At 43.2% G+C, this 117339-nt stretch overlaps 2 protein-coding genes across 4 annotated transcripts; one reads left to right on the top strand and one right to left on the bottom strand.

The window, feature by feature from the left end:
* Positions 1–22525: 22525 nt before the first annotated feature.
* Positions 22526–75878, bottom strand: TRA2A (transformer 2 alpha homolog). Its single transcript, XM_077811379.1, is given in 9 exon segments — positions 22526–23477; positions 23681–23748; positions 24546–24662; positions 25182–25297; positions 37888–38076; positions 51988–52159; positions 63419–63552; positions 75533–75814; positions 75816–75878. Coding segments are annotated over 9 exon segments (1152 nt in total). The 3' UTR covers positions 22526–23466.
* Positions 75879–97159: 21281 nt separating this feature from the next.
* Positions 97160–108593, top strand: CCDC126 (coiled-coil domain containing 126). 3 transcript variants are annotated; one of them, XM_077811377.1, is made up of 4 exons: positions 97160–97191; positions 103636–103776; positions 104355–104750; positions 106961–108593. In XM_077811377.1, exons 3-4 carry the CDS (start codon positions 104513–104515, stop codon positions 107143–107145), a joined length of 423 nt encoding a protein of 140 aa, XP_077667503.1. In that variant the 5' UTR covers positions 97160–97191; positions 103636–103776; positions 104355–104512; the 3' UTR covers positions 107146–108593. The 3 variants fall into 3 exon arrangements, with proteins under 3 accessions (XP_077667503.1, XP_077667502.1, XP_077667504.1); XM_077811376.1 differs by having other exon boundaries at positions 97191–97241; XM_077811378.1 differs by lacking the exon at positions 97160–97191 and adding an exon at positions 97892–97967.
* Positions 108594–117339: the final 8746 nt, after the last annotated feature.

Below are 117339 nucleotides of genomic sequence, written 5' to 3'. Positions count from 1 at the left end.
GCATGCAAATCCTCCCTCAATGAGCAGTATTTTACAGGTATAAAACATATTAGGTTAGTCTGTAACCACAGGACTGAGTAAAAGGAAAAGCTAGGTGAAAATGTAACAGCAACCAAAACACATACTAGCTAGAAGGGTAGGGAAGCAGTCAGCTGCAAAATGGCCATTTTAGGGTTGCATCTGGTTGTCTCTCCCAGATTTAAAAAGACAGTTACCTTTCCCATAACTGGTGTTCTTCGAGATGTGTTGCTCACATCTATTCCATAATAGGTGTGCGTGCTCGCCACGTGCGCCAGTGCCGGAAGTTTTCCCCCTAGCAGTATCTGTAAGGGGAGTGCCCCAGCGACCCCCAGAGTGGCGCCTCCATGGCGTGATATATGGGGAGCTGTGCACTCCCCCCATCCTCAGTTCCTTCTTGCCCAACAGTTCCGACAGAGGGGAAGGAGGGCGGGATGTGGAATAGACATGAGCAACACATCTTGAAGAACACCAGTTACGGAAAAGGTAACTGTCTTTTCTTCTTCAAGTGATTACTCATGTGTATGCCACAATAGGTGATTCGAAGCTATATCTGTTAGAGGTGGGTAGGAGTTCACAAATTCTTGGGACGGAGGACAGCCCTGCTGAACCCAGTGTCATTCCTGGTTTGGGAGACAATCGCATAGTGCGAGGTGAACCAAAGACCACGTGGAAGCCTTACAAATGTCCTTGATGGGGCCGTGGGCCAAGAAGGCAGCCGACGAGGCTTGCACTCGAGTTGAGTGAGTTTTCACAATCGGTGGCAGGGGTTACCTGCCAGACCATAACAGGTACGGATGCACGAAGTGATCCAGTTGGAGAGCTGCTGAGTGGAGATCGACCAACCTCTCATGCACTCAGCTGAGGTGATGAACAGTTGCAAGGACTTTCTTAACTGCTTGGTTCACTCAAGGTAGAAAGCCAGAGCCCGTCGCACATCGAGCGTGTGGAGACAGTGCTCCTCACTGGACACGTGGGGCTTGGGGCAGAGGACTGGCAGAAAAATGTCCTGACCTGTGTGATAGGTGGAGACCACCTTCAGGAGAAATGCAGGGTGTGGGCGGAGCTGGACCTTGTCCTTGTGAAAAAACGTGTATGGAGGCTCTGAGGTCAGGGCCCTGAGCTCCGAGACCCACCCGGCCAACATGATCGCAACCAGGAAGGCCACTTTCCATGAGAGGTGGGACCAGGAGCACGTGGCTAGCGGCTCAAATGGGGGCCCCGTGAGATGGGCCAACACCAGGTTCAGGTCCCACTGCGGGAGCGGGGGCCTAGCATACAGAAAAAGACGGTCCAACCCCTTGAGGCACCAGCCAGTCATAGCATGGGAGAATACCGTGAGACCCTGCACTGGCAGATGGAAGGCCGATATGGCTGCCAGGTGCACCTTGACTGACAAGGGCGCCAGGCCCTGGGCTCTAAGGTGGAGAAGATAGTCCAGGATAAGATGGATCGGGGTGGTCACCGGAGAAACACCCCGCTCGTCCGTTGATTTGGAGAACCGGGACCACTTTGACAAGTAGGCGTGGCGCGTGGAGGGCCGCCTGCTTTCTAGGAGGATGCGTTGAACCCTTCTGAGCACGTCCTTTCCTCCCTACCTAACCATTGAGCAGCCATGCCCTGAGATGGAGAGCCGCTAGCTTGGGGAAGAGGTACGGCCCCAGTCCTGGGAGAGCTGGTCCGGGCGGAACAGCAACAGCCACGGCGGAGCAACTGCCAGGCCCGTGAGGGTCCCGTACCAATGTTGCCTGGACCATGTCTGGATAATCAGGAGGACACGGGCCTTGACCATGTTAGTCTGGTGGGAGTTGACATTGATCCATGTGGATTTTGCCCTGACTTTGCTGGGCGGCGAATGGCATCAGAAACTTTCCCTAGACTGAGACCCATACTGAGCTGGGGGCGACTGCAGAGATCCCAGCGGCAGCTTGCCTATAGAGCTTGGAGCCGACATCAGCGGTGCTCCTGGTACTGGCATGGACATAACATCCCGGGCTGCCTGCAGGGCTTCTGGTGTGGAGACATCCGGGGAGGCCTGCTCTGAATGGGCCGGGCTACTCCACTCGACTTGAGTCAGAGCCCTCGAGGCTGGTGGGGGTCAAGGACTGCCCAACATGGGTCTAGCCTCTGTCCTGGGTTTACTTTGGTGCCACTGCGAAGAAGGAGACTTTCTAGCCTTCTTGGCGTGTCCCGTGGACGAGGAGCGGTGCTGACTGGTTGATGGCACCAGAGGGTCGCTGCGCAGCGACACGACAGTGCCCCGTGCCAACTCAGAGCGGCGCACTGGAGTCAGGGTCAGCGTGGACTCCATCAGAATGGCCCAAAGCCTAATGTCCCTTTCTCTCTTGGTCCGAGGCTTAAACGACTTGCAGATCTTGCAACGATTGCTGATATGGGCTTCTCCCAAACAGCGCAGACAGTCCACATGCAGGTCACTCCTTGGCATGGATCGCCTACAGGTGTTGAACGACTTAAAGCCTGGGGCATGCCCTGGCCCAGGCACTCTAACTAACTAAACAGCTAACTAACTACAGGTACCAACACTGAACGACCAAGCAGTTCTGGGGACGAGCTACAGCAAAGCTGGAGCAGAGCAGTTCCGACTCACCTTCACTGGCAGCAAGAAGGAACTGAGGGGGGAGAGGGAAGCACAGAGCTCCCCTTATACCGCACCATGGAGGCGCCGCTCCAGGGGTCGCTGGGGTGCTCCCCACTACGGGTACTGCTAGGGGAAAAACTTCCCGCACTGGTGCATGTGGCGAACATGCACACCCATTGTGAAATACACATGAGCAGTCGCTCGAAGAAGAAACATCAGCTACTGGAAAGGAGTATGCTAGGAAGAAAGCACACATTAAAACCTAAACAATAACAATAATTCTCCACTTAGAATATAAAGAAATATCTTTCCAGAAACACTTCCAAATGGCTGCTGTTCCCTTTCTGCCTTTTTTATAAGATAAGACCAAAGAAAAAAGGAGACTGCACAAGGAGAAGCAGAAAAGCTCACCAAAACAAAAAGCCCACAATGGGGAACAGCTGCTCTTTCACAACTTGAAGCTTCTTGGTATAATTTCTCCTCATGTCCTGCAAACAAACAAGTAATTTTATGCACAGAAGTCCCAGTGAAGTCAAAAGGAGTACACATGAGTCATATGTATTTACAGGACAGAGCCACTGGATTACTAGAAGGGATTCCTGGCTTTTATTTACCTGCAAAGCATGATGCGCACCTGTGTAAATAACAAATGAGCACTCTGTGATCACCTGTGAAGCGATCCTCCCTTTTCAATTTTTTCAATGGGATGTTTGAGGTGGACTGAGAGACAAAGGGCACCTACCCATAGATCACCACTCCATTCCTCAGCCAGCTATCAAAAAGACTTAATATACAGGAGTATCATAGCACACATCCATACATCTCAGTTCTTTAACAAAGGTATTATCCCTGTTTACAGATGGAGTAATTGAACTGCTCTGGGCTTCAATGATTTACCCAACATTACCTAGGGCAGGGTTACAGACACCATTTTAAATTAAGTAGATAACCCAGCTTCACCTATTTCATGCTGCTTGTCCTCTTTCTTAAGCCCTCTTCCCACCCCATCCTCAACATAATACAGATAATTTGTCTGTGGGAATGGACAGTGAAATAGTCTCATCAAAGAGAGTGTAATGGAGGCCTTGATTTTTTTGTATGAGAGGGTAACATATAAAGTGTATCTTACCCAAATTTGGATAGATCATACATACAATTTAAAATGTAGTATTAATTTCTCTTTCTTTTTGCCCCCCCCCCCTTTTTTTTTAAGGAACCTGAGGTGTGTAGAAATGGTGAATCCAAGTACTTTGGATTAAAGTGGATTTGGGGGGACGGTCACATGGTTACATAAATAAAATTCCTACTATAAAATGGCCGAATTTCAGACTTCTTTTTTGTTTGTATCTGCTACAGTCTATTTTGTGGGGTCTCCCAACACTCACAGCCAGTATCTCTTGTGGGGGCAGCAGAAACGGCAACTGTTTCCCAGCATCCTCTGCTTCCAGAGAACAGTGGTAAAGGACATATGAAATGGATGGAGGGGCATTATTGTTTGTTTTCATAGCACACCTCTGAACAGTGTGCAGTGTTTGATAAGGACTTTTTATTCTTTTTGGTGGGGTGGGAGGCCGGGTGAACAAATTAGAGAGAAGAAGGCTGGCTGTAAATATTACCAGATGCTTAGATAAAAAGAATACCGGGCAAAACTGGCTTTTCTTTGAATTTGTAAGAAAGTTTACATTTAATTTAGGGCTGGAACGTACTTTGCTCCTATTTCCTAATGATAGGTTGAAGCTGGGACTGAAGTCATTCCGGTGATGACATGAGCACTAGACAGTAGCTCAAGTAGTTAGGAGCTCAGTGCTGAGACACTATCACAACTAAAGTAAAAATCCCCCTCCCCCACATTCTCTATCTCTATAATGGAGAGGCTGGGAGAATTAGACTTCCAGCACTACATTTGTGGGTGTTGCCCACTAAGCTAGCTCCTGATCATTGAGAGAGAGGAGCCAACATAATAAAGTAATAAAGTCACAATGGAGCAGTGAGAAATAAAACAAGAAAAATGTTTAAATTTGTGTGAGGATAGGATGAGACAGTTCTTGCCCTTCCCATGTACGTATCTGGCACTATTTGCAGCTCATCTCACCAGTGTAGATGCAACAGCCTTCTCCATTGCAATGCCTGAAACAACTTCTCTAAAGCTGTCTGCCTGCCCACCTCATTTAAGACCTCTATTTTCCCCCTTTCTTGTGGAAATATTAAGTATTAGTAATTGTATTTGTTACGGCATTTCCTCTCCTGCTAAACAACTGAATCCCAACCCAGTATAAATGATGCACATAGTCTCTAGAGAGCTAGTCTTAGAGGTTCAATAAAGCCAACATCACAAAGCAGGTTATTAATTCAGATAAGCTGTGCAGTAATATTACACAGCTGGAAATGACCACATCACATATTTCGCTGTATCTTTGAAAACACAGGGCTTCTGGGGATTAGCTCCTACCACTAATGTACATGTAATTTATACTTTTACACTGAGTTCACAAATCGTGACACTACTGCTATGTTTGACAAAAGAGCTAAATATCTGGCAGTGGCCACTGTCAGAAGACAGGATGGTGGGTTAGGTGGACCATTGGTCTGACCCAGTATGGCCATTCTTGTGTTTAAGGCTTCTCCAGACTTCCTATTGGGGAATTTATTGCCCCACAGATCTGGAGAGGATCAGACTTTTTTTTCCCCCTCGGCCAGTAACTGCTCTGCGCCATAAACGTCAGAGTCTAGATGTTAAGAGGACTTTTAAATGTTGTTTAGTCCTGACAAAGACTCTTTACAAGTCTCCAAATCTGTTTGTTTCCTTAGACAAAACAAGGCTGTAAGAGCTTCTAGAGCAATAATTTCTTGATGAAATAAAAACTGTCAATATGAGCAGAAGACCCCTGTACCTCAACATCAGTTTGTACATGCTGTACAACAAACAAATCACTGCTCCCTCTAAGGCAGAGAGGGCAATGGATTTAGGGGCACTATATCAGCCCCTCCCCCCACCCCAGGTCTGAAACAGTTCCAAAATATATTGCCGTTCAGGACATGCTGCATAGTCCATTTATTTGAACAAGCGTTTGGGGATGTGGGTGGAAAGTAAGTATTTTTCTCCAAAGCTTCGGGGTGGGGCTGTTTTAAGGGTTCTTGCTGTTTAGGGAGGGAGTTGCTGCTTCTTTGTTTTGACTTGTGTTTTTAATGGTTGTCAGGGCACCTTCTGGGATAGTCATCCTTTAAAATGTTAAATTTCAATAAATGATATGGATCTAGTTTCACTCGTTGTAGCTCCCTGCTGTCTAGATCTATCCCCATTCCACAAGGCTGATTTTGATTAGAGTTTTCCAAACTGCCACTCAAGAAAAGTTCACCTCCTTGTTCTTGCTGCTCCTCATTCCAGCTATTATTCACAGACTTGTTTTGAAAGCTAGAAAAAGAGGGGTCAGACAACAAAGGGAGAATTATCTACCAGTAACTGTGTGTATTACCATCCTCCCTTATTTAATCCTTGTTTGTTTGTTTGTCTATCTATCTATCTATCTATCATCTTTGTCTGTTACATTTTTCATTGAGAGAAAGAGGGTGGAGAGTGGATAATTACATATTGCACCTGGGATGGGTAGTGTCATTTTAGCTCCCACTTTTTAGTGGTGCTGATGGCTTTAATGCTTGGTGTGTGGATTATTGGTTTGTTTTCCATTAATACTGATGATAACCAGTGCCCCATGTTTTCTGTGGTACATCAGCCCTAAATTCTGCAGCAAGGGCCCTGATTTCTGCACATGGTGCTGAATCTTGTGGTAGCATAAAAGGCACATTAAAAATGGAGATTATATTGAATATTAAAATAGCATTAAACTGCCACTGCGATACTGAGTTTAATACAAACCTCGGAGTTTGAATGGCTTTCCATACATTTCAATCTGCTGTGCAATTTACAGCTCACTGTGGAATGCAAGACAGGTATATGTACAGAGGCAGAAATTAGGAGCCCTTACTCCAGTTCAACAGTGTTAAACTTGGGATGGGAAATGAAGCCTCAGTCCCTTCTCTCTAATTGCAACAAGGAAGTGGGATTCCGTGTTCCTTAATTTCCTATCACCTGGGAAAAGGAGAAGATTCTAACCCATCCCTTTATCCCAGCTCCAGAGTGAAGGGCTCTGAAAAATCCCCTACAGCTTTCCTGCAAAGGCCTTAACTCTTCCTTAACACAGGAACACTCGTGTTGTGTCAGACCAGCAGTCCATCTAGTCTAGTATTCTGTTTCATAGTGAAATTGCTTGTTGATTCAGAAGGTGCGAGAACCCCATCGTGAATAAATACAAAATAACTTGCCCACTAAGGAAGTTTCTTCCTAATCCTGGTTAGTTAAAGGCTGTTTTATGTCCTGGAGCATGAGGGTTTATAATTCTGTAAATTTTATCTTGTCTAATATAACTATTATTTGTATTACAGGAGAATGTAGAGCCCTTGTGCTTGCTAGGCATTGTCCCTGCCCTGAAGAACTCATCATTAATACAGGTAAAAGGTGGGAGAAAATAAATATTATCCCCATTTTTATATCTGTGAACTTGAGGCAAGGAGAGATTAAGTGACTTGTCCAAGGTTATGCAAGTAGGCTGTGGCACTTCTAAGAACTGAATCGAGACCTCCTGAGCTCCTGTTCTCATTAGCCAGACCAATGTCTAATCCCTTTTTGTACTCTGTTAAGATCTTGGCTTTAATATATCGTTGCAATGAATTTCAGCTATTTATTGTAAAAAGTACTTCCTAATATTTAGTTTAAATCCGCTGTATTTCAATTTCACTGCACTATTGTAATATTAAAAAGGATGAATAGAACACAGTTTACTTCCTGCACATTCTTTATTTTGTATATGTCTTTGTCATGTCCCTGTTGTTTTCTCCTTTCTAAAACACTTCTACTCTTGGGTTCCGGGTGTTTCCTCTTCTAGCTTCCTACAGACGTAAGTTACACATGGTTTGTCCAAAGACCGTGTAAATCTCCAATTTAGAATGTTGTGTTAAAAACAGGAAAATATGGTTGTCTCCATTTGTGTGTGTAACCAGAATGGAGTATTTTAAAATAAAATTTGTTCTAGCTACCTTCCCTCAAGACCAAAGCAGCTGATCTGACCTGCATTTAAAACCCTGGGTGCGTCAACTGACTGAATCTAGTACTGGCTTCCCATCTCAGTTACACCTCCATACAGTAGTCTGGGGAGAGCACACCCCGTCTTCCATGTTTATTCTTCTTGCATGTCCGAGAAGGAATGGAGTCAATAGAAGGGTAGGCAAATCACCCATTCCTCGAAGCTGTGTGGAGCTTTTAACAAACTGAGGCAAGATGCCAGTTTTCATTCTTTGCTGCTGTCTGGATGTATAGATCAGTCAACTTTTAATGAGTGCACCCAAATGTATTTATTTTTTGTATTACCATAGCAGCACCTAGGAGCCCCAGTCAGGGACCAGGACACCGTTGTGCTAAATGCTGTACAAACAGCGATATCTTTCCTTTGTATTGCTATTCAGACAACAAGCAATATGTTTCAAGTGGGGCCCCGTTGTGAGTAGAAGGGACAGAATGTTGGCACTGATGTTCTGGAAGGTTCTGTGACATTTGGGATGGAAAGAGATACCTTAAGGAAGCAGAATGAAGGCAGCAGTCTCCACTCCCCCCTCCCCCAACCCATGGAGGAGACAGATCGGAAACAGGCAGTGAAAGAAAGTTCATAGGAAGCAGGGTGAAGTGTGTAGAGCAGCTGCATAAGGGAAGTTAAAAGTGCTCTGTAGCAGGGGAAAAGGAGAGGGACAGCAAAAGAAACAACCCATGGAACTAGGGAGGAAAGAGAACAGAGTAAGAAGAACAAAACTGCCCTACGTCCTCCCTGACCCCCAGATAAGTGATCTGCTCTTTGTTACTGCTGGTTCATTGAGTGTATGAAGGGATTGAACTGCTGCATAACCACTCTTATTTAAATATGAAGAGTCAGCCTTAACTGCAGCATTAAGCAATTGCATATACTATTATAAAAACTCAGTGTTTTTTCGCAGTTGAATGGTCTTGAAGGCAATCATTCATTCTGTGAGGGATAAACAGGTTTAGTGGTTATTACTACAAATTCTGAGGTATTTATGGATTGTGCTGTGGTTATTTGGGGCTGCAGCCATGACTCCTAGAATCAGGGACTCCAAATAATCTATTCTTTAATTATCATCCATCCTTAATTAAGTGCATGTGGAATTCTTAAATGCAGGCAGGCACCTTGTCCAGTGGGCAGTAAATAATATTTGTCATCTGGACTAGGTTTTTGGGCTGTCGGGCTATTGTATATGCCTATGCCTAGCCTACCCAGACATAATCAAGCAGGGAGGAGGGTGAGTGTAGACTTATCTCCCTATCATGCTGTCCACCTGGTATTTAAAGGAAAGAGAGGATGCCTGCAGCAGAGGACTGAAACATTTTTGTAATTTGCACTCCACTCCTTGACTTGAGCCTACGCCCAGGCAAAATGAAGCACTGATTAGAGCATAGACTTCTGCAGCAAGCCCTGTATCAGCAGCAATTTCTGGAAGGCACAGGGCTCTGGTGACAGAATAATGGTGTTGTGACCTGTAAACTACTCTTCCCATGATAAGAACTCATTGGTCTGGAGGAAGAGGAACTGCTGGAAATAGTCCCAAGGAGTCACACAAATACTTGGAAATTACTGAACAATAAACCATTGCACACTGTATAACCCACAACCTGAAACTGCTACAATACATGGCAACTCTTACTGAAAGGGCAGGGTCTGTAGGACTGCTGGATTCTTGTTAGAAGACAAATTTAGAAATAATTGCCGGACAATTGTTGTGCCCTGGATTTTTAAATGCATACCAAACCAGCAGCTGGTTCTTGAGGTAACTTCCCCCTACCCCATTCTCGTACACAAAATGAGTTAGTCTGGAGGAAGAGAAACTGTTAGCAATCAGAAAGCAGAAAAAAATGGAGGACAAATAAGAGGAAGAAATAGGAATATGAAGAAAGCATAGCACACTGCAAAATTCAACAAGTGAAAGACATCCACCTTATAGACAGCCATGTTGCTACTGTCTGCATCATGTAATAAAACACTTTCTCATTGCCCATGTGGTAGCCACTGAACTAGCTGAATATGTCCTAATCCTTGATGAAGGAGTTTTATATGATCTTTTGTAAGATTAGCTGATAAACAGTTACCTTTCCATAACTGGTGTGCTTTGAGATGTGTTGCTCATGTCCATTCCACATTAGGTGTATGTGCTCGCCACGTGCACTGGGGCCAGAAGTTTTTTCCTCAGCAGTATCTGTAGGGGAGCAGCTCTGGCACCCTCTGGAGTGGTGCCAACATGGCGTGGTTAAGGGGAGCCACTGGCTCCCTCCACCCTCAGTTCCTTCTTGCCAGAAACTCCGACAGTGGGGAAGAAGGGTGGGTCATGGAACGGACATGAGCAACACATCTCGAAGAACACCAGTTATGGAAAGGTAACTGTCGTTTCTTCTTAGAGTGCTTCCTCATGTCCATTCCACATTAGGTGACTCCCAGCAGTTCCTGTGGAGGCGGGTAGGAGTTCACGGCTGCGCAGATTGTAATACAGCTCTGTGAACCCAGCATTGTCTCTGGCCTGCTGAGTGATGGCATAATGTGACATGAACGTGTGGACTGAGGACCACATTGTGGCTCTACAGATGTCTTGGATTGGGATGTATGCCAGGAAGGCCACCGAAAACGTCTGTGCTCTAGTCGAGTGGGCCCTGACGATTGGTGGCGGCGGGACCTTTGCTAACTCATAAGAGGTCTTTATGCAAGAGGTGATCCAGGTGGAAATCCTCTGTGAAGAAACTGGAAGGCCCTTCATCCTATCCGCCAGAGCGATGAAGAGCTGGGTCAATTTACGGAAAGGCTTGGTACTCTCCAGGTAAAAAGGAAAGGCCCTCCAGATATCCAGCAAGTGTGGACGCCTCTCCTCAGCAGTCTTGTGCGGCTTGGGACAGAACACAGGCAGGAATACATCCTGGCTCATGTGGAAGGAAGAAGCCACCTTCATCAAGGGGCCACAGCTGGACCTTGTCCTGAAACATTGTGTAAGGCGGTTCCGAGGTCAAGGCCTTAATCTCTGAGACTCATCTCACTGACGTCACTGCCACCAAGAAAGTGACCTTCCAGGACAAGTAGAAAAAGGGAGCAGGAGCCTAGCGGGTCGAAAGGAGGGCCAGTGAGTCTGGAGAGGACCAGGTTAAGGTCCCACTGCGGGACAGGGGCCTGTACCTGCGGGTAAAGCCTCTCAAGGCCCCTTAGGAAGCTGACAGTCATGTCATGAGAAAAGACCATCTGACCTTGGATCGGCTGGTGGAACACAGAGATGGCCACAAGGTGCACTCTGATGGAAGAGTGCACCAGATCCTGGGTTCTGAGATGCAGTAAGTAGTCCAAGATGGACTGCACTGAAGAACGCTCGGGAGAAATGCCGCGTTCCGACGCCCAGCGAGAAAACCTCATCCACTTGGCCAGGTGAATTAGTCTCATGGATGGCTTCCTACTTCCGAGATGGACCTGCTGGACCTCCTCCAAGCAGGTTCAACCATGGAGCATCCACGCCGAGAGGTACAGAAACTCGAGGTTGGGGTGTAGGAGCCGACTGTGATCCTGTGACAACAGGTCTGGGCAGTAGGGAAGGGGTCAGGGAGGAGCCACCGACATGTTAATGAGCGTGCCGAACCAGTGCCGGCGAGGCCATGCAGGGGCGATTATGATAACCCGTACCTTGTTCCTCTTGATCTTTACTAGGACCCAGTTGACCAGAGGGATTGGAGGGAACGCGTACATCAGACCCTCGGCCCACGACTGGAGGAAGGCATCAGAGAGGGAGCCCTTGCTCAGGCCCTGTCAGGAGTAAAACTGATGGCACTTTCTGTTTCACCTGGTGGCAAACAGATCTACTTGGGGAGTTCCCCACCTCTGGAAGATCATGCAGGCCACCTCCATGTGGAGCGACCACTCGTGGTGAGAGGAGAAATCCCTGCTGAGGATCTGCCAGGGCAATCCTGATATGGGGGAGGTGACCAGCTTCCAGATGGATGCCGTGGCCAATGCTGAAGTCCCAGAGACGGAGAGCCTCTTGGCAGAGAACCGATGAGCATACTCCTCCTTGCCTGTTGATGTAGAACATCGAGGCCATATTGTCCGTCAGGATTCTCACCACTTTGCCCGACACGTGCGGCAGGAAGACCCCACAGGCCAGCTGGACCGCTCTGAGCTCCTTGACATTTATGTGTAACGTTGTCTCCTCCGGGGTCCACATCCCCTGGGTCCGGAGATGTCCAAGGTGCACCCCCCAACTGAGGTCCGAAGCATCCGACACTAGCTCAACAGATGGAGTGGGACTGTCGAACAGGACTCCTTTCAGGACCTTCTCATGATCAGTCCACCACCACAGCGAGGTGAGAACCACCGGAGGAATGGTTATGATCTTTTCCAGGTGATCGCTGGATTGGGAATAGGTCGATGCCAGCCATTGCTGCAAGGGCCGCATGCAGAGCCTGGCATGGTGGACCACATATGTGCAAGTGGCCTAGTAGGCACAGGCACACTCTGGCCGTTGTCAGGGGAAACGCGGACACTTCTGCAATGAGGTCAGGACCTGAAACCTGTCTAACGGCAGGAACGCTCTTGCCCAGGTCAAGTCAAGCATGGCCCCGATTAATTCTATCCTTTGAACTAGAGCTAACATGGACTTTTTGTGGTTGACCAGTAGGCCCAAGGAGCGGCACGTGGCTTGTAGTATAGTGACATAGCATTGGACCTGAGCCTTGGAGCTGCCTTTGACCAACCAGTCGTTGAGGTACGGGTAAATCTGGATACCCTGATGCCTGAGGTAGGCTGTGACTACCACCATACACTTGGTGAACACCCATGGTGCTGTAGCCAGACCAAACGGAAAGACCGCAAACTGGTAGTGGACCGAGCCAACCGTAAAACGGAGAAAGCATCTGTGTCCTGGGAAGATCACTATGTGAAAGTATGCATCTTTCAGGTTGAGGGCAGCATACCAGTCTCCAGGATCCAGGGAGGGCATAATGGAGGCCAGGGAAACCATGAGAAACTTTAGCTTCCTTAGGTATCTGTTGAGGTCTCGCAGGTCCAGGATGGGATGGAGAGCACCCTTGACCTTTGGGATCAGAAAATACTGGGAATAGAAACCCTTGTTCTGGTAAGGAGGCGGGACCTCCTCCTCCGCCCCTAGCTGTAAGAGCCCCTGAACCTCCTGCTCGAGAAGATTCTCATGAAAAGGGTCCCTGAAGAGGAACGGGGAGTGGGGGTGGAAGTAAATTGGAGAGCACAGCCGTGCACCACCGTACTAAGGACCCAGCGGTCCGAAGTTATCGCCAACCATACCTGGAGGAAAAAGGAAAGGCGCTTGCAAAAAATTGGGAAAACTGGATCCAGGAAACAGACTGGTAGGTTGTCCCCGGGCGCACCTTCAAAACTACTTTTTAGCTCCTTGCATGGAGCGGGTCGAGCCTGACTAGGCAGAGGGTGGGGAAAGGTGGCTCATGCACCATCTGTAATCCTGGGGCTTTTTGTGCGGCTCGTCCTGCCGTGGCTAACTCCCTTGCCCCTGGGGAAGTTGCAGTTTGAACCGCTTACGTGCCACGCCCAGAATGTAGAACCCCAGGGTTTTTAGGGTGGTTCGGGAGTCCTTCAGCCCATGTAACTTGTTGTCCGTCTGTGCCACAAACAGAGCCTGGCCATCGAAGGGGAAGTCCTGAATTGACTGCTGAGCCTCGGAGAACAACCCAGAGAGGAGCAGCCGGGATGCTTGCTGCATGGAGATGGCGGACGTCATGGTGCAGGCGATGGAGTCTGACACGTCAGATGCCGCTTGAAGGGCTGCCCTGGCAGCGTGCCCTCATTGAGGATCGCTCAGAATTGTTTATGGGAACCTTCCGGGAGGGTATTCTCAAACTTGGCCGTGGACTGCCACATATTAAAGTCATAGCAGCCAAGGAGGGCCTGGTGGTTGGCCACTCTCAACTGTAAGCTAGATGAGGAATACATTTCTCGTCTAAACAAGTCCAGTTTCCTGGAGTCTTTATTTTTGGTGGTAGCTTCGGGTTGCCCCTGGAGTTCCCTGTGGTTAACTGCCTCAAGTACTAGGGAATTTGGGGCAGGATGGAAATAAAAGTATTTGTTTCCCTTAGTTGGGACAAAGTACTTGATGCTCTGCCCGTTTTTAGAAATGGGGGGCAGAGAGGAGGGGGTTTGCCACAAGGCGCTGGATATCTTCAATACCCCTTTGTGAAGGGGAAGGGCCACCCTAGCAGGGGCAGTGGAGGAGAGGATGTCAAACAGGGAGTCCACTTGCTCCTCCAACTCTTCCGCCTGCAGGCCAAGGTGGGACCCTCTTCAACAGCTCCTGGTGCGCCTTAGCATCACCCTGAGGAACCAGGTGAGGGGGCTCTGTGATGGCCTCGTCCGGTGCCAATGAGGAGGAAGCTGGTACCGCAGGTTCCATGGCACCCATTGGTGGTCCAGCAGGCTGTTCCCCTTGGTCCCCATGGACATGTGGGGTCTTATCCCCCGGGGCCTCAGGCACCGGAGGGGGTTGGGTCATCAATGCCACAGGCCAGTCTGAGGCTCCCGAGGCCAAGCGGGTAGGCTAGGAGGGCTGGGTGAACCCCCACAGGTGCCAGGGGTACCACGGGCCCGGTCACTAGGCCTGGGGCCATGGGGCAGGTTTCGGTACCGACGATACAGGCTGCACCAAGGGTCTGGGAGGCTGCCCCACCAATATGGAGCCTTGCTCCGTACTGGAGCCATGTGCAGAGCGATTGCTGCCCAGTGACCTGGATCCACTGGAGCGGCGACCCCATGCCTGGCGATAATCTCGGTCGCATCTAGAGGAGGACCAGTCCGAGCAGGACGTGCGCCTTCATGGGGACCTCGGTGACTGACAGCTCTCACCAGATCTGTGACAGAAATCCAGCGATCCACAATTGCGCTTCAAGAACTGGTACCAGGATGAGGAGCGGGATTTGGAGATATCACAGGCCAGGCACTGGGGGGAATCTCCCCCCGTATGGTGACACCTGACTTAGGGAACGTTGGCAGGGCTCCCAGCTGCGGTCCTCCAATCATTCCCGGGATCTGTAACGGCGTTCCGGTGACGCGAAGGGCTGGTCCCAACATTCCTGCTGGGGAGCGCATGCCTCTGTGGGTCTGCGTCAGGTAACTGGTGAAGTCCGCTTCAAATCCCACTGCCAGTACCCAAGGTCTGGTGACCGTAGACAGCTCCAACGCGTCTGCCTCCCTAACTCCGAGGCACAACAGCTTTGAGAAGGTAAATGGTGGCAGGGCATCCCTTGCAATGGGGAGCGGTACTTTTGAGGCGAGAACGCACGGAAAGGTCCCAAGGCGGGCTTATCCTGAGGTCTGGGCACCGCTGGGGCTGGTGTGGGCAGGACTGGGAGAGTCAGGATCTCCCGCACAGCCTGGAGCAGGCATCAATGGCACCTGAAGCTGATGAAGGCCCGCTTCTGTGTCCAAGCTTCCAGGCAAGTAATGGGGTGGGCTGCATTGCTTGACATGAGCTGAGGCCCGACTTCCCAACAGGGGAGATGAGCCACCTGGCGCAGGTCTTAGCTCACCCCCAGCCCTCTCCTTCCCCTCCCCTTGCGGGAGTAGGTGACCGTCCCCTACCAGCCTTCTTCGACTTCTTGGCCAGGGCCATGGATGAGGATCAGTGCCGGCTCGTCGATGGCACCGGCAGGGCACTACGCACTGATGCCGCGGTGCTGGGTTGGACCTTTGCTCCGGGGCTGGAATGAGCGCCGACTCCATCAAGAGCACTTTGAGTCTGATCTCATGCTCTTTCTTGGTCCTAGATTTAAAGGATTTGCAGATTCCGCAGTTATCACTTATGTGTCCTTCACCGAGGCACCTGAGACAGCTACTATGTGGATTGCTCACGGGCATGGGCCGTTTGCAGCAATTGTAGGGCTTAAAGCGACAGGACAAACTCTAACTACTGCTAAGGGCCAACTAACTCAATTACTATGTACGCTAACTTTACAACAACTCTAGTTTATACGAAGCCTAAGCAATGCTAGTAAGAGCAGCAAACATTCCATGCACCATCACTGGCGGCAAGAAGGAACTGAGAGTGGGGGGAGCTGGCAGCACCCCTTATATTGTTCCATGAGGGTGCCACTCCAGAGGGCGCCAAGGCTGCTCCCCTACGGATACTGCTGAGGGAAAAACTTCTGGCACATAGACCGAATGCGGAATGGACATGAGTAAGCACTCAAAGAACTAGAGTTCTCTCATAGGCAGATACTGTTTTTCATAAAAAGAGGTTACTTATAGATCCAAAGGCCAGAAGAGACCACTGAGATCATCTAGTCTGACCACCTGCATACACAAGCCACAGAACTTCCCCAAATTAATTCCTAGAGCATCTCTTTAGGAAAATACATCCAACCTTGATTTAAAAATTGCCAGTGATGAGAATCCACCATGACCTTGGATAAGTTGTTCCAATGGTTAATTACTTTCACTGTTAAAAATGTATGCTTTATTTCCAGTCTGATTTTGTCTAGCTTCAACTTCCAGACATAGGATCGTGTTATACTTTTCTCTGCTAGATTAAAGAGCCCACTATTAAAAGTTTGCTCCCCATGGAGGTACTTAGAATGTAGTCAAGTTATCCCTTAACCTTCTCTTTGTTAAACTAAATAGACTGAGCACTTTGAGTCTATCACTGTAAGATATGTTTTTTAATCCTTAAGTCGTTCTTGTGGCTCTCTGCTGAACCCTCTCCAATTTACCAACATTATTCTTGAATTGTGGACATCAGAACTGGACAGTGTTTCAGTAGTGGTCACACCAATGCCAAACAGAGAAGTGAAATAACCTGTCTACTCCTCCTTGAGATTCCTCCATTCAGGCAGCCAAGGACTGCATTAGACCTTTTGGCCACAGCATCACACTGGGAGCTCATGTTCATCTGAATATCCTCCTCACCCCCCCGCCCAAATCTTTTTCAGTCACTGCTTCCTAGGATAGAGTCCCTCAGCCTGTAAGTATAAACTACGTTCTTTGTTGGCAGATATACGTTTACATTTAACCATATTAAAATGCATATTTTTTGCTTATGGCCAGGTTAACCAAGTGATCCAGATCTCTCTGTATCAGTGGCATGTCCGCTTTATTATTTATTACTCCCCCAATTTTGGGGTCATCTACAAACCTTTATCAGTGATGACTTTCTTTTCTTCTAGGTCATTAATAAAAATGTTAAATAGGATAGGGACAAAAACAGATTCCCCACAGCACCTCAACCCAAACATCTGTTTGATGATTTCCCATTTACAATTACATTTTGAGATCTATCAGGTAGCCATATTTTAATCCATTTACTTACCACAGTAGCTCTTGTTCTCTGTATGTATTGCCACCATAGAACCATGCTGTAGGGTTGCAGGCCTGGACCCACAAACCTTTTATAATTGGATGGGCAGTTGGGCACTCACAAATTCCTAAAGCTTAACAGTGCATTGACCACAGATATAAATATCCTACACACCCTCCAAACCGCCTTCGGTCCCTCTCTCCCTCCAGGAGCTTCAGGGCTTTAAGAGTGAAGCAAAGAGGATGGTCAGTGTGGATCTGTGGAGGTGATGCTGTTGAAGAACATGTTGGTGCAGTAGACGACCCTTTTTTGCTTTCATAACCTTGCCTTAACAGCACTATGCTATCGAGAACTAGCTGGCAGTGACAGTCGTCAGGAGGTGTGGGCTGAGACCACCACTTATTTGTTGAACGTTAGCTAAAGCACTGACATTTTTGAAACCAGCATCTTGTTCTTTGTGAGAATAGTGATTTGTGAAGATGTGAACCAAACTCCATGGACTAGTGGGCTCTTGACATAAGATAGGGCCCCACCTCAGAAGCATTCGTCAAACAACAATTGATGACAGCATAACTGTACAAAACTCATTTGTCCTGATGAAACAAAATCACTATGTAAACAGGGTGCCTTGCAATGAAACTTTGAGTTTGTCCTGCCAAGACTTCCCCGAAGCATCGTGTCATGACCAAGAGAACCCGGCTCCTCCTTACCCATGATCAACCTAGCTGGCCACTAGATTGATCCAGACCCTGGACTGGTAACTATAATATCGACTGGTGGGACAGTGTGTGTGTTGTGTGATTGAATACATATGCTAATTGTTGTATCTTCAGTAAATGCAGTGTATTGCCTTTTCCCCTGAAAAAAATCCTGTGTGCTGCTTATAAGCATAACAATGTGGGGACTGGGATTAGCCAAGATGAGCATACAGATATCTCCAGGAAGCAACAGAATCACAACATACGGGGCTGTAAGAATAATACAAGGCAATAAGAATTCTGCGGGCTGAGTCTGCTCTTCTTAGCTACTCATGCCAACAAAAGACCTACACCAAATAATCTATTTGAGTGAGAATACAACTCTCTGTAGTCTCTATATCAATGGTGGCCAACCTGACCCTGAGAAGGATCCAGAATTTACCAATGTACATTGCCAAAGAGCTGCAGTGATATGTCAGCAGCCCCCCAACAGCTCCTCCCATCATCTCCCACCCACTAGCAGCCCTGTTATCAGTGCCTTCCCGCACCTACTGATCAGCTGTTTTGTGGCATGCAGGAGGCTTGGGGCGGGGCGGGGTGGAGTGGAGTGGGGGCAGGGCCTGTGGCAGAGCAGTGAGCACCCCCCAGCACACTGGAAAGTTGGCACCTGTAGCTCCAGCCCTGGAGTCGGTGCCTATACAAGGAACCTCATCTTAACTTCTGAAGAGACCCATGTGGCTCCAGAGCCACAGGTTGGCCACCCCTCCTCTATATCCTAGAGCCTTGATCAAGAAAAATGCAGTCTGATTATTGCTTGAGACAAATAAGTTGATTTGAGGCCCCTGCCCCCCCAATTTCTCATAGATCTTGATCAGTACTGTATATTTCAACTCCAGTTCCCTTGTGGAAGAGTTTGGTAAGTTAACTAGTCAACTTGAAGGCTGACCTTGTACTTGACATCTGTATCCGAGACAGGTTTCCCATACACTGGGGATTTGCAGAGTAATATTTGATGGAATAGCTGGCTCATCTGTTGCTCTGAAGCAGGATGGAGCTAAATTTCATTTGCAGGCTAAGGGTCTCCAACAGCATTGATCATTGCCCTGACTCCAATTTTTAATCTTGCTATGTTTCTTCCTGGTCCACCTACCATAATGTGTGAAGATCCAAGAAAGTGCCTCACCCCAACACTGATGTATCCACAGTTATCTTTGTGGGCAGCATCTCTCGTCAGTACTTTCCCCTGGGATAAATCTATCTTGCTCCACCATCTCAAGGATTATAGTTACTTGTGGAGAGCGTTACCTTGTGCCATGGATTCTTCTTGGCAATCCACTGTGTTAGGAAGGATTACAGGTCTGATGCAGGACAGCTAACTGAATTTTGTCTGCATGCATTAGGTCCAGAAGTTTCAGCAGCTGACAATTTAGGGCAGTTGGGATTTTGTACAGAGGATCTGCACCCTCGTCCTTAATCTCCTGCTAAAAGGAATACAAGATCTGGATCACGAAATGGGCTGATGTGGTGATCATGTTACCACTCCTCTTCTGTGCCCAACATTCACAACTATTCTCGCTCTCTGTTGTGGCAGTGTCTGAAATGCCAAAGTTTGGAAAACATCCCCTTAAAGCAAGAAAGGGAGGATTTATGTATGAGATGGCTGCTCTTGTGACTGCCTGAGAAGCACTGTAATCCTCCTTTGAAAGCTTAAGTGCCTACCCTTCCACAGGGATTACTTTGGCATGGGAAGATTTATAACTTTGTAGGCTTTAGTAATATGGCTTTCTAGTTTCTTTATATTTTTAGCTGTCACCTTTTTTAATGTTTTCCCCAAACAGGAATGTCTGTTCATTTGGATGTGCAGAGTATCTATTGGGAATGACTGTCAACCATCCATGATACAGCCACAATAGCCTCCCACATGGCTAGGATGCAATCATTCTGCAGGGGGTAGCTTCTAACATTTTCTCTATGGAATCCTTTGGTAAAAAGACTCCCTGACCAAGCTGATCATGTCTTTTGTCAGCAAGGCCACAGCTGTATTAACCTTAATCACCTGAAACTAACACAAGTTCTAAAATGGGCTTTTGTTCGGCCTTTGTTTTTCTAAGTGTTTATTTAGATCTCATAATATTCATAAAGTTGTGAAGGAAAAATCTGCAACCATCCTAGCCTGAATAGTAGACTTACCCTTGGTTTTGAGGCCTTCTTCCTCTATCACTAATGTGGCATCAAAATAGTTGGATGGAAAGAATCTGACCTGAGTATTTGATTCTGATTTGGACGTCTAATATAGGCAACTGTGCAAGGGCAGGGTGTATGTGTGTATAAGAACTACTGCCACTTTGGGCTTTTTCAGTATCCAAGGCCTTTTAGTGTGTTTCAGCAACTCCTGCTGTCTGAAGAAGCTTGCGTAGCAGTGGGAGGGCGGTATCTTGTGCTGTTCAGACAAGGTTCCCTTAATTGCTCTTAGGTGGGGCAATGTATGTGGTACATTTTCAACTGGGGGCAGACCAATCCAATAGAGGCACTGGACAGTGTTCCTTTGGTGGTAGGACGAACCACTAGGGAGTCCTGGGATCTGAAAGACACTTGTCTGCTTCCCTAAGCCAGTTAGCTCCCATTTAAGTACTTTGAGGGACCTAAGTATCCTAGGTCCTTTTCAAGTAATCTGTGTTTGGTACATGAGAAGGGTTTTTGCACTTAGTGTTCCTTGGGTGCCCCTGAATGAGAGCCAGAGTCCTTTATGTATCTTCTTCTGGGAAGAGGCCACCCAGAACAGGCCCTGTGCTGTGTGGAAATTGGGGGAGGGAAGGAAAAAGGCTCCTTTTGAGCCCTTTTGCCAGCTTGAGAAAACAGATATAGCCCCGCCCCACTTTCTGATGCAGCCTGTGGAGGACTTTGCAGATATTACATAGAGGACAGCGTGCCTGACAGAAGGCACTCCAGGAGAGTCTGTGCTTAGGTCATTTGCCTAACAAATAAAAAATGCTACCCCTTGTAGGGAGCAAGGGAGAAGAATGGGTTTCACTTGTTTTTGTGCCCATCAGTTGTCCAGAAAATGTTAGTTCCAGAGAATTTTACTCCTACCATGTCACTGGAGAACTTCAAGGTAACATAAGATAGTGCTGTGACCAAGTGGAGTAGATAGTTAAGCAACAGTTTGAGTTTCCTCTGCAGCAAAGCAACAAGCCAGTATTGCAGACTAGTGGTGCCCTCAAGCAGAAATACTTGACATTTTACTAAGAACCTAAGAAACAGAAGAGGGGAGATGGACAGAAGGTTCAAGCCAAGTATTTCTGAAAGTGTTAAACAGCTGAATGCATCAAGACTGCTTCATAACTCACATTGCTTCTGTTTTTAAAGCAACTTACTTGCTTCACATGTAGTGAGACAGGACATTGAAAACGCACATTTTCAAGCACAAAGAATGGGTATACAGTATAAATGACATTTTTAAAATGGTAGCTTCAGTAAAGCTATTTCCTCTCATAGCAAACACTTCTAAGGTCCAACTACCACCAATTTTCTGATAATTTCTGTATAACTTATTACAAATAAACTGCCACTTGCTTTTCACAGTAAGTACTGAAAGAATCTACATTGGTTTAACACATATTTATGCTATCCTGGGTAATTAGAGGTTGTTTTGGACTCAGAGCCATTTGCAAAACATTTTTCACGACCAGTACAAAATACACGAATGAAACCTTTTCAGACTATCGTTAGGTGTTTACATAAAAATGGCACCTTCTACGTCTATTGTGGTCCTGCCCCAAAGCCACTGATCAAGGCCTCCTTATGCTAGGACTGGTAATGCATAACCATTATGCTCAGAAAAACTTACAACCAAAGCTCACTGAAAACCACCAATCCCTGATTAATGTCATGTCTGCTTACTTTAGTAACAATACTTTTTACAGCTTTACTCTTGTTACTCTGTAGAATTAACACAGCTACTGGATATGGATTTGATTCCTTGTGCATAAGAATTATTCCATTGTTACACCAATGCAAGTGCAATGAGAGTTTCACAGGTGTCACTGAACACGAATCTCTACTTTCTTTTCCTGGGGCACCCTCCCCCCTACCTCAGTAAAGGGGGTTTATTACTTAATTTCTTCACAGCAGAGTTAGGCTTAATTCCATTTTTTTAAAATTGCTTTGAGAGTCTCAGTTAAAGCACTATACACATACAAATAACTATTACTGTGGGAAGTTTTGATGGCTTGGGAATTAAAAGGAGAGCTAATTTCAGCCCAAAGTTTAGAAGAGTCAAAACCCTAAAATATGTAGTTAAAAATGCAATACAAATATTTTGAACATTCCTTCTCCATGCTGTTGTGTTCAAAAATTTTGCTAGTGAACAAGATCATGTAAATGAGGGAAACTATTTTAATTTTCTAAATTTTGTCGATCATTTGGGATGGTTTCTTTGGAGACATTTACTTCAAATTGGTAAAGCTTTCTGCATGTGACCAGAGCTCCAGCTGTGCACATGTTTTACAAATCTAAAACTGAATGAAATGCAAAAAGAAATGAAGTAAATTAACTTCCACAGTTAAGTAGTAATAGTTAAGTTTAATTAGTTGAGAGTATTCCTTGCTAACTTTTTCACTAAGTCAATACAAATAAAGTGTAATCTAAATCTAGTCATGGGTGATTCAGAAGATTCTTGGAATGTGGATCTTCTCCATCTCTAACTCACTGGTTAGAACTTAGCCTATAGTAGTAGTAGTACTTTTTGTTACCAGATGACATGTAAATGCAGAATAAAAGACATGAAAATCCATTACAGTGTAATTAACTTTATTTTGAGGAAGAAGTTTATATGTAACTGTAATTTTTCTATCCATACCAGCAACTCCAGAAGGACTGAAAACTAGAACTTCCTTAACCATCATTGTAATACCAACATGAGTTTGTATGAACAGCAAATTATATAACTAATTGCTATGTTCAATAAATATTTTTTCTCCTGCACTGATTAAGGGGAAACACTACTTTAAGTTCAATTAAAAAAAATCAGTTAGATTTGTATGGGTTTAACTTCAAATGTTATCCACTGTGTAGCAGTCTAGAAACTTTTCATCTATAAAACACAACTTTTATCTTCAGTGTACAAGAATCTGTTTTTCCAAAGAAGTTAAACCAAATATGAAAATTTGCTATCACTTTAATATTTTACACAAAGCAATTTAACCAAAAAAAAACCTGTCGGGTTCATGACTATCAAGTAAAATTTGTCATTACAGAAAAAGTTCCGAGACATTACTTATTTTTCAAAATTAACAACCAAGCATTAACAGAAAGATTAACAAGTTATTTTTTGGAAACACAGGTTTATATTAAAGTAGCTGAGTGCGTATATTACACACAACATGCAAGCTTTAAAAAACATCAATGCTCTCTTCTCCTCATTAGATTAGCCAGGAGTACAACTGTTTTAAAAACAAAAACAAAATGACTTACAAAATGTAGTAACACTTTGGGATTTCTATTTAGTTTTGCTTAAGATGTTTAACTACACAAAACTACAACAATTACAATTTTAAGAGTATTACAATAAAAGGGGGTGGAAAACAGCAATACTTCAACTGAAAATATGTATCTTCTAAATGAACCAAAGATCTTATAAGAGAGATTTGAGGGGAAAGGAGGGGGAGACCAAAGGGAAGCTAAGGGAAGAACTTTATTTAAAAATCATGTCCACAACTGTAATTCTTCCGTTCTTCAGTAGCGTCCTGGAAAAAGATAACAATATTACTATAAAAATCATGTACATTTAAACATTCAAACTCGCAATAGCAGAACTTACACCAAGGTGAATTTTCTGTTGCCACATTCAAAATTTCTCATTCATCACAAGTCTATTTTCCATTAAAACTAACAAATCAAGTCCAGATGCACTAGCATGGTTCAATACGAACTATTTACATATACTTACTTGGGCTATAGGAGCGGGATCTTGACCGTGATCGGTATCGGCTATAATAAGGTGAAGGTGATCGTCTCCTTTAAAGAGAATATAGAAGTTGTAGCTTTGTTATGAAAGTGTCTTTATACAATCACTTCTATATGATGACAGTTGTTCCCTTGACAGTGGAAGATCGGACTGTATGGTTGATTTAAATCTGATCTGGCAGAGACTCACAATGAAATATTTAAGGAGCTTCCTAGCTTCTCTATTCCAAGTATGGTATTTAAACTTATGAGTTTATTTAGCATATGTTTATTATCCTATATGGTGCTTCAAAGTGTGCACAGCACTTCTGCAGACATGTAGAAACAAGTCCTTACCCCAAAGAACTTAGTTAAACTATACAACTTTGACAAAGGAGCAAGATTTTTAAATGGATTTGACCTCATGCTTAACCATCCCTTTAGTGGCTTTTACTTTCAATGACATATTTTCCATTTTGTTTTAATAGTTCCCTTTAATTACACTTGCACCCCTGCCTATTTACATCCATTCTTATTAACTTGGGCTCAGATCTTTTTTCTCCTCCTCCCGATTATGAAACCTCACCTTTTTATTACATTAGCTTTTCCTCCAGCTCCCTACTAACATTATTTCCGTTTCCCCCCCCTTATTCCTCTAGAAATTAGTATGTGGACTGCTGAATATGTTATTTAGTTGACATAACTGTATTAGTAAGGCTACAAGGCTTGCTTCTGCTGGTCTCTCTCCTAGGGGTCACTTGAAATTTAAGGACACCAGATATGTATGAGAGTCGCAAGTCTCCCCACAGCAACTACCTTTATTAAAAAAATTAAAATGAAAGAATCAAATAATTAATCCAACTTGTTACCTGTACCGGTAGTCATATTCTTCATATCTGTCATATCCTCTATCATATCCCCTATCGTAATAGGAATCACGACGACGACCTGCTCCTCCACCACCACCACCGCCGCCACCTCCACTGCTATTTACAAAAAGGAACAAAATGGAAGCACAGAAATCTGCATTCTTTCTTGTGAATTTTAAGTTCTCTAAAATGATCTTCAGCATCCTCAAGTGACAACTACTCCCTGTACACTTTCTGTCTCAGACTCAGTAGATCCCACATTTTAAAAAAAATCACTAAGTGCATTAATTGACCGGAGTGGGGACATTAAAGAGCCCTGGAACAATTCCTCCCCCCGCCCCCCATCTTCTTTATTTTTAATATATTCCTCACCCAGTAAGCTCTTGAGCTATAAAAGATGTTCACCTTAAGTAAAAATACCATACTAAAAGAGGGTTTAATAGTGTACCTCAGGATCAACTGCAACAAAGCCACCCACCCTACATTAGAGATAAGGAGCAGCTTAAAAAAGGCAGACGACTGAAATCCTCACAAGAAATACATTGCTCGTAGTGTCTGCAGTTCAATCAGAGTTCAAACATTTAGTTTAACTCGATCTGAGGGCCGTTCACACAGAATGAAGAGTCAATTCCTTACTGGGTTGGCCTGCCCATGTAGATGCCCGGGGTGGGGGTGTGCGCCCTCTTGGTGATGGAGTAATCCACGCGAATCCTCCTGCCGTCCAGCTCCATGCCATTTGCATGTTCCATCGCCTGCAGGGGAGACAGGGGCCCGGCCATTAGCTCGCGAGCTGCTACACCGCTTAATGAATAGGAGATAAAATGAGCGCTTCGCTTCTCAGTACGCGGCGCAAGCCCTGAACAACGGGCTCTAGTCAGGCTGCTTGCTAGCGCCCCGCTGTGGCGAGCAGCGCGTCTCGCCCGCCGACATGCCCGTCGCAGGCGGAGTGTTGCAGCGCTGCCTGCACTGGGGCGCTGGAGTTACGTGACACGCGATCCCTGTGCTAGCCATTAACATACTGACGCTTTCCCCAGACTTCGACATTTAGCCAACAAAAAAGTTAACAGGCAGCAAAGCAGCTTCCCCTGCAAACTGCATCCTTCCGAGCGCCTGCTCCGACGCGGAGGGGACGGGCTCATTGAGAAGCCGCGCACACAGTGGCTTCCTACGGGGTGCATATGGCCGCATTACTGCTAGTCGGCTGCCATTTCATGCTCTCTCTGCCTCCTGCCATCTCCCTTACAAGGACCTACTCCAGCAGAGCTTAATAAAATGGCGGGTTTAGCCTACATGGATACATAATTACAACCTTCCTCCCCACTCGCACTGTGAGCGGCTCGCTAAACCGATACACAACGGAGACTGTGCTGGAAGGCTGCGCCCCCAGACAGGGCTGAAACCCGCGCACGCCACTCATTCACTGGCCCCCTGCGACTCTGAGTTTTGAATCAATACAATGGCCCCCTAGCCCTATTCCAAATCATGCAAACTGGAATTCAAAGGGGCATAACACACTTTAAAGAGTTACATGAATATAATTAAGACTTCAGTCAAAGCGATCAGAGTTAACCGCTATTATTTAAATATATTTATTAGGTTACAATTAAGTGCTACTTGCAATAAGCAGCAATTTCTGGACCCTTCCATCTAAGGGTGTTCTCAGCTGCTAACAGGTCTTTGGGCAATCGGTTCATACTAACAATTAGTTTACCTTATTTAGATTGTATTTTCCTTCTCCTGTGTGAGCTAAATAGAGTTTTATTAAAATTAGCATACCAAATTGTGTTCCCATTTTATGGATTTTAAGTTAAATATCACACACCACACAAAAGCTTTCTTGTAAATGATACACAAAGCACACTCTTTTACAGACACTAAAATTGTAACCTTTAAAACAAAATTAGATTAAGAAATGGTTCCTTTTCAAGCCCCCTTTTTAGCCAACAATTTTATAATTTAATGTTAAAATCAATGCAATAGGAATCTACAAGACACCACCACATGGTCACTGTTCATATCCCTACCAAACTGGAAATAACACAATTCTCCACTAACCAATTTAATCCCACTTAGTTTGCTCTTTTATAATGCTGTTTATATCTAGACTATATTGCCACCTAGTGATATCTATTCAAACTCAAAAATAGCTAAATTTAGTACACTGAATAGCAGAGCAAAACCATAAGGGGATAATAAGCAAGATCTCAATCTTTCAACACTACACTTAAACATATAAATACAAGGTTTTGAAGTGGTTGCATACCCATAATCTTTTAAACTACTCCTATAATGCCATAAAATACATATGCTGTTCACCAAAGATGCGCTAAGATATAAAAAAGCAACTGGCTACAGAATACCCTAGAACTCAACAGGATTCTCAAGTGGTGTCATTTTGACCATAGGCATCTCAGAAACTTGATAAAGTGAAATTAGGTATAAAAGGTGGGGTTATTTTATATTGCAGTGGAAGATGTTTTAAAATCTCAGGAAACATGAGCCAGCAATTTTGGTCAAGTCTTACAAAGCAAATATGGCGGAAGTGACAGCTAGCTCACAAACACAGACTTCTGATTGAGGTTTTTGTTTAACTGAAGAACTAACTCTACAGGAAAAGGAACTTCTAATTCAAACGGTCCCTTCCGTTTCAGGGAGAAGTCAGCCTTGAAGATAATCCATTTTGAGAGCTTTTATATACCAGTAACACACCTAAGACACTCAAACCTTATTTGCCAGTTAACTGGAAGAACGTCTTAGAACCACCATTAAGATAGGTACCTATGTATCTAAAGAGTGTAATTCTAGTGTCATATTTTGACCCAAAATATTCATAAACCGTTTCCCCAAAGAACATTACACTTTAATATAAAGATTATACAGTTTAATTTTTAATTCCAGAGCTCTTCAGAAAATCCGACTGGCCTGCTTAGCGTCCCAAATAAATGTTTATCAAAAACACAAAGATCCCCAAAACCCACACATAAAACACAAAACTAAAAAAGTTGAACTGTCAGCATCATGGTCAGGATTTTTAAAATAACTTTAAAGCAATTTCCTTTTTTACCTATGTGTATTACAGTTTGTATAGACATCTATTTACCCAACAGGCAAGAACAATGGGGACTAGTTTTTTAAAATGTAATTTAAGTCAAATAATTTTTATAACCGGATCCCACCTTCAGCCACTAGCAATTCTTCTTAATGATGCTCTGTACTATTCTTAATAGCACAAAGCAACAAACAGAGAAATCCATGCAATAATAGTTCATGGACTGCTTTTGGCATCTAAGGATCACTGCAAAATGAGCCAACCAAGGCCACTTTGAAAATTTGCTTCCATTTCCTGCTTCTAAACGGTCCACAGGTGAAAGTGTCTTAAATTTGCACAGACATTATTGTCAGAGACACACATTAAGAATGCTAATAACTTTTGATATTGTTTGCATTTCTGTATCTCAAACACATTAGTTTTTATGGTTATTTTGTATTTATATGCAAAGCGTATATTTACTACTTACTGTAAAGTATATAATAAAAAATGTTTAAGATGTTAACTTGCCTAGGGAAAGTTTCCCATAGTTAATTAAATTCTTTGAACATATTTGTAGCAAATATATTTTCAAATAGGATTGCACGTCCATACGGCAGAGTCTCAGAAATTCAGTTTTTAATCAAAAGGGAGGAAAACAGTATTGATTTGAATGTCTATACAGATGCCCAAAATCGAGAATAGATGCCCAAATTTAAGAAGAAAATTATTAAACTTTAATTTTGGTTTTAAGCATCACTGTTTACTACCTTTCAGAGGCATAATATGTTTTCCCCTGTTGATTTTGTCCTTTTCTATTTGAACACTGATTTTCTCCCCAATGCCTGAATGTTTCTACTGGACCTGAAATCACCATGGCTTTTATAAGATGATGTAACAGACAACTCTTCTACAGAAAGAAGTTTTAGTAGTTTACTTGTGTAGATTACATGGGCAAAACTTGGTAAGTCATCTTCACAGAGGGAGAAAGAGTGGAAGCATATGAACATTAATAACCACATGTGAATCCTTCAATTCTAAATGATCTTAAACATGGAACAGGTTAGTAGCTGTTTAAAGCCTTACAGCTGTTCAGTGGGCTATTAACTTCTAAGTTGGTAGTCTGTGTAGATCTTAGTGGACTGGTATACCACCTTTACGCTAGGTGACAATGGCCAAGGATTCAACAGGCAGAGAATCAACTACACTTTCATCCCCCTAGAACAGAGGTTTCCAAACAGTGGTATGCATAACCCTGGGGATACATGGGAGAAATTGTGCAAGGGTGGATTTTATTTATTATTTTATTTATTGCATTTTCATAATAAACTAATCAAAGCTTTAAAACTGTGGGAATTTGTTATATAAAATACAGTAGTTAATTTACTCCAAGATGTACCAAAGAGAACACAGATACATTGATGTACAGAGCCCTCACCTCCAATCATCCTACAGCATGGGTTCAGTTGCCCAGTAACTGTCCAGTCTAACCGAGCTCAGAATTTAGTGAGGGTTTGGTTTTTTTGTGGTTATGTATGTCACACTATAAATATATCTGTACGAAACAGTGAAATATGGACAGACGGCTAAAGACAGGCAGTGTTTAGAACACAAAAATTATCAGTGATGAGAAGGTTAGAGGTATGCAGGCAGCTGGTAGATCTGGAAGGGGGTACGTAATAACAAAAGTTTGGGAACTTCTGCCTTAGAAAAAAACAACCCAGGGGAGGACTGAGGCATATAGGAGGGCTTACGCCATCTGTGTGTGTTGGACTTATTCGGCAGATACAGGATTTCACTTCGTAGAGCTGTCAATATCTTTCATGAGGCCTAAAGTTGCCTAAAATAATTGTGGCAATTACATGATGGGTTTTAAATAAGAGATACAACCCAAACTGCAAACAGATCCAACATTAAAGGCTTTTATTTGATAGTCCCTTATTAACTGCTATGTACAGCTTCAAGAATTTGTGAAACCAAGGAAGCAGACCAAGCATACTTAGTAATTTACTAATTCAAATGTAAAAGTAATACCCTTTGTGATACAGGAGGGCCAGGGAGCAGAAGGAGAGTGCTAGAGGGGAAATATATAAGCTCAAGGGTAATTAAGGCATGGTTCCCTGTAGACTAGGGAAGGTGGCTGCAGGTTAATTGGAGCACCTGCAGTCAATTAAGGCCCTGTTAGGAACCTAATAACCCCTACCAACACCACCCCCATCATGCAGTCAGGGAGAAGGAGGAAGGAGAAAGGACTGGAGCTTGGAGGTGTGTTGAGAGGTTTGGAAGACCTGAGAACTGAAGCAAGGGAGACGCTGCCCAGCAGGACAGGGAGACTCCCTTCCCCCCAGCATCTAAGGACCAAGGGTAACCCCACCTAAGGGGGATGAGGGTAAGAAACCCACAGGGGTTGAGAGGGGCTGGGACTCAGAGTGAGGAGCAAACCCAGACCCCTCCGCTGCTTCCCTCCTCTACCACCTTCCCGGGCTAGTAGAGGGGCCCTCGGCACCCAAGAGCAGGGCAAAGGGTGGCATTTTAGCTCCCCACCAAGAAAAGCCCAGGACCCACCAGACTAAAATCAGACATCTTACCACACCTTACACACTGTAAAAATGTTTTAAATAAAAAAGCTTCCAGCTACAGCTTCTAAGTAGTAGTCAATGCCTTTTGGGACACATTCAAATATTTCTACATATATTTATTTTCAGTATTTCTTCACTAAGAACTGAGATTACTTGCATGGAAAGACTTTCTACTAAGTCATTGGCTTCTGTTACCTATTTCTTACCTGAAGTCCTTCCTATGTCATAATCACTTCCACAAAAAACAATTGTGATGCAATGGACAGAATTAAAAAATGTGATAGGACTACACAGTCACAATGAATGAATTAAACTAAAGCTTTTATGAAACCAATATATTGTTTAATACCTAATTCAGATCAGAAAAATGCAAACAAATTAAGCATGTAAAAATAGCTTTTTATACTGTAATCTGTGAAGCCTTACATTCAAGACTATTTCCTTATAAGACTCTGAGTCAGTTTCCTACTCTGGTGTAGGTATTTGTAATGTTAAATATGTTAGAAATTACAAGCAAGCCTGCATTTTACATATTTAAACATCCTGCTAAGAATTTGGGATCCTGTTTTTTAAAAAGCTTTAAAGAATTTACGAGTAGATAAATACGGGATAGAAAACAAAATTATTTTTAACTGGAATGCTTTTCTAATGTTTCTATGTTGTGTGTCAGCAATGTCAGGACATTTTACAATCAGCAAACATGTTTTTAAATAGTCATCCCATAGGTCCAAAACTCTTAATTTCTGCTGGTGCATTTTGTTCTCAAGAGTTCCTTCTGTATGATTTTTTTAAGCATTCACTGAATAATCTGTATGAGAATTTTCGAAGTCTGTAATAAACTATGTAAATTTATTTCTGAACACACCAACAAGCCAGCACTGTAGAGAGTAATAGCACTGATAATTCATAACAGTGGTCTTAAGTAATGTAAATATTTGGTCAGAATATTTTTGTGTTTTTTTGGAATTAAGTTCATGTTTCAGTGCTTGGGAAAGGTGATTAACTGACTGCCCTTAAGTTCTCTATCTGCAGAACAAAAACACAAAGTACATCTAGCAACAATGTGAAGTTCATACTTTATTAATGTGTTATGCTGACCCAAGGAAATTAATCTATAAAGGTCTAAAAAGCAGCGCAGTCTCTATGCCTACACAATCCTTGGTGCCTTTACTTAGACTGCCAAGAGTGTAAATTACCACCATTTCTAAAAGTAGTTTTGTAAGATTAACAAAACTGTAAATTCCATACAACTGGCATTGATAAAATTGAAAATTTTCCATATAATTACCAATACCCTGAATTATCCAGTCTCTCACAGTTAGAAGTTTCCTGACCCATTACTGAACAAATACACAATGTTACAGATATTCCACTTAGGATTTTAGTGAGAAGGCATTCCACTTCCCCATATGTGCAGCACTGTTACTGAAAGGTATTTTAGCTATGAGTGCGGTAGTAGTTTTTCCCACTGCTATATATATTCTTAGTCAACACAAAACATTCCTGAGGATGCATGTTTTTTACAACGGAAAAGTGAACCCCAAAACGCAAATAGGAAGTAGGTGGATAGGTGAGAATGGGCTAGAATTCCATCAAGGTTTTTAAGTAACAATGCTGTAAATAAGTGGAGGTAGACTGATTTTTCATTAGAATTTTATGATGGAATGCCAATCCTGTGAATTATCTCCAAAGGGAGAAGATTACAGATGTGATAATCCCTTGTAATCAAATGCCATTCCTTAAACATCTCATTCTTTGAGACTGAGAAACTCCAGGAAGATCAACGCAAGTGACCACATACTGCAACAGACAAGACAAAAACAAATATCTTAAGAAAATATGTGAGTGATAAAACATCTCCTTTCCTCTAAAAAGCACAATCAGACAGAACCTCAAAGACTGTGCCCTCAGAAACCATACTTGTTTTACAATTGATCTTACTCAAATAAGAAACATCCTGGATAGGACAAAAAATACTCTAGCAGGTAGAATACTTCAGGTACCTCTGCTTTGAAAATAGCAACTGAAGACCAAACTGGACCCTTAAAGAGTCTTAGTAACATTGTTTTGAAAAAGCATACAGGAAGGACCACGTGCAAACTTTGCATATATTTTGAAGCAAAACAGGTCTTAGGTTGGCAAGTGAAACAACCCAGCCTTATATAACAGCATGATAGTACAGGACTGCTAAAAGCTTATAGCAGCAAGAAATGCACTCAACACAGCCTTTGTAGTAATAGCAACACCTATTCAATTGATGTTAGACAGAAGAATCTGGGTGGATTAAGGCTGTTCAACAGCTGATCTTTTGGAAACACTGGAATAAAACTGTAAAGTCATTTATTGCATCTATTGAAAACAAAGATGGGTTTTGTCAGTTGACCCCATGGAGTCTTGTAAGCTCAGCAAGTAGATCTTTACAGTACTCCACATGAGAGCTCTTTGGAAAGAAATTACTCGCTTTGTGAAGTAACTGGTTCTTTGAAATGTCTCCTCCTTCAGGTGCACATTCACCCCTCAAAGCCCTTGATCAGAGAGAGTTAGCAATGTCTATTCAGCCCATGCACATGCCCATGCCTCCTTGTGCCCAGTACCAAGGCTACTGAGGGGCACGCAGGTGAATCGCCCTTTCCTCTCCACTCAAACAGGAATAGTCTGAAGCAGAGGGGAAGAGAGGTGGGTAGTGGAGCACCCACAGAGAGAGACATCTCTAAGAGCCCAGTGATGCTGGAACAGGAGAGGCAAGGGGGCCATAGCCCCACTACTTTTAAAAGTGGGAGGGCATACTAGCCATAAGGGTAAGCGACCCGGGGGATGGGGGGGAGGCAGAGCCATGGCAGAGGGGACATAGGGGAAGGGGCCACAGTTCAGGCACTGGTGGTCCCCCCACTTTTAGGGAGCTTCTGCTGCTCCTGAAATAACCAGTTACTGCACAAAGTAACCAACATCATCTTCTTTGAGAAGTGTCCCTATGAGTGCTCCACTTCAGGTAACTTCTGAGCAGTCTTCAGTGGAGGAGGGAGCTTCAGAATAGAGTCCGGAACTGAAGACAATCCTGCAGAACCAAGCCTGAACAGCATGGAGCAAGGCGTAATATTTTGATAACGTATGTATTGAAGCCCATGTAGTAGCCCTACAATATTTCAGATACTAGTACACTCAATCAGTATTGCCACAGATGTTGCCTGAGATCTGGTTGAATGTGCTATATTACCCTAAGGAGCGGGGGTGGATGAACACCCGCAGCATCGTAACAAGTGATAAATACATCTAGATATCCATCTTGATAGCCTATGAGTATCGAGAACTGATTGAGAGATCGAGAACTGTGTGGCTCTATCTGCAAAGGAAATAAAGAGCCTAGGTGTCTTCTTAAATTGCTTGGTCCCATCTAAGTAGAAGGCCAATGCCCTTCTGACATCTAGGGTATAGAAACAAAAATCCTGTAGAGAACTATGTAGCTTTGGAAAAAACACTGATAGATGAATGACTTGAATACGGTGGAACTCTGATAGAACCTTACATAAGAAATTTAAGATGTGGATGTAAAGAGAACTTACCCTTAAAGACCACTGTAAATGGGGGGGTAGGGAAGGGAATCTGCCATTTAGGATCCAGTCTCCTTAACCTTATGGCTGACGTGATGGCTACTAAAAAGGCTGTCTTCATAGACCAAAGCAACAGAGCAGGTTGCCACTGGTTCGAATGGAGGTCTCATAAGGTAAGTGAGTACCAGACTGAGATCTCAGATTGGGGCAGGGTTTCTAATCTGGAGATAGACATTCTTCAAACCTTTAATAAACTCAGACCACACTGCATGAGCAAATATGGAAAATCGTTCTAGTGGAGGATGAAAGGCTGATATTGCCTTAGTATATATCTGAACTCCTGTGGTACCGAATAGGGGATCAGTACTGATACAGTAGCAGAGGCCATGGTCGCTAAAGTAGATAGTACCACCAACTGTGGGCATACCGAAACAGAAGCTGATGGTGTGTGGTGCTGTTGCTTGCTGGTGCCGAATGCATGGGTACTGACAGCTGGGCTGAACTTGATGGTGCCAGTCCTGAGTGTCTGTGTTTGCTGTCCTTGCTGGTAGAAGGTACCAAGTCCTGATTGGACTTCTCTCCTTCCTTGGTGCTCCAGGACTTTACAGCCTCTCCAGTACTGGATGAGGAGTCCTTCAATTCAGTGGTATCGATTCAAGAGGTAGAGCCTTCAAGACCATAGATCTCACCAGGGTCCTGGCATAGGGATGGATGAGCAGACTGAACGGACATTGTTAAGTAAAAATCTCCAGTCATGGGCTCGACTGGAGCACCCATAGGGACACCACTTGAAGAAGAAGAGGAGCAGCTTTCTAACACCTCTATCTAGGTCCTGTTCAGTTGGAATGAGTGTAGTGTTATGCCATCTACTTTAGTTATGCCATGCAACAATAGAATCAAAAGCCAAAGTAAGGCTGAGGTTTGGCTTTTATCCATACTGGAGAGTGGCCATTAATTACTGCTACAAGGACTGCCTCTTTAAGTCCTATCTAAAGGATGACAGAAAAATTCAACATCTCCACACATTAATTATATTTAATTTCGTACGGCCTACGAGACACACTCATGTACCAGGACCCCACTGACAGGCGCTCCATAAACAGAACAAAAAAGAAGGTTCCTGCCCCAAGGAGCTTACAATCTAATTATACAGCAAGAGACAGAGGGTCACATGAGACAACATTCGCCAGCCTCACTGGCTACTGGTGTGCTGAGACCATAGCCCAACTGTTAAGCTTTTTGGGTGCACCATGGCATAGGAGAGTTTTAAGGACTGATCTGAAGGAGAACACTTAAGTGGTTTTGTGGATGTTTACAGGAAGCTCCTCCCAAGGGTGAGGGACAGCATGGGAGAAAGCATGAAAGTCCTTGTTTGAAAATCTAACAAATGGGTAATGGAGGCTAGCATCATGAGCCAATCAGAAGTAGGAGTAGACATCTTGATACTTAATGAGAAATGATAGGGTGGGGCTATTAAGTGATGTTGAGTTTGGTTGTTACCACCTATGATGTTTTTACTTAAGTAGAGGGAGACTGGATAGGATATGGAGACAGTTACGTGTACTCTGAGACATGTTGGATGGACCTAAATTCTACCGTGACAGAAATTTAGCACTCTGGTAAAAGACTGGAAATTCTGTAGCAGTTTCACACTGAAGGAGTATTTTACAGAATTAAATACAAGCACATTAAATTCAATTAAATGTTGCACCATAATTATCAGTTTTTTAATCTGCTGCAGAATTTTGTACTGAAAATACAGAACTGCATTGTGGAAGCTGGAGACTATCAACGGTTAAGAGATAGCTGGGGCTTTTGGAAAAACTGGGAAAACAGTTTATGATTGTGAAATAAGCATAATAGCTAGCTGTTTCTGCTAACGTGGTCAGCATCATTATAGTTAATAAGGCTGACACAAACTGTCATAATTAGGTTCCAGAATTAACACTCCATTGAGCAGGAAGATAATTCATACTTAGACCTACTGTTTCAAACTGTCTACACACTTAGGAAGACAACACAGAGACAGTTTACACTCATTTCATATTCTCTTCATAACCACGAGGGCTAGAAACTTTAAAATAAAATCTTAAATTTTGCTTAAGGTAGGGTCTGTGTAGCCAGTTACTCAGTAGCAGAAAACACAGGTACTAAATAACTCAAAAGCTGATCAGCTTTGGCAGGGTCACATTAAAAACTGAAAAGAATCTTAGTGAAGTTTCAGACATGTCAGAATGCACATGAACCTGCTAATGGTCCAAAGAGACACTTGTCTACTTTGGACTAGTTCACGAAAGACTAAAGCATAACTCCATATTGAACAGGAAAGAAAGTTCAGCTGTTTACATGGATTCACTTTAAGGGACACATGCTGGCATGCATGACTTCTACATATGGCAAGTAATTCCCAAAGGTTTGTAAAAAAGTGCTCTGCTTCCAGTTACTTCAGCCGAACTGGCGAACAAGAGGGAGCATGGTCTAGTACTGTGGATATGAACTGTTCCCATTGAGGATCCAACCGTCAATCACACTTCTTACTGCAATCCAAAATCCCACAAAACTTTGTGGCCAGAAAGAAGTGCAAATATGGGCACCAAAAGAAGAAACTGGGCCTCACTTTGGAGACTGGGGGCAATGTGTTGAGTAAGGTGCTGATAATAACGATGATTTCCCCCATTCCCCAACCTCCTTCCATCCAACTGTTTCAAGTTATTGTGGAATAACAGAGTGAAGTAACTGCAAGAAAAAGAAAGGAAGCTTCTCTTTTCCTCACTCCTAAAAGCTACAGCCTCTGGTAGCTTTCTTCCTATCTCCCATTGCTCTCCCATGAGTGCTTAACAAAAAACATTAATAAACTGATGTTCTACACCCATGAGCTATTCTCCATTTTACAATCAAGAAACTTAACCTGCAAATTACTCATCTGTAGTTACACAAGAAATCGGTGGCAGAACCAGGAACTGAACCCACATCTCTCAAGTCTCAGTCCAACGTTAACTGCTAACCCACCCTTCCTCTTCATCAAAATGCCTTCTACCTTAGCAAAGGAAGTTTTCTGTTTCTCAGCCCCTGGAGTGCAATCAATTGGGTAGCTACCCCCTCATGAACCCCTGGTGGGGAGAGTAGGGGAGGTGTCACATCCCAGCATTTGAGAAACTAGTTTAAAGGAAGCGGCATTAACTGCACACTTGAAACTGCTGATGTGGTGTCTATTTTTCTTCATTTTGACAGAGCATTGTTTAGAAAAATTGGAGATACAGTATCTTTAACTGAGGTGGCCTCACAGCCACTAGAAATTTCAATATAATTTCATATCTCGGAAGAAGTAACAATACACCTCTTTTTAAAAGAGACACTACTTTTCTATGGTGTTCTGTACCCCTTGTGCAAAAATCAATTTAGATTCTTGGTTTCCATTCTTTCCTCCTCAACTGACCATATCATGGATGGAGAATGATCACTCCCAGGAGCAAGGTATGTCTTAAGTGTTTTGCATTGATTAGTAACCCACTGACCAATAAAGGCACATACTGACAAGTCAAAGTAAGCTTTCCAAATCTTGTTCCTTAAAACAATGGTGACAGACAAAAGCTTAAGACTATGAGGGAAAACAGTGGTGTCTCACAATTCTGACAGATAAGAGACTGCTCAGGGGAAGAGAGAAGTGACTTTTTAAAGGTAGATGTTTAAAAAGTTTAATAGTTTAAAAAAATCCATGCCCTCTAAAGATTTTATTTCCATTTTGTAACAGATGTAGTGAGGCAAAACAGGCTTGCATTAGTGAGTAGTTATGGTTGTGTTAATGGATGTATAATGATTTTACTTTACAACTGTCAAGCCCAATAATGTTTTCAAATTAAATCCCATTGCTTAAACAGTATACTGGTATATAAAATTACAGTATTTTATAAACACTAAACCATTACTTCTCATGAATTTGACCAATGTACTATTTAAAATGGCGATTTTCAGCATTTATGAGATTCACAAAATACAATGCATCCGATGAAGTGAGCTGTAGCTCACGAAACCTTATGCTCAAATAGATTTGTTAGTCTCAGGTGCCACAAGTACTCCTTTTCTTATAAAATACATTTAAATTCTTTAATTTATAAAAATATCTGTAAAGATTTTTACAAATCTGTAATAAGAATCAACTACAGTCAAGAGCAACAACATTAATTTACCTCTTTAGAATCGTCTATTCTCTCAAAATAAACAAAAGCGAATCCTCTTGATCGTCCAGTCCGCTGATCATAAACCACATTGACGCCACTCAAAGGTCCGTAACGGGAAAAGACTTCACGCAAGTCTCGCTCAGTGGTATACAAACTGAGGCCAAACACTCCAAGGCATGTGTTAGGATCTGGATTAGCCTGTTAAAACAAAAGTTCAAAATATATTCCATTAAAATGCTATTACTATCATATCCGCCAACTAATATTTGTTTTCCTGGTTATTCAAAGCTTAGCATTTCAACCTTAATAAACTAAAAGATATTTTCAAAAATCAAACTTAATTTTTTGATAAAATCTATTACAGCAAATTAAATATTGGCAAACGATGCTGAATTCACAGTACTGGAAACCGAAGCCCTTTGTTCACCTACAGAACAAGTACAATGTAGACGCCTGCTCCAGAAGCTTTCCGATAGCTGCCCCTAGCTGATATGCTACTGGCCTGATTTGGAAGGACAGACACTAGTGGTAAGAGTAGCACTACTCTCCATTGAGATTCCATCCTTGACCTCTCTGCAGAGACTGGAATGTCATTTAACACTCTATTCATGGATATTTAGCATAGGGATGTCTGAATTCCTAATTTATCTTTTGCTAGATATGGACATCTCAACTATTACTATACCTGTAATCTCCCCCAAAGACTGAATATTTCTGTCACTTTCCCCCATAATAGTTCTATGTCTGTAAATAAAAGGCTCAATTTAGGTTTGTAAGGTGCATCTCTCTAAATTGTCCTATCCCTCTAAACTGACCAAGATCATAAACTCATCTTATCTAGATAGTATAGATGTGCACTATTTTAAGGGACCTTGGCACTCCAGAGCCAGCAGGACTAGAGTTCTGCGGCAAGATGCCAGGATTCTTACATGGCAGACTGGAAATTCTTTGGCACCTTCATTTCAGTTGCACTTTACTACTTTTACTTAACCTACTTTTTTAAAATATAAAATTGAACCATACAATCAGTACAGTACTTCCTTTTATTACATTTATTTTATGTTGTCTCCACATTTTCATTTTTTGATATGCTGGATATTTTAGTTTTAATACAATCCATTGTAGAAACTGTTTAGAAACTTTTGGAGCTGTCGAAGCACTTTATAACTGTAGGATTAATTGCTGTAGCTGAATGTTTCAACTACAATGATCAGCAGTGAAAGTTAATAAGACTGAAATTTAATCAATCATTTTTAGATAGGACAATGATATGAATGGAGCAGTTCACACTTTTCAGAACTATGGTTTCAGATTTTCTATCCACAAGAAGTACACTGGTTTACAGGTAATTTTCTTCACAGCTCCAGGGATCAGGAACACCCCTCCTCCCATACACACACTTTGGAGCATAATTCCACAGCCATGAAATAATTCACTGACATTTTCAGTGACTACTAACTTGATGCAAGTCACTGATTTACATAAAAAAAAGTGTACTTTCATTCCTTAATTCCCTAAGGGATCCCACATCTCTACAATTGGCATGAACCTCTTATTCATGTGAGTTATTCTAAAAGTAATACTGTTTGTGACAATGTGTGGGACCTGTGCAATTTGAAATGAGGTTTCCATTCTGTGTAAGGCATAAATACACATTAAATTTAAAAATCAAGCATCTGTATGATAATTTTGTTCTTGTCATTGTTAGAATTTAAAATTACTAACTGAAATTTTAGTGAGAAAATTTGTTTGTACCTTCAATTGGTTTACTTTATTCAACGTCAAATGCACAATCAGTTTGAATTATTTCTTTGTGTAAATCTTATACAGTAAAAGAGAATGTTTAAAAAGAAAATGCAATTGTACATGCCATAAAAACTGACAGGGATTCCTGGACAGACATGGGTTCCAAAACTACTACTATAATGACCAGATCCCAAATTTATGGTGTTTCTTTAAGCACTGCTCCTGACTAAACCATTTTCTAGCTGGTTTTCACACTTGTTTATAATTTACACAGTTTAAAGTTTTCCGTGTCTGAGTGTAAGATCATTTACAATATTATATCGCAATGTTTATAATTCATGGTGAGAACTGATACAGACATGGACTTAAAAGCCAGAACGGACCATTGTAATCATCTAATCTGACCTGAACATTTCAGACCACAGAATCTTTCACACTCACTCCTGTAATAAGCTCATACACCTCTGAGTTACTGACGTCCTCAGATCTTCATTTAAAGACTTCAGTTTCAGGGAATCCAACATTTACTCTAGTTCAAATTAATTAGTGAGTGACCCATGCCCCATGCTGCAGATGAAGGTTAAAAAACCTGTCACTCTCATCTGGGGAAAAATTCCTTCCCTACCTCAAATATGGCAACTGCTTAGGCTCTGAGGATGTCAGCAAGACCCAACAGCCAGACACCTGGGAAAGAATTCTCTGTACTAACTCAGAACCCTTCCCAGCTAGTGTCCCATCTCAGACTGTTGGGGATAATTGGTACTAGCAATAGTGGATGGGCCACTGCAGGCTATCATTATACCATCCCCTCCGTCAACTTATTAAACTCAGTCTTGAAACAAGTTAGGAAATTAGACAAAAGTTTCTAGCCATCAGAGGAGTGAAGTTCTGGAACAGCCTTCCAAGGGGAGTAGTGGAGGTGACCAGGATGGTGATAGTGACTGTGAAATGCTCAGGGAGATTAAAGAGGCTATTAAAATATAAAACTCAATAATAATGGGGGATTTCAACTATCCCCATATTGACCAGGTACATGTCACCTCAGGACAGGATGCAGAGATAAAGTTTCAGAGTAGCAGCCGTGTTCATCTATATTCGCAAAAAGAAAAGGAGTACTTGTGGCACCTTAGAGACTAACCAATTTATTTGAGCATAACTTTTTGTGAGCTACAGTATCCAATGAAGTACTCCTTTTCTTTTTGAGAGATAAAAGTTTGATACCTTGAATCAGGGTGGGCAAACTCTTCAGCCCAAGGGCCACAACTGGGTATGGAAATTGTATGACGGGCCATGAATGCTCACAAAATTGGGGGTTGGGATGCAGGAAGGGGTGAGGGCTCTGGGGTGGGGCGAGAAATGAGGAGTTCAGGGGGCGAGAGGAGATTCTGGGCTGGGGCAAGCCGTTGGCGTGCAGGCTCTGGCTGGGGGTGCGGGCTCTGGGGTGCAGGAGGGTGCTCTGGGCTGGGACCAAGGGGTTTGGAGGGTGGGTCGAGGATCAGGGCTGAGGAGGGAATTGGGGCTCAAGAGGGGGTCAGGGGTGCAGGCTCCAGGTGGCGCTTACCTGAAGCAGCTCCTGGAATCAGTGATATGTCCCCTCTCCGGCTCTTAAGCAGAAGCGTGACTGGGCGGCTCTGTGTGCTGCCCCGTCTGCAGGCGCTGCCTCTGCGGCTCCCATTGGCTGCGGTTGCTGACCAATTGGAGCTGTAAGGGCAGCACTTGGGGCGGGGGCAGCATGCGGAGCCCGCAGCTGCCCCTCTGCATAGGAGCTGGAGTGGGGGACATGCTGCAGCTTCCAGGAGCCGTGCAGAGCCACACATAGAGCGGGGCAAGCCCTGAACCCTACTCTGCGGCAGAAAAACACAAGAGCCCAACACTGTAGCATTTAATTTCAGAAAGGGGTACTACACAAAAATGAGGAGGTTAGTTAAACAGAAATTAAAAAGGTACAGCACCAAAATTAAAATCCCTGCAAGCTGCATGGAAACTTTATAAAGACACCATAGAGGCTCAACTTAAATTTATACCCCAAATTAAAAAACGTAGTAAGAGAACCAGAAAAGAGCCACCATAGCTAAACAACAAAGTAAAAGAAGCAGTGAGAGGCAAAAAGGTATCCTTTAAAAAGCAGAAGTTAAATCCTAGTGAGGAAAATAGAAAGGAGCATAAACTCTGGCAAATTTTTAAATTATATTTAAAAATATAATTACGAAGGCCAAAAAAGAATTTGAAGAACAACTACCCAAAGACTCAAAAAGTAATAGCAAAAATTTAGTATATCAGAAGCAGGAAACCTGCTAAACAACCAGTGGGGCCATTGAACTATTGAGATGCTAAAGGAGCACTCAAGGACAATAAGGCCATTGCAGAGAAACTAAATTCTTTGCATCGGTCTTCACTGTTGAGGATGTGAGGGAGATGCCCAAACCTGAGCCATTCTTTTTAGGTGACAAATCTGAGGAACTGTCCCAGAATGAGTGTCATTAGAGGTGGTTTTGGAACAAACTGATAAACAGCAGTAAGTCACCAGGACCAGATGGTATTCACCCAAGAGTGCTGAAGGAACTCAAATGTGAAACTGCAGAACTATTAACTGTAGTCTGTAAACCTATCATTTAAATCAGCTTCTGTACCAAATGACTGGATGATAGGTAATGTGACACCAATTTTCAAAAAGGGCTCCAGAGGTTATCCTGGCAACTACAGGCTGATAAGCTTGACTTCACTACATGGCAAACTGGTTGAAACTATAGTAAAGAACAAAATTGTCAGACACATAGATGAACATAACTTGTTGGGGAAGAGTCAACATATTTTTTGTAAAAGGAAATCATGCCTCACCAATCTACTAGAATTCTTTGAGGGGCTCAACAAGCATGTGGTCAAGGGAAATCTAATGGATGTAGTATACTGAGATTTTCAGAAAGCCTTTGACAAGGTCCCTCACCAAAGGCTCCTAAGCAAAGTAAACTGTCATGGGATTAACAGGGAAGATCGCTTATGTATTGGTAACTGGTTAAAAGATAGGAAACAAAGACTAGGAATAAATTATCAGTTTTCAGAACGGAGAGAGGGAAACAGTGGTGTCCCCCAGGGGTCTGTACTGGGACCAGTCCTAGTCAACATATTTATAAATGATCTGGAAAGAAGGGTAAACAGTGAGGTGGCAAAATTTGCAGAGGATACAAAACTACTCAAGATAGTTAAATCCCAGGCAGACTGCAAAGAGCTACAAAAGGATCTCTCAAAACTGGGTGACTGGGCAACAAAATGGCACATGAAATTCAATGCTGGTAAATGAAAAGTAATGCACATTAGAAAACATAACATAAACATAACAAACAAAAAGAAAAAATTCTTCATACAATGCACAGTCAACCTGTGGATCTCTTTGCCAGAGGATGTTGTGAAGGCCAAGACTATAACAGGGTTCAAAAAAAAAAAAAACACACTAGATAAGTTCATGGAGGATAGGCCCATCAATGGCTATTAGCCAGGATGGGCAGGGATGGTATCCCTAGCTTCTGTTTGCCAGAAGCTGGGAATGGGTGACAGGGAATGGATCAGTTGATGATGACCTGTTCTGTTCATTCCCTCTGGGGCACCTGGCATTGGCCACAGTCGGAAGACAGGATACTGGGCTATACGGGCCTTTGGTCTGACCCAGTATATCTGTTCTTATGTTCTTTTTGTTTAGAAAAACTGGTTATCTTCTCAAAGAAAGATCAGGTTAGTCTGGCATCACTTATTTGTAAAACCATGTTGTAATTTTATCCCAATTTCCATTTACCTCTGTCTTTAATTACTTTTTCAAAATTTGTTTGAACACCTTGCATTCATCTGAGGTCAAACCAACAGGCCTGTAGTTTCCCAAGCCCCACCCCCACCCCCCTTCTTAAATATAGGCACTCTATCTGTAATTCTCCAGTCACATGGTATGACACCCAAGCCTATGGATTCATTAAAAATCCTTGCTATTGGCTAGCAATTTCATGAGCCAGTTCCTGTAATATTCTTGGATGGAGATTACCCAGGCCCCTCGATTTGATCTCCTTAAGCTGTTTTGAGTTTAGCCTCCCCATACAACGTGGTAGTTTCTACTTCCATATCCTTGCTCCTATCAGCAACCCTACCACTGCCCCCAAGCACCTCATTATCCTTATTAAAAACTGAGGCAAAGTATTTGTTTAGGTGTTGGGCCATACTTCTTATTTTAATCTCCACCATGTCCTCAGTGTTTAGCAGTCCCACTTCCTTCCTTGTTTTCTTTTTGTTTATATGGCTAAAGAACCTTTTACTATTGGTTTTAATTTCCTTTGTAAGGCCCAGGTCTGCTTGACTTTTGGCACTTCTCACTTCATCACTATGCTTTCTGACCTACATTGGTGGGTCAAGGAAAATTGTTTATTCTCTCAAATATACAAATAAATAGGAAATCAAGTCTATTCAAAGTATTTAAAAGGGGAGATAATGAAATATTTAGATCTATCCATAAAGTTAAACAGAAGAAAAAAAATGTGTAAAAAATGCACAATGCCACGTACTATTACAGGAGGTACTGGTGGTAATCTCTATATTTAGGCTTCCTTACGCTTTCCATTATATCAGATTCTTATAACTCTTTTTCCAGAAGCTTTAACAACTACACTGTTCGCAGCAGGCTTTTGCAATTTGACAACTGAAAAGCCCTTCGGCAGAAACACGTCTTTAATCCCATGAAATTCCTTTTAGATTTAAGCAGAGTTATAAACAGTTAAATAATTTCCCTTCTTTCACTAGCATTCCTCAGGAAAATTCTGTCTGCATGCCAAAATATTAACAGAACACAGACATTCTAATGAATCAGGCTGCCACAGCACACGACGTACACTTCTATCCTGATATAACGCAGTCCTCAGGAGCCAAAAAATCTTACCACGTTATAGGTGAAACCGCGTTATATCGGACATGCTTTGGCCTCGAGCATTTCCTTTATTAATAGTCACTTCCCATCCCCTGACTGACCCCTCTGAACCACCAACCCATCCAACACCCCCCCGCTCCCTGACTGCCCCGACCCCTATCCACACTCCCGCCCCTGACAGACCCCCGCCCCCCCGGGACTCCCATGCCCTATCCAATGCCCCCTTTCCCAGTCCCCTGACCCCCCCCCCCCCCGGGACGCCCACGCCCTAACCAACCCCCTCCCCCCCAAGACCCTCTGCCCCAGCCCAGCACCCTAACACGACACTCAGAGCAGCATGTCAGAGCCAGACACACTGACGCGCTGATCTGCCAGAACGCACAGCCCCACTCCGCAGAGCGCTGCTTTACCACACTATATCGGGGTAGAGGTGTATTAGAAACACCTGGGCCCTACCAGAGCAACCTAGTAGTGCTGTTTAGGGAAGCAGCTTGTCCAAGCCCCCTAATTCTCCAACCACACCACATGGGTAGAGCCCTACAAATCTGTGGATATCCACAGACGATGTTTGCAGATTGGACACGGATAAAATTTTATATCCATGCACGGCTCTACACATAGGACTCTGAGGCCATGATCTGGGTCTCTCCCCATCTCCCTGCCTTTGGGGGCATCATATGAGACAAGAGCTCCCTCAGCTCCAAGGGCAGTTGGGAAGGGAGTAGAGACAATCAGACCAGGATCCCCCATCTACCCCACTGACTCTGCACATGGCACCTGTAGCCCACTCCTGCTTTGAGATAACAGTCTTCTGCTGCTGCCGGTTAATATGGTCAGTTCTTAAGTGGTAGAAATTTTGCTGCACTGCTGAGGGGTTGAGGTCTCAAACTTTCTTGATTATCCATGATGGTGATTGTTACAGCCGTACAACCTGCTTTATATTTTTCCCTTTAACATACCTAGCGAAGTGCAATACAAATAACTGCTTCAAAAGAAAATGGTTTAGGTTACAAACCAAGAATGCAAAAGTTAAGAAGGTCCAGATTTATAGTTGCCTGTGCAATCTTAATTCTGCAACTTTGTGCACATGCATTTTGAAAATCTTTAATCACATTTTCCGCCCCCCAAAGACACCTACCTCATTTAGTCCACAGATTGTATGCACAAGGGGGAAGAATTTAGGTTGCATGGACAACTGTGAATCTGACATTCCCCAACTTTCAAGTTATTTGCTTTGTAACCTAAATAACTAAGGGTAGGATTTTTAAAATTTAATTTCCTTGGGTGTTTGTTAACATACTTTTAAACCTTAAACAACCTTTTTTAATGCATTTTTGTATATATGCGTAGAATGCACACACTACTCGTAAGTGTGAGTGCCTAAAAAATTGCCACTCAAGTAAAACACATACTCATGTTGTACACATGTTCTAGGCTGAATTTTATACCTAAAATGTTGTATTGTGCAGAATAAATGAAATGGGCATATCACCATATCCGAAATGCTTTCCTCATTTGAACCTTCTAAAATATTTTAAGGTAGCAAGGGGGTAAATAGCCACTTTTGATATGGAGAAATGTATTGTCTTATTTTGGACTGAAGTTAGCTACCATGGTTACATAAACTAGTGTATTTCCCAAGTTGAGCAATTTAGACTGCTTATTGATAACTCCAACAATAATGTAAAGAACATGTAATCAGGCAAACTGAAGGCAAATGAAATTTTGTTCCACCTTACACCCTGACTTTCAGTGTAGCACTAGTTTGGAATTTGAAGCTGCTATGTTTTTTTACACCACAGATTGCTAGATGCTAGCTAAAAGCTTAAAAACCATTTGACACCACCCCAAAGCCCTAGCTGAAGTTTCAAAAGTGTGAAACATCTAATTTAAAAAACAAACAGAACTCTGAAAAATACCACTAAATAATGGCTAATCAACAGGGGCGTCATGATAAATAGGTCTTTCTGATTCAGTAGGATTTATTTCTGCTGTAATACGTGGTCACTGTATGGAATCGGTTGAGAACCAATGCAGATGACTGGATAAACCAACAGAGGTTTATACCAGGATGGGACTACCAGACAGATTGTCTCCTTTGCAAAAGGTAATTTACATGACATGACAAAAAAAATGGAGGTTATGTAGGAGCAGGATTTTATAATTGTACTATAAGAATAGAGGTACTAATGTATGTCTTGATTTCATTTTACCAGCTACACCATTTGAATAGCAGAAAGGACTGACCCTCTGGGACATTGGTAGAAATGCATCTGACAGACTGCCAGTGTCTGTATTGATGTTAAGGCAGGGACAGACCAGAACAATCCTTATGACTGATTATGGTCACCCTTTTGTTTTAGGATAAGTTATGATGTCTACTAGGATTTCCTATATTTTACAAATTATGCACTCTAGTTAAATGTACTGTACATTTCTTTGTTTTAAGGTTTAGTAAGTAAGAGACAGGATCTTGTATTGTGTCTATGTTAAGGAGATCCAAAATAAACTGACACTATTGGTATTCTCAAAGGTCTCTGTAAAAGACTGTTTGTGTGAATGAGGAATGTATGCATCAGGAAAAGATAAGGTGTGAAGGCCATTGTTATAGCCAGATGGTCATGGAAGAAGGAGTGAAGAGACTTAACGGACACCAGAGAATCATCCACATGCATCCATAATGAAGGAAGGGCAGATTGACGACCCTGAGATGAAGGCTGGATCTGAACCAGGACAGGAGGACCCTCTTGGAGGTGTATTGGAATGTTTACATCAAAAGATACACCAATTAAGGAGTAACCCAGTCACAAACTGACACAGCAAAATCCACAGACTTCAACAGAGAAAAAAAAGACGGTAAGAACAGGGTGCTTGGCCATGGAACTTTGGGTTCATCTTGCCACACTCCAGGAGCATCGGCTCACGACCGACAGAGCCCTGCTCCCCTCTGCGACCAATCTGGCTGGCCACTAGATTGATCCAGACTCTGGACTGGTAACTATAAACATCAACTGGCAGGAGTGTGTGTGTGAGAGAGAGATTGAAAAGCATATGCTAACTCTTGTATTCTCAATAAATGCGGTGTTCTGCCTTCTCCCCTATAAAGATCCCGTGTGCTTCTTATAACAGAGCTGCTCATCAGATTGGAATCTGGACTATGTCTAGTAATGTACCAAGTGAACTAGGGTAGGCAGAGATAGGAGAACTACGTATTGTGCCTGAGACCATGGGTAAGCAAAGGCCAGACTTCAAACAGGCTCAACGGGGAACAGTTTGGTAGGAATATTCTTCGCTGTTTTCAACAACCTTGTGACTTGGGAGAAGCCCATTATGAGTACCCAAATGCCCATCAGGACAGACAGATAATCCCTTTAAGCCTCCTTGGGAGACAGAGCCAGAAACTAGGGACAGATAGGGAAGTATTATTACCATGATACAAGCCACTGGTGAAATCTCATCTGGAATAGCATGTGCAATTCTGGTCTCCCATGTTTAAGAAAGATGAATTCAAACTGGAACAGGTGCAAAGAAGGGCTACTGGGATGATCAGAAGAATGGAAAACCTACCTTATGAGAGGAGAATCACAGAGCTTGGCTTGTTTAACCTAGCAAAACAAAGGCTGAGGGGAGAGATGACTGCTCTCTATAAATGCATCAGAGGGAAAATACCAGGGAGGGAGAGGTCTTTAAGTGCCAGTGTTGACAAGAACAAATGGATGTAAACTGGCCATCAACAAGTTTAGGCTTGAAACTAGACAAAGGTTTCCAACCATCAAAGAGAAGAGAAGTTCTGGAACAGCCTTCCAAGGGGAATAGTGAGGCAAAACAACTAAATTGTTTCAAGACTGAGCTTGATAAACCGACGGAGGGGATGGTATGATGAGACAGCCAACAATGGCATGCAGCCCATCTGTGACAGCAACTATCTCCAACGGCTGGTGATGGGACACTAGATGGGGAGGGCTCTGAGTTACTACAGAGAATTCTTTCCCAGGTGTCTGGCTGGTGGGTCATGCTCAGGGTCTAACTGATCATCATATTTGGGATCAGGAAGGAATCTACCCCCAGGTGACATTGGGTTTTTCACTCTCCTCTGTGGCATGGGACTTGGGACACTTCCTGGTTTAAACTAGAGCAAATGGTGGATTCTTTGTAACTTGGAAGTCTTCAACTCACGATTTGAGGACTTCAGTAATTCATCCAGAAGTTATGGGCCTATTACAGGAGTGGGTGGTTGCAGTTCTGCGGCCTGTGATGTGCAGGTCTGACTAGATGATCATGATGGTCCCTTCTGGCTTTGAAATCTGTGAACTTCTCTCTCAATCTGATACTAATAATAGGAGTGGGGGGGAAGGGGGAGAAAGGGGGAAGGGTGTTTTGTGGTAGGATGGTTGTAGAGGCCTTTGAATTTATCAAGGTGGAAACTACCTTGCCTGACAAAGCCTAGCAAGCCAGAGATTCTCTTTTGCAATCCAGATCTTTAAACAGCTTTTCTAGTACCTTTTCTGGTAGTCAACACATGGAGGCTTTGACTCAAGACTAGGAAGGACATCTATTCTCCAACAGGATCATCCTGATCATTTCTACCAAATTGGGGGTGATCAGAATCAGAGCCACTGAATTCAGTTTCCTCAGGACCCAACGGATCAGAGAAAAAAGGTATACATTAGATGAACTTCCTAAAGGATCAGAAGTACGTGAGTTGTCCTTTATAGTAAGTGGATAGCTGGACAGCGCTGGTATTCTTAGTAGTCACAAATACATTTGCAGGAAGAGCTCCTTTCAGCTTTCATTCCCCCTGGCAGTAAAGACTTAAGTCATCCATTTTAATCGGATTAAGCTTGCTGACTCAGTAAATCATCTCGCGGAATACCAAACAGCATATTGCCCAGCCCATCAGGATCACAGGTTCTTGTTGTCATCAGACTTGTGGGACTCTCTTGGTCTTGAAGGAGGGTCAAGATCCTGTGGGCAAGCTTGCCGCAGAATCAATCAGGCATACTCCAGTCACTATAGTGCCCCATGTTTCATTTGGATCTTGCTTCTGCTGCCATAGCTATAGAAGTGCTGAAGTAAGAGTGCCTGACTCACTAAACTAACTGTCAACTGGAGCTGAGAGACAGAGGACTACTGATAGGAAGGGCTCTGATGTGGGCTAAAAGCCTATATGGGAGGTAGAGCTACTTGCAACAATGTAAAGAGCAGCACCTCAGATTTCACACTGGCAGATTTCTTCCAGAAACTAAAGTAATTCAGACAGGTACTGATTACTCTTGATCATGGATCAAAGTGACACACCAAAATGTATGATAAAAAATAAATCTTATCCAATTCACATTTACACCAATGCCTGATATTCCCCAGAAATTTTTGTATACTTTGCCTTTTTGTTATTTCCTTTGATCCAGAATGGCTTCACTACTTTATTTAATGTTTCAATATAGTTTTGTCTTGCTCAAGTCTGAGTAATTTGAACAAGGATGCCAACTCCTCCTTTGGAAGATTATTGCATCAACTGCATGTTTAAGCATTTTTTCCCCTGAAGTTCAGCCTAACTGGCTCCATTTCACTCCATAATTTCCAGTTATTCCTCCCTGTACCATTAAGCAATTTCTTCTTTATCCTTGACACCCTTAATTATTTGTGTTTGTTACAGCATGGCTTTAGTAGTTTTTTTAGCTTAATAAATATTTCTTCTAGCTTTTCTTCATGGGCAAGTCCCTCTATACATACTGCTATCTGTACTGCCCTTCTGTAAATCTCCTATTTGCACATAGTATCCCAAAGATGGCTCAACCATTGCTATTACCTTTCTAACGTGCGAAAGACAGCTAGATATAACAATAACTATGCCACTGTATCACATTGCAAACTTATGCAATAGGTTACAATCCCTGTTATAGGAGGGATTAATTTAATATTGCCTCCCATCACCATAGTATGTGAGAAACCTTTCACATAAAACCAACGGGAATAGTGAAATTCCTAGTGTTTTTGATAGCATCTCTGGCACTTGTCTATATAAAGAAAAAAATTCTACTTGGGCCTTTTGTTTTCAATTTTTTAGACTTTATAAATTTACCTTTTTGGAGACTCCAAGAGTTTTACCTGGGTTGAGGGGGGGGAGGGGAGGGAATCAGTGCTGTAAGTGCCTTTCTTATGGTAGAAAGACCTTTTTGAAGAGGAATGATTTGCACTGTCTTTTCTAAAGTAGTAGCAGAATTTACTCTTGCCTCTCCTTTCAGCCCTCACTTAAGAAGATAACTGGCATATTTCCTAAATTTTATTATTAATTCCAGCCAATTTTTTTAAGAGTTATTTAAACATGTATTCTCAATATTTTAAGTGTATACAACTCCATTTGGCATGTCATCTGCAAATCTAATTAATTCATCCCCAGATCATTGATAAAATAGGCTAAAATCAATTCCTACACTGACATTTCAAGAAGTCCTGCCAAACAGTTAATTCAGACAAGATGGTCAAGTCAAGCAAGATGCAGAATTACTCCTTAGTTACATCCTGTCATCTTTCATTCCTTTTAATTTTGTATTTGTCCAATACAGTGAAATTTCATTAGATAAAAATTAATTTGAGGCATATTCAAGTGTGTCAGAGAAGTCTAGATATCTTTCATAAGAAATAATGTCTAAGGGTTTAAGTAGAGAACCAGGAATCATGATCCTATCCTACCAATGTAATGTCTAATCTTAGGTAAATAATTTTAATCCCTCTATTATCCCCCCTTGCTTGTCTTTAAAATAGGGGTTTGGTTTGTTTGTAAAGTGCTTTGATATACTTAGATATTGCCTTTCATAAGTATACATAATAAACTAATGTTTACACTGTAGCTAAATAAAAGTGTAGTTTATTTGAAAAAACTTATAACAATGTTTATTCTTCAAAAATCCATGCCACTTTTATTCATTCAATGCCAACAGATTTGTTCCCCCTTACATGCTATCATGTTGCAGATGAGACTTTGTGGCAAGGCTAGATTCTTTACTCCTCCGGCTGGAATCATTATATAGGCAGATTCCTACATTATGTTCCCAAATCCCATCCAGCCAAAGCACTTAGCAGAACTGATTAACTCCAGATGCACCAAGACGAGAGCCCATAGAGCACCTCCCTCAAGAAGGCGGCACAAGAAATGCATCCTAATCATAGCCCTTCTTTAGCTGTTATTGGACATGAATAGTCACAAGTGCCCTGAACACAGTACACTGCAAGCTATGCATGGATAACCAATCCAGAAATCTCTTACTCCTTCAGTCAGGCTTAGAGGCAGACATCTCCTGGAGTTTCTCTTGCCTTATTCATCCACATACACAAAGAAAATACAGTAAACTCATAAGCACTTTAAAAAAAGAAACTAGCCTCCCTTATGATAGAAATGTCCACAGCGAGCGATACCTTACATCATTTATTTAAAATACTCAGCCTTGATTAATACCACATACTCTGCTGCCAGTGTGCCTTCTTCGGTTAGACATTGGAGAATGACTGCGGCTCCTTCGGCGACGATATTCGGGTGTGTACGATCTGCTTCGAGATCGTCTCCTATGCGAATGAGAATGAGAATGGGACCTGGAGCGAGTGTAACGTCTGTGAGAATGTCTTCTTGATCTGGACCTTCAATGAAGAAAAAAGTTTTCAGAGGTATATATAGAAATTATATATATGATATGTATGTGAAATACACGCAATAAATTAAATTTTAAAAAGTACATGTCCCTAAAAGAGATTTCACAAATTCACTATCACCACACACAATAAATAACATTTAAAATATTGTTTAAATTCTACTTCTTAATGTGCCTATAGATTTGACAACTGCAGATTTGTAGTAGTTTAAAACTGGACTGAGTCTGATCAGTAATGTGATTCAAACTCACATGGCAAGTACACTTTGGCCATGTGAACTGGAATATATTTTAAATTAGAGAAAAGATTTCTAATCTTACACTCACAGCATGTTAATATAAAATGACATCTATAACATGCAGTGATATGGAAGCCCAATATACTATGTTTTAAGCAAGTCTTACATCAGCAGGGATATGGACAGATCTAGCAGGACTTTTCTGTCTAACTTTTATGATTGAGATAAACCTAAGCTCAACAGTAATCCAAAATTAAGGCCAGAAGGACCATGCTAGTTTCAGGTAGGTAGGTTGTTCTTCACATCATTCACACATGTCCAGCTGTTCTCAATAGGATGGTACAAAACTGTTCAAAGTTATGTGATTTCCACACACAAGTATCATAGTCACAGGTAGGGTACAGTCCTCCTGGCCTAACAGTCCAAGAGAAACATACTGCAACAGCCAAAGAATGCCTGACAGTTTGCAGAGTTCAATTCATGGTCTTTTGGCATTCATATCGTTTATGCTCATTAAGAAACCTATGCTCTAACACCTCACAACTAACTGCAAGTCAGCGGACCTGAAAAGTTTTGGTAAACCACAGAAATTGTCTGACAGTAATTATAAAGAAACCAGTTTGGTTGATTTGAAGTCATTGATCTCAATTACATAAGTTTAGAGATCATCCTCAGAAATGCCCTTTACAAAAACTTCACTGTGTCATTTAAAGTTTGGTTGTATTCAGGCTTCTACAGATTTGACCGTTTAGTGATTGCAATTGACAGCAACCTTTTCACATTCAATCATTCTCGTAACAGCCACAAAGCTCTTAAGAGCTTCCAACTCAAGCTTCTTACCTTTGTCATCACTCTGAATGGCCTTCGTGGCTGTTTTTCCTAGATTCTAGCTGTGGACACTTCCCTGATGGCTAAATATCATTTTGCATTCCAACTGTGAGTACCACCAGCCAGCCCTAGGGTATGTCTATACTACATGTGTAAGTGCAATTGCAGTGCAGGCAACTATACCCACACTAGCTTTAATCTAACTAGTGTGGGTAACAGTGGTAGGTAGTGAGGATGGGGCGGATGGGGGGGAGGGAAAGCTACCGCAGTACAAGCCCTCCTGGGACTATGGCTACTGCAAGCTATGCATGGGTAAAACAGTCAACAAATATATGCACCACTCTTCCAGTCATTCCAACCCTTCTAGACTGAAGTTAGCACAAGTATGCCTACCCACATTACTATGTCACATTTATTTGTGGTTCAGACATATTCCTATACTCTTTACACTCCAGATTTCCTTCCAAATAGCTTTCTCCAAAGACCACAAGTCCAAGTTTGCCTTCATGCAGAGCGATAAAAACTGCCTGCCAGACTAGCAACAATTGCTAGGTAAAGCATGAATTACAGCTCCACCAAAAAAGGATGAGAACCTTTAATAAATGGTGTAACATCCTATGTAATTTAATTTACCCCTTCTGTTTGAAACAGTCAGCAACTATACTCATGAACCATTATCCCTTGCTCATTTAGCCCTAAGATACTTTTGGTATGTTTCTCTCTCTGGTTCATCAGGGTATTTTTATTCTACTGAATGCAGTATCATGAGTGGAGGAACCAGGAAAACAAAACCTCGCGGTCCCAATTATATGACCTCATCCATCTCGCACGAAAGTGGTTACGAACCGAGTCCTGGAGTCTGGAGGAGATACTAGAGGTTCTGGTCATTGACTGGTACACGAAGGGACTACCGCCAGACCTTCGTGCCTGGGTAAGCCAGAACGAACCTTCCACCTATGACGAGGTTGTCACACTGGTAGAAAGGCGAAGGACAGCGAGGGAGCTGACCCGACCAGTTAAGGAAAAAGCACCCCGGTTAAACTAGCAGCACCATGCCCTAGCGCTCGGATGACTGGGCCACCAGGAGAACCCAGGTGGAAAAAGAGAGGGGCTGAAGGCCCACCAGAAGCCACAAAGAGTCGGAGCACTGAGGGGGAAGAGGATCGTGATGTTAGACTACCCAAACTAAGAGACCAGGGAATGCCTAGGGCTCCATACAGATGTTTTGCCTGCGGGGAGTAGGGACACACAGCTGCACAGTGTCCCAATGCCGAGGAGCCTATGTAGTGTAACCTGGGGAACTAGGCAAACCCATGCTCCCAAATCCACCTTGTGGGGGTCTCACTAACCCCACATATGCATACTAGACCAGTGAAGCTAAATGGGGTAGAGACCACAGCACTGGTTGATTCAGGGAGTGCTATCACGCTTGTCTCGGGGAAGCTCGTGAAGCGCAGTCAGCTGCTGTGGGCTATGCGTACGGGGATAACATGCGTCCATGGGACAGTTGGTTATTACCCCACCATCCCAATAAAAAAGTCGAGATTCAGGGGAACACTACTGAGGTAGCAGCAGGTGTAGTCCCTAAACTCCCATACCCAGTGCTCATCGGGAGGGACTTCCCAGGGTTTGGAGACTTACTCCCGGTAGGAGAATTGGAGAAAGGGGGAAGCCCTGAAAGTAATGAGGCATCCACAGTAGACTGGCAACCCCCAACCTTCTCTGAAATATCCCCCGATTTGTTATCCACTCCCAGTCAGCGTAGAAAAAAACAGAAAGGGAAAGAAGGGCAGCTAAGGCCTTGGGAACCCGAATACTGACCCAAAGCCAAAGGATTGCTCTCATAGGTAGGCAGACCCGAGCAGCTGCAAAGGAGGCCACCCAGGAGGGAGAAGCACCCAAGTCTGACCCACACCCTTTCGCCTCTGAACCAGTAGAGGCAACAGAGACTGGCCCCTTAGATCTCGGGCATATTAGCCCCAGGAGAGAAAATTTTGGACAGTACCAGGCTGAAGACCCAAGGTACGACAACATCAGGAAGGAGGTGACTGAAATAGGTGGGGTCCCCGTGGAAGGGAAAACCCAGGGACCAGGACCCTACTTCATAATGAAGAAGAATCTCTTACACCAGGTTGCACCAGTACAGGGGCAGAAGGTACAGCAGATCCTAGTACCTCAAAAACACCAGAATGCTGTATTAAGTCTGGCCCATTGTCATCTTTTGGGGGGGCATTTGGGGGTAGAGAAGAGCCTGGCACAGGTCCTGTGATGATTCTTCTGGCCCAGAGTATAGGAACAAGTGCGGAGGTACTGTGCGTCCTGCTCAGAGTGTCAGCTGCACAGTCCCCGTCCCCGCTTGAGGCACCTTTAGTACCCCTTCCCATGATAGAGGTCCCCTTCGAGAGAATAGCCATGGATCTAATGGGACCCCTGGAGAAGACAGCCACCAATATATACTTGTTCTGGATTATGCTACTCGCTACCCAGAAGCTGTCCCCCTGCAGAACACGGCCTCTAAAACGATAGCTAAAGAGTTGGTGGGGATCTTTGCCTGAGTGTGGCTACCAAAGGAGATATTAACAGACCAAGGTACCCCATTTATGTCGAAGCTAATGAAGGACCTCTGTACACTGCTCCATATACATACCCTGAGAACTTCAGTCTATCATCTGCAGACCGATGGGCTAGTAGAAAGGTTTAACCAAACCCTCAAGGCAATAAGGAAAGTGGTAAATCAAGGATTGGGACACCCTACACCCTAAATCAAGAAAGTGGTAAATCAAGGGAAGGATTGGGACACCCTACCTTATGTTTGCAATCTGTGATGTACCTCAGGTCTCAACTGGGTTTTCCCCCATTTGAATTTTTGTACGGACGCCACACCCCATGGCATACTAGATATTGCAAAAGAAATTTGGGAAGAGGAACCCAATGAGGGGAGAAATATAATTGACCATGTGTTGCAGATGCGAGAACGGATAGCCCGGGTCACCCCTATTGTATGAGAACATTTGGGAAAGGCGCAGGAGGCCCAGCGAACCCATTACAATTGCCAGGCAAAAGTCCGACAGTTCCAACCAAGGGATTGGGTGATGGTGTTGGTACCCACGGCAGAAAGCAAGCTTTTGACCCAATGGCAGGGGCCCTATGAGGTGGTTGAACCTGTGGGGGAAGTAGCCTACAAGGTGTGGCAGCCAGGACGCCGGTAACAAGAACAAATTTATCACATTAACCTCTTAAAGCCTTGGCACCAACGAGAGGCGTGTGTAGTGGCCCAAGAGACCCCGATCCAGGAAAATAATATGCAGGAGCAGATCAGGATATCCACTGATCTGACACCAAACCAGAAGAAGGAGGTAACTGAGATGATCAACAGATACCAAGACGTGTTTTCAACCAAACCAGGCCGGACCACAGAGGCATATCACCACTTTATCACAGACTCTGGGGCAAAGGTAACTTTAAGGCCCTATTGGGTCCCAGCAGCAAAAAGGGAGGAGATCAAGGCAGAGGTAAAAAGGATGTTGGAGCTGGGAGCCACCGCAGAGTCCCACAGTCAGTGGTCAAGCCCGATTGTGCTGGTGCCCAAACCCGATGGAACCACTAGGTTTTGTAATTACTTTCGCTGGCTAAATGAGATACCCATATTCGATGCATACCCCATATCAATGAGTTAGTTGACTGCCTGGGCAATGCCCGATTTTTGACCACCCTTGATTTAACAAAAAGATACTGGCAGATTCCCCTTGCCAAAGATGCGAAAGAAAAGACGGTATTCTCTACACCAGAGGGTCTGTTTCATTATACTGTTCTTCCTTTTGGACTGCATGGGGCACCTGCCACCTTCCAGCGTCTTATGGACAAGCTCCTACAGCCCCATACCAATTATGCAGCGGCTACCTGGATGATATGGTTATTCACACCCCTGACTGGGAAACCCACCTAGGAAAGGTGGAAGCGGTTCTGGACACGCTAAGACGGGCTGGCCTCACAGCCAACCCAGCCAAGTGTGCTTTAGGGCTAGCTGAGGCTAAATACCTTGGCTACATTGTAGGAAGAGGCATGGTCAAGCCCTAACTAAACGAACTAGAGGCTATCCAAAATTGGCCCCGGCCGAATCAGAAAAAGCAAGTCCGGACATTCCTGGATGTTGCGGGGGTACTACCGACTATTTATTCCCCATTTTGCTACCAGAGCGAGTCCCCTGACAGACCTGATAAAAGCCCGGGGTCCAGACATGGTGAAGTGGACAGATGCCGCAGAGAAAGCATTCATGGATCTACAGACAGCCCTCTGCAGTAACCCCGTGCTTATAGCCCCAGACTTCAACAAAGAATTCATTTTACAAACAGATGCATCTGAAGTAGGATTAGGAGCTGTCCTACTGCAGATGGTCAGAGATGAAGAACACCCAATCCTCTACCTCAGCAGGAAACTCCTCCCAAGAGAGCAAAAGTATGCCGTGGTTGAAAGAGTGCCTAGCTGTGAAATGGGCCATGGAAACACTATGTTATTACCTTCTGGGATGACGGTTTACGCTTGTGACCAACCATGCACTCCTCCAGTGGATGCAGCGAAATAAAGAGAAGAATGGAAAGGTGACCAGATGGTTCCTGTCCCTACAACCTTTCCAATTCACCATACAACACCGGGCTGGAAGCCACCATGGCACTGCAGATTGCTTGTCACGAGTACACTGCCTGATGTCCCAAGTTGCCCAACCACGTAGTGTTGGGCGGGGGGGGGGGAAGGGGGGAGAGAGAAATATGAGACAGGGTCGGACCAGATGGCTATAGGAGGGTAACAGAAGGCAGATATATTAGCCCCAGGCTAAGTAGGTCCCTTTTCCCTGGGTAAGGTAACAGGGAAGGTTCCAGAACAATCAGGAACCTCTGGAGACAGGCTGATTAAAAACATCTGCAGCCACTCAAGAATCTGCTAGAATCAATTAAGGCAGGATAATCAGGGCACCTGAGTTTTAAGAAGGAGCTCACTTCAGTTTGTGGTGTGCATGTGAGGAGTTGGGAACAAGAGGCACTAGGAGCTGAGAGTGAGAATGTGCACTGTTGGAGGACTGAGGTGTACAAGCATTATCAGACACCAGGAGGAAGGTCCTATGGTGAGGACAAAGAAGGTGTTGGGAGGAGGCCATGGGGAAGTAGCCCAGGGAGTTGTAGCTGTCGCACAGCTGTACCAGGAGGCACTCTAGACAGCTGCATTCCACAGGGCCCTGAGCTGGAACCTGGAGTAGAGGGCGGGCCCGGGTTCCCCCCAAATCCTCCCAACTCCTGGTCAGACAGGGGAGTCGACCTGGACTGTGAATTCAGAAAAACGGCCAAGCTGACGGCTGCCGTGAAGCTCCAAGTCACCAATAAGTGCAAGACCCACCAAGGTAGAGCAGGAACCTTGTCACTATATATATATATATGTATATATATACACACACACACCCCCCCCCCGCAAGCTGGGTTCTCAGACGAACTAGTGCAGCTCAGATCGCTCCACAACTTTTCAGTCAAGAGTATGGGACGTTCCCAAAACTATAATTTATAAAACCTTTTTCCAAAGTTGGAAGTGAAAACAGTACCAAGCACATTAATTATATTATGTATACCACACTGTCAAAACAGTAGCTACAGAGATAGTGTTTGCAAGACTGTTTTCTGCCCTGTATAGGAGTACTTCTTAAGAGGATATGTTAGGGCCAGGTAGCTCTTTTGTTACTGTCTGTATAAACAGCGCATTAGGGACAAAAAGCGGAAACTATGTCCCAACAACAAACAAGAACAATGACAATCACAATAAGGTATTTTTGGGGCTTCTGTTTTTCAGATTTGTTAATTTCATTTGGGAAGGAGGGGGTGTTGTTTTTTTTTATCAATTTGAGTGTTATGTAGTTGTTCAAACACTGGAGTTTCACCAGGACACACTCTTTGTATCTATTGTAATGAGTAATATTTGTAATTTTCCCTAGTGTGCTTTAAGAGACAGTTACTCACCCTGTACAATAACTGAGGTTCTTTGAGATGGTTGTCTCTGTGGATGCTCCACTTCGGGTGAATCTGTGCCCCTGCGCTTTTAACAGGAGTTTTTAGTAGCGGTACCTGGTTGGGTCGTACATGCGCTGTCCCCGTCTCACGCCGCCTCCGGTGGTTACATAGTGCTGTGTGACCAATTGCCCCCCCTTCGGTTCCTTCTCTACTCCAGTCTCTGGTGTGAAAACGCTGATGTAGAGGGGAGGAGGAAAGGTAGTGGAGCACCCACAGGGACAACCATCTTGAGGCACTGCAGTTACTGCACAGGGTTAGTAACACTTTCTTCTTCAAGGAGTGTCCCTGTGCAAGCTCCACTTTAGGTGACTGTAAAGCAGTGCCCCTCCTTGGTGGAATAGAGGGGCTTTGGAGTTGCAGTCATGGCAGATAATAAAACCACAAGTTCCAGTAGAGCGTCTGATGATGAATGCAGCTCTGTGACATAGTGTTATGTAAATGTATGGGCTGATGCCCAGGTTGCTAGCTTTGCAGATGTCCATAACAAGCACATTGTTGAGGAAGGCTACTGATGTGAAGAATGGTCTGGTGGAGTATGTACGGGTCCCAGGTGGGGGTTGTAGCTGTTGATGGCAATAAAAGTCGATCCAGCTGGTGATCCATTTCCACAGCCTTTGTTTGGATATGGTGTCTCCTGTAGATCGTTCCGTGATGGAAAGAAATAACTTTGGTAACTTCCGGAAAGACTTGATCCTTTCATTGTAAGGAACTAATGCCCGGGATGCCCAGGATATGAAACGTTTGATCCCATGAGGTTCTGGGAAGAACGATAGGAAATGGATAGGTTCATTCAAATGTAATGATGAAACTGTTTTAGGTAGGAATTTGGGATGTGGTCACAGGGTAACTGTTTTTCAAAAATTTTGTGCATGGGGAATGTACCATGAGGGCCCCCAGTTCTTCTCCTTGTCAGGCAGATCTGACAGCAACAAGGCAGGCCATCTTCACTGAAAGGCGGAGAAGTAAACATGTCACTAATTGTTCAAAAGGGGCCCCCATAAGGCATTGCAGCTCCAACCTAAGGTCTCATGATGGAGTAGTGGCTCGTATTACGAGTTAAAGATTACAAACACCCTTGAGGAAGCATTTTAGCGGTAGACTGGGCAAAGATCAAGAACTTGTCCACTTTGTGGAGGAACGCCATGATTCCTGCGAGATGTACTCTGATCGAGCTCATTGAGAGACCAAAGTTCCTTGAGCTCTAGTATGTAATCCAATACCATTGGTAAAGGAGCGGTAGTTGCCATTGTTTGCCTATTCTGGCATCATATATAGAATCTTTTCCATTTGTGAAGGTAGGAATATCGTGTAGTCAGGGCTGACCTCTAGGAAAATGGTACCCTGTGTCCACTTGTATTTTGGGCCCCCCAGGCATGACGCTTCCCCCATTGCCCCAGGTATGAGATGTTTACCTCCTGTCATAGTAGGTGTTCATGAGAAGGATCCCTAATGAGAGGCAGAGAGAATAGGTAAGGGGAATGGAAACAAATTGGACAGAAGAGCCAGTCTTGATGATTTCCCGTACCCATTTGTCTGACATGATGTTTTGCCATGCTGGGTGGAATGGAGTCAGACAGTCTCTGAATGGATGGATGGTGCTGGATGGTTCCAGCAATAGAAGACTCTTGTGGGAGGTATGTTTGGTCCTCAACTGAATCCTTGAAACCATTGTTTAGAGGCAGGTTGTTGGGATGTAAGGGGCTGAGAAGAGAGTGGTCTCTGTCTAGTGGGTCTTTGTCTTTCCGGGTCATAATGCCTCTGAGGTTGGGTGTAGAGCTTGTTCTTTACACCAAATAATACTTATTTTTTTCTTTTGAGAAGGTATGTAAATGCCCAATGATTTGAGAGTCACCCTGGAGTCTTAACGTGTGAAGAGACTCATCAATCTTGGCTCCAAACAGCTTTGCACCCTCGAACTGGAGATCCTTGACAGTAGATTGTACCTCTTTGGGAAAACCAGAGAGGTGGAGCCAGGGAACTTGTCACACGACTATGGCTATGGAATGTGCTGCTATGTCCAGAGAGGCTTGTAAGACTGTTCAAGCGAGAAGGTGGGCCTCTGATGTGGTTGGTCTTAAACTGCCTTTTTTTTTTGTCCTCTGGGAGATGATCAATAAATTCAGACATTTTTTCAATAATTTGTGTAATTGTATTTGGCCATCGGTGCCTCATAATTGGCAATCCTGAATTGTAGGGTTACTGACAAGTAGGCCTTACGCCCAAAGAGGTCTAACCACTTCCAGTCTCCATCATACGGAGTGGTTCTAGAGTGATGTTGCCTACCCCGCTCATTCACAGCCTCTACCACCGGAGAGTTTGGTGTGGGATGGGAAAACAAAAATTCCATTCCCTTGGAGGGGACGTAGTATTTTTTTGTCCGCTCTTTTACAAGCGGGTAGAATTGTTGCCAGCGTCTGCTGGATGGTCTTGGCCATGTCCATGAGTGCCTCGTTTATTGGTAGGGCAATCTCAGAAGAGGCTGAAGTCTGGAGGATGTCCAACAACTTATGTTGGGAATCTGCAACTTGTTCCAACAGAATCTCTAATAAATCTGTGACTCTCTTAAATAGTTCTTAGAACTGTTTAAAGTCACCCCCCCCTTGTGGATGGTGGAAGAATGATAGCTTCATCCAGAAAGAAGGATGAAAAACTGGTATCTAGGGTGACTTCCCTCAACTGCCTCTTCCAGAGATGCAGAGGGTACAGGTGCAAAGGGTGATAAGGAACGCCTCATCCTCTCTCTGTGAACTGGGAGGCTTAGGACTGGGTTTGCAGTACACTGCCCATGAGTCCCAATAAGACCACTGTGATGGAAATGGCATTGGTGGCAGCATCCATGGGTGTCTATACCATCCTTGAGTTGGTACTCCTGTTGTAGTGGACCTGGTCTGGTGTGGATAGGTGAGGAGTAGTGGGAAGAGTAGATTTCCCCTTCATTATCATTATCATCATATCTGGATAAAGGAGGAGCTGATCTTGCTAGTGTGGTAATTTGGTACGGTACCAAACATGCTGGAGTAAGATCAGTACCGAGGAATGGAGATTCCAGTGCTGTTGAGACTAAAGGGTCCTTATGCCAGAGGAATTGCTGCAGTACAGAGAGCATCAATACCAAGGAGGGTATTGTCAGCGGTACCAGCGCCTTTACCTCAGTTGCTGGTGCTGAGGGCCTTGCACTATGCACTGTGGAGGCAGGAGGTAGTGCCATAGATTGTAGTAGTGCCAAACTGCTTAGTGCCACATTTGATTAGCTTTGGCAGTACCGAGGCAGGGATTTCCCTGTTTTTGCCTTTTTCTGAGCTAGCCCTCTTAGGGTCTTCTGTTCGCACAGTACCGAATGGGCCCATGTTAGAGGTGGATGGTCTCGGTGCAGTCAATACTGATATGTCCGAGAGGCTGGAAAAAGTCTCTTTTTGGCAGCTTCCTGAGACAGGAAAGTTGGAGCCCATTTCTCCGTCGCTTTTTTGGGGAAGTGCTCTTTCCTCTGAGAGGGTGGTAGGGACAGCTGGTCATGCCCCTTAGAATACGGTTCTCCCATGAGGGAGGGTAACTATACTACACTAAGGAGTATACTAATAACTGAAACGTAAACTCCTAAAATAAGATTTTATTATTATTATTATTATTTTTTTTTTTAAGAAAAACAAACAGGGAAAAGATAGGGCAGTTAACTATGAACTAACTGGGTTATAAACTGGTACTCTGAGATGGGGACAGCACACGTGTGACCCAACCAGGCATGGATACTAAAAATCACTGATTCCAAGCACAGGCGCGCAGATTCACCTGAAGTGGAGCATCCACATGGACACTCCTCAAAGAAGAACATGGTGCTGTTTGAAACAGCCCTATATTAAAGTGCACTAGGGATTTTAGTGCAGAGCAACAGGGCCCAGTTAATGCCCAACATGTTATGCAACAGTCTACATTTCTGCTTCATGTAGGCAAGACTTCAGATACAAGTAAACATTTCTGATGTTTTTCCACTGTTTATTGGGTGTAACAGATTTCTATATTAGAGAGTTTTAATGTGTTTCTTGGTTGAAACTAAATATCAGAAGCTCTAGGTATCTTACATCATACCCATGGATATATGATGCAGAATTCATTTTTATCAAATTCAGTACATACCTGGATTTTGACCTCGACCGGGAGTGCGATTCAGAATGTTTGGAAGCCCTCGATGGACTACGAGATCCTGACCTGCTCTCCGATTTTACACGAGCAGGACTCCCAGCTGGAGATTTTGACTGGGAGCGAGACTCCTAACAAAAAAGATAGTATTACAAATGGTACTGGTCACATAAATGCCTAACTCCTAACATTTAAAGTACCGTAATTATAATATTTTGATTGCTCCTGAAAGACAAATGGTTAGGCAATACCCTCCTGAACAAATTTCAGTCTGTTAACCCACTGTTAATATTGTATGCTTTCCTCAAATAATTCCCTACTTGAACCAGATCACCAATTCTCTATTAACTAAGTAATCATGCAAATTCATCTACAACTTGATCATACAGACACTGGAACATAAACCATACATTTACTTAACCTAGGACCCATTCATTCTTCCAGATTCTTTTAATTCTACTTCACTCTTGCTTTCTACTTTTCTTCATTCTTCATTGAGTTTTTCATTTTTCATACTTCGTGTATCTTCCCCAATTCAAACAATTCATTATAGCCTTAAAAAAACATTCAAGTGCTTCTATCTGACCAATCTTCTGTTCAATTTTTTCCCCCATTCAATTTTAATTTTCTGATCTTTAATATTTTTCATTAGCCTTCTTTTATCTTGATTTATCTTCCACAATCTTGGAAAAAACTCTTCAATTTCTTCACGAACATTAACCTTAATGGAAAAAGAACATTTAGTATATTTAAGCACTAGGGATTATAAAACTCTGCTGGAGTTCAGAATGTTATCTACCAAAATTGAAAAGCCAGCAGGTAAAGTGCAAGTAACTATTTTTATAAAAACATTTTTTTTAAAAAAATCTTTAAAATTGTATTATTTCTAGGTTCTGACAATGAGTTTACTGATTTTCTCTAAATGTTTCAAAGCTGCCCTCCTCCCCTTTCAAATTATAGAATTATCCTTATTTTTTAGAATTTCTACAAGATACAAACACGTACTAAAAACTTAATTTGCACAAATATATTAAGATGTTCTGATATAATCGATTTTTCCTAATATTAAATTTGCGCTTTGATATTAAATACCTACAAGGCTAGTCTTGTAATAAGCTTTTATTAAGCCATGTTTAGTTCAACAGAATGTTAAAGCAGAGCTTTCCCAGTCAAAAAAAAAAAAATTTGTCTATGCACAGAGATATATACAGGGCCCAAACTAAACCTAAAGTTAAGGATTCTCTAATAATATTCTTTTCTTCCTTATTGTTATCCTATTTTCCTTGAGTATTAAAGCCATATTTAAAATAAAATGTGTACTATAGTACAAAGCAACCCAAGAAGGGCCATTTTTACTGTATAAACGCACACAGGAGAAATAACCAGGAAAACAAGCAAACAGAGCAGAATAGGATTTTTTTTCTAAAATACTTTTTTCCAGGGAGCTTAGCCATATGTGGCTTAAATTTGCTTTAAGTAATTGTAAATGTTTAGATATGGAGAAGTATTAAGTATGACAAATTTTGATTATGAAAGCATAGCAAGCTTTCCCCACCTTTCAAGTTTTTTTATTTTTCTGGTTTTCACTGTATCTCATTCTGTTTTACTAATTGTATATCATCTGCTAATCTTATGGGATGTTGCCAAATACATCTCTCATTCTGTAGTTAACATGGTCAGTTTCTTTAGTGCCTTTCCTACTTAAAAGAGGAGAGTTTCCCTTCTCTTACCTTTTCACAAGTACTAAAATGACCAGATAGTAGAGGATTTTAACTTCTATTTCTATTTAAGCCTCATAACATAACCTGAGCAAGCTTCCCCAAAATACCTCAACAAGAATTCAAGAGAAAGAAGGGAAAGCTACATTCAGACTGCTAACTATTCAGAATGCCCTCTGATGTCTATGGGAGGCTTCCATAGAGATCATGGGAAGAAGGTGGCTTTACATATCTTTATTCTATTCCATGCCTTATTCTCACATCCAGAGCTCACTCAGAAAACATGCTCCCTTTCAGGCCCACAACTATTCCTGCCTTTTCTTTGTTTCCTATCCTCCTTACTCTATTTCTCTGCCCCTTCATTGTCTGAGAGCCTCCTCTAGTCTTTCCTCTACACTTTATTCCCTGCAGCAATTCCCAATACCTACAGCAATAATTCCCACTGCCTTCCTCATTAAAAGTGATCAGCAATTAAATTTAATGTTGCAGAAGTGTCATTGACAAATCAATCAAATTAAAAAGGGAAAGGTGTGGCCCACAGGCTATATATTTGACACCTCTGTTATAAGAGTTTATAGTTTAGTATCCCTGTCCATTCAAACTTAAAACTCTGCTGACATTGCCAACATGGTTTCCAATTAATGCCATATTGACATGAATGTATCTACCAGATATTTGAAAGGAAACAATACCTCATTTCAAACTATAATCCACTTGTTTTATTTTTAAAATATTTGTGTGGATCCAGAACAGTTCAAATTCACAGGACAGTTCAACTGTTCCAATTTTCAAGTGGCAGTGAGAGCACAGGTCCCTACAAGTTTCAAACCTCTAAAAATTAATAACAATTGGAGATATGGACTGCAACTGAGGAGACAACTATTATCTATCAGCAGCTGCATACTATAGGTCAATGCCAGGCATTCACAATTTTCTGATGTAATATAGACCACTACTCCCACAGAACTTCAAAGAAAGTATTGAAGGAATCTGTACAATGGTTTTATGAGATAGTTTAAGAAGCTAAGGAAGGCAAAGCAGCTAAGAAAATATTTCCTCTTACTTGTGGTCTTTTGCTGAACTAGAACAGGTTTCCAACCCCTGGTGAGTTACGTAATATGGAATGAAGTCTTCTGTTGGGAAGGATTTTTTCCCAGAGACCTCACCATTCCTACCTTCTTTCCCCAAACTCTCCTCTCCCCGCCTCCCCCAGCCCCAAACCAATATGGCATCTTTAAAGTTTTATCTACAACACAGACAGAGCAGACCTGATGGATTTGTACACAAGCATTTTATGGCATGGATATAATCCACAAGCCTCATATATTATGTATTGTTCTACAATACATGTTGTTCCTGTCCCAGGAAGTAAGATTTTTCCTTAGCACATAATCTTTAATGGATTGGGGGGGGGGGTTGGAAATCTGGGTGATTTGAATTTTCTATGTAGCCACCAGGTCATAAAAACGATAAAAAGCACACCAAAAATAAGGGCTTGTCTACACTAGAGCAATCAGTTATTGCTCTTCAACTGGTCATACAGGACTGATGGAAATACCAACACTTGAGTCCACACTTGCCTCCCTTAATTGGTTTAAGTTTTGCCCTTGCGTCCACATTCATCATGGCAAATCGTAAATGAATGTGGCCTTGCAGATCAAAAACCACCTGCATTGATCTGAATTTACATGAAGGCTGCCCTAAAATAAAGATGTGGACAGTTATCTTTCACTGCTGCCTAAGACAGCACATATCCTTACTTGCCAATTAAGAATCCCCTCTCCGTCTTCCTCATCCTTTCAGTATACCCTGCTCCATAGAAATGCCATTGAGACATGCCCTCCCTCCTGTTCTGAAGGTCCTCAGTTTGTGACCGACCACCAGTTAAGGCTGTATTTCTTAAACCCCATTAACCTCCCATCCCACTGCCACCACTGGACAGAACACCTACACTAATGTCTCCACCTCTATCTGCTACTCAGTGAGTCACTAATGATTCACCAGTCAATCCTCTTGCTCTAACAAACTACAGGTAGTTTGTCAGAATGAATGCTTCAGATTGCAATCCACGGATGATTCTCCAGCTCTAGAGGCAGCAAGAGCACAATTGGTAGCTGTGCTCCTTACAATACCTCAGGTACCAGATTCTCCCTAACACTCCAAAGCTAACAGAACACCTTAACCAACTCCACTCTCCCTGTGGCAGGCCCACATTATGGCTGACATTCTCACTCTGATGAACCACAAGCAAGCAGAGGCATAGTCAGAGAAGGGGACATTACTGTAGGTGAGTAGAAAAGCTACAGAGTACAGTTTCAGCTACTGAGCTACAGGTGCTTCATCAGATGAGGACATACAGAGCCAGAGGTATTTCTAAAGCATACAGAGGGGCTCTTCTAGGAAGTGAGGAAACCAGAGGCGGGAAGGGGGCCAAGCAAGGGCAGAGAGGGAAAACTCACAATCAACAAACTGAGGACCATTCACTAGCTGAGGGTATTGTGAACTCTGATAAGTATCAGTTGACAGGGCATCAACTGTGGCTGGGTCTACACTGATACACAACTGGTTGAGCCATGGGGTTTATCCGTACAAATTTCAGATATAAGTTACACTGACTGTTGCCTTCCCAATAATCCATGTTATTTTCTCCAGCACAGATAAGGCTTTAAAACAAGCTTTCCAAGTACTTAAACTATCCCACTGAATCTTTTGCAGGGTTTTTTAAAAATGCTATTTCAAATTTCCAGGGGTGGGGAAGAGAATGAGGTAAGGGGAAAAAAGGGCAAAAAATGAGTCTTGCGGGAAGGGGTATTTATGCCCTCTCAATGACCACTTATCATAGAATATCACAGAATATCAGGGTTGGAAGGGACCTCAGGAGGCCATCTAGTCCAACCCCCTGCTCAAAGCAGGACCAAGCCCCAATTTTTGCTCCAAATACCTAAATGGCCCCCTCAAGGATTGAACTCACAGCCCTGGGTTTAGCAGGCCAATGCTCAAACCACTGAGCTATCCCTCCCCCCTTGAACATCTCTAAAGTGTGTGAGAACGAGCTTGTCAAATGAATACCAATAGACCCCATTTCTGAGATGAGATATTAAAAAAGATAAAATAGGGCACAGCAGTGTGTGCATAAAGAGTAGAATAGGGAAAGAAAAAATTATATGGAATTTCACTATGGCTATGTCTCATAATACTTCCCCCCTGTGCCAAACTGCAGTATGCTTGCCTTGGTTAAAAAGAAAACATACATATTACATGTAGAACAAATAAAATCAGTCTTAGACTTCTATGTAGCTAACATTTCACTTGTAAGAGATGGTCTGGAGCCAGTGGAAGGACCATCCTATGTACTTCCTTGGTAATTTCACCAGACCCTTCCCCAGAGAGACAGACAGACAAAAAGGAAACACTAGCAAAATAAAGAGGGAGTGAAAAGAAACACAACCCTTTAAAAGGAAAGGAAAAATAAAAAGGGAGATGATCAGAAAAGGAGATTTTAAGGAATGTACTGACAGCAGCCTGAGTCTGTAGGATAAAACATCAACAGGGTAACATCTATCAGAGGAGTCCCTTCAGTCACAGTTATTTACTCGGTGATCAACTGGAATTTCTTGCCACAGAATATGGCCAACTTTGCTTTAAATGGAGAAACAGATCTCTTAATGGCTATTTTTTCTTAGACCCTATCAAGGGCTTGACAAATCAAAACATAAGACTGCAAATCCTATAGTGCAATATTGGTATATTAAGGTGTCTATGTATGAGTATTTCAACATATATGGGAGGCAGATGAATTGCTGCTAAAAAAGGTAATTTGCCAACTATACTGTCCAACAGAAAATATACTGATAAACATATTCAAATCACAATGTTAATGAGTTACATGATTATCAATAGAAAACTCTTACCCTGTAGTGTTCAAAAAATTAACTGGCGCTAAAAGGTCTTTGAAATACTCATATTTACTGTTCTATCCAAAAAGAGAAATTCTGCGCTCTACTTAGGGTTTATTTAGGTGAGTATTTAGGTGAGTATTTTTGCAGAAGGATTGTTTTCAAGTCCTCCTCTATAAGGTTGGGAAGACAGGAACAAATCTCATTTTTGAAAATATAACAGTCCTGCTGGCTACCATGGCATGAATAGTAGTCTAGCAGTAACTACCACAATTACTCAGTAACAAGACGAAAAGCCAAAGGGAACAAACAGGAATATTCAGACACTTAAAAAAAAAAAGCTATCCTCCTTTTTCATACTCTTATAGGCACAAACCATGGGATTATCAGAGCATTTCCCAAAGAACTGTGGGACTATCCATGTGTGAAAACTGCCACTGCTATCTCCAAAAGCTGCAACAGAATATGTCCACACCGTTGTCCTCTGAATTCTTGTTGGGAGTGTCTGGTCTCTACTGAGGCAGTAGACTGTCCTTGGAGAATATGTTCTGACCCCAACCAAAGGTTACAGATATAGCCTTCCCTAAAATTATCTTTGAGCCAATGAGAGGACCACAAAGAGAACAGATGACCAGATTTCCTTAACTTGTATATTTTTAAGATACACCTGCAAAGTCCTCTTTTCAAGCCAATACTCCTTTCACAATTTCTCTGATCCAGAAAAGCACTTAAGCACATAAGTAAACACATAGACTTAAATGAGACTGCTCATGTGCTTAAAGCTAAATACACACTTAAGCACTTTTCTGGACTGTGGCCATTTTTAGGATTTGTACAGAGTAGGAAGAGATCTCAATTAAAATCAAAAAGTACTGACAAACTTAGGAAGATGAGAAAAGATTTGACTACTACTTTGACTTGGTGAAAAACTGAATAGCAATTCCTACAAGATGTGCCTATCACTCCATGACTAGCAAGGTACACAGCAGCTGAAGACACCATTTTTAAGTGACAGAATCCCAGTTGTCTATATCTAAAAGAATGGTTTTATATATTACTTATGAAATGACAGGGATTGAGTAAATTGCAGTACTGCATTTTTAATGTACTCTCCCTGCTGTGCATAGAATGATCTCGGGATGAAATAAAGAATATGGTCTTATTCACCTCTTTGAAAAACAAACAAACCATCTGGGATTAGGAATTAAACTGAGATCCTGAAATGGAAAGGAAGAGTGTAGTTTAGAGCACTGATTCTCAGCCAGGAATACTCAGAGGTCTTCCATGGGCTACTCAATTCATCTAGATCAATGTTTCTCAACTTCAGGGGGTCAGCCCCCTGGGGTGGAGGGTCATCAAGAGATGTGTTGGGGGGGGTCACAAATGCAGGGGTTGGCAAGCAGGGCAACTGCCCAGGGCCCCATGCCACAGGGGGCCCTGCAAAGCTAAGTTATATGCTTCAGCCCCAGGCAGCAGGACTCAGTTTTCAGATAAGGCTCAAGCGAAAAATAGGTTTCAGAGTAGCAGCCATGTTAGTTTGTATTCACATAAAGAAAAAGGAGTCTCTAAGGTGCCACAAGTACTAACAAATTTATTTGAGCATCAGCTTTTGTGAGCTACAGCTCACTTCATCGGATGCATTCCACTGAATAAATTTGTTAGTCTCTAAAGTGAAAAATAGTCTCAAGTGTCACACTGTAACAACCAGCTGAACATGAAGGGAACAAAGACTCAAATCTTAAGTTCTCTGTAATTTAGTAAGAATTTGTGCAAATTGTGCATAAGAGGTGAATACGCCCATGTTTTTTATTTCACTCTGAAAACATCCTATACACAGCAGGGGAGTATATTAAAAATCCAGTAATACAATTTACTCAACCCCTGTCATCTCATACATAATATATAAAACCATCCTTTTAGACATAGATAACTGGGATTCTAGTGAAGTATTGTTCCCTGAAACAAGGAACACTCCCCTGACCTGAGGAAGGACAAACAATATTACTTACAGTTTTGGGAACCAAAAGGTAACAAAGGCCAAACTGGAGCTACCAGAATGAAAATAGTTCTTCGTGAGTACATGAGCATAGGGCAGTGGTTCTCAAACTGTGCATCAGGACCCCGTTTTAATGGGGTTGCCAGGACTGGCATTAGACTTGCTGGGGCCTGGGGCTGAAGCCAAAGCCTGAGCCCCACTGCCTGGGACCCAAGCCCAAGGCTTCAGCCCTGGATGGCGGGGCTCAGGCTACAGGCCCCCCGCCTGGGCCTGAAGTCCTAGGGCCTCGGATTTGGACCCCTCACCCAGGACTGTGGGGCATGGGCGGGCTCAGGCTTCGGTCCGCCCACCTGGGGTCATGTAGTAATTTTTGTTGTCAGAATGGGGGTCATAGTGCAATGAAGTTTGAGAATCCCTGGCCTAGGGACTGAGCAGAAAATGGAACTATGAACCAGACTTAAATCCAGGGATATGACAAAAAAATCCACTCTTGACGATTTCCTAGAAGCTGGAAAAGGAAGACTTCATCTTAGTATTGCAATTAGCAACCACCATATTCATTTGGAAGGTATTAGTGTTTGCCACATCAATTAGCACCTTAATTGAAAAGGTGAGGATATTTAATCTTTAATAAAGGCTTCCTTTATATATTTATCCAAAATATCAGGTGTTAAATAGTTTTAGTCTCTCTGAATAAAAATCCTTTTCCTTTTCAAATTGCTCAACTTCCACCATTTTGGCTCTAATGGGACCACCATTTCACTAGTTTCCCAGTCAGGGTCTTTCAGCATAGAGGTCTTTTGTTATTTTTAATGTTAAAAAAACAAGGATTTTTTTTTCTTTTAAAACATTTTCCTAGTCCTCCATATAAATCATATATAAAATATGCACATGCCCTTTTTCTCGCTTAGCAGATGACCTTTAAGAGAGGCATCAACTTAGAATCTACTCAACTTCAACAAAATAATTTTAAATAGCTTCAATTGCTATAATTGCCAAGTTATGGAAATTTCCATAATAATTGTATTAAGGTTTGCCATGACTCAGTTTCCATACAAGCATTCCTTTATTAGTTCAAAGGCCACTTGGGTGCAAGTTACATCCAAAATAGCAATATAAGAATATATCCTTATATTCTGTGCCCTAACAATAATAGAGTTATAAGCTTTGGCCAAAATGCTTACAATAAGTTCAGGCTCGGGAGACACCTTCCCCACATCATGGCATGCCTCCAGAAGGCTAAAGAAAACACTGACAAAAACTCTAGGAAGCCTTACTTTTTATGCACTATAACAAGTGATATCACTGCCGATTATTGGGCCTTAGCTAAAATCAGCTGAAGCAGTTCAGGGCTGCACCATACTTTATCATCTCACTTTGCCATATTTTTCCCTAGCTGCAAGACTTGACTAAGCATTTGTAAATTATTATTTACTGCAGCTGGTGCTCAATTAACCATGTTTTCTTTATTTCTATTGCTTAGCTCAAACCCTCAATAAGGTAACAGGGTATTTCCAGGGCCATTACAAATTTTAAGATAAACAATCCCTCTCATTTTTTCTGGTTGCATGCTTCAGACTTATCACTTTGGTTAAAATCAAAATAATATAAAATCATAGTTTACTTAGGTCTAATGTAGGCCTACACCAAGAACTTCCCAATTTTGTGGCTTTGCAAATCATATTTATGTTTACTGTGTTTTCTAGCCTACCATGTGGATGGGTAAGACACCCCTATAAACCAAGTCTTACTGATTATACAGGGAAAGAAGTGAAACTGACTATATATAGAGTGATGTCAAATGTAAAGTAAAACTGACAAATAATTCTCTAGCTATTTCTAATATTTCAAGTACAGTAAACTTAAGTGTTGTTTGCAGCAATAGTACATAAAATAATTTGAGAAGTGTGATTTTTTTTAATTGAAGTCTTATTTTAAATTGAATGGTTTATCACACATTGTTGGGCAATTCTTAAGGTAGTCTGCAACACTTTTTTAAAGTTACTTTATCGTAGCTAGGCTTTTATGACATCCACAACAGTGGCAATTCACTTCAATTCGTATTATTTTAGAACACGATAAAACACTCAGAAATGCATGTATCAAGGACACATGATGATTAAGGTATGGCTGGTTGGGCTGACTAGTGAAGAACACATACTTAACTAAAAAGAAAAGGAGTACTTGCGGCACCTTAGAGACTAACACATTTATTAGAGCATAAGCTCACTTCATCGGATCACAAAAGCTTATGCTCAAATAAATGTGTTAGTCTCTAAGGTGCCACAAGTACTCCTTTTCTTTTTGTGAATACAGACTAACACGACTGCTACTCTAAAACCTGTCATCATACTTATCTAAGCAGCACCATACAATACTTCAATTTTATTTTAATTAACTTTAGTGTAATTGTTTAGTGTAATTGTTTTGTTGGATTTGGGAGAAGTGTTCAACAGATGGATCTTCAAAATCGTTCACAAGCGAAAACGCAAGTCACAGATTTATTGCATCTTTAAAAAAAAATGTTTTACACAAAGCAAAAGAAAACCAGATGAAAAATAATTTTAGAATACTCCTAGAGTAACGGGAATTAGTGTTTGTTTTCTGTTCTGATACATATGAACAAAAGTAAACACATCAATAGTTTTCCCTACTATTGCATTCAGCTGCATGGAAGACCATAAAATGGAAAATATATTGCCATTTGCTATGCTGGTTAAGAAATTCCCTCATCATTGGAAATAAAGTATACTCCCAAAAGAATTGAAGTAAGGCTAATGGCACACACTGAAAAGTAAACTTTCCCCTCTAATCAGAGAGGGGACCAACTGCAACAGCAGTCACAGAAACCTAGCTTCAGAAATGCTTAGAGTAGACCCTCCTATTTCAACATCAGGCAGTGGAAAACATACAGTAACTCTGAAACCCGTCAGTTTCATCACCTCCCTAACAACAACTGTTCTCTTAAACCAGAGAAAGTGATGAGAAAATATCTTTGACAAGAAAAGCAAGATACCGAAATACACAGTAAAAATGAATGGTAAACTAGTACTCAAAGAACATAATAAACTGTAAAGAATTACTGACAAGGACCTTAGTTCGAAAAACTTGGGTAACAATCTAAAAATATAAGTTCATTTTCCATTTACTCATTACATTAATTAAAACAGAAATACCACACCTAACAAAGCCACTTTTGCCTGAATAATCCACACTAGAACTGTTTTTGTTTACCTCACCTGAGGAAGCAGCAGCCAACACTACAATAGTGTATGGTGCTTCTAGCCCAGAGACTATTTTTATTTAGTGTTACAAAAGTAGCACTATTTCAGTAGAGATACTTGTTGGAATACAACACTGCACTGTCAGAATTTCATGGGTCATTTCCCTAGGCAGCATCAGGTTGCTACAAAGCTGCTGCCACTGGTTCATCAGAGGAGACCACAAAAAAGATCCTCTAAAGTTCTCTTCAAGAGCAACTCTTGTGAGGACACCAAAGATTTCCTACAATAAAACAGAGGTAAACAGGGATGGGATGAGGGCAGTGACCACATGGACGTGAACATCTGTCCCATGTTTCAAATAGTACCAGGCAGTTACTAATTCCTGCCTTTGTCCATCACTAAAAAGTGTACAGAGACTATTCACACGTGTACAGAAAGACTGCAGCAACCATTAGAGGGTGAGTGAGGGAGTAAGGCGCTCAGCCTAACGAGGCCAGGGGCCACCACACTCCAGTAGGTGGCACCGGGGGAGAGGAGGGGTACAATCGGATCACCAGTGAATACACGGGGCAGTAGCGGAGACCGCCGGTGGCATCGGGAGTCTGGCTCAGAGGAAATCCCGATCACGGGCCACCGGAATGGTAGAGGCGGCTGGTCCCTGCGCTCCTCCGGCAGTGACACGGCCCGCCTCTCACACAGGCGGAGCCATTAACTGCCCGCCAAAGAAAGCGCAACCAAACCAGCGCTGACACGTCGGGATCCCCCCCCCCCCAAGGGCAGACACAGCGCCGCCTCCAGCGCCCAGGCTCCGGGTAGAGAAGCTCCAGGAGCGGGATCCCGTAGTCCGCCGGAGGGGCTCGGGGCGGGCGAGCTGGACTCGGAGCCCGGGAAGGGGAGAAGGGCTCCGGCAAAACGCAGGACGCGCTCCCCAGGGCTGCCGGTGAGAGGAAAGGACCCCAGGCAGGCTCAAAGGGAGGTGGGCAGGTAGCACGGCTCATCGCCCGCATCAAGAAATGAAGGGCGGGACCAGCAGGGCAGGGCGCCCCATAGCTAACGGTGGGGGGCAAGACAGGGCGGAAGGGCAGCGGGGCGCGGCCCAACGCAACGCCCGCCGCGGGCGGGAGGCTCCGATGGCTCAGCGCCGCCGAGGGGAGCCATCTTAGGGAGAAGCTGCTGCGCCTCCCAGCCCGCCGGAAAAGAGCGCCTCTCCCCTCCCCCACTCCCTGGAGGACCGGGCCGGCCTCCCCCAGCACGGCCCGGGCGGGCTCGCCACTCACCCTCCCCTCGAAGTTATTCTCCTCTACGTCGCTCATGGCGGTGGGGTGCTGGTTGCTGCGCTCAGCGATCGGGGACGCGAGTCCCAGGCAGCGGCCTCCTTCCTGCCTCCCTCCCCGCAGAGCCTCCGGACCCGTCCTGTAGACAGCGGCGGCAGCGCAAAATGGCGCCTCTGCCTCCTCTGCGCCCGACACCGCGCAGGGGGGCGGGGCCGCCCCGCCAATCACAAAGGAGGCGCCCGCTGCGGGCGGGAATGGGGAGGTGATTGAGGTGAGGCCCCGCCCCCGGCCTGCCGCCGGCCCGCACTGAGGCGTCGGAAACTGGAGCGAGGAGAGACGCTGTCCTCATTTATCCTCTCGTGCACGCACCCGCGGTGTGCACCGGCCCCCTGCAACACACAGGGGACTTGTACGATTCCCTCACACAGTCAACACGCACCGCTGCGTACATGCCGCTCCCCGCACCGCAGTTTGTACAACCTACCCCCTAAACACACAACATATACCACCATGCATGAGGCGCCCTACACACAACACACAGCAGCGTGTATGAGCTCCCCGCTCCCCCGCTCTCCCCGCAGCCACAACACAGCGTGTGGGACTCCTGCATCTCACAGTGTGTGTATAAGAGAGTGAGATGAGAGCCTGAGCAGGCCACTACGTGTGCGGGGGCCTCGGGGCATGTGTATGCGCTGTGCTTTTTTTTGGAGGGGGGGGGGTTGTGCATGCTAGCGTGTGTATGCGGTTGTGGGGGCTTTGCATATGGCAGCATGTGGGCGCATTGAGGAGAGCATTGTGTGCAGGTAGATGTGTGTGTGTGTGAAGAGGAGACGCGGCGCACACTCGTGTAGGGGGTTGGGTATGCCAGTGTGTGTGTGCCTTCTGTATGCCAGTGTATGTTGGAGGAGAGTGTTGTACAGACCAGTGTACGTGTAAGGAAGCAGAGCCTCATAAACATTAGTGTGTGGTGAGGAGAGAGAGGTGGGACCTCATGAATGCCAGCATCTGTGTGTGTGTGGAGGGGATGGGCCCCCACACACACTGTTGTGGGGGGCTTCATGCACACTGATTAGGAAGACCACCCATCTTTTATTTCAAAGGACCATCCATATTTCATTGATTTGTTCCTTAGGGTTACCATCCATCCTTTATTTTAAGATTAATTGAAATGTATTAAAACTGATAAGTACCATTTTAAACATTAAATTGAAGCTTAAGATAATTGCATTGTATACTTGAGGGCAGTAGAAATATACACTTGAGAGGAAAATACATGATATGCTAAGGAAAAAAGTGTTTCCTTAAAACATCTCTTAAAATAAAGCGTTGACCCTTATTTTTCATGTGGTTTTCCCTTATTTCTATCCAATAAAGGTGGTCACCCTAACACTGATGAATATGTTGAGGGAAACTCTGGACATTTCTGTGAGGGAGAGGAGGACTGTGCACATCAGCATGTGTCTCTGTGACAGTAGTGAACTCCTACACATTGATGTGTGTGTAATGGGGGGTTTTACACACCGCAGTATGTGATGTGGGCGCTCGCCAGTGTGTGTTGTATGTGTACGTGGTAGGAGGCGTGTACACACTGATTGTGTGTCGGGGCAAAGGGGCTTGTATGCACACCAATGTGTGTGGTGAAGGTATAGGTGGTAGAGAACTCATACACATTGATGTGTGTGATGGGTGACGGGGTTTGTACACACTCGTGTGTGTGTAGGGGGCTTGTACACAGTGATGTGTGTGGCAAACGGGTATGTACTGGAATGTATAACACTCTCCCCCAACGTACACTGGCATACATAAGGCACACACACACACTGGCATTCACAACACTCTACACCAGTGTGTCCCTGTCCTCTTCACACACACACACACACACAGACATCTGCCTGCACACAGTGCTCTCCTCAATGCGCCCACATGCTGCCATATGCAAAGCCCTCAACTGCACACACACGCTAGCGTGCACAACACCCCCCCAAACTACACAGACATACACATGCACAGAGCCCCCCACAACTGCACAGACATAATATCCTGCTCAAGCTCTCATCTCACTCTCTTTTCATACACATATAGGGTTGACAACCCTCCAGGATTGGCTTGGAGTCTCCTGGAATCAGCATCGATCTCCTGATGACTATTGAAAGCAATCCAGGAGATTTTAATGCGCTATTTTAAGAAAATGACATCATGTCATGTTAGGGAAAAAAAATCTCCCGGAATAGCTTCAGTCAGAGTTGGCAACCCTATACACACACTGTGAGATGCAGGAGGCCCAACATGGCATGCAGGAGGCCCCCTTATGCCGTCTTACTGCAACCCCCAACATACCAACACCTTCCTGCACAGGTGCGTACATATCCATCTTACCTCGTACACATGCTCCAGTACACACATCACCTATACTTTCTCCTCATCTCCTTATCAATTTACTTAAATCTCACCTCTGTGATGGGTTCAGTCACAGAGACCCCATTGGGACTGTCACCTGATATGCTGAAATTACTGTTGAGCCTGATTTCCCTGCCAACTTGGGACTTCCAGAATCCTGTCTTGTTGAGCCAGACACGCTAGCCTGCTGCAACACAGACCCAGGGTTTGGTCCACGCCCCCAAAGCTGCAGACTTAACTGAAAACAGCTCAGCTCTCTCCAGCATCCAGACACACAGTTCCCAATTGGATCCAAACCCCAAATAAATCCGTTTAACTCTGTGTGAAGCGTATGCAGGGTAAATTCATAAATTGTCTGCCCTTTATAACACTGATAGAGAGATATGCACAGCTGTTTGCTCCCCCAGGTATTAAGCACTTACTCTGGGTTTATTAATAAACAAAAGTGATTTTATTAAGTATAAAAAATAGGATTTAAGTGGTTTCAAGTAATAACAGCCAGAACAAAGTAAGTCACAATGCAAAATAAAACAAAACACGCAAGTCTAAACCTAATACAGTAAGAAACTGATTACAGGTAATATCTCACCCTCAAAGATATTCCAATAAGCTTCTTTCACAGACTAGACTCCTTGCTAGTCTGGGCCCAATCCTTTTCCCTGGTATAGTCTTTATTAGATCCAGCAGACATCTCAGGTGGTAAGTAGGGGTTTTCCCATGACTGGCAGCCTATTTTGTCCTGCTCCACCCCCTTTTATAGCTTTGGCACAAGGCGGTAATCTTTTATCTCTCTGGGTCCCCACCCCTTCTTCTAAATGGAAAAGTACTAGATTTAAGATGGATTTCATTATCAGGTGACATGGCCACATGTCACTGTAAGACCCCTAGTCTCCATTCCCTATGGGCTGGCCCACACGTACACAGGAAGGCTTTCAAGTAACTAAAGCCATTTACAACTGATTGTTTCCGGAGCACCCTTAATGGCCTCCACTTAATATGTTTACATCAGTGATACAAGTTTATATCTTATTATTCTAACTCCAGATATAGAAATAATACATGCAAACAAATAGGATGAACACACTTAGTAGATTACGAGCTTTCTAACAACACCATACAAGGGGTATTTAGTGTAAAGCATATTCCAGTTATGTCATATTCATAAGCATATTTCCATAAAGCATATGGAGTGCAACGTCACAACCTCCCTCCCATATGTTTATATAAGTCTATTTAAAACTTCCTCATCTCAGGTCCCTATTGATTTCTCTTCCTTTCTATGTTCTTATATAAATCCCCACATCTCCCTCTAACACCTCCTCCATGAACTTTCAAACTGCCTTCATTCCCATTGAGAAACACAAAATCATTCAGCCTACACTGTCGTCCCCTTCCACTATACATATACAAAGACAGTCCCTTTTTCCTCTTGCCTTTTTCACTCTCTCACATGCAAATCTCACTTTTGCCTTTCATTCTCCTCTAGTTCCACATCTTCTACAGTTGTTTAATCACCTGCGCTTCCCTTCCACATGTACACATATCTTCTCAATCTCGTCTTTCCCTCTCCACATAGTGCTCAAATGCACTTAAAGATAGGGTGATTGTATTTCCTTATGCTGAATACGGGACCTCTGGTAAAATTACTCGTATTCAAGCGAGTTCAACGGCAATCAATCAGAACTATGCAGCATAGGTGCCGACTCCGTGGGTGCTCCAGGGCTATAGCACCCATGGGGAAAAATTAGTGGGTGCTCTGCATCCACTGGCAGCCAAGCTCCCTGCCCCGCCCTGCCTCACCTCTTCCTCTGCTTCCGCCTCCTCCCCTGAGAGCGCTGCATCCCCACTCCTCCGCCTACCTCCCAGCGCTTGCCACAGCCAAACAGCTGTAGCAAGCTCCAGGAGGGAGCGGGGAGGAGCAGGAATGTGGCGTGCTCAGGGGAGGAGGTGGGGAAGAGGTGGGGCCAGGGCAGGGATTTGGGGAAGGGGTTGGAATGGGGGTGGGAGGGGGCAGGGAAGGGGTGGAATCAGGGCTAATAGTAAAAGTGGAAAAGCATAAGGTGACAATGGCTGAAGTACCAGGCTGGAAATAGATGGATCTACCCCAGGCATAAAAATAGACGTCCACAACACACAGAAAAATGTCCAGTCCTTTAGAGGGATTGGCCACTTGTAGTACATGGTTTGTGGCCAGTTTTAGCAATAGTGTTACATCTATTACCGGTGTGTATAAGAAGGTAGTTTAAAGAAACTACTGTCAAGAGGCCTTCCATTTTTTGGAACAGGAACTGATTAAAGACCTAGTGCTAATTAACCTAGATTTTGACAAATCCTTCCTGGTGCTCACAGATGCTTGACACTGGTTTAAGGGCTCTCCTGACATAAGTACAGAGGGATAAGGAAAGAAATCCTATACAGTGCATGGATCATCATTTTGTTCTGTGTTTTTGCAGTGCCTAGCACAATGGGGTCCTAGTCCATGACAGGGATTTCTAGGTGCGATCACAACATTAATAATAATAATAACAATAAATAATCTAGCTATGCAAAAAATACTATTAAGGGAGAAAAACTATGCTACTATTGAAAAAAAAAGGAGTACTTGTGGCACCTTAGAGACTAACAAATTTATTTGAGCATAAGCTTTCATGAGCTACTGCTCACTTCATCGGATGCATGCAGTGGAAAATACAGTGGGGAGATTTTATGTACACAGAGAACATGAAACAATGGGTGTTACCATACACACTGTAACGAGAGTAATCAGGTAAGGTGAGCTATTACCAGCAGGAGAGAAAAAAAAACACACCTTTTTGTAACGATAATCAAGGTGGGTCATTTCCAGCAGTTGACAAGAACGTGTGAGGAACAGTAGGGGGGGAAAAGTAAACATGGGGAAATAGTTTTACTTTGTGTAATGACCCATCCACTCCCAGTCTTTATTCAAGCCTAATTTAATGGTGTCCAGTTTGCAAATTAATTCCAATTCAGCAGTCTCTCATTGGAGTCTGTTTTTGAAGTTGTCTTGTCATAATGCAGGGTCTCAACATATTACAGCTATCTCATTATGGGAGGAGGTTTACTGAATATATAGACCAGCAATCATATGATCACATGATATGAAAGAAGCTAATGCTAAACTGTTGTGAAGCGTCAACTCCACAGATCAGCAGCCATGCCCCGATTAGTGGTTGGGAGTGTGTACGTAAGCAAACAGGAAGAAGCTAGACTCTCCACCCTCAAAGCGTTTTGGTTGGCTAGAGAGCTGGCAGGTAATTTTGTTCCTGCTTCTTACTGCCAGCTCTCCTAGGACTGGAGAAGGAATTCAGTGGGCTGTTGGAAAGGGCATGTGCAGTTGGCTGCTGGTGAGAAATATTTGACCAAGAGTCTGAGCTCTAGATTTGTGGGGAACAGGGCAAGGGAGCAGCCTAAATATGTGGCTTCATTTAGTGAATATGCAAGATTCAGCTAGAGCCCACAAGCAGGAAGAAGGTATCCTGAGTGTCTTAGGCTCACAGTCACTCAGACATTTTGCTGATAAAGCTGACTGTTGCTGATAATGTGATTGTTACTTATAAAGGAGTTTTAGTGACTTCTGGGTGAATATCTGCCTCTCCAAAGGCTATAGGAGGGCCTTAATCCCAAGGCAACAGCTCAGAGTTTGGAACTGGCTACCACAGAGGGGAGCCCCCACTACACTGGTGTGCTGGTGTCTAGGCTACAACATGGACAGAGTCCTGTCTCAAAGAACCAAAAAATAAAAATATGTTGTTTTCAATTGTTAGCTTAATGCAACTGAAAGTCCCTCTAACGCTGGTTAAGATGCAGTCTACCATGTTTTAAGGCATATTATCTGGCTGTGTTGCTGCCTAGGCTACAATGTAGCCAGCCAACATGCCTTCATATGTATTATCCTGTTTTAATGAGTGCTGAAATGGTTTTTCAATTGTGTTAAGCTAACTTGATGGAGAACCATACCTTTTCAGTCCATCAAGTCAGGACCTTGTAAAGGGGGAGGAGTATGACAAATCCATTATCATTCTGTTAATTAATGTTAAGGACAAATTATACATTTATATAAGCCCTGCATCTTTAAAAGCAGACTGACCTGGCTTCAGGATGACACCTTCAGACAAGACAATTCACTTGCCAAGCCCAGTACAAAAGGTCATTCTTGGAGAGGAGAAGCTAAATTGGGTTGATAAGATGCAAAAATGGAGCAGAAAAACAGGAACTGAAATTGTTTGTTCTCAGCACTGAATACTATTCTGAATTAATTTGGGAATGGTCCCCTCAGAAACACTTCTTCTGCATACCATTTCTTTTGTTTTAATCTGATCTCATTAAATGATTTTTAATTAAACCACTGGAAACTCACATCATTCTGGACAGGTGACAAATTTCAGCCTCTAAAGACAGGTTAACGAAGAGCATCTGTATGATGCTCCACTCAGGATTCTCATCACAAAGCCATAAATGAAGAAGTCCTCTCTCATTAGGTGTGTCACTTAATATTAAATAAAAATAAATTACACAGGATTTATATAGTTTGTTGTAGTACTTTTTTTCCTGGTCCCAAAAAATATTGTAATTAAATCACTACAAACAGAAGAACTGACTTTGGGCTGTTGGATTAAAGTTCACTTACTCAGCAGATGAGTCTAACCAATATTTATTAAGGCAAAACACTCAGAGTAGTGATCAGTTACTCACAAGTACGAAGCTCACCAGGATGATCTCATCACAGTTGCCTGCCGTACAGGACAATACAACTTCAATCTCCCTTTGTTACACAAATTTATTTATAACTTTTTCTTATCTGTTCTTATACATACAGATTAGTCTTTCATTTCCATGTTAACTCTCCTCCCCTGTCAGTAGAAGTTTAGCATTAGTTCAAACTATCATTTTCTAGCTTTTTATTTACTTTATATTTTCTTGTTTTCCCAAATATGATTACTCTGCAATTTCTTACATATGTGCAATGCTAAACATAATTATTCTGCAATTTCTTATATGTACACAATTCTACTTATGCTTATGCTGTTAAACATTATCAGAACAGACTCTTAAAATCCACAGCAGGCTTCTGTCAGACCTAAATATGCCTTCACTCCCAATATAGGCATCAGTGTGAAGATTTTAAGTACACATATTCCTAAAATGTCTAATCACATTTAAAATCACATGCCTGGGATAACAGGGCAGCATATCATTTAATACTGTGATAGCTGTACATTCCTAATTGAAAAAAAGTAACAAGAGCATGACTATCAGCCCAAAGGAACAAATATGAACACAGTTAATAATTTATAAGACCCTATCTGCAGTACAAGGATCCTGGATACAACACAGTGGTATCCTGATACAGTTTACTCTTGTAGGGTGAACAGACTATTGTAACACAGATTTCCTGACCCGTATTAGCACAGTTTCCCATATTTAGGCCTTGTCTACACTACATAGTTTTGTCAACACAACTCAGGTTTCATCGACAAAACAGTGCAGGTGTACACAAAACAATGCTCCTCCCGCCGATGTAACTCTCCTGCTATACCGACATAATAAAACCGCCTTGATGAGTGGCATAGAGCTTTTTACGACAAAGTTAAAGCGATGCAGTGTCAGTGAAGACACTGTGCTTGCTTATGTCACCCTAAGTGGCCTCCAGGAGGTGTCCCACAATGCCTATCATAACCGCTCTGGTAAGCGGTTTCTACTCTGCTGTCCTGCAGCCAGGTACACAGGCATGTACCCCTGTCCCTTTAAAGCCCCAAGAATTTTTGAAATTCCACATCCTGTTTGCTCAGCGTGGACAGCGCACATTGCACCTTCCCAGCTGACCATGCTGGCTTTCCGCTGCAAACACAGTTCCTCCTGGAGTACATCAGAGTTGCTGGATCTGTTGGGTCTGTGGGGAGAAGAGGCTGTGCAGTCGTAGCTCTGATCCAGCTGTAGGAACTTTGACACCTACAAGCAGAGTGCTTGTGACATGGAGGAGAAGGGGCATGGAAGTGGCACACAGCAGTGCCATGCTAAGATGAAGGAGCTGAGGCAAGCGTACCAGAGGGCAAGGGAGGCTAACCATCGCTCTGGTGCAGCACTGAAAACATGCTGCTTCTACAAGGAGCTGCACACCATCCTCAGCAGCAACCCCACCTCCACCATCAAGAGCCCCATGAATACTTCAGGGGGACTGGATGCCAGCGGAGTCAACTCTGAGGATGAAGTGATGGACAAGGAGGTCGAGTTGGAGAAAGAAGTGGGACAGGCGACAGGCTTGTCTGGTGCCGTGGTGAGCCAGGACCTTTTCTGATTCCGGAGGGGTCTACCCAGTCCCAGCAGTCCGGCTCTGGTGTGCCTGAAGCAGGAGAGGGGCGCTCCGGTGAGTACTCATTTTGCTTTGATAGTGCCCAGTTACATGAGGTAGAGGTGTCCTTTATTTTGTTACACAGTGCATGTGGGAGAAACAGAGGCGGATTAAGGTTTAGTGGAGGCCTGGGCCAGAGCAAATGGGAGGCCCATCCCCAACCGTTCCACCTGCAGTCCCGCCCCTGTTCCACCACTTTCCCCCGCGGCCCTGCCCGTTCCACCTACAGGTCCGCCCCATTCCACCCTCCCTGCAGCTCCACAACCTGTTTGCTCCTTTCAGTCCCCTTCTGCTGCAGCCCCAAGACTGGAGAAGCTCTGTGTCCCCGCTCCTACACACACAGGCTGCAGCGGGGACTGAGAGCTCCCCAGCTCTGAGGCCACAGCAGGGAGCAGCCAGGGTCTGGGCGCGTGGGCTTCAGGAGGGTCCTGCCGAAGTGCGGGGTCAGGGCGTGGGTGTGCCCATGTTTCCAGGGACCCCCCAGTTGGCTTGTCATTGTCTTTTACCCTCCATTTTAGTGCACTGCTTCATGCTTGGTCTAGCGCCATTTTTGTGGTGTCTAATTTTTGATCTGTTAATGTTTATGTAATCCTGCCCAGAAACTGAGTGAAGGCAGGAAATTCAAACAGTAAAGGCGGAAAGGGGTCATCTGACTCCCAGTTATTCTGCCTAGTGACAGAGAGTCTATATAAGGGGGTTGCACACTCTGTCAGGTGCTGTCTGCCCAGGAAGTGCTTGGTCGTGCAACAGAGGAAGAGGAACATCATCAAAACACTTTTGCTTACCTGGTTGTCCATCGTCCAGGAAGATCTCCTGTTCCATCTCAAGCTCCTGATTCCGGTAGCTGTCCTCAAAGTCTTGACCTGAGTTACCTGAGAAACAAGTCAGATGAGAGCGTCATGAGCCATCTACACCTGAATTCCTGTCACTGTAGAGACTGAGTAATTTGACATTTTATTTGTGTTATGCCCATATTGGTTATGGGTTGGGTCAGGGCTTCAAACTGTACTTGTAAACCACCGAGCTGTTTTATGCTGTTTTACTCTGTTTAATGCGTTATTGCCCTTTCTCTGTCTAATCTCTTAATAAACCCTCCTTCCTGTTTTCACCTTTTAAAACAACTAAGTTTAATTTTACCTGCAACTAAGAGGTGATAGACCCTACAGGGGAATCAATCCTTTTAGGGAGGTGGGGTCCTTAAATCAATTCCACCAGTCTCTTCTAGTAACACCCCGCCCAGTGCTCCTGCCGGGGAGCGGGGTTGGGGCATGGGTGTGCACATTTTTCCAGGGCCCCCCAGTTGACCGGGGTTCGTGGGCATGGGCTCCGTCAGCTCAGTGACTAATCCACCATGGGTATAGAAGGGATCAAAATTAACAACACTAGGTACTGTTTGCATCTGCTTTGCATTCCCCTGTGCAGGTACGCAGTGGGGGCCCTGCAGAAAAGTTTGTTAATGTGCACCGAGATCTCCCAGAAATTCTCCATAGAGATCTCTAGGAAACTTTCTTGCTGATACTCTGCAATCCTCTGCTGAAGGTTCCTTGGCAGAGCTGCTTTGTTTTTCCCCCGTTGTAGGAAACTTTCCCACACCAATTGGCAGTTACTTCTGGAGGCACCAAAGCATCACACAGCCGAGCAGCATACGGATCTGGTCTGAAGCCACCTCCATGTAGGAGACGTACCCTGACATCTTTGATAACCCACAGTAGTGTGATTTCAGCTTCGATCGCCCCCACCTGTGGAAAACAGTGCCAGTATTCAGAATGGCGTCCCTAGGCGCTTGGACTGATCCCCTTATGAAAACACCCAGACCTTTTGTACTGTCTTGCACCACCCCCCGGGGTCTGAACTCATCATGTTTAGTGCTCTGGTCATGCTGCGTGCTTGGCAAGGGAAAGTGAGAAAGAGATGTATGTAACTTTTATGATTCAGAACAGTGAGTGCACGCACAATATTGACTATGTGTATTCTTTCTTTTGCTTATGCAAATGTGCCCTCGAGGGCCAGCTCCTACACACTGGCTGCGATCATCAGATCAGGCCAATAGCGAGCACAGAACATGGAGAGAGACAATAAACGAAAAACTAGAAGTGGATTGCCAGGAAAGGAGACAGGCCCAGGAGCGGATCATAGAGGGTCAGAAGCAGAAAACAAAGCTCATGAAGGACCAAACAGAGATGCTGAGCTCCCTGGTTGTGCTTTTGGTGGAACACATGCATGCTCGACTCCCCCTGCAACTCATACAGGACTGCCTTCCTTGACCTCCCCAAACTCCCCCCACCCCAACATTTCTCTCATGTTCCCAACCCATCACAGTAACCCTTGCACTCCACCCCGAGACATTTTCCATAATGACAGCTGGACTTGCACACCGCTGTGAGATCCTCAATTCAGTGAATGCTGTTTACTATCATGTCCCTTGTAACAAATGTTAATCTGTGTATTGCGGTTTAATAAAAATTTAGTCTTACAAAGACAGTGATTCTGTATTTGTGACCGACACAGAGTGGCTGCAACAGAAATTCATGCACAGTGGTAATTGGCACATTTGCAGACCACAATTAACCCTCAGGCAGGAATAATTACGGGGTCATTCGGTGTGGCAAGTAAACAGTGTGGCTCAATTCAGAAGCCCTTGGAATTACTGGATGGATAAAACTGCATCATGGGGTTGGTGATCCCGCCCCCAGGATGCACTGCGATCCATTCCCAGAACTCCTTGCGGGAGAAGGTGGCGATTTGCACAGTGGGATAACTACCCATGGTACACTGCTCTCTCTGTCAGTGCTAGAGCACCAACCGTGGATGAGCTCCGCCAACACAAGGAATGTTGTCTGAACATGCAAAAGCAATATAATTACAGTGGTTTATGAGAGTTGACATAATTTAAGTCGACAACTCTGTAGTGTAGACATGGCCTTAGATTTACTCAAACTGTTTTACCCACTCTCTTAAATAAACTGAAAATTGCACGTAAATAATAATTGTGATTTGTTTAAGTTGGGGGGATGTTATCAGCTGCTGACTATGCATGTCCATGGGAATAAAGGATTAATCACTAGTTTTGGAGAGGAAGAGGAATCAGATAGAAATAACATTGCCACAGACAAAGTCAGAGCTTGTAATCTCTATCCATAAAGGTGTCACAGCCAGGGACAATGATCCAGGCTGCAATAAAGTGAATCTTGTGACCTTAGGTAGGCTGGAGTATAGTTACCCACTGCAATAGATGGCCTGGGTTTTCAGAGATACTAAGCAAGGAGACCTGTTGGCACGCAGCATCTTTGAAAATCAGGCTAAAAAAGACTCTCTCGCCCCAGTAATCGCTGTCAGACAGAGTTTGCAGTTCTTCTGTCCTCTTCTTGATATCACAAGGGGGAACCTTCAGTGGTTGTGCTAAAAATCTAGAAGATGACTACTGAATATAGTGAGGGAATCGTATTTTTTAATTTTTAGCAACAATTTTAATGGCACTGTACAAGACAAAGATAATGTCTGCATTGAAAAGCTTTTACTTACTAAATATTTTAATTTATAATTTTTAACATGTTCCTCCCCTCCCCCAATTTAGCAAAGCCACCATACCCCATTTAGGAATATTTAAATTAAAAGTTCAGTCTTTTAAAATTCAGCTACTTCTGAGTTCTCTATAGGGGTAAATGTTGCCACACATATTATTAGGGGTTTGCACTAATGTAATTAGATTGATTTAAAGATGATTTAGTTACACCAGTGCAAATTCTCTAAGTCTAGGCTTCCATAATCATCCCCTCCCACTGTCCCAAGCTTGTTGGCTGGGCCAAAAGCATCATTTCAGCAAGTGTAATTGCTCAGATAATAGATAAAAAAAGGAATTTAGGGGACCCTGGTATGAGAGGAGAGGGAAATAGGGGCACACAGAACTGGCAGAAGAGAGACTGGGGGACCTGGCAAGTGGCTGAGGTGGAAATGAGGGTCACACAGAGCCCCTGCACCACAGAGGACAGAGAGGAATGGGGGACACAAAGAGGCCCAGGCATGAAGCAGGGGTCAGGGAAGTTCCAAGGAGTCCCTGATATGGAAGGGAATGGGAGGGTGGCACACAGGGAGCTCGTGGGGGGGAAAGGAGGAATGCAAGGAGCCCTGGTGTGTGCAACAAGCTCAGCCTACTGAGACTATGAAGTATATGACCCCATAGTTAAAGTGCAATTAACATCTGCATGGAGATTCTCATTCTGAAGTGGCCTTAGGCCTGGTCTACACTACAAAGTTAGGTCAACCTTAGTCAACTTGTTTTGATCTAGTTGTGCACATGCCTACCCCTAAATTTGTCTCCTGCTGACATAAGCACCCTCTTCCAGCACTACAATAACACCACCTCCCTAAACAACAGAGAGGTATCGTCGACGTACTTAGGGTGACACAGTGCAAGTGTAGACATTGCATTACCTATGTCAACCCTAACAGTCCTCCAGCAGCTGTCCCACAATATCCTTTGCCCTATGACAGTGGGTGTTCCAGTTACAATTCTGAACTCCACTGCCCAGGAGTCACAGAGACTGGAAGCCTGTGCCCCCTTTTAACACTCCGACCCCCAAGTGTTTTTGAAATCCCTTTTCCTGGTTGCCCACCTTGGCAAGCACACCTACTAGCCCACCTCTGCGAACATTCAACCAGACCAGCTCACACACACGCAGAGCTACTAGACATGCTCCTGCCAGGAACAGGAAAGAGGTCATGGATCTCCTTGGCCTGTGGTGAGTAGACACTATGCAAACACAGCTAAGGAACAGTCAAAGCAATGTAGACATCTACACGCAGAGTCCACTGGGGATGATGAAACTGGGGCATGACTGACAGGGATGAGTAGCAATGTCATGTGAAAGCAAAGGAACTTTGGCACACATACTAGAAGATGAGGGAGACTAAGAACAAATCTTGTGCCACCCTGCAGACCTGCTGCTTCTACAATGAACTGCATATCATACTTGGTGTGGGCACACCAGTAACCCATATACAACAGTGGACATTTTGCATGAGCCTCAGGTGGAGACTCCTACAGTGCACAGCAGCGAGGAGAAGAAAGTGGGGAGAGATGTGGAGGGGAACGCAAACGATGCAGCGAGCCAGGAGCTGTATGAAACTCTGCTGGAGTCAAGCCAGTTCTGCCAGGCAAATGCCAAATGAGACTGCTGATGAAGGGAAAAGGAGCTTGGGTAAGTGTGCACAGGCATTATGCCTTATAAGCATTTTTTTACCTTTTAATTGTCTGAAACCTCATCTTCCTTCCTCCCACCCCCCTCCACCCATTTTGCCCATTTAAAAATGGCACCCACCCCATCCACAAGTTTAGAGAACAAAGGCATTGACTTTTGATTGCTTATTTTGCTTGTAAAATGTTAGAAAATAAAACGTTAGAGAATATAGTAAAAAAAATGTGTATGGCATCTGAATTTCACAATCCACATTAGACAGAGGTAGAAGAAAGAGGTAGAGGAAGCATTCACTTTTCCATTCTTTAGCTTGTTGGACAAGGCAAGGTGGACCATGCAGAGTACTTTATTTATCTGAATAGGATTATCCCTTTTATCCTCTTGAGTGATCTCAACAAAAACTTTCATGGAGATACTCTGAAATCCTCTCTTGAACATTTTTAGGGATATGAAATTACTGGCGCCATTCACCACACTTTCCCTATATATGAGAAAGCAAAATTGCCAAGTCTAATCATTGTTCTCAAACACAGACAACACCATTGTCTTGCTCATCTGCACCAGATGGACATATTCCAAAGGATCTCCTGTATGGAGAAATTCCAGATGCTCCAGGGCCCCGGGCCAACCTAGGTTCAAAACGTTTGCAAAGGGGAATTGAAAACTTGCAGCATTGACACTACAAGGTGGGAAGATGCAGCTAGCAAGAGGACACGCTGGAGGGCTGGTCTGCACCAAGGAGTCAAAGAGGCTAAAGGGAGGTGGTTGAGAAAGAGGAAAGTACAGCAGGCCTCAAGTGCTAGCAGTGTATTAGTTCATCTTCTGGCTCAGTGCCTTATACCTGCATTATCTGTGGCAAGGACTGTTGCTTGAGAATTGGACTTATTAGTCACTCATGATACTGAAGCATAACACACAGTAACTGAATTGCTTCAACACTTACACCATTGTCTTTTGAGATTAACACCTGCCATTCATTCCCCACATTCATACACAGGGATGCCCAGTGTGACAGTCTGTATCCCTATATTCACCCTTTTTACAAAACTATAATGGATTTTGTACAAAGTATGCCTTGTGACTTATCATTTGAAAACTCATAATGTGCTCATTATTATTGTCCTGGTAAAATATGTGTGGCAACATTGTATGTAAAATTATAAGATTCCACTGTATAACATTACTGAGACATATTCCAAGTTTAGAAAAGCAGGCACAAACCAGTTCCTAAAAGGCAAACTGATGCCTCAGCTAGCTGTCAACAAAATCAGACGGACTATTACCTGGTTAAGCAGCCATGCTTTGTCAGGAAAAGGGTGTACATAAGAAATTTACATCTTGGCAAAGAAACAGCTGGAAGTTCCCGTTCCACAGACTTTCTGTCTCCTGAACCCCAGCTGGAGATGATTCTCAAAGAGGAGGAAAAGATATAAAAATGGGGAACAGATGCCTCAAATGACTCCTCCTTTTTTCTATGCCCATGGCATCAACAACTACTGAAGAACAAGGAAATTAACACTGAACTGGGGCAGGGGTCCTGGCTGACAGGATTCCAGCCATAAGACTGCTAAAGCACATGGTGAGATAAACATTTTGCTTTGAATTCAGTTAACTTGTTAAGTTAGGTGTTAGTTGCATGTCACCTTTTATTTCTTTGTAATCAATTCTGATTTTTATGCCTCATTACTTGTAATTACTTAAAATGTATCTTTCTGTAGTCAATAAAGTTGTATTATTGTTTTAACTAAACCAGTGTGTGTTTGGACTGAAGTGTTTGGGAAATTTCATTTGGGATAACAAGATTTGTGCATATCATTATCATTTTCTATTAATGAAATGACAGACTTTATATGAGCTTGTATTGTCGAGGAGAAGCTGGGCAGTACAAGACACACATAACTGGGGGAAAGTCTGGGCCTGGGAGTTTGCTGGTGTTGCTCTGTAGTGTAATTCAGAGTGACTGGCTATAGCACTCATACAATATAGCTGGGAGTGATTTCCATGCTGGAGGCTGTGTCTGAACTGAGCAGGAGTAGTTGCTCTCACATTGAAGCACCCCAGGTTGGAGAATTGAGAGGACACATACAGCTGTCCATCAGTCCACATTGTACCCTGGGTAATGTCACACCAGTGTCTAAACTTTCCATGCAACACCACCCTCCCTGGCCTTCTCCCTGCTAGGCTGTACTCATGATGGCTTGAGCTGCAAAATGGTACTGTAATGAGCACTCCAAAGCTAAAGTGACAATTAGCATTTCTTATTAAAGAAATTTATGGCGATAATGTAAGGGAGCTTTAAGACTTATCTTTCCCTTTCCACTGTGACTGTAAATCTAACGGTGTGTTTGTCTGTTTTAATCAGTAGCCTCTGGCATGGTGACTTTGATGGTCCCTCCATGCCTGCTGAACACTGGACCTTGATCAGGCACCTTGATCAGGGAGGATATGTCATCTTGCTTCCTTCAGAGGGGATAAAACTAAAGTGAACTAAGGACATGTCTACACTATGGGGACTATAGTGGCATAACTATGGTGCTGTGGCTATGCCGGCATAAACCCATACTGTAGACACATCTTACAATGATGGAAAGGTTTTTCCATCATGGTAGGAACATCACCTGACACTAAAACATTACCTGGGACTTCTTGTAACTTTCCACTGTAAGGGAAGGGGGGAGGCAAGTTTGGGAAACAAAGGATTCCCACCTCATGTAAATCCTATTTAAGGGTGGGGAGGAAGGTAAACAAGACTAATCCTCTCCATGGCCTGTCTGCCCAAGAAGAAAGACTGCAAAAGGAAAGGCAAGGGGGAAGTCCAGACTGAGATGGACTTCCATCAGACATCACAGTCTGAAAAGGAATATAACTGGAACTCTGAACCACAGAAACTTTGCAAACTGCCTGCACCAATATCTAGGGTGAGAAATACTATTTGTAACCAATTTCTTTAATGAAACTAGCTTAGTTTGCATGTTTGATTTCATTTGCTTAGTAATCTGCTTTGTTCTGTTTGTTACCCCTTTTACCACTTAAAATCTGCCTTTTATAGTTAATTAAATTTGTTTATTAGTAAACCCTGTTTCTGGAATTTCCAACAGGGGTGGAGGGTAGGTGGAAGAAGTGTGTACACCCCTCTCCACATTGAGGGAGGGGGTGAATTTCATAATATATCTTTGGGTCTGCACTCCAAGGGAGGTAGACATCTGAGTGCTGGAGCAAGTCCCTTAAGCTGAGTCTTCCCAAAGCTGATCTGCAGCTGGGTGTGGCCCTGCCTGTGTGTGTGTGTGTTAGGGGAGGTTTTAAGAGCCTGGCTCAGCAAGACAAGTTAAAGGGGGCCCATGCTGGCAGAACAGGGAGACTCAGTGGCATCTCAACACATCAGGTGGCTTCCCAAAGGGTCCAACCCATCACATACCTTGTATAGTAACTGGAATTCTTTGTGATGTGTGTCCGTATGGGTCCTCCACTTGAAGTGCACCTGTGCCTTGTGCACCTTCGATTGGAGATTTTCGGTAATCTCAAACAAACAGCAGTGCATGTGCCCTAGCTATTCGTGTGCCCCATACTGAGGGACATCACAGACGAACTCCCACACAGTCCCATGGAGACAAAACTACAAAGCAGAGGGGAAGGAAGGTAGATAGTGGAGCATCCAAAGGGACGCACATCTCGAAGAACTCGTTACTGCAGAAGGTGAGTAATCTTTCCTTCTTCTTAAAGTAGTGTTCCTCTGGATGCTCCCAAGCAGTACTCTTCAAAGGAGGTGGCAGCTTCAGAACTTGGTCAGAACTGTTTGCAGAACTGGGCGTCAATGGGAGATGGATGGCTTTGAGAGTGGTTCTATCCGCTGTAGAGGTAAGAGGGAGGACTTTGCAGTATTGAGCTGAAGGCCAAGCATATACAAGAAAGATGTAGCCTTCTTTACCACTGTTTGAACTTCAATGTAGGAATGCCCTTTTAGAAGCCAATTGTCAAGACGAGAAGATGATTACTCACATTGGTGAAGCATCTACTGCCATAAATTTTGTAAAAACTTTCGGGGGGCGGTAGAGAGTGCGAAAGGGAGGACTTGATACTGATAGTGGGTCCTGACTATGGCAAAGCATAGAAAACTCTTGTGAGAGGGATGTAGTGCAACATGAAAGTATGTGTCTTGAAGGTTGAGAGTCACAAAATAATTTCCTGGATTCAGAGATGGGATAATAGCTGTGAGTTTTACCATCTTGTATATCTGTACTTTGACAAAGGTATTCAGAATACTGAGATCTATTTTGCAAACCAGAAAGTACTTGGATTAAAATCTGCTTCCTTTGTACTGAGTGGGAACTGGTTCCACGGCTCCTAAGCAGAGGAGGGAGAGAATCTCTTGTCTCATGAGACACTCGTGAGATGGGTCACTGAAAAGGGATGGGGGGGAATAGGAGGGAGATATGGAGTGAAACTAGATGGAGTAGCCTGATGTTATAACCTCCAAGACGCATATGTTGGAGGTAATCTGCTCCCAGGAGCTGCAGAAATGGTAGAGATGATCTCCAAAAAGTGGGAGCATGAAGGGGGGCAGGGTGCTACAGCCTCTGCTACGGATCATAGGGGTGTTCATGGCCCTCGACTGAGGCATCAAAGCCAATGCTTTGGAAATGGTGACTGCTGCATCGATCCGGGTGCAGTGGTTGAGAACTTTCCCCTCTGCATTCTGGGTTTCTGTTTAGGTGTGGAGGCCTGCAGTATCAAGGAATGTGCAGGAGGCACTGACAAGGATGGGCAGAAGAGGGAGGGCAAGCAGGAGCATGGTTCCCCCTCAATAATCAGTGGGGGCACAGAACTCCTCTGGCCCCAGGGCTGGGGTTGGGAGACCGTGCTCCTCTGGCCCTGGGGTCACAGTGGGAGAGTGAGCTATATGGAAATTCTCCTTCAGGTTCATGGGCGGCGGGTATCGTAGGCAGGGGGAGGCTGTGCCTCCTGAAACAGCCTGGCATGGCCCCGCCCATGCTTCACCCCCAGGTCCCCTCCTGCCTGCTGTTCCCTTCTGTGGCAAAGAGGCTGGGGCAGGCAAGCTGGGGACCGTGGTGTGCACAAGACCCCCGGGCTGGGGCTATGCCACGCTGTGCTGCCTGTCTTCCCGGTGCTGGGATGATGCTGGGGCTGGGGGCACTCCAGCTGCGCTGTCTGCCCACCCGCCCGCCTGCCCGCCCAGCAATGCTGCCTGCCTGCCCACCCAATGCTGGAGGTGCTCTGCCTGCCCGATGTGTTGGGGCTGGGGGCATGCAGGGGGGCCAGCAGCCAGAGGGAGCAGGGATGTGCTCTGGTGGGGGGTAGGGCAGAAGGAGCAGGGCCTCAGGCACTCACCCACTGCCTGTGTTCATGTTTAATTGCTATCAAAAGCTGTCAGAAACAGAACAGATATTCCTGTACCCATTATGCCCCCACTGCTACATTTGCCAAATAAAGCACATTTATATGATAACAAAAATATATCAAGAAATGCTATATCTTTGCCTCTAAATCAGCGATATCATATTTATACTGTGGAGATGGCCAGATTCTATTTAAGCTCTCAGAGGCAGAGATTGTTTCTTTTCTATTTTTCTACAGTTCCCAGCACAACGGGGTCTCAATGTTGATTTGTGGCTGTTGGGCACTTCCATAATATAAATATTTACGAATAAGTTTTACTAATAACCCATGGACTGGGGTATGCAGGACTGCATACTACCCTCACTTCAGCATAGAACTCCCATTTGGAAAGTGTCGCTAAATGTCAACTGGAAAAGTAACTAAACTTGCAGTCATAATTTATTAATTTCCCATTGACTATTGCTTTTGTATTCAGCATCACTAACTGGAAAAATATGCTTACCTTTAGGACACCTACTTTTTCTACCCCTTGGGTTTGTCTGCACATGGAACAGCTGTTCCTGAATAACTCCAATAGTGGACACACTTATTGTGGAATGAGTCCACATCTACAACAGGGGCTTTTGCCAGCATAGTTATTTTGGTCGGGGTGTGAAGAGGTGTGACTTGTAACGGACATAGCTATGCCAGCAAAACCTTCTAGAGTAGATGCAGTTATTGTAGCAAATCTATGGCGTCACCAGTTTAGTTTGTTTCGCTCAGGGTGATGGTGAAATAAGCTGTATTGGTTAGCTTTGCTGGTAGAACTATTTCCACACTAGAAGCACTCCGCTGGTATACCTATAGCAAAAGGTGATCCTAGTCTTGACATGGCCTAATAACGCCTGATCTATATTTAAAAGCTGTTGGCATACCTATGTCAGTTAGGAGGTTGATTCTTGTATGGTTAGGCCTGGTCTACAGTACTAAGTTAGGCTAATGTAAGTTGCCTTGCGTCGACTTATTTGCATATGTGTCTACAATGAAATTTGTCTCTAGCCAACATCGTGGCACATTACAGCAATGCAGTAAAACCACCTCCCTGAAATGATGTGGAGCCATGGTCGACTTACTGAAGTCGATGCAGTGCGACTGTTGACAATGTGTGACCTGTATCAATCCTAGCAGTCCTGTAGCAGTTGTCTCACAATTCCCTGCAACAGTGACTACGTCTCAATTTTACACTCCATTGCCCCGGGGTCACAGAAATCAGAACTCCGCCTCACACACACACTCCAAGCCCCCCATGTGTTTTCGAAGTGCCTTTTCCTATTTGCCCACCTTGCTTATATCTAGCAATTCACTTTTGTTGTGCGCAGCTGCCCAACTGATCATGGTGGCGCCCTGCACTTGTCACGCTCCTGCCTGGAGCAGACAGGAGGTATTGGCTCTCCTGGGCTTGCGAGGGTCAGAGAAGAGCTGTAGTAACAGGGACATCTACCAAGATTGCACAAGGGATGCAGGCAAAGGAGTACAACAGGGATCGGCAGCAGTGCCAGGTGAAAGCAAAGCAACTGCAGCAGGAGTGCAAGACTAGGGAGGCCAACACTAGCCGTGGTGCTGCCCCACAGATGTACTGCTTTCACAATGAAACATGCTGCACTTGGCTGGGCCCCCCCAGCACCCCACAGCCCGCTGCTGAGTTCGGCCAGCACCAACATCAGAGCCACGTATGCCCACACCCAAGGGATACACAGCTTCGGTGGTAACGACGTGCGTTGACCAGTTTGTGGGGTACACATGGCCTGAGACTAATAGGGCATGGGGGAGTTTAACTCTCGCTGAGCCAATGTTTCAGGTTAACCCCCGCTCAGGAACCAGTGGGAAAGTGCTCGACACGCCGCTGAAGGTCAGACACGTTGTTTTCAATATGAAAGCTAAGACCCCGCGCTGCGCGAGGCTGCTACCTAGACACCCGTCCGAGGCGGGCCGTCTGCCCGGCACCTCCTGAGCGGCACAGAACAAAGGCCCGTGCACACACCCACCCACCCACGGATGGCCGAAGCGCAAGGAGACCCCAGCAAGCGCTGCGGCGGCGGCTCCCGTGCTGCGGCAAGGACTTAGCACTAGGCGGTGACAGTAGCGGCCCGGGAACCCACCCACGCGCGCGCCCTCAGCAAGACACGGGGACTTTAGCCCGCAGCCCGCAGCCCGCGCGAAGAGGAGACGCGGCGCCGCGCCTGCGCTTGGCTCGGCGAAGGCTGCGGAATCCGTTCCCGGCATGCGTCGGGCGGAAGGGCTCGGGGGGCGGGGCTGGGGGATGAGCGGAAGCGGGGCGGGGAGCTGGTGGTGTGCCCGTCAGCCAGGTAGGGAAGGGGTGAGAGCGCCGCCGTCGCGGGAGTCCGAGCCGTTGTTGGTAGGGGTGGCCCCGTGCCCCGGGGGGGTGTTTGAGATGGGGCGTAGCAGGGCCGGCCCCGGGGCGGGGGGTGTTAGGGATGGGGAGTAGCAGGGCCGGCCCCGGGGCGGGGGGGTGTTTGAGAGGGGGCAGGGATGGGGAGTAGCAGGGCCGGCCCCGGGGCGGGGGGGTGTTTGAGAGGGGGCAGGGATGGGGAGTAGCAGGGCCGGCCCCGTTCCCCGGGGCGGGGGGGTGTTTGAGAGGGGGCAGGGATGGGGAGTAGCAGGGCCGGCCCCGGGGCGGGGGGGTGTTTGAGAGGGGGCAGGGATAGGGAGTAGCAGGGCCGGCCCCGGGGCGGGGGGGTGTTTGAGAGGGGGCAGGGATGGGGAGTAGCAGGGCCGGCCCCGTTCCCCGGGGCGGGGGGTGTTTGAGAGGGGGCAGGGATGGGGAGTAGCAGGGCCGGCCCCGGGGCGGGGGGGTGTTTGAGAGGGGGCAAGGATGGGGAGTAGCAGGGCCGGCCCCGGGGCGGGGGGGTGTTTGAGAGGGGGCAGGGATGGGGCGTAGCAGGGCCAGCCCCGTTCCCCGGGGCGGGGGGTGTTTGAGAGGGGGCAGGGATGGGGAGTGGCAGGGCCGGCCCCGTTCCCCCGGGGTGTCTGTGAGTGCTAGAGTGGGACAGGGATCGAGGGATGAGAGCTGGACTGCCGTGTGCCGGGATATGAGGCGATATAGGGGCTTCGGTAATTGCAGGTCGGTCTGAGATAGGGATTAGGTCATTGTATGTGTTCTGTGAACTGGAACAGATATAAGTGTGAGTTTGAGAATGCGTATGGGATGGAGTTTGTTATACTAGGTGTTGGGGGTGGTCGCCGTTGTTGGGCAAAGTGATGTTATTACCTCATTATCATCAGCATTTTATTTTGATTCTTCTTTATAGATGTCTCCTTGGTCCAGGTCATGCTCTTTTCTCTTCTCCTTCCTCCCCTCCCTGCTCCTGCCCACCCAATCTGTACATGCAATGATTTGCTTTTGCTCTGGTTTGTCCTGTTGCAGCAGTTCCTGGTGCTGGACTGTATGAGCACTTGGATTCTGATGGCAGGAGCAATCCCTTTTTACCCTCTCAAATCCCTGTTGTTAATACCAATGTAATGTTCCCTGTGTGCTTGTAAGGGAGTTGTTGCTGACCTCTCTTACCAGTGCCTCTGTGCAGTGTTCTATGGGAGCTAGCTTCCGTGACTCAGCCTTATTCTAGCATGGATCACCCAACTGCACATCTGTGCTGCAATGACCCTGAGTTGTCTTGGAGTGAGTCGGGGTTTTACTATGTGTTGTGCACTGTTAATAATGTATACTTTCCTAAATTGTCCTCTTAGGGGTCACAAGATCTGAGGATTATCAATTTTAGGTATATATACAATTTTAGGTATATATAGAGCCCTTGTTATCATAGAACCTGAGAATGTCACAATCTTTAAATGTATTTATCCTCACAACACCTCTGTGAGGTAAGGAAATGCTATCACTCTTCTGTGGCTAAGTCCAAATATAACAAGTTATATGAATTATTGTTTGTTTTGGGGAGAACAAGGGATATATTGAGGGAATGATGCATCAAATAGTCAAGTCTTCTCTTACTACCCAAATCTAGAATTTACTCAGGGCGCTAGATTGGTGCTTCCTTAAAAGTAGCTTTGTGTTTCCTTCTGCATTTGCTATAGAATCACAATTTTACCCCATATAATTCCTAAACTTTAAGAACTGTACTATGGCTGCTGTGACTCTGAAAAACTAATGCGTTTGCTGTACTGTAAGGACCCAATCTAACTTTCATAGGGTCCAAGCATGTCACTTGCCAGAAAATCAAAGCAATGAGTCTTCTGTTACTGCTTAGTATGCTATTCCACAGCCTACCATACCACACTGTCATCTGTCTGTCTTTATTGTATGTAAACTTTCACGTATAAAATATAATTCAGTTACTTCTAGTGACAATCTCTTATACCTCCTTTCAATAACATTTTTCTTTCCTTGGAGTTTAACCTTTCAGATATTTATAGATTATTATCATGTCTCCTGTTTAAACAAGCTATATATATTTACCTTTTATTAAACTTTCTCTATAAATCATTCACTCCAACTTTAAACTCCTTTTTTGTACCTCATTATTGGAAAGATACAGATAACTAGAATGGAATGTACTTTTCCAGGTGTGATATAAAGAAGGATTTTCTCTCTGTTCTGTGATAATGACCTGGGGCCTACTTAGGCTAGTTTGCAGCAATTTAGTAATCTGATGCTTTTTCTTGGTGGCTCCAATCTTTGCTCCATAATCCAGGTTACCGTTTGAAAAATAAGCCCCTTAGGTGTTATATTTGCCAACACAACCTTCCGAATGTGAACAGATTGTAAACTGATGAAGTTTTAGTGCACAGTTCTGAGAGGCGAGTTGTTCCAGTTAATCTCAATGTAGTATTACCTCTGGATCTAAAATATGATTTAAATATCACTTTTGTTGCTACTAGAGCTGTCAAGCAATTAAAAAAATGAATTGCGATTAATTGTGCTATTAAACAATAATAGAATACCATTTATTTAAATATTTTTGGATGTTTTCTACATTTTCAAATATATTGATTTCAATTACAAGACAGAATACAAAGTGTACAGTTCTCACTTTATATTTATTTTTATTACAAATATTTGCACTATAAAAAACAAAAGAAATAGTATTTTTCAATTCACCTAATACAAGTACTGTAGTGCAATCTCTTTATCATGAAAGTTCAACTTACAAATATAGAATTATGTACAAAAAAATAACTGCTTTTAAAAAAAATAAAACAATGTAAAACTTTAGAGCCTACATGTCCACTCAGTCCTGCTTCAGCCAATCACTCAGGCAGACATGTTTGGTTACATATACGGGAGATACTGCTGCCTGCTTTTTATTTACAATGTCACCTGAAAGTGAGAACAGGCATTCGCATGGCACTTTTGTAGCTGGTGTTGCAAGATATTTATGTGCCAGAAATGCTAAACATTCGTATGCCCCTTCATGCTTCGGCCGCCATTCCACAGGACATGCTTCCAGATTGATGATGCTCATTAAAAAAAAAAGTGTTAATTAAATTTGTGACTGAACTCCTTGGGGGAGAACTGTATGTCTCCTGTTCTGTTTTACCCACATTCTTCCATATATTTCATGTTATAGCAGTCTCGGATGATGACCCAGCACATGTTCATTTTAATAACACTTTCAAAGCAGATTTGACAAAACTCAAAGAAGGTACCAATGTGAGATTTCTAAAAATAGCTACAGCACTCAACTCAAGGTTTAAGAATCTGAAGTGCTGTCCGAAATCTGAGAGGGACGAGGTGTGGAGCATACTTTCAGAAGTCTTAAAAGAGCAACACTCAGATGTGGAAACTACAGAACCTGAACCACCAAAAAATAAAATCAGCCTTCTGCTGGTGGCACCTGACTCAGATGATGAAAACGAACATGCGTCGGTCTGCTCTGCTTTGGATCGTTATCGAGCAGAACCCGTCATCAGCATGGACACGTCCTCTGGAATGGTGGTTGAAGCAGGAAGGGACATATGAATATTTAGCGCATCTGCCATGTAAATATATTGCAATGCCGGCTACAACAGTGCCATGAGAATGCCTGTTCTCATTTTCAGGTGACATTGTAAACAAGAAGCAGGCAGCATTATCTCCTGAAAATTGTAACCAAACTTGTTTGTCTGAGTGATTGGCTGAAATAGGACTGAGTGGATGTGTAGGCTCTAAAGTTTTACATTTTGTTTTTGACACACAGTTATGTAACACAAAAATCTACATTTGTAAGTTATACTTTCACGATAAAGAGATTGGACTACAGTACTTGTATGAGGTGAATTGAAAAATACTATTTCTTTTATCACTTTTACAGTGCAAATATTTGTAATAAAAATAATATAAAGTGAGCACTGTACACTTTGTATTCTGTGTAAAAAAACATCCAAAATATTTAATACATTTCAATTGGTATTCTATTAACAGTGTGATTAATCGCAATTAATTTTTTTTGAGTTAAGTGCGTTTAATCGACAGTCCTAGTTTCTACTTCATTTCTGAGTAAAGTATAGAAGAAACAAGAGGAACGATATGAAGATAAGCATAATCCACTTGGAGTGGTATCTCCTCTTGGTGTCATGAGCCTGTGGGTTTTGGTTTGTAGGTAGAACGTGGAAAATTACCACTACTCTTGTCCCATTTTGACCCTCAGGATGTGATCCCCTGTGTACACAGCGCATTGGCCTCATGCCTTCTTATTTCTTGTATTGTGTATTCATGTCTAATTTGTTAATAATTTATTTACAGTTATTTTACAGCTCCTGGGAATTATGCAATGGTTTCTGAGTTCTCTAATCTAGTAAACAGGGATATTCCCCAAAACCTTAGTAGATAAGTGCATTTAAACTGCACTCTTATTGTTAGGCCCTTGTGTTCCCTTTCCTCAAAGAAAACTCTTCTTATCTTCTAAATGGTTGGTGATTCAATGAGAGGCTGTGGTATTCCTTCTGAGCTAATTCTGATCAAATGGTTCAGTAAGGTATTGAAGGTCACTCTGCAGCAAAAGATGTCACTTCTAGTAGAAGAGAGATACTGAGGTCATGATCACACGTATTAAAAATCCCATAACACTTTTCACAAGATTTAGGGGTGTTAATCCTTGTATCCTGTCTAAGTTATAACTTGAGTCATTATATGTTGTCTACTGTAATTGCTATAGGCCTGGTCTACAATATCTGAAGACTAATGGGTACTGGAGATAGTCAGCAAAGAGTTTACAATAGAATTTATCAGGGCTTCTTGGGGTTTAATACTTAGCTGGTGATGCTGAACAAAATTAGCCCTGGTCTAAACTGACTGCTAAAATGTATTCAGCATTGTATAAGTTAGCATGGACAACCCTGTTCAGATGCGGGTGAAATATAATAGTGTGGTGTAGGCCGTATCTTTTCATTTGGATGTGAAGAGGAGTCTTCACTTCCTCTTCTAAACTTTCTCGTTAGGGCTGTTCACTGTTAAACATCTGCTATATTCCTTCCAAGTGTAGAGGAAGTGATTCTCATACGTAATATTTTTGAAGGACTTTGGGATCCTTTGAGATTAATACTGCTTTGTAAATGTAAGATGTGGTTATTAATTTGTCTAAAATAGTGCCAAATCATCTATTTAAGTTTTCAAACATTTTGTCATTGAAACAATCTGTTTTGTCCTTATGGTAGGGGGAAAGGGGCAGGCTTTATCTTGATTATATTCCTGAGCCTTGCATGTGTTACGAACAACAAAATACTTTGTCACTCAAACCACTATGGTCCCCATATTTAGCTCCTTTTTAATGTGATCACGGCTTTACTAAGATACATTGACTACTTCACCTAGTCAAGCTAGCAAGGATAATCCCAGAGGAACCGAAAGCACTGTCTTTGCCTACTGTGTGATTTTTTTATATTATTTTTTAAAATCTTCTGTTGGGTCAGTACACTGTGTCAGAAATAAAATACATTGGAAAGAGAAATTTTAACTACTTGTACACTTTAGAGGATTCTAAATTAACTTTGTTAACTCAAGAAAGGTACCTAGACATTGCTGTGGGCAGCCCAATGAAGACCTTGACTTAATGTGCAACTATGGTCCAGAAAGTCAAGATGTTAGGATGCCAAAGGAACATGATAGAGAAGAATATGGAAAATACAATGCCATTATATAAATCAATGCTGAAGCCTCACCTAGAATATTATGTGCAGTACTGTTTACCTAATCTCAAATGGGATATTGCAGAATTGGAAGAGGTCCAGAGAAGGATAACACCTGATCAGAGGCATGAGGAAAAACTCATTTAAAGAGAGACTGAAAAAATTGGGTTTGTTTACCTTAGAAAGGAGACAAATAAGAGGGGATATGATAAAAAATGTCAAAGGTTGATCCAGAGTTTCTGTTCTCCCTGACATGACACAAAACAAGGGGATGTTTTAATGAAATTAAAAGATGGAAGATGCAAAACTTATAGAAGGAAATATTTTTTTCACACATTATTAAGCAGTAGAAGTCATTGTCACAGGATACTGTAGAGGCCAAATACTGAGTAAGATTGTAAACAAGGATTTTAAAAGGCAAAGTAGCTGCTTAAAAGAAGAAATCTTTGCCTGCCTTTCAAACAGAAGAAGTGACTTTATGTATGTGAAATTTGTATTTGTATGTATGCTAAGCCATAGTATCCAGTTCCAATCGTTATTTTAGTAATTTTGGGTTTTCAGACATAGTTGCTTACGATTAGGCACTGCTCAACGTGAGGCTCCTCCTTGAAAATGTTGGTCTTAACATAATATGCAGAACTTTATTTGAATAAACTTTGCTTGACATGCAGAGCTCTCTTTGAAGATGTATGGCCGATACTACTCCATACCCTCAGAAGCTGGATATTTGGTTTATAAGTACTGATATGTTCCTGCTGATCACTTCCCACCTGAAGTCATAATCTGTAGTGGCATCAAAATTGGTTGCTACGGTAAGGATTATATAACTAATGGATGATTATTAGCCAAAGTGCTATAAGGAGGTGTAACTTCATTATGTTTTATTAAGACACTGACTGTGTTTGATCCTGTACAAAAGCAAATGAGGACCTTACCAAAGAAACTTAGTCTAAATAAATTTTATGTTTAAGTTTCACCATAGCCTTGTGACTTTCAGTGGGGAATAAGCAACAGCTGCAAATGAATTTGCAAGGACTTTTTTTGTGAAAATATGGCATTATAAACAACCCAAAAAATATTGCTTACAAACTGAATAGTTTTCTAAAGGGAAGAGTTTTTTACAGGTTTCTATAAGATTGAACGCAAATGCACTTTAAAAAGTTAATTACAATTACAGTAATTTAAAACTGAAGCAATGATGGTGGCATTGAAGTTTTGACTTGATGCAGAAAAGCTAAAAGACAAAGCTGTAGAAATAAGTGAGGTGGACAGGTATGTTTCTGCACAGATATGAATCCACAAAGAATTTCTAGAATATCTAATAACTTGAAAACCTTTTTGTTCTTGGTGAATGAGCATTTTGACTAATCTTGTAATACTTCAAATTTAGGAATCAGTTGACATGGAGAAAATGTGTTTAAGATGGTCCACCCAGAAGATTTGTTACTTTGTGAAGATCTTGCTTTTGACGAATATGTAAATACCATGACAACTTCAAATTGAATTATTTTTCGTGAAATCAAGACTCATCTGTTGCCTTCATCAGAAATGTTTTTAACATTTTCAAGAAAAAACATGTCCCAGAAACTGAGTTTGTTGTTGCTGGTGTTTGGATTCATTTGGGGCTTGATGTTGCTGCGCTATACTTTTCAGCATCCAAGGCACCAAACCAGTGCTGAATTGCGTGAACAGATACTAGACTTAAGTAAAAGATATGTGAAAGCACTGGCAGAAGAAAATAAGAACATAATGAATGGTGGTAATGGAGCCTCAATGGCAGGATATGGTAAGATTAAATAAACCTGGCTACACAAACCGTTTTGTTCTAAACTGCCTTTGATACAGCTTTTAAATCTTATTTTAAATGGTACATGGAACTCTTCAAAGTAATTTTGTATGTGCTGACTGTGTGTTTGCTCATTGATAGGGCTTAATTTTAAGGCATAACTTTTTTTAACACTTGTTCTTTAAACATAGTTGTATGTATTATAGTAATTTGACTGTCAGAATCAATACTAGGTTGTCTTGTTTCTCCACCAATTGGAAATAGAGCTCTGGGGGGTTTTCTCCACAGTAACATGAAGGACTACATTCATAATGTAGGAATTAAATGTAAAATTAAAACACTTCACTACCCAAACACTGTCACTTTGTGTGTTATTTCTACCTTTTTATTGCTTTTATCTTCCCCCCCTTAATTTTCTTCTCTTCTACTATTAACAAACAATGAGAAGCAATCATGATGGTAGAATGGGAGAGATGGGGGAATGATTATGTATTTAGCAGAATCTGACCCTTATTTTACAGATGGCAGTAGAGTGCTCCAAATCTTGAGCCTCCATTGTGTTTGCATCAGCATATTCTCCTCTGACTTGACACCACTGTGCCCTGTTACCTGTGCACCCGCTATATGTCTATAGCCTATGCTCATCTAAAATGCAAGAGAGATCTGTGTGTGGTTTACTTATTGAGATCTGTTTAACGTAAACATTGAAAATTTCTCATTTCAAAAACATAATACTTTAAACTCTGCAACCCCAGTCTTATGATTTGTCTAGGTGTCCTAACCTGCAATTTGACAAATACAATCTACTTAAATTTCCTACACTATACTCCAGTGTTTCTTTCAGACTTAAATTTCTGAGAACTAGATAAAAGAAACTAATTGCCTGCCTATATTCTGTCATGCAAAACAAAAACTTCTGTGATAACACATGTAATATAGACTTAAACAGGAATTAGTTTTCAGAGAAAGAGATAAATTAGGATTTTACACACACAGAGACTCATTACTATACTTACTGCCCCTTCTTAGAAGGAATGCTAGTTGAGGGTAAACCTCTCTTTCCGTGTTTAGGTCAGGTTCAATATTTTAGGGTGTCAAAATCTTTAACCAGACAAGACCCTTAAAGGAGCTAGGGGTTGTACATCTATAACTGGATCTATATTCCTTGGTTCTGTGCAAAGGAGTTTATTTGAAACCTATTTAGAACAATAAAATTAATTAGCTTGTTCACTGATGCAGACTCACTATCTAAGGTTTGGTTTGAGAGAATAAGAAAAATCCAAATAATGAAGAATTTTGCAAAACTAAGTGTCAAAGAATTTGGTCAGGCCAGGTGGCTCTCAAATTGTGAGGAAATGACCTAATTAGTTCTGAAAGAATACGTACAGCAAAGTGAATTTTTTTGTTGAATTATGTTGATTACTGCATTGTTTGCTTAGTAGTCTTGCCTATTTGTGTTCTTCCTTCCCACACCGTGATTAACTGTCCTCTTCCACCCTGTTTTTTTTTCTCGATATATAGATAAGTTGATCTAAAAAGAACCTAAGTCTAAATCTTTACATCCAAGAATTTTAAAATAAGAAAGAAACTGTATTCCTTTTTTCTGCTTTAAGAATTACATTGTAATATTACAGTAGTGCTTTACCTTGTCCTGTGGCAGACAGCACGTTCTGAACTTGGAGAATAATTGGAAAGGAACTACAGAAGGAAATAATTAAGATCCATCTTATCTAGGGTGGAAAAACTAAGTGCTTTCTAATGCTGCCAAGTGCCAGAAGCTGTTATACAGGTTGAATTTATTTCGCCTCTACTGCTGTTGCGGGTTAAAGTCCAAAATATTACCCTTAAATAGTCACTTATCTTTAAAAAAAAAAAAAAAAAAAAATGGGGGGAGGACAAGGGGAGACTAATGTTATTTTATATTCTATGATTCAATGGGCCAATTCTCAGTTTGCTATTGTGGTAGTATCTTCAAGTATGCAAAAAATAAGAAATAGTACTTTTTAAACATATGGACAGCTAGAATCCATATGTAGGAGAATTAAAGCACACTCTACCTTTTCTCTATCTTCTCCAAACAAATCCAGGAAAAAAGAAAAGCAACCTTTGGAGACCTAAGTTAGATGTCCAAATCTGCAAATTTCTCACACACTGCTGGTAATATAAATGAACAGTATTCAATGCTACTTTCTTTGTTTTGTCTTCTTCAGCTGATCTCAAAAGAACGATTGCTGTTCTTCTGGATGACATCTTACAACGTCTGGTGAAACTGGAAAACAAAGTTGACTACATTGTTGTGAATGGCTCAGCAACAAATACCACCAATGGAACTAGTGGTAATCTGGTGCCAGTAACTACAAGTAAACGTGTAAATGCAGCAAACAATATTAGATAACATACAAGATCACCTTATATTGCTTTATCTATCATCGATTTGATTGGATTCAAGAAAAGCTTTTTACCTCTGGCTAGGCAAAGCAATAGTTGACACTAACATATCGTACACTGTTCTGCTATAGAATGTGCTGAGTACATGCAGTCCCAACTTCTGTACATAAGGTTCTCAGAGGATTAATTTGTTGCTTTCAGAAAGTTCTGTTAAAGCAGTGCTGTACAATATCGTATTTAAAGATATTCTGGTAACTTGGTTGATGTAGTATGCCAAATGGGTGATACTTTATAATGTTTGAAGTTAAACTAAAATGGAAAAATATATATTCACTTGTAAAATATATTTATTTAAATAAAAATGTAACATATCTTTTGGATAGATTGATTATATAGCTTAATCATTGTTTGTGTGATTGGTTTTAAACAGGTAACTAAGGATAATGTAATGTTAGAAGATGTGTATTTACAGTACAATATTTTGTTACTTATTAATTTGCTAGTGATATGTTGAAGATAACATTGAGATGTTTTAAAAATTGCAACCCAAAGAATGTCTTTATTTGCACTACCTGCTAGAATAGCTAGAGAGAATTTATTGTATATTTAAAAAAATCAATTATAATGAAAATCTTAGGTAGCAACACTGTCCAGATATCTTTGCTCCAGAAATAGGTCAGTTAAATTATCAAAGGCAAAACAATCTCTGATATCTTTCTATGAAATAGCTATGTATGATATTTGTGTGTGTATTTTGTAACTTCAGATAAGTTATTTAAGAGATGGAAGTCAGTTTTCAGATATGTGAATATTTGTATTCATTGCTGTTTCTTTTCAATATTTTAGTATCTTGCAGTGTGTGACAAATATAGCACATCATCTTCTTAAGTTACTTTTTTAAACAGGAGGGAGTAGGTAAATGAAGTTGAAGGGAAGCAGAGCATCTTGGCATATACTAAAGAGATGCATGTGCTAATGGTGTTTTATGAGGGACATAGGTGGGAGCTGAGGTTACGTTGCCTTATATCCACGTTAGCCTTACAGAAATGAAAATTGTAGTGAGGGTGCACTATATTTAAAAATGTGCTTTCTGCATCATGAATGCTAAAATGAAAGTGCCATTCAGTCCTATGTTTTTTAAAACTATATTGAGTGGTTGGGGGTTTTTTTTTTTTTTTTTAGAATTATGTTCAGGAATTTTTGCTTGAAATATGCTGTGTAATAGCTTTTCAATATTTTATTAAAAAACAAACAAACTGAATAAGACCAGAAGTGCTGGATGGCATATGGTCTCATTGCTTTTCTCCCCGATGATAGTCTGGACTGGTCTAGAGGAAAGTAGAATATATAAATAAAACTTGAGTTAGTGTCCAACTGTTTCTTATTTTTTGTTTGAGATACTGAGTGTAAACTTTTTTTTCCAGGAAGAAAGAAAATAAAATTGTATTTGTGAAAGTTTTTTGTTTTGTTTTTTAATTAAGTGATTCACTTTTTCCTGTTTTCTACATGTACTCTCTCTATGTACCTTGAGACTTTAAACTATTGATCTTTGTAGTTTATCACTAATTCTAAAGTCTGCTGTTTATCTCATAGGCTATATAAGTAGAAGAATGGGTATAATTCATTTGGTTTTGAAACCCCAATATTTCTCAAAAACTTTTGCCTAGGTTGGAGGGGAGAGAAGAAAATATGACTGTGCAATAGTTTGGGGGGGGGGGGGGGAGTTTTCGAAGGCACAGAAGACAGCTAGACACATAACTCCTGTTGATGCATTTGAAAAATCTTCGACTAATCTGAAGGCACGCTGTTTTTCTGGATACTGGTTGATTTCACTAGGCAAGTTTTAGTAATATTTAGTAATGCATATATAAACTGGTCGTTGATTACTCCTCTTGAGGAGCATAAAGTCCAAGGGAAAATTGTCAAGGACAACTAGACATGAGTGGTAAAAGTTTCAAAAGTAGGCAGATGGATCTCTTAGGACATAAGAACGGCCATACTGGGTCAGACCAAAGGTCCATCTAGCACAGTATCCTGTCTTCTGACAGTGGCCAATGCCAGGTGCCCCAGAGGGAATGAAAAGAACAGGTAATCATCAAGTGATCCTCCCCTGTCACCCAGTCCCAGCTCCCGGCAAACAGAGGCTGGGGACACCATCCCTGCCCATCCTGGCTAATAGCCATTGATGGACCTATCCTTCATGAATTTATTTAGTTCTTTTTTGAAACCTGTTATAGTCTTGGCCTTCACAACATCCTCTGGCAAGGAGTTCCACAGGTTGACTTGTTGTGTGGAATAAATACTTCCTTTTGTTAGTTTTTAACCTGCTACCTATTAATTTCATTTGGTGGCCCCTAGTTCTTGTGTTATGAAAAGGAGTAAATAACACTTCCTAATTTACTTTCTCCACACCAGTCATGATTTTATAGACCTCTATCATATCCCCCCTTAGTCGTCTCTATTCCAACCTGAAAAGTCCCAATATTATTAATCTCTCCTAATACGGCAGCTGTTCCATACCCCTAATAATTTTTGTTGCCCTTTTCTGAACCTTTTCCAAGTCCAATCTATCTTTTTTGAGATGGGGCAACCACGTCTGCACGCAGTATTCAAGATGTGGGCATACCATGGATTTATATAGAGGCAATGTGATATTTTCTGTCTTATTATCTATCCCTTAATGATTCCAAACATTCTGTTCCCTTTTTTGACTGCCGCTGCACATTGAGTGGATGTTTTCAGAGAACTATCCACAATGACTCCAAGGTCTGTTTCTTGAGTGGTAACAGCTAATTTAGACCCCATCATTTTATATGTATAGTTGGGATTATGTTTTCCAATGTGCATTACTTTTCATTTATCAACATGGAATTTCATGTGCCATTTTGTTGCCCAGTCACCCAGTTTTGAGAGATCCTTTGTAGTTCTTAGTTCAGCCCCAGGCAGACTGCAATCTTGAGTAGTTTTGTATCCTCTGCAAATTTTGCCACCTCACTATTTACCCCTTTTTCCAGATCATTTATGAATATGTTAAATAGGACTGGGACCAGTATAGACCCCTGGGGACACTACTGTTTACCTCACTCCATTCTGAAAACTGACCATTTATTCCTAGTCTTTGTTTCCTATCTCCTAACCAGTTACCAATCTATGAGAGAACCTTCCCTCTTATCCCATGACTGCTTACTTTGCTTAAGAGCCTTTGGCGAGGGACCTTGTCAAAGGCTTTCTAAAAATCTAAATACACTATATCCACTGGATCCCCTTTGTCTACGTGCTTGTTGAGCCCCTCAAAGAATTCTATTAGATTGGTGAGACATGATTTCTTTATACAAAAACCATGTTGACTATTCCCCAACAAATTATGTTCATCTAGTGTCTGACAATTTTGTTCTTTACTATAGTTTCAACCAGTTTGCCCGGTACTGGAGTCAGGCTTAGTGTCCTGTAATTGCCGAGGTTTCCTCTGGAGCCCTTTTTAAAGATTGGCATCTCATTAGCTATCCTCCAGTCATTTGGTACAGATGACAGTTAGTAGTTCTCCAATTTCACATTTGAGTTATTTCAGAACTCTTGGGTGAATACCATCTGGTCCTGGTAACTTATTACTGTTTTTAGTTTATCAGTTTGTTCCAAAACCACCTCTAATGACAGCTTGATCTGGGACAGTTCCTCAGATTTGTCACCTAAAAAGAATGGTTCAGGTTTGGGAATCTCCCTCACATCCTTAGCCATGAAGACTGATGCAAAGAATTCATTTAGTTTCTCTGCAATGGCCTTATCCTCCTTGAGTGCTCCTTTATCATCTTGATTGTTCAGTGGCCCCACTGGTTGTTTAGCCGGCTTCCTGCTTCTGATGTACTTAAAAATTTTTTTGCTATTACTTTTTGAGACTTTGGCAAGAAGCAGTCATTTGAAGTGCCAAGAAACTTTATCTCTGCATCCCTTCATAAGGTGATAAGTACGCAGTCAATATGGGGATAGTTGAAATCCCACATTATTATTGAGTTTTTTACTGTAATAGCCTCTCTAATCTTCCTGAGCATTTCAGTCACGATCACCATCCTGGTCACGTGGTCTGTAATATATCCCTACAGTTATATTCTTATTATTCAAGCATGGAATTACTATCCATAGAGATTCTATGGTGCTGTGTGGTTCATTTAAGGTTTTTACTTCATTTGATTCTCCGCTTTCTTTCACATACAGTGCCACTTCCCCACCAGCATGACCTGTTCTGTCCTTCTGATATATTTTGTACCCTGGTATTACTGTCCCATTGATTATCCTCATTCCACCAAGTTTCTGTGATGCCTATTATATCAATATCCTCATTTAATATGAGGCACTCTAGTTCACCCATCTTATTATTTAGACTTCTAGCACTGGTATATAAGCACTTTAAAAACTTGTCACTGTTTAGCTGCCTGTCATTACATGATGTAACTGAATGGGACTTTTTTTCAGTTGACTGTTTCTCCTCAGATTCCACCTGTATTTTATCATCTTCCATCCTCTCCTCCTTATTAGGACATAGAGAATCTCAATCTGTAGATCCTCCCCTAAGGGATTTCTGAACCACGTGCTCCTCTGCACCTGTCAGCTTTCCCCCCAGCCCTTAGTTTAAAAAGTGCTCTATGACCTTTTTAATTATAAGTGCCAGCAATCTGGTTCCATTTTGGTTTAGGTGGAGTCCATCCTTCCTGTATAGGCTCCCCCTTTCCAAAAATTTCCCTAGTTCCTAATAAATCTAAACCCCTCCTCCCTACACCATCGTCTCATCCATGCATTGAGACCCTGCAGTTCTGCTTGTCTAACTGGGCCCTCAGTGTGGAACTGGAAGCATTTCAGAGAGTGCTACCATGAGGTCCTGGACTTAAATCTCTTACCTAGCAGCCTAAATTTGGCTTCCAGGACCTCTCCCCTATGTTTCGCTATGTCATTGGCACCTCCATGTACCATGACCACTGGCTCCTCCCCCGCACTACACATAAGCCTATCTAGATGTCCCGAGAAATCCGCAACCTTCGCACAGCGCAGGCAAGTCACCATGCAGTTCTCCCGGTCATCGCAAACCCATCTATTTATGTTTCTAATGATCAAATCGCCCATAACTAATACTTGTCTCTTTCTAACAACTGGAGTTCCCTCCCCTGGAGAGGTATCCTCAGTTCAACAGGATACCACAACATCATCTGGAAGTAGGGTCTCAACTATGGGATCGCTTCCCTCTGCTCCAGTTGGATATTCTCCTTCCCTGAGACGTTTATCCTCCTCAACAGCACAGGTTGTCAGACCGGGGGTGGGACCATTCCAGTGTCCTGGAAAGTCTTATCTGTGTATCTCTCTGTCTCCCTTAACTCCTCCAGCTCAGTCACCTTGCTTACAAAGCCCGTACACCGTCTCTGAGGGCTAGGAGTTCCTTGCACTAAATGCATATGTCACAGCATCACTGGGCGATGCTCTGGAACTACTCCATACGAAGCCACTCAGGACTCTGGGGGCACCTCCTCTCTGTGAGCATACTGTCTCCAGGGCAAGAAGCTTACACAACTTCGGACTTCCTGGGGCTGACCTCAGAGCATTCAGCATCCCCTTTTCACACCGTGCGCTTCCCACATCAAGTCCGCACTGGCAGGGCTTCTGGGGAAGCCAGAGGGCCCTGCACCCCAGCTCCGCAGTCAGACGTGACTCTCAGCCAACCAGTAAAACAGAAGGTTTATTAGACGACAGGAACATGGTCTAAAACAGAGCTTGTAGGTACAGAGAACAGGACCCCTCAGTCAGGTCCGTCTTGGGGGGCAGGGAGCCCAGAGCCCCCTCTGGGCATCCCTCCATTTCCCCAGCCAGCTCCAAACTGAAACTCTCCTGCCCCTCCTCTGGCCTTTGTCTCTTTCCCAGGCCAGGAGGCCACCTGATCTCTTTGTTCTCCAGCACCTTCAGTTGGCACCTTTGCAGAGGAGGGGCCCAGGCCATCAGTTGCCAGGAGACAGGGTGTCGGCCATTCTCTGTGCAGACAGCATCACACTGGCACTCTAGGGCTCTGCAACAATCACACACCCTAGATACTTAAGAAATGCCAAGGGGAAACGGAGGCACCCACACAGTATTCAGAGAAAACATTAAGAATATTCCCACTTCATCACAGCACACATACGCCACCTGCCCATAGGGCAGGTTATCATACATGCTGCATTGGGTGCAATAAACTGGGTAGCCCCCACTTTGTTGCTGGACTTCTGCCTGCATTCTCTTTTTACTCCTGTAGCTGGTTCCTTTGTTGTTGTTTTGTTTTTATCACGGGATGTTTTTTAGCTTAAGTTTAAAGAAGTTTAGGGAATGTGAAGTGTATGTAGCCACCCACCCCACATTCCCCCTGTAAACTCCCTTGCAAAACTCCCCTGTTAACCACTCCTGTTCACTGGATCCTTGGGGCCAGGGGTGGCCAACCTGTGCCTGAGAAGGAGCTAGAATTTGCCAATGTATATTGCCAAAGAGCCACAGTATTATCTCATCAGCCTCCATCAGCTCCCCTGCCAGCTGCCCTGCCAATCAGCGCCTCCCCTCCCTCCCTGTGCCTCACGCAGGATGCAGGAGGATCTGGGAGGCGAGGAGAAGAGCGAGGGTGCAGCAAGCTTCGGGGACAGGGCCTTGGGGAAAGGGGTGAAGTGGGGGCAGGGCCAGTGACAGAGGCAGGGGTTGAGCAGTGAGCATTGGAAAGTTGGTACCTGTAGCTCCAGCCCTGGAGCCCGTGTTTATGCAAGGAGCCGCATATTAACTTCTGAAGAGCCATATGCAGCTCCGGAGCCACAGGTTGGCCACCCCTGCTCTGGTCGCTTAGGAGCAGGCTTTTTAAAGCCCTGGTCTTCCTGAGTAGCCCCGCCCCCTGGTTAAGGGTTGATGGGTGCTAAAGGGACCAAAGCCTTGTTAAGAAGCTCTCAGCCTTGCCTAGCAGGCCGCTAGGCTCAGCACCCATACGGTCAGCACACAGTCCAGACCACAAACAGACCACACGGTACGTTTCAGTCCAGCAGCAAGCACACCACACCACAACAAACAAACACACACACAACAGACAACAAACTTACCCCAAGGGTCATGTAAGCACTCCTCCTTTACCCGGAGAAGTCCCTCGCAAAACTTCCCTGTTCACTAGCTCTTTGCCCAGGCACTGTCGATAAGGGATTTTGATGACTGATGAGCTTGTGTAGATTTGTGTGCAATCATACAACTATTACAAAGCAGTTCTGTACTTTTGTAGTAAACAGTTGCACTATCTTTCAGCTTTATGTAATACACGTACTCACTGGATATAGCTTATAAAAATACTAAATATTTAAGGAGAACTTGTAGATAATATATATAACAAATATTAAATTACTTTTGTGGATGGAACAGATGTCTCACTACTGTTTTAACAATACAGTGTTATACTTCTAATTTCAGGTTATGTCAGAAACCACAAAAGAATTGGGCTGTTTCAAACTGGTACAACACAGAATTTATTGATAAATAATTTTTTTAGCTGGTAACTACTCTGAAACCAACTGACTTTTTTTTTTTTAATTTTACTGTGGTTTTCTAATGGACCTGAATTTTCTCAATCACAATCTGTTTCATGCCCCTTTTGGGCATAAAGTAATTCACGTATTCCTGCACTTCAATGATTGGCTAACTTGGGCAAGGAAAGCTAGTGAATTCAACACCCAAAATAAAGGTCATAACTTGCTAGGTAGGAATAGATGAAGGAGGAAAAAGTAGTCTTGGCAACTGCTACCTGGAGAGCCAGAAGCACCTGGGAATCCAACACAATCCCCAATATGTTCCAGACCTGATTACTATAGCAAGCACACATGTCCAATCAAGGCAACTGAAAGAATCTCTCATTTTCCTCAGTTGCCTTCTCCAATCTGTGAATTACTTCAGTTTTATCCTGTTTGAGTCCGAGCCTGCTAGCCCTCATCTAAGATCCAATCTCAGCAAGCCCATGGGTCATTTGCTCAGTTGTGCTATCCGTCATCTGAAATGGAGACTTTAACAAACTGCAGCCGCAATGCAACCACCTCTAACAGCTTTATGTAGGTGTGCATAGCACAATGGAGCCCTGAGCAAAAGTTGGGGCCTCCAGCTGTTGTTGTAATCCAAATAATATATGTTGAACAGGAGCAGTGGCAGAGCCTTGTGAAGTCCCATATTAGAGAATCATTGGAGCATACAAAATGTCCCCCTGCCCCCCACCAAAAAAAAGCCCCTCTGGGACCTGTCATGAAGAATCCCACCCACTGCTACTAGGTCACAGATGCGTGCGGATCTATTTTTATTTTTTTTAATAAAGACAAGGATGTAGACCTAAAAGTAAATGTAGCAGAACATCAGTCTCCTGGGCATCCAGTCATGTGCTTTAGCACTACTTTCTCCCTCTTTAATTGGCTCATTTTTTCTTGGGTACAATCCTCTTGTTTCTACAGCTGTTGTTTGCCAGAATCTTTAACAGGGAAAAATATATTAGTTCACCCTGAAAGTACTTGCTAATGGAGAAAACTATGATTTTTTTTTAAATAAATGAGAGGCTTAAATTCTATTGCATAACCCAAAAACCCCCCCAAAATCAGAATACTCTATTCTACAAGATGGAGATGAACTGAATAAATGAGGTCATTAATACATGAAGTCATTTCAACTGTTCTTTAAATAAGCAGATATGACCTTAGTACAGTTTTCAGTCTGCATCTTTAGGTGCCTAAATACCTTCGAAAAATCTGGCCCTGTCCCCTTCATCAGTCTCATCCTTTTCCTCCTGGTTTGTATTCATAAGCTTTTCTGCTTTATCAGCTTCTAGTTGGTTTCTCAACTTTGAACTAGTTCAAATTAAGAAAATATTGTTTCTGAACCTAGGAGAAATATTGTTTCTGAACCAAGGAGAAAGTCTGGGATACACACTAAAGCTATACACTATAGCTTAATTGAAACTAAAAGCTTTGGGCAAGAGCTTTTCTACACAACAGAACTAAGAAAGTATTTACATTTGCAAAAATGTAAATACCATAATTTGCTCCATTGTACAGATTGAAAATATAGATACTTAATGTAGTACATGATATTGTGACCTTTATAAAACTTGAGTTGACCTCAAAAGTTAAACATGTTTTCTCCCTGACCTATGCAGAAAGGCTAAAAGAAATCGGGCTTGTTTAATTCTGAGAAAAGAGTGGGTGGGACCTGAAACTAGTCTTCAAATATATTAAGGGCTGTTAGTAAGAGGATGTTCTCTATGTCCACTGAAGGGAGGACAAGAAGTAATCTGCTTACTCTGCAACAAGGGAGATATAGGTTTATATATTAGGAAAAACTTTCTAACTATCACAATAGCGAAGTACTGGAAAAGGCTTCCAGAGTTCCAAGGGAGGTTGTGAAATTCCTGATGCTGGAAGGTTTAAGAACATGTTGGGTTCTCAGAACATTTTTGCATTTTTTGTGTCAAAATGCAGCCACCAACCCTTGCTGGTGGCAGCTCTGAAAATTTTTCCAAGCCCAAACCTTGCTGGCCCGGGCTGAAGCTCGAAGCCCATTGATCACACACATTGGCCCCATGTGTCTGGTAAGGCACTGCCCAGAGCCCCCATGAGGGTGCACTGTGCAGTGTACTGATCCTCTGCTGGCGGTGCCAGCAAACAAGGCAGCCAGGAGCAACAGCTGGGTACTGCAGGGAGGGACTGCTGCTTTGCCCCTCCCCCCCATTTCTGCCCAGGAGGCTGATGTGGCCACAGAAAAATCTGGTGGCCACATTTGAGAAACGCTGGGATAGACAGACACCTGTCAGCCATAGTCTAGGTATACTTGGTACTGCCTCAGCCCTGGGGGATGGACTTGATCTCTTGATGTCCTTTCCTGCCCTACATTTTTATGATTCTGTGAAGCAGGGCATGCTGACTATTGAAAAGACTACACACAAAGCAAGCACACCGTAAAAAGTATTTTTCCCATTGAAACTTGATTATAGTAATCTTAGGGTTATCTGTAAGTGCACTCAAAAATAAAATAACTTCACAAAGAACTATGCAGTTTTGTACCCATGGTGGTCCCAGGATATTAGAGAGACAACAACCATAGGTATTAGGATGACTCTTCAGTATGCCAACCTCTTCATGGGCCACCTTGAAAAAGAATTTCTGGACAAATGCACCATGAAACTAATGGAATA

This window comes from Eretmochelys imbricata, chromosome 2, assembly GCF_965152235.1.
Source record: "Eretmochelys imbricata isolate rEreImb1 chromosome 2, rEreImb1.hap1, whole genome shotgun sequence".
Lineage (NCBI taxonomy): Eukaryota > Metazoa > Chordata > Testudines > Cheloniidae > Eretmochelys > Eretmochelys imbricata.
This window is presented reverse-complemented; position numbering and strand designations above follow the sequence as displayed.

Excerpts from the sequence above, each read along its gene's own strand:
- CCDC126 (XM_077811377.1), top strand. The coding sequence starts at position 104,513 with ATGTTTTTAACATTTTCAAGAAAAAACATGTCCCAGAAACTGAGTTTG. Across the intron at positions 104,751-106,960 it reads AGCCTCAATGGCAGGATATG|CTGATCTCAAAAGAACGATT; the intron begins GTAAGATTAAAT and ends TGTCTTCTTCAG.